Genomic DNA, 141,904 nt, shown 5'->3' on the forward strand with positions numbered 1-141,904 from the left:
AGCAACCTGAGGTGGACCATGAGCCGGGAGTGCAATGGAGTGGGATGCAGCTTAGGAGTCTCCAAACGAGGGAAGAAGAAGGCTTGTGTGTGCTGTGGAATACTCCTCCTGAACACTGTGTAAATTATGCTCTGATTGATTTAATAAAGAAGCTGACTGACCAATAGCCAGGCAGGATAAGGTTAGGAGGAAAAATCAAACTGAGGACTCCAAAGAAGGCCAGCCACCCAACAAGCAAGGTGCTGGAGGACCAGTAAAGCCATGGCCGTGTGGCAATACATCGATTAATAGAAATTAATTAATTTAAATGTAAGAGTTAGTTAGTAATAAGCCTGAGCTATTTGGCCGAGCATTTGTAATTAATATATTTGTTTATTTGAGACTGGTCAAGATAGAAAACTCCACCTCCATTTATGTGTGTGTGTGTGTGTGTGTGTGTGTGTGTGTGTGTGTGTGTGTGTGTGTGTGTGTGTGTGTTGAGACAGACGGGTACTGGAAGAGTATCTTGATGAGGCAGCCTTGAATTTGTAACTCCTCCTCAGCCTCCCAAGTGCTGGCATTACAGATGTGTGCCACCATGCCAGGCTATGCTCTGGTTCCTCTTCTCCCTTCTCTTTTCCTTCCTGAGCTAGGGACAGACCGGAAATCCCTCTGTAGCCTCCTGACTGCTGGGATTACACATATGTGTTTGTCTTTTGTTTCTTTTGAGACAAGTTGTCACTCTGTAGCTCAGGCTGTCCTGGAAGTCACTATATAGCCCAGGATGGCCTTGAGGTCAGGGTGCCTCAGCCTTTGGAATGCTGGGATTATAGCATGCACCACTGTCCCTGGCATTTAGGTAAACTTTGGTTCTTTTTTTTTTTTTTTTGAGGCAGGGTTTCTCTGTGTAGCTTTGGAGTCTGTCCTGGAACTCACTCTGTAGACCAGGCTGGCCTCGAACTCACAGAGATCCTCTTGCCTCTGCTTCCCAAGGACTGGGACTAAAGGCATGCGTCATCACATCCAGCTGAAACTTTGATTCTTAAAGGGACCCTTGTCTACTTTATGTGAGACTCTTCTTCCATGCGGCCCTATAGACCCAGGTCCCATGAAGACTCTGGAGCAGAGACCCCTCAAGTGTGGGGCCCGTAGTTCCCCTACCTCAGATCTTCCAGGGCTGTGGAGAGGGAAGCCTGGAAACCTGTAAGAAGGTTACGGGGCCTGTGATGCTGCAGGGGCAAGGTGTGGCTGGTGTGAGCTTTTCCTCTGAGGCAGAGGTACCCAGCAGTCCGGGCTTCTGCTCTCCCTGGAGCCTTCTCACTTTATCAAAGGGGACTAGTCAGGATCCTGCTCTGACAACTCTAATCCTGATGTCACTTGTATCCCTGTTCTCCAATTTGTCCAGTGACTCCTACCGCAGGGAGCTGCTTCCATGCTTTAGACTCCTCCTCCCCCAAAACTTGGGCCTTCTTTTGTAGGTGAGCCATGTTATTGTTGTTGTTTTAATAATTGTTATTTAGTTTTAATTTTCATGTGTGTTAGTATTTGGCCTGCGTGCACGTCTGTGTGAGGGAATCGGATCCACTGTAACCTGAATTACAGACAGTTGTGAGCTGTCATGTGGGTGCTGGGAATTGAACCCAGGTTCTTTGGAGGAGCAGCCAGTGCTCTTAAGTACTGAGTCATCTCTCCAGCCCCAGGAGTCATGCTCTTGAAGGCTCTAGTTGGCCGGTCAGATAAACCCTAATTGTCTTAGTCAGCGTTCTATTGCTGTGAAGAGACACCACAACCATGGCAACTCTTATAAAGGAAAGCATTTAACTGAGGCTGGCTTCCAGATTCAGAGGTTTAGTCCATTGTCATCGTGGCAGGAGCACGTCAGCATGCAGGCAGACACAGTACTGGAGAAGGACCTGAGAGTTCTGCATCTAGATCTGCAGGCAGCAGAGAGAGAAACAGGGGCTGGCTTGGGCTTGATTGGTACTTGATTTGTAGCCCAGGCTGACCTGAGCTCCCAGCAATCCTCCTGGCGCAGCCTCTTGAATGTTGAGATTGTAGGTGTGTGCCACCACACCTAATCGGAACATTCTTATTGGTGGTTGTTTGTCTTGAGACAGGGTCTCATGTAGCCCAGGTTGGCCTCAGATTTGCTATGTAGCCCAAACTGGCCTTGAATGCCTAATCCTCCCCCCTCTGGCTGCTGAGTACTAGGATTATAGGCATGTGTCCCCATGCCTCACTTAAAACCCTAGTTTGAAACATTCTTGATGTCTTATTTGTTTTGTTTGTTGTGTTGTGAGGTTTTTTTTATTTTTCGGTTTTCAAGATAGGGTTTCTCTATGTAGCCCTGGTTGCCGTGGGTTTTTTTGTTTTGTTTGTTTTTATTTTTTATTTTTTTTATTACTTTTTTCTTTTTTTTTTTTTTTTTTTTTTGGTTTTTCGAGACAGGGTTTCTCTGTGTAGCTTTGCGCCTTTCCTGGAACTCACTTGGTAGCCCAGGCTGGCCTCGAACTCACAGAGATCCGCCTGGCTCTGCCTCCCGAGTGCTGGGATTAAAGGCGTGCGCCACCACCGCCCGGCTTATTATTTTTTTCAAGACAGGGTTTCTCTGTGTAGCCCTGGCTGTCCTGGAACTCACTCTGGAGACGAGGCTGGCCTTGAACTCAGAGATCCACCAGCCTTTGTCTCTCGAGTGCTGGGATTAAAGGCGTGCACCACCACCACCTCCCAGCTGGTTTTGTTTTTTAAAGATTGATTTTTATTTTTATTATGTCTTTGTGTGCCATGTGTGGGAGTCCTTAGAGGCCAGAAAAGGGCATTGGATCCTCTGGAGCTGGAGTTGTAAGCCTCCCAACTTGGGTGCTGAGAATCCACCTCTAGCCCTCTGGAAGAGCAGATGTGCTTTTAACTGCTGAGCAGTCTCTCCAGTCCCTGTTGTTGTTTTAAGACAGGGCCTCAAGTAATACACGTTGGCTGGCCTTGAATTTGTTTTGTAGCTCAGGCTGGCCTTGAATTCTTGAACTCTGCCTCCTAAATGCTAAAATTATAGGCATGTGACATCACACCTGGTTTGAAGCATTATTGTTTTTAAGATAGGGCTCATTCTGTAGCCCTAGCTCAGAACAGAACTTGCTATGTAGCCCAGGCTGGCCCCAAACTTGCAGGAATCCTTGTCTCAGCCTCCTCAGTGCTGGGATTACAGGTATGGGTCACCAGGTTTGGCAAGATGTTCATGTTTTAAATGTGCTACTTCTGGACATTTGGAAGTCAGTAGGGGGAATGAAAGAAATAAGGGACTCCACCGGGAAGGGTGAGCTTTCTTCACGTATCCCTCCCTCCACCCAGAGCAGAGACTGGGAATCATGACTGAGGCCTCCATTAGGCAAGAGGGAGGAAGGGAAAAGGGTGATGTCCTCATTCCTTGTCTACTGGCAAGGTTGCAGTGGGCCCTTAAAGATGGGCTTGGAATGAAGGCTGTTCCCTGAGAAGGCTGTCTCCCACACCCTGCACTTGACCTGGCTTACAGCAGACACTCTGGCCTGCATGCATCTGTTCTGGATGTACTGGGTAGATGGGACTGCCTTGTACTCTGCTTCCTTCCCCAAGGCCTCTGAAGAGGGTTTGAATCTGTCTCCTCTCTCCTGAGGAGCTGGGTCCTCTGTGGAACCAGAGACTGTTACCCACAACCCCCTACTGCCTTCACCTTGCTAAACTGTCACTGTCCAGTCCTGGAGCCTCAGCTCACATCTGCCCCTTCTCGAAATTCCTCCCACATAAGTACAGCAGCCTCTGGCCTGCAATTTGCTATGTAGCATGGACCGGCCTTTCATTTGCACCCTCTGCCTCCTGGGTGGTGGCACTACAGGTGAGCACCACGACTTCTGGTGAGGGTCCAGATGTGGATGCTGGATGTCTGGTTCTAACATCAGTCCTGCCTTTTTGCCTTTACTCACTGGTTTCTTCTTCTTTCTGCTATGCAGGACATTGAGTCCAGAACCTTGCTCATGCTGAGCAAATGCTCTGTAACTGAGCTACATCTTCAGTCCTTTCTCATCACATATAACATATATAGTACATATATATATATATAGGTAATAGTTTTATTTGTATTGGTGTTTTGCCTGCATATATGTCTGAGTGTCACATGCATGCAGTATCCTTGGAGGCCAGAAGAGGGCAACAAGCTTGCCACGTGGATCCTGGGAATGGAACATGGGTCCTCTGGAAGAGTAGCCAGTGCTTTTTTTTAAGATTTATTTATTATGTACACAGTGTTCTGCCTGCATGCCAGAAGAGAGTGTCAGATCCCATTACATGTGGCTGCTGGGAATTGAACTCAGGACCTTTGCGAGAACAGTCAGTGCTCTTAACCTCTGAGCCATCTCTCCAGCAGCCAGTGCTTTTTTTTTTGTTTTTTGTTTGTGTGTGTTTTGTTTTGTTTTGTTTTTCAAGACAGGGTTTCTCTGTGTAGCTTTGCGCCTTTCCTGGAACTCGCCTCGAGCTCACAGAGATCCGCCTGGCTCTGCCTCCCGAGTGCTGGGATTAAAGGCGTGTGCACCACCACCACCACCACCACCACCACCACCACCACCACCACCACCCCCTGGCCCAGCAGCCAGTGCTCTTAATCCCTGAGCCATCCTGTAGCCCAGCAGTTCTCCACACATGGGTCAAGACCGTGTGCGTGTGCGTGTGTGTGCGCGCGCGCACGTGTGACCTAAGACCATCAGAAAACACATATTTATGCTACAATTCACAAGAGTTGTAAAATTACAGTTAAGAAGCAAGCAGTGAAAACAATTTTGTGGTTGGGGGTCACCACAACATGAGGAACTGCATGTCATTAGGGAGGTTGAGAACCACTGCTCTAGCCCCAAGATTTGTTTTTGTTTTTTTTTTAATGTGTGGAAGTACTTGGAGGCCATAAAAATCCCCATTATGCTGGAGTTACGGGTGTCTGTGAACCTCCCCACCCTCGCAGTGGGTGCTAGGAATTGAACTTGGGTCCTCCGGAAGAGCAGCAAGTGCTCTTGACTACTGAGCCTTCCCGGTCCTCTTGTTTCATCATCTCAAGCACAGAACCTCTCACAGAGCACACAATAGGAGCTTTTGGAGTTGGTTTGTCCAGACTGGCACTAATTATGTAGAGGCACATTTCTGACACTAGGTGGCAGCATTGGACAAAAGTTCTCTCAGATCTCCTAGGCTAGCGCCATTAGGTGAGTGAAAACTTTAAAACACTTTTATTTCTGGTACAAATGATAAATATTTTGTATTAAAAATCTGGAATTCAAGTTTTCCTTGTACTTCATGCTCCATTCCTGCCCCAGAACCTGTCCAAAGTACTTCAGTCCAAAGGAAGGAAGGCTTGGAGGCTGGAAGCTGGGTCCCAGGAAAGGCACACGTGGCAGTCTCAGGGGCAGCAGTTTCCCGGATCCCCGTTGCCTCCGGGGCAGAGAGAAGGCACTTCAGACATGGGAGCTGGGGCATGAGTGTCCCTCTCTGGTCAATGGGTCCCTTTGCTGATGGGAAGGTACGATGCAGGAACACACGGCCCTGGAACAAGTCCCACAAAAGAAGTCAAGGCTGGTGCATCTTTGATTGCATGTATGTGGGACATTTCAGGGGACAGGAATGGGGGAGGGTACCAGTCTGGAGAACGGCTTATCCCTCTCAGTCCCCCAGATGGGCACAGGTAGGCATCAGGGCTGCCCAAGGTTGTCCCTGCTGGGCGACACCCGACACCCGTTCACAGTCATGCAGATGAGCCCATGGCTTCAGCCTCAGAGGCACAGGAAGGGCCCTAAGGCCCCAGATAGGGTTACTAACACCCTCTGGTGGCCGGTGAAGAACTTGTGGGGCCAAGCAGCTCTCCTTGATTCTCTGCTCCCCACAGTTAGGGGTCCTCATCCCAGAGGCACAGCTGCCTCTGGGGTACATAGAAGTCAAAGCTGTAGTTTTTCCTGCAGCTTCGGATGCCACACTTGTAGGGTGCTGGCCGGTCACGGCTGTGGCAGTACTTGAGCATGCAAGGGTACCAGGCCAGGCTCAGACTGTAGCGGCAGGCACAGGGCTTTCCTCGGTCCCTCACTTGCCCACAGCGAGGCAATTCCACCTGCTCCTTGGGCAGAACCTCGAACACAGAACTGTCCACACCTGGGGGAAGAGACAAGCATGAAGAAAGTAGGAACATCTATAGTCCGGAACAACCTTCACTCCTGTCACCCCTCCCAAGGCCACCCTGGGGACGGACACAGAGGTGAGACCCAGGCCTGAGGCAAAGCTAATGGGTTACACTAAATCACAGTCATCTTCATCCACTGAGTCTCAACTGTGTGCCAGGGATTCAAAACTGGTCCAGAGAAGTTTACTGACAAGGTCATACAATGAAAGACGGGTCAGGACCCAAACCAGGCCTGTCTGATTTCACAGCCTACCCCGGGCCATGTGGTCACCAATGCTTTAAATAGGATGTCACCTGAGTGGGCAGGGTGGGGATGGGACAGCAGAAGCAGAGTGGGGATGGACATGAGAACAACATGCATGATGAGTGCTGAGCAGGTGACAGAAGCCTGGCCAGGGCTCTGCTGAGCGGCCATGGGAAGGAACAGCTTCTGGGGGTGCTGGCGTCAGGCCTTTATTTGGGGTGTGGTCTGGTGGAGAAAGGTGTGTAATGGGCATGGTCACAAAGTCCAGCCTTGCTTTGGGAGGGGCAGGCTTCTCTATATGCATCTGGCTGAGCAGAAGGCCCAGGAGCAGGCAGCTTGAATCTCCTTGTCCCTTCTCCACACAGGACCTGGAGAAGGGCCAGCAGAGCGGCATAGGGGTCCTGCAGAGCTGGGAGGAGGCCCGGAGGGTTCTGGGAGAGATGCTGGCAACCAGGAATGGTGAGATGCTGACTTCTGAGAGGTGCCAGCAGACAGGCTAGCAGGAACATCTCTGTCCTCACTATGGGTAGTGACAAGAAGGTAGAGACAGCTCCTTTCACAGGACCTGGCAGGCTGTCTTTTGTCAGTTTTCTCATTCTAGCTACACAGGCACCACCTCCTCCAGAAGCCTTCCTGACATATCACGGCCTACCTTGGGGGGGGGGGTGTCACCTTCCCCTGAGAATGCCTGTCCCTCGTGACTACACGCTTACACTTAACTGGTGCTGTTCAGATCTACCCACTACCAGCTGCGGCAACTGAGTGTCCATACTGGGCATGCTTGTGTGGTCCATCCCTGAAGGGACTCAGCAACTCTCTCCTGAACACAGCGAAGAGTCACTCAGTCAAAGCGCTCCTCCCTCTCCCCACCCAGGGCAGCCCCCAGCTGACCTCGCTCCGTCCAGAACCGGACATCTTCCTGGCGGGTGTAGATGGCATCAGTGGCCTCAGCACAAACATTGTGGATATGAGGACTCAGCAGGCCCCCCTGGCTGAAGTTCACGGCGATGTCCATGTGTAACTGCTCCAGACCCCGCACTTCTTCAGCCTGCCGCACGGCGCGGGGGTTTTTCTGTAGGGGCAAGATGGGAATATCGCCTATCATGCCCTCCTTGATCCCAGGTCCATGGAGCCCAAGGCAGTGGAGGGGCACCTAGCCCCAACCCCTGAGAAACTGATGCCCCAGGGGCAGTTAAGGCTTTTCTGGCTTCTACTCACGAGTGGCTGTCCTTAGAACTAACTTCAAGAGCTTGCTGATAAGTGCAAGATGCAGCTGGGAGACAGGCTAGGCAAGCTGTTCTGGGGTACATGACAGTGTGGGTCATGTGCTTTCTGAATCCAAGGAACTAAGTCTTTCCAAGAAGAGCAGGCAAAGGGTAAGGGCCCTGGAGGAGAAGATACCACCAGGCAGGCCTGCTGCCCCGGTCAGCCTAGATGGGCTACGGAAAGCTGGAACTCCAGGGAGGGATCCAGGCAGGTCAGTAAGGTGAGAGGCTGTAAACAGTCTTCGCTGACACACTTTCACAGGTGTGTTCTGAGTCTTTCCTGCATCCTCGATGAGGAGGAGACTGAGGCTTTAAAGGCAAGGTCATTGGTCCAGTGTCACTAGCTACTGAGGGACATGGGGAGAGGTGATATTCAATCCCTGTTCAGAGTCCATGCCTCTCTCTCCACCCACAAGGAGGTGGGACCTGGGCCAGCAGCTTGGTGTGACCTAAGAGTTGGGGCTCAGTGCAGACTAAAGATCTGGGGCTCTGTAGTCAGTTTGGCCTGGAGCAAAATCAGGGGATCAGGACTCTCAGTGAGTAGGGTGTCGAGAGAATGTGGGGAGGAAGAGCAGGATGGGAGGGAAGCTAAGTTTGAATGAGGACAGGGTGACCGCAGAGGTGGGGGTTCTGGGTCAGGGCCTGGCCAGGCAAGCCTGGGGTGGGTGCTCACCTGCCGGAGCTTGGCCATGGCCTCACTGGGGATGATCTCATTGTGGTGCAGCCGGGTGACAAAGCAGAGTGCCTGGAACTGACTCTGCCCCTTCTCCAGCTCCCCCAGGATTAGGGCTCGGAAGATCTTCACGTCCTGAGGGGGAAGGGCGGATGATGGAGACCAGCTGGAGTGAGGGCCCCAGACCAGTCCTGGAGAGGACGGGCCTGCATACTGTCCCAGTGCCTTCCCCAAAGACACCTCCTTCCCCTGCCCTAGGAAACTACTTATCTTTTCCATTTATACCCGTGACTTCGAAGATCACACCCTGAATGTTTCCACAACTTTCTGGAAAACTGACAAAGTGAACCCTCTCACCAGACCTTCATCTCAAAAAAGACAGCACCTGTTTCTGGCACTGATATCTCCCCTCAGTGGGCACCTCAGTGTCCTTAATCAGAGTGGGTCAGGCAGGGTCCTGAGACCACTGGGCAGAGCACCAAGTGGGAGGGACTATACTTTTTATAAGCACCCATTCCAGAGCTTTCTCTATGGCACTCTGTAGCTTTTGGGAAGAGCCTCAGAACATCCCTGGGTATTCTGCAGTCAGCCTGGCCCCTGGCCCCCCCACCTCCATCAGAGACTGTGGGGCGGAAGCAGTCCGCTGCAGCTGTTGCTGCCTTCCAAGGCTGGAATGGCTTACCTCTTCCCTCCCCTCCCCACTTCCCCTTTCCGCATGGGGGGTACTCATGGCACGACCAATGGGCCCAGAGCGCCTTCCTGTTCTGACTCACTGCATGCATGAGGGAGGCTGGAGCAGGAAGAGGCAGCAGAGCCTCAGGACAGTGTGTCTGCAGGCTGGTTGCAGCTGGAACCCTCTGCTACATCCTCCTGCACCCCGCCCCCCATCCCACCCCTATCCCAAGCACCTTGCCCTTCTCACCTATTACATTCCTAACTCTGCTCCTGAGGGGAGAAGGAAGTTAGTAGGTCCCGGTCAGAAGAGGTCTCAATCTTTGAAGCCTCCTGCCAGGGGGGCACCCTGGCCTCAGCCACTATGGCTGGGAACCTTCCTGGTCCCTATGCCTAAGGCTCTTCCCTGGCACTGGGAGATGCATCCCTGGGCTTTTCATTGCTCAGCACTTGAACCCTGGGCTGCCTCCCCAGGAGCCCCCTCCATTGAGGGCTTACTGTATAACTGCTTGGGTCCAAGTGTTCGGGGAACAAGGTCAGGGTGTTCCCTGGGATTCTAGACACAGGCAGGGTGGCGGAGGGTCCCACCACGAGGCTGTATACGGTAGCTGCCCCAGGCTTTTCCAGGCCTCACTGTGACAGCTCTTGTCCCTGGCACGTTAGTACTTAGCACCCACAAGCAGAGGTTACCGCCATCGTTGTAGCGACCAGCAAATGTCACCGATGACCCGGGACAAGTGCCCATCATCTTTGTTTTGTTTGAAACAGGATTTCCCTACCTAGCCCTGGCTGTCCTGGAGCTCACTATGTAGACCAGGCTGGCCTTGAACTCGGAGATCTGTCTGCCTCTGCCTCCCGAGTGCTGGGATTAAAGGCGTGCGCCACCATCCTGGCTAATCCTCTTCTATACCGTTGTGGATTTTGCTCATACTGTAACTCGACAAGTGATCTCTCTTGCACTTTTACTAGAAATTACTTTATATAATGACTTTACTATAAATGCAACAAGTGGGGATGGGAATGTGGAGAGCGATTTCCTAGAAGGGAGAAACTGAGGCTCAGCTGGTGGAAAAGGTTCCACGAGGCTCCTCCTCACCCAGAGCCTTGGAAGGAAGGTGAGTCAGCCCGGCTTAACTCCCACTTCCTCCAGACAGGAAATCCCTTCTCGGGTCACCGTGCTGGCATCTCCTTGTCCTGCCAGCCTGGGCCATCTGATCTGCCATCCACTCAGGTCGGCCGAGGGGACACTGGAGGCTGATCTGCTGGTGCCAGATCCCATTCCAGGCACAGTCCTGTCAGGTGGGAATCCACACCAGATCTCCGCCTCCGAGAGTCTGAGTCAGGCAATACCTGGGAGGCGCCTCATGCAGGGTCCAAAGTCCACCTCACTGGTATTTTCAGCTCTGACCCTTGTGGGAATGCTATCTGGATACTGCCGTCTTCTCTATGACACATGTACTAACTACCGGGTGGTCTCGGGGCTGCTGAGGGCCTCAGTGAGCGGCTGTGCCACCTGCCCACCATAAGCAGTGGAAGGCAATGAACATTTAGAACCAGACCAGAGACTGAAGAGCTCTCTGCTTGAGGAGTTGATAAGACAGCTCAGTGGATGACATGCTTGTCATACAAGCATGAGGACTTCGGTTCAATTATCAGCACCCATGGAAAAAGAGGGTGTGGTGGTGTGTGCTTGTAATACCAGCCCTGGGGAGGTAGACACCGGAGGGAGGATCCCTGGGGCTTTCTGGTTAACCACGCTAGCCTAATCCATGAAAAAAGGATAAACAAGGACACCCAAGGTTGACCACTGGCCTCCTCCACACATGCAGGTACATACCTGTTCACATGCAGGTGCACAGATGTGTACCTGGGCATACATGAATACATGTCTGCTTGTGTGCACACACTCAAACACGCGCGCACATGCACACACGCGCGCACATGCACACACGCGCGCGCGCACACACACACACACACACACACACACACACACACACACACACACACACGAAATGTGCTTGAGTTCCTTCCCTGTTTCTGAATTAGATACCAACAACAACGACAACCACCAGATGCTACCAAGCTGGGAAGCTGCCTGGGGGCTGAAGGAAGAAGGACTTCTCACCGAGGCAGAGGAAGTCCTCTGTAATTGTAGGACAAAGTTTCACTGATTTGATAACCGGGAAAGAGAAACTGCTGTTACAGTGTGTCAAACAGATTGCAACATCTTATCTGAAGTCTCAATAGGAGGAGAGCTCAACTATGACAGAGCTTGGATTGGGTAACCCGCTCAAGGTCATGGACTTAGGGGAAACACAGCTGGGATTTTAACCCAGGTAGTCTAGGTTGTAGAAAAGCTGAGCTCTTTTCCCAGAAAGCATAGTTGCTTCCTGGATCAACTAGTCTAATTTCCCTGATGCTAAACTAAAGAAATGGGCTGAGTAGGTGTGGTATATCCCTAATACTTGGGAGGTGGAGGCAGGAGGATTGCCAGGTTGAAGGCAACCTGGGCTACATAGATTTTGTTTCAAAAGAAAAGTGAAGGAAAAAATGGAATTAGGGAAGAAAGGAGGGAGGGGGGAAGGATGAATGAACTGAAGCTCAGGCTCATAGAGCCAGTGAATGGCAGACAGGACCAGAACCTGGGTCATTTCCCATCATACTCATTCGGCCCCTATCCCTGGATCCTTGGTTGACTGCCTAAGGACATGGCAGCTCCTGCTCTTACAATGTGTCCCTAACAAACAGCCTGATGCAAAGAAAAGACGAGGCGGGAACACCTCCTACCCCACCTGCCTGCACTGTGAAAAATCCTTTATACCAGGTTCTCCGGTCTTCGTGATTCTATTGTCCCCCAAAGCCACATGTCCTTTGCTGGTCCCAGGGAGGGGGTAGGCATCACATCCTGAACCATGCCTGGCCTTCCCACCTGACCCAATAGCAAGGTTCCAGAAGAGACAGAAGGATGGTGTGCCGGAGCTCCTCTGCTTTGGGAACATCCTGATAGATGTTAAGTCCAAGCCAGATGGGAACCTGGCTTCCAGTCTCTCTCCTTGCCTAAAGTCCCCTGGGATGATTCATCTAGATGTTGTCAAACGCTCAAGGCAGATAGCACAACAGGGTAAGAGCCTTTGGCAGTGGAGAGGTTTAGCGTCTGGGCCTCCCAAACTAGGAGGGCTCCATAAGGAACCTTTCTCCCAGGAACCTTCAGCCCATAAGGAAGTCCTGTGGCATACAGCAAAAAGAGGCCAGGCAGGGGCAGGGAGGGTTGAAATCCTCTCCGTAGCTGAGGCTAAGGTAGGCTTGAATACACCACAGTAGCTAAGATGGAATGTTAACAGCCAGGGTTCCCTGCTTTGGCCCCTGGCCTTGCTGCTTCTGGCCACACAACCTTGGGGGGAAATCTATGTAAGGTCTCCAGGTCTTCGTTTTCACACTTGCAAAACAGGCCCAGTAAGAATCCTACCTCCCGGGACTGCTGTGAGCAGTGAGAGTATGAAAGGGCTCAGAACACGGGGTGGGACTCTGAGTTCCTCCCCTGATGCTGCAATCCCTTGTTCCTGAAGCCATCTACTCCAGGCCGGAGAAGTGGTAAAGATTGTTCTATTGATGGACTGAAGACCAAGGCAGGTCAGGTGACCCCTGTGAGGCTTGCAAGCAGGAAATAAGTAGGACAGCACTGACTACTAGCATTCATTCCCCGAGGCAGGACTTTCACAAGCTTCTGGAAAGGCAAAGGAATGGCCAAGTGCAAGGGCCCTGTCATTACAGGACTCCGGAGGCAATTAACTTCAGAGCCAGGAATAAGGCCTAGAGTTGAAGTTTGTGCTGACTGCTACGGAGACGGAGGATGGATAAGGGCGTAACTGTTCTTGTAAGGACAGGGCTGGGGTGGAGGGAGGGGAGGAAGGTTCCCCTCAGTGAGGGTGGAGGGTCACTGGTTCTTGAGCCAAGAGTGAGGTAGGACATCCAATCGCCCCTCCATATTGCTGTCATCTGAGCATTTAATGTCACCAGCTTCACTCTAAAGTGCACCCTAAAGCCTGGCATCCCAGGCTCTTCCTACAGTAACTCCCATGTTGCTTATATATTGAAATGCAGTTCCTTCATTGGGCAGTGTTGAGTCACTTCCTGGACCTTTCTGTGAGTCCATTACTCTGTGGGGACGCCCCACACCTAAGGAAGGTGGACAGAAGGGATCCTTCCTTAGACCTCAGCTCCCAGGTACCACCCGCTCAGGCACGGTTCAAGGTCAGGACCTCCAGTCCATAGAGGCACCTTCCCAGTGCCCTGCCTGCCTCATTTAAATTCCCTCCCAGACTCATTCCTCCAGGCCCGGAGCACATGGCATTCTCAGGGTACTCCTGCCACAAGAACACAGCGGATGCTCAAGAAATGCCTGACCACGCCCAGACAAAAGAGCAAGAGTATGAAGGGGTGCCCAAGCCAGTGGTGGGGGTGTACCAGGACCAGGTGAGATGGAGAGGGAGGGCAGTGGGGAAGGTGGGAGGTGGCTGAGCAGCAGGATTTGGGGTCTAGGAACCCACTCGAGTCTGGGCTTAACTTTGCCGGTCCCTGGAAGTCTCTGGTGGGTTCTGAGCCTGGGGCTGGTATGGAGTCTGGTTCACATTTGGTTTTCACTCAGTTTGAGGCTGTGCACAGGAGAGTATACGCTGACTCTAAAGCCACTCACTGTCCTAGCATTATATCTGCCTGGGCAATGATTCATCCAGGCCCTCTGTGGTCTGGCTCTGGGGTCAGAGACAAGTGGCTGGAGCCGGTGTATGTGGTAGCTAGGGGCTGGCACAGGGCAGAAGCTCCATGGCCACTAGCTGTGTGAATGGATTCAGCCTCCACAATCTCCAAGCCCTATCTTCTTGGTCTTACCTACAAGGGGAGTGGGGGGTGGGGGGAGCACACTCCTGCAGGCTGATAGCCAAGGACTATTTTGCATTCTAAGAGGTCAGACTTTAGGGGATCATGTGGTTGATGTCTCAGCGAAGTTCCAGAGGAGAAGGGACTTCACTAGTCACACAGCAGGACCAGCACCAGAAACCCAGACTTTCCAACTCTTAGTCCAGTGTTCTGCTTCATGCACCATCCCTCTGTACCCTCCCCTACCCTTCCATCTTTGTGAGACCCACTGTGTTTCCCAGAGAGAGGGGCTACTCTGATGGGGTTCCATGGGAACAGGGAAGTGACTGCAGACAGCCGTCTGGGGAAAACACCCGTGACAGGAGACACCCTGTGTGGGCCCTCCAGGCTGCTTCCTCAGAGAGGCTCAGGGAGTACTTCCTGCTGGGGGAGGGAGGCCTGGACCATGATGGGCCAAGACAGGAGCAGCATGCCCCTCCATGGCTGCCTTTTAGATTCAGTTAGGTAAGAGGGCAACACACTGCTTTTGCTTGGGCCACTTTTATTGACACACCCAAATTTATCCCAGCTTTCCCTACCCTCGGGACACACACACACACACACCCCTCACTGAATCCTCTGCTCCACTTTCATGCCCAGCAGGCTCTGGCTCACACATTATCTCACCCACAGCCCAACCATTCGGCTCACACAGGCGTTCTCAGTCACACACCATCACCTCAGCTCCCCTCAGTCTTCCAGGCTCCCGGGTTCCAGCTCCTAGCTCCCAGTGCTCTCAGGACACCCCTCCTCATCACTTTCCACTACAGTACAGTTGAGAACAACTAAGCCCCACCCCACCCCACCCCATGGGAGCAGAACGGTTGTGTGTGTGTGTGTGTGTGTGTGTGTGTGTGTATGTGTGTGTGTGTGTATGTGTGTGTGTGTGTGTGTGTGTGTGTGTGTGTATGTGTGTGTGTGTGTGTGTGTGTGTGACTGGCCACGGCTCCAGGGCCTGCACAGAGCAGTACTCAGCCCCACCTCTGCTAGCCCCAGTCCCCTAGCTACTGGACGGTCGGGGCTCCCTGCCTTCTGGGACTGTGTTCTGCCATCCCTGTCTCCTCATCACCAGAGCGCGTGACTCTGGGGCCCAGGCTGAGCCAATCTAAATATTTATTCCTCAGCTCCTGGCTGGGATTGCTTCATGACTAGACAGGGGCCAGATTTACTAGGCTGGGGCAGGGGAGGGCAGATTCAGGAACCCCTCTGCAGCTCTGTCTAGCTCTTTCCCAGGAGTAGGTGTGGGTGTACTCAACCCAGAGGTGGGATGGATGCTACAGGAGACTTAGGCATCCCCCACTGTCTGTACACACAGACATGGTGGACAGAGGCTTCTTGTCATAGGGTTAGTACAACTACCACCCAGAACCTGTGCCCCTCACTGCCAGTTCCCAGCCTTCCCAAGAGCCCCTCATGCTCTGTCAGCCAAATCCCAAAGGTCACCACCATCCTGACTGGCCCGGGGGAACAATGTGAGGCTTTATGTGGATCAGCTGCTCCCCACTGTCTAGCTGACTCAGGGCTCCTGACACGGGGCGCCACACTTTCCTCTCACTTAGAGTCCAGCCTCCTTCATTCCCTGCCCTTCATCCGAATCCCCAGTGACAGCTAAGTAAACATTTGCCAATTTAAAGGACAGAAGCTCCCAGTGATGAATTGGTCCCTGGTGCAGAAAGAAAAAAGTTGGAATTACATGCGCGTCTCATAGGTCCCTTGTTCTGCAGAACCCCTCAGTCACTCTGACCTGGAGAGCCACAGGCATCGAGCCCAGGCTCACAGAGGCTAATGCAGAGTGATTGGCAGTATTTGGGACCTATCTAGCCTGGCCTTTCACCCTCTAGAGCCACCCAGGGCACTGCTGAGGAATCAATCGTGGATTGCCCGGGAATTATGAGTTTGGGGGAACGGGGCCCCACACCAACTGCATATAAATAGGTGTTTGTGAATTCCTGTGCACTAGGGTTCTCCCACACTCCTTCTGCCCCTCCATAGTGTTTCATCCTTCTCGAAGAAACCCACTCAGAGTACCAGAGCAGCCCAGTCAGTCGGAGTGTGGTACAAGGATCTCTGGGAGCTAATCCTGAGTCACTACCAGCTGTCTGGTCTTGTCACCAATGTCACTTCCAAGCTTAGTCTGTGCATCTGCAGGATGGAGGCAAGTGTGCCTCAGGATGCAGTAGTGCAGACAAATTAAGACCACGTGTGTGAGCAGAGTGACTGTTGAACGCAGGATGCCACATACCCACAGAGTCTGCATCTCCAGACTGGGCCATTTGCCTGCCTGTCTGTGGAGTAGGTAGGTGTCTGTGCGAGCTTACCCACTACTCTACAGACTGAGGAGTCCAAGAACAAATTCCACCCACCCCTGTTGTGGAATAGAATATTTGTTTAACTATGTAAAGATGTGTTGCATTTTTTATGCTGCATTTGTTTAACTATGTAAAGGTGTGTTGCTTTTGTTTATGCTGCCTTTGTTTAGCTATGTAAAGATGTGTTACTGTTTCACCTTGCCTGTCGAAGGCACATGAGCGGTCTAATAAAAAGCTGACCAGTCAATAGCTAGGCAGAGGAGGGATAGATAGGTGGGGTTGGCAGGCAGACACTGCCCTGGTAGGCAACCAGGGACCAGCCAGCCAGATACTGAGGAAGCAAGAAAGCAGGATAGACAATATGTAGATGAGGTAAACAAGCCTAGAGCAGTACAAAGATTAATAGAAATGGGCTAATTTAAGTTAAAAAGAAAAAAAAGGAGCTAGCTAGAAACAAGCCTAAGCTAAGGCCGAGCACTCATAATTAATAATAAGTCTCTGTGTTTTTATTTGGGAGCTGGTTGGCAGCCCAAAGAGAAAGCCTGCTATAATCCCCCTTTTCCCTCTGCAGCAGGCTACACTATCGGCTCCAGGTGGTGGTTTTCACCAGGAGTCAGGATAAAGACTCCATCTGGACACAGCATCTCCATCAGGGATGGGAGATGTTAGCCATAGGCCAGGGTGCACACTAGAACCACAGCCAAGACTTTGTATCCAGGGGGCTGGAGAGATGGCTCAGAAGTTAAGAGCACTGACTGCTCTTCCAGGGCTCATGAGTTCAACTCCCAGCAACCACATGGTGCCTCACAGCCATCTATAATGAGATCTGATCTCCTCTTCTGGAGTACGGGCAAACTTGCAGAAAGAACAGTTTATATAATAAATAAAATAAATCTTAAAAAAAAAAAAGACTTTGTACCCTGACCCAAGGAGGAGTTCATCAGATATGGAAGGAGGACGAGAATTGGACCCAAGAGCCCCACATACACAGCCTGGTCTCTTTACGTCCTGCAAACTCCTGAGAAAATGCTCTGGGCTCTAAAAGTTCTCAGAAAGCACTTTTGGGGAACAGAGTGATGGTTCGGTTGGTAAACTGCCCGCTATGCAGACGTCGGGGCCTGAGTTCAGATTCCCAATACCTGTGGAAAGAGCACGACTGCACACACTACCTGTGTTAGTGCTGGGCAGGAAGAGAATCCCCGGAGCTCACTGGCCAGCTACTCTCGCTGAATCCAGGAGCTCCAGGTTCAGTGAGAGAACCCTGATTCAAAACCATAGGGTGGAAAGTGAAGAAGACACTTGATGTCAGCCTTTGGCTTCCAACATGCATCTGTACACACATGAACATGCATACACCCACCCCTTGTGCACACACATACACACCCAAACCACAAAAGTACTTTTTTTTTAAACTGTCCTCTGCTACCCAAGATTTCTAATCTATGGCATGTCTTCTGTGCCAAACCATAGAGGACCCAGCACAGACAGGGTAGGATTTAGGACCTTAAAACCTTCTCTTCTTGTTCTACACGTGTGTGATGTGACATTCTCTTGGGACAGTGTCCATGTAAACACTGCAGATCCTCACTGACTACATCCCACAGGAACCCCACCCTTGATCCTGGGACAGGGAATCTGATGCTTTCTGGATGGTTCTCTCCTCTGGCTTCCACTTACCCATTGGTACCCAGGACAGAAAGCAAGTTTCTAATCTCCCTGGGGTTCTTGACCCCTTAGAGTAACCCTGAGTCAAGCCACAGCACTGTGTGGCTCTTGATATTGACATTCCCTCCCAGGTTCCAGCCTAATGGACCCTTTTCTTCTTCACTTTTGGAGTGGGAGTCCTTCTTCTCTTCCTACATCCCCACCACCCTGGTGCAGTCACACATGACGTTTTTCATATCTTGCAACCCCATCTTCCCCTTGTGGCCAGCCCCAAAGCAGGCTGCTTGGGACGTGACTCATTCCTTCCCCTGCTTTTGGACATTCAGACAGGGGGACAGAGAGCTTGGACAGAGATAGCATGGGGGAGGGAGCCAAGAGGGCTGACAGATAAGCAGCCAGAGAGAGACTGGGGGTGGTGGCATGCCTGCATTACTGTGTTCGGTGACAATATACACACAGGTCAGATGATATATGTAAGTCTCGGAGTGACAAGGAATGTTACTCACTGTGTGTATCAGGAGTTAGAGTTCCTATGTGGAGGGCATAAAAATGTAGGCCCAAAGTATAAACGCTGCTTACAGCACATTGGGGTGGGGAGGGGGTGTAAGGGTGTGAGGCTCAGGCAGCAGCATGCAGAAGGCCCTGGGTTCAGTCCCCAGCACCAAAACGAACTAGAGTCAGCAAAGGGAGAACAACAGATTCACACTGCTTGTTTTTGAAATGGGTCTCATGTAGCCCAGGCTTGTCCTGAACTCACCATGTAGCTGAGGATGACCTTGAACTACTAATCATCCCGCCTCCACTTCCCAAGTGCCAGAATTACAGATGTGCACAACCAGGCTCAATTTATGTGGTGTTGAGAATCAAACCCAGGGTTTCCTGCATGGAAGGCAAAATACTATCAACTGAGTCCCATCCACAAGCCGCCATCCCACCCCACCCCTTTTTAAAACAGGATCTCCCATAGCCCAGGCTGGCACTCAACTTAAAGAACCCCGTGCCTGACTCTCGTGTTCAGATGTCCTGATTTGGTGAGACGGGGTTCCGTTCAGGTATGGGAAGCCTGCAAACTTTCCAGATGACTCTTCAAAGCCACTGAACCATATATCCTACTGGCATTCTTTCAGAGTTACAGCTCAGTCAGCCTGGTGAGTGTCAGCCTGAGGAAGGGCTCCTGGTGACACAGGACAGCCATGTACCAGTCCATGCTGCTCATGGGATCTGCTCAAGTCTGGGCTCCAGTGTCCCATAGCACACTGATGACTGACTGCTTTACCAGCTTTGGGGCCAAGGTGCAAGCATGGAGAAGAATAGTCAATGTTGGGTGCCCACCTGGGAAGGAAGGCAGGGCTGAGAAGGAGGGGTGTAAGAGCTGGGACCCCTCCTGCACAGGAGGTCACAAAGCCTTGAGTTCGCTTGGGCCAGGGTGGACTGCTGCCCTGGTGAGGAAGCGGGCACTGGCTGGCCACTGACCCAGCAGCTTCCAGGAGAAGGTGGTAGTTACTGGAGGCTCACACCTCTAATCCTATCACTCGAGACTGTGAGTTGGAACAAGAGGATCAAGAGTTGAAGGCTAGTCTTGTGTAACAGTTTCCTGCAGGGACTGTGAAACGGTCCATCCTGCAGGGAAGCTCCTGGAAGGAAGTTAAGCAACTCAAAACAGCTGTAGGAAGTCCCTGAAACTGACCAGATTCACTAGACTCCTCCTTGCCAGGGTAAACAATAAAAGCTGTGCTTCAAAGAAGACTAAGACCAGCCCAGCTGCCTAGGAGAAGCAAAAGCCAGAGGAACTGCCTGAAAGAAGTTTAGAACAACCGAGGCACCCGGAAAGGTCACTCTCCCACCTGTTGAGTGGCCTGCAGGCTGTGCAGTGTACTCCAGCTTCCCAGCTTTATGAGTGGTCAGTCATGCTGGGGTGCACCTTGGTGATACATCTGTCTTTGAGTCATTTCTGCTCTTGTAAATAACCCCTCACCCGTATTCCTAAGGAATCCCAATAAAATTCACTGGTTCACCAAGTTGGGCTTTTGGTGCTATTTATACTTTGGTCTGTCATGGATTCTCTCTGGGGTAAGTAGACCTGTGTATAGCATCTCCCCAAGTAGACTTTTGTCATACTACATAGTGAGACTCTGTCTCAAAAAAAAAAAAAAAAAGATAAAACAAAAGCTTCAGAGTAATCTGGATCACACAGGGGTTCAAGGCCAAGGTCAGGCTAGACTGTATTTGGAGACCTTGTCTCCAAGACAGAAAGAAAACAGGTGACAGGGAGGGACTCTCGTCATTTCCAGGCTCATTTCTTTGTGATCTCTTGCCTACGCTTCAACCGCTTTCATCCAAGCTGAACGGGGAGGAAGCTGCCTGAAAGGTGGGGTGAGACAGCTTCGGAGCGGAGGGTTTCTCATGTCCTGAGCACTCGACACGGCATACTACATGCACTTTGCTCCCTGTTCAGTTCTGTCCATGACCGCAGGCCAGGCACCAATATTAACACATCCTTCAGGTGAAGAGATGCAGGCCCAGAGAGACCAAATAGCTGGACCAGAGGTTGACCAGCTCACAGGTGGTAAACCAGACTTGTCTCATTCAGTCTATACCGTCTCCCCCGATGGTGATCAGACGGCAAACATGAGTAGTCCCAAAAGGATTTAGGATTTTTGTTTTTTCCTAAAGCAGCCCCTAATGGGCATGGTACACAAAAACACAACTTCTGGGCCATTTTCTACAGGAAACATCATTACTTCTAGGCAGAGCTTTCCAGTGGAAATCTAACAAAAAAGGCCTGGAGAACTGAGCAACAAACACCCTGTGGGAGAAGGACCAGGCACAGAGTGGCTCTGGCCAGTAGAAGCAACACGCTGGAATAGACTAAACACTGTCCTCCCTGGTCCCCATGTACCCGACTCCACCATGTCCTGAGCCTAAGAAGAGCCTAGAAATCCTCTGATAGCTGGCTTTCCACTCTCTGGGACTTACACTCCCACACCCCCCACACCCCCCACACCCCCCACACATGAAACTGGAGATGCCAGGAGCAGGTGTGAAATGCCAGTTCTGTGTCAGCGGCTAACCTGAAAAGTAGACTTTGGAAAATTAGGTGAAAGTTTGAGCCATTGTGGCGATTAAAGTGAGCTCTTGCCATCAACTCTGAATGTTCCCTCCAACTGTGCAGCCAGAGGTCCCCAACCCCACGCTCAGTCCAACCCCCATGGCAGGCCACCACCACCCGTCACAGCCTCTGTGTTTTCTGCCCTGGTCTCCTTTCACGGCAGAGCAATAACAACCTTTTGGAGCCAGAGGCTAGAAAAGCTCCATTCCAGTCCTGCCTTTCACGCCCCGCCCAGCTTGGCTATCAGAAGTCTTGCCTAGAGATGGATAAATCTTTAAGGCTCCGGGGTGATCACCCCACAGGGCCACTGGGCAGGAGGGTGGGACACTAACAGTACATTCTGTGGCTGGCTTTTAGGTCAGAGGGCTTAGAGGAGAGATTAGATCCCCACTCGTGATTGATTCCGCCTCCATTTGCGTCTTCCAAGCCCAGAATACCACAGATAAAATGTTCCTAAAGTTCAGGTGGACAAGCAGGGTCATCTGCCTTACTAGCTAGCATCTAAGATCGCAGCTTGAGCCTGTGTGGCAAGCATGGGCTACCATTCCGCTAAGTCCTCTGTCAAGATGACTCCCTGGGCCTGGGCCAGATCACCAGTCCAGCCTCACCCCCGGTCCAGGCTCACCCCTACTCCACCCAATGCTGGATCTCCTCTGCACCTCTGCAAGCTACGTCAATCTCATGGGGTCTCTAGCTGGCTGCCCATCCTCTGCCCCCTCCTCCCAAGCTCTCCAAATAACTCCTAGTTTCACAGAAGCAAGTGAGTGGGGGCTACTGGGTACTGGGGCCTCTCTGCTGCCTAGCTATTTAATATGCCTTATGTCTGTCTCCCCCCAAAGATAGAGGGGCACAGCGCCTCCTTTTAGAGGGGGAAGAGCTGAGAGTAGATGATTAGAAGAGTCCTCCCCTGGACCCCACAAGATAGGGTTTCGTCTCACTCTATAGTCCTGGCTAGACTTGAACTTGTGTTCCTCCTATCTTGGGCTCCTGAGCACCGAGATGACAGGAGTGAGGGAATTGCCCTTCACCAAAAACTTATACATCTTTTCTTCAAGATGTTTCTGTGGTTGGGTCACTGTTTGTCGCCCAGCACCGCCCCCCCCCCAGTTCCATTTCCTGATAATCCTAGCACTTCTCTCTCTCTTCTGACTCCCTCCACAACACTGCACCCCACCCTCATGAGACAGAGAGAGAGAGAGAGAGACAGACAGACAGACAGACAGAATACAGAGAGGCAAAACTGTGGATCTCACTAGCCCTTGCCAGGCTTGGGCTGAGACACTGACCACCTTTTCCAAGTGAAGAGGCCTCCCCTCCCCTCCCCTCCCCTCCCCTTCCCTCTCCCAACCCCTCCTAGGTCTTCCTCTAGCCCCAAGCGTTCCAGCCCTCCAGGTCACAGAGGAGAGAGCTTCTCCTAGCCTTGGGCGGGACCAGGGACAGACAGCTCTGCAGGGAAAATGATCCCGGAATGGTGCTCCAGGGCTGGAGGTCTTAAAACCACTTCCTTGCCAAGTACAGAAAAGGAAAGGGACCTAACTTCATACCACACTCACAGCTACAGGGCGGGCCAAGGTCCCCGATGCCACCTGTGGATTTCCCCCTGCAGTCACAGAAAAACTGTTGCAAGAAGGGAAGCATTGCTAACGGGCACTTCTGTCGGAGTATCAGCTGGGAGTGCCGAGAAGGAAGCAGACCCAGGAGCTGATCAGTGAGTGCATGAGAGGGGCCTTGATTACTCAGAGCCAAGTAACAGAAGGCTGGAGGGGTTGTTAGCACAGGAGTTCATTGAAGAGAATAAAGGACCCCGGATCTGGGTGCTGGAGCGTTACAGAGAGGAGCCTGGCGTGACCTTGGGCAAGTCACGTCCCCCTTCCCGCGCTGCCTTTCTCTTCTGCAGGCTTGGGGGTGTCTGAGACCTCCGACAGTTAAGCTCGAAAGCCTCCCTCCCCGGGGGTGGGGTGGGGCGGGGATGGAACAGGACCAGGGAGGGTGCCTCACCTTCTTGAAATCGGCGGTGAAGGAGATGAGAGTGCCGTCGGGTTTGCGCAGCTCGAGGCTGATGCTGTCGGCGTCGCTGTCCGCCTGCAGGCTCTCCTCGGTCACCTGGCCGTCGGGCAGCCTCACACGGACCCGCAGCTCGGCCGGCGCGCTGCTCCCCGCGTCCACGCCGCGCGGCGCCCCAAGCAGCAGCGGCGACAGCAGCAGCAGCAGCAGCGGCGGCCGCAGGAGCGGCAGCGCGGGGCGCGCCGAGGGGACGTCGCGGCGGCCGGGGGGCCGCATCCCCGGGGGCCCCGGCGCGCCGCGTGGGGGAGGGGAGACGCGTCTGCAAAGTTCGCTCGAAGTTAAGGGGTCCGGTTCAGGGATTCCCGGCAAGTCGCCTCCTCAGGAGGGGCGTCTCAACCCCGAGGTCCCCACGACGTGCGGCGAACGCACGTGGGCCGCGTTCAGCCACGCACCCCGAGTCCCGGACAGCGCCCCCCGTGCGTGTCCCCCCGATCGCCGCGGCCCCAGCCGCCCGGACTCCTGAGCTCCCGACTCCGTTCAGCACTTTTCATTCAATCCCACCCCCCGTCACTTCCTTCAGAAAACAGAAACCACCAGGACCTGCCTTAAAGAGACCGCGCACCTCTTGGCCCTTAAAGGGACCGCCGTGGCCCAGAGAGGGGCGGGGATTGGGGACCGCGGCTCAGCCGCTTTGTGGCCGGCCGACGCTGGCTTTCTCTGGGTCCCTCCCTCCCGCCGCGCCCCGCCACCGGCCAGGCCTTGTCGGGAGTTTGCGCTTGGGGCAAATCCCTTCCTCCCGTTAAGGGCGGGGCGGGTGACTCTTCCCCCGCCCCCCCCCACACCCCTCTGGCTTGTTCTGGTGCCACGTGGATGAAATAATCAGGCTTGGATTTTCAGGGGTTTTGCTTAGTCTTTTGGTTTCTCTGACACAGCGAATTTCTCAAATGCGGCTGGAAAAAAAAAAAAAATCAGGCCTCACCTCGCACTCTGTCTTTTCCTAGGTCGGGGAGTGGAGTTGGGGGTTGAGGGCCGTCTGTGCATCCATCAGGTGTGCGCTGTTTTGATAAGTGAGCCCGCCAATCTGGATGCGAACTTCAGGGAGCACTTTGTGGGCCGTTAGGCAGTTTCCCTCTCCTCCCCGAGTTTAGTCAGCCTTTCTCCAGCCTAGCCCACCTCCCAAGGCCCGGCTCTTTCCTCTAATACACTGAACAGAGCCAGGGAAATGATAGATTCCAGGCCACTGGGGACACCCGATAGCCACACTCCTGCTTCATGGTCAAGGGCCACAAAAAGACAGCTCTGCTGTGCCAGACACTCCAACAAAATGAAGACTGGGGGAGTAGGATTCCTGCCTGCTTGGTGACATGCGAGCATACTTTAAAAATTCTTTGAGTCTGTGTCCCCTGGTGAACAGAGAGGAGGTTGGGGAGGCCATGCAGATAAGGTCCTCTGGGGTGCTCAGAACCATTTGTTCCTCCTGTCCATTGCCACCGTGTTTATTCCAGGTGCCTTGTTGTCTCTGGGGTCCCGAGGGCAGATGGGTGAAACTGTCCCCTGCACATAATCCACCGTTGCCGGCGTGAGCCCTTCCTTTGGCATACATATAGGACTGAAGGGGACTTGAGAGTTCATCTCCCTCAGGGTTTTTCAAATTTGCCTTACCTCAGATATCACTTTGATGTTTGCTAAAACACAGCTCCCAGGAACTTAAACCTATGGGTTCAGACTTCTAGGGAAAGGACAGGGAGCTGGTACTGGTAACAAGGTCCAGTGTGGCGCTACAGAGATTGGTAGATGCTCGGTACTTGACAGAGGGTTGAATGTGGAGCATCAAGAACGAACAGCATCTTTCTTGGGGAGCCACCTCTGTCTTGAGGACTTTTTCACCCTGGGCAGCTGGGGCAGACTGCCAGACAATAACTGGACTGTTTCCTTGGGGTCTTACAGTCCGAGCTGACAGCACTGAAGACATAGTCGCCTGGGGTCTCAAGGCTGGCCTCTTGCCTGACAGGATGCTAGATCTCAAGGAAGCCTTCAAGCCAGGGCTGCCCCCATGAGTCAGTCCCACAGTCATTAGGGGCCTCACCCACATTTCCTAACTTCCCCTGGTTCGGGTCCTGTCCCATCCATCACTACTTCTGTCCTTGGCAATCTTCCCAGACCCTGGAACCTCCCCCAAGTCCCCAACAAGAACCAAGAAGCGGGCAAAGGCTCTCTGTATCTCTGTTCAGACTCTATGGTTTGGAAACACAGATGGAAGACTTTTCTTCCCTATGAAGAGTCCTTCTCTATTTCAGCTATAGATCAAAACTGACATGTCTTTTAAAACGGCAGGGAACTTATAACCTGTTCCACGAGCCATAACTCTGTCTTTCTGGTGACTGCACCAGGTCTTCAAGATTGGGAAAAAAAAAAAAACAAACAAACAAACAAAAAAAAAAAAACCCAGCTTTCCCAGCAAGACTTTCTGAGTCACCAGCTTACCTGAATATGCCCTGTTCTCCTGAGCCTCTGGACTGCAACAGTAATTATTATACAGCTACCAGTCATTGGAGGAATCTTTGTTTTGTTTTGGTTTTGAGACAAGGTCTCATTATGTAGCCCAGGCTAACTCTAAACTCATGAGTCTTCCCACTTCAGCCTCCCGGGAGTGTCAGGATGAGAGGCATATGTTATCAACCCGCTTCATTGTAGTATCAGGTCCAGGTCCTGTGCCACAGATTTTATATCCATACCGTCTTATTCAACTTCAGGATAACCCTCCCAAGTACATTCTATTCTTAGACTCTGTGTATTGCCTAACAAGCCCGGATTTAGAGAGGTAATATACCTAAGGTCACACAGGTAGTTGAGCCAGCACCGGCTTGAGCAAGGCTGCCAGACCACAAAGCCCTTGTTTTTAACCACAGTAGCATCTGCCGGTCTACAACATTCACTTTCTTTCAGCCCTGAAGGAGCTCACGCCCCGTGCTATCTTTTCCTCTTATCTAACGGTTTATATGGGCAAGAGGCTGTCCGTTTAAACAGGCCAGCTCCACGCTGGGAACTAACCGCCTTCCACAAACCACCCAGGTGTCCATTCATCTTGGACTCTCAAGGCCCTGGGAGGAGAAGCCCTCACAGCTCTAATTACCCTGACTACAAACCTAACAGCCCTCATCGTCAGGAAGTCCTTTATGTCTCGTCTTTGTGTGTCATGCCATCCACAGATTTCTGTCCCCTTCTCATCTCCAGCCTGAGGGAAGCCGTTTCTGAGTTTCCAATAAATAGTGCCTCAGAAAGGACGTTAGGATCTCAGTGCCAGAGCTTGGCCACTCACAAGCTAGGTGATTCCCTGAGCCTCTTTCTTCATCTGTAAAATGGGTACATATATGCTTAGCTCACTTAAAGGTTTATTTTTATTATTTTTAATTATGAGTATGTGGGTGGGTCTGTGTGCAGATCTGTGCATGCAATGTGAGTGCAAGTGCCTACAAAGGCCAGAGGCGTTGGGTCGATCCCTTCGGAGCGAAGTTACAGGGGGTTGTGAACTATCTGACATAAGGGCTCTTAACCTCTGAGCCATCTCCCCAGCCCCCTCACAGGGTTGTTTTAAGAATTAAGTGAAAAGTTGTCTGTAGGAAAATGGCTCACAATGTGTTAGTGGTCCAGGCTCACTGAAAGAAAGCTATTATTTATTATTTATGACCATCGTACCAAATGCTAAATCTGTTTGACGACACATGACTTCCCGCCTTGTACTCGCCCTCAGCAGTAGTTTTTGTCTGCAGATGGATCAGGTCTCAGGTCTTTCTTGGTACATACTACCTGGGAGCCCTAAAAGCAGACCAAAACTCCAGAAGGCAATCTTCTTTGTCTGTGGTCTGAGTGGGTCTCCACCTGGTCTGAGTGGGTCTCCACCTGGTCTGAGTGGGTCTCCACCTGGTCTGAGTGGGTCTCCACCTGGTCTGAGTGGGTCTCCACCTGGTCTGAGTGGGTCTCCACCTGGTCTGAGTGGGTCTCCACCTGGTCTGAGTGGGTCTCTACCTGGTCTGACAAGAAGGACACATCACCCTGCTGTCTCGTCTTCACCAGTAAACAAGTGCCCACAGGACAGGAAAGGGGAAGCTCAAGGCAGTGACCCGTGAGGGGAGAGGGGCAAGCTTGCAAGGCAGCTTGTCTGTGGGACAGGAGACGGGAAGGGGACAGCTCTCCCTGCTGTTTCTCCCCAGCGGCTCTTGAGTTCGAACTGTAGTACAGCCTGGCCTGGGTGCTTGCAGATAGGGCAAGTCACTTGTGCCTTGAGTCTGAGGGAGACTCCAGGATGGGCTTGGTCAGTCCTTTCTCTGTGTCTCAAGACCACCTACAAAGCTCCAGTGACTTCGCTGCCTGAGGAGAAGCACAAATCAGGTTTACGGCATCACCTGATTATACTTCCGTCCACTGAGGGTGCGGTGGGAAACAGGCTGGAGCAACAGTGGGCAGTGTAGAGTGGAAAACAAAAATGACCGATGTCAGGGACAGCTGTTCATCCTCAGATGGGAAACCAGATGTGGGGGGTGAGGTGGGCAGGGGGGGTCGGCCCGCAGGTTGATCTGATGGCTTTCAGACCTGAATCATCCAGAGCTACAAAGGAAGGCAGATCTCTCAGCTCATTGATTGGAAGCCTGAGGACTCCTGAAGGTCCTGCCTCCCCTCCAAGCTAGTTTCTCCGTTCTATTTCTACCACAGTCAGGCTACAGGTACACAGGTGGGCAAGTCCCTTTGTCACAAGCAGAGGATGCAGTCAGTAGTGGGTCACAACAGGTACAGAGGCTCCACAGCTCAAGATGGAACCAGCGCCTTCTAAAAAAAGTTACAGTGAGGTTAAGTGGGATGGCTGAGGGGGCTAAAGACACTTGCTCCTGAGCCTGCCAACCTGAGTTCTATCCCAGAACCTGCACGGAGGAAGGAGAGAATCAATTCCTGGAAGTTGTTCTCTGACCTCTACATGAACACTGTGGAGTACACACATACACACACACACACACACACACACACACACACACACACACACACACACACACACACAGTAAACTGTTAAAAAAAATTACAACAAAACAAACCTTTTAATGTTGTAACTGGTAACATAAAGAACCAGAGGAGACTGGCCTGGACCAGGAAGTCGTTTTGGAAGGCTCTGTTGAATCTTGCGTAAACTTAAAAAACCCATGAATCAGGATTGATGGGCATAGGGGATGTTCCAGTCACCAAGTGAGCAATTCAACTTGTGTAGTGGTGCCGAGTCTGGTAGCTTTCCAGACACTTCACGAAGTAGCTGAGGCATGACGACAGAGGGCAGCTGCCCAAAATCATTCAGTAGAATTTTGCAGGGGCCAAGAAATGCTGGGCCTCGTAGGAAATGGAGTTTCCAGGTCTAGGTTTTCCTCCTAAGAGCAGTGGGCGGGTCACTGAAAGGTGTTGTTCAGGGGGGTGACATGACCAGACTTGCGATTCTAGACACCTGGGAGATGGACTGTAGCCATCCAATGGGAGGTGATGGTGGGCTGGGCTGTGGTGGTGGCAGTGGGGGTGCAGAGAGGTCAGGCTTCAGCCTTGGGGGTAGGGTTTGACGTTTCTTTGGGTGGGGAGGGGCAGGGAATAAGGAGGAGGGGTCAAGGTCAATGCCTGGCTCTACTTTGGGCAGTTGGGGGACACCATACTGGGAGACGCTCTGAGATGCCTCTGTTAGGAGTTCTTCAGGTCCTTGTCACCCTCTGTGTCCTGTTGTCAGGATCGCTCCCAACATTTGAGATCTGACACCAGAGGGTACAGAACAGCTTCTGGTGGCTCTGCTTAGATACCCCGTGTTAGTATTCAGGCATCTGTACTGGGCTGCCTTTAGGGTCCTGACAGGATACATCCTCAGCTGCGGCCACTGAGAGCACCCGCTGTGTGCATTCGTGCTTTCCTTATAAAATGCAGGCCCTGCCTGGCTCTCCTCTCTTTTTCTCTTCCTTCACTCTAGTCCCCAGGGACCAGTCTCTGCCCCTTCTCTGCCCCCTCCCCTCAATAAACCTCCCATGTGGGCCTGTTTATGGTGAGACTCCTTCCCTGCGGTTCTGAGAATACAACACTCAGCATCCTGAAGCTCAGCAGTCTCCGGGCAGGGTTCCTACTCCCTCCTCTTCCCTCCAAGTCTCTGTGTCCCGGATGTGGCTCCTCTGTCTGTCCCCTTCATGTCCAGCATGGTGTCCTGTACAAAAGGTTCTCAATAGTGAGTGAGTGCTTCCATAGCCCTGTGTGTCTGACATTGCCCGATGGGGAGAGAAGCTTCGGCCCAATATCTGCCCTCAGGATCGTGTTGGTCATGAGGTCCTCAGAGAATAGGCCCCTCCGAGGGCAGGCTAGGACACCTCATCATAACAGAATACCTCAGGCTGTCCTATGATAGCAGTTTCTCCTGTGCCTAAGAAACAGAGAAATTTCTATGGACCACCAAGGACGCGGGTGTCACTCGAGACCATCCTGTCCTCTGTGCCCCAACCATCCCATTACCAGGGCACTTATCAGAGTTCTTATAGGAAAGGCCTGTCCTCTCTCTACACATGCTCAGAGCACCAGCAGAGACCTTCAACAGTCTTCCTGTTGCAGGAGAATCGATCTGGCAAAGTGTGTGTACGCGCCTTGTGCTGTTACATTTCCAATGTGTGAGTATGCTTTATGATGAAGCCCAGAGGAAATTTATTACTAAACAACAACAACAACAACAACAACAAAAACCTCATGGAGTTTAAGCCCAGTTTTTGGTGATCTTGCAAAATTAATGTTCATGTTACACCTTGGGACAGAGACTCTGTCTTTTCATCTAAGGGCCCAGCATGAGCCGGTCAGGCCTGGAGAGGAACTAGTCCACCCAGAGCCCTCAGCTTGTCTTTTTCCTGTTTTGGCTTCCTGTGGGTCCTTTTCCCGTCCTGGAATCTCCAGCTCCCATCTGATTGATAGTATCACTGAGGCTTAGGCCAGAGAGTTTAGGGTTGTAGCCTTATGCAGGAAGGGAGGACCAGGGTCCACTTCCTCCTCTGATAGAGAGGAAACACCTTCTCCCAAGCCCAGCATCTCAGAACTACTCTAGCTATCTTTATCTCTCTTTCTTCCCCTTCCTCCTTTTTTTTTTTTTTTTTGAGAGAGAGAGATTGACAGAGAGAGGGTTTCAAACATTCCAGGCTGGCCTTCAGTTTGTAACAGTGTCCTCCTGCCTCAGCTTCCCAGGTGCTCTGATTACAAGTATGTGCAACCTTGCCTGGTTCCCTTCCTCCCCCCACTCCTTTATTCCTGACAAGGTTCCTCATTCTCCTAATGCCACCAAAACCCAGAACATTTTTAAAAATTGACTTTAGCACGCTGGGCAGTAGTGGCACACGCCTTTAATCCCAGCACTTGGGAGGCAGAGGCAGGTGGATCTCTGTGAGTTCGAGGCCAGCCTGGTCTACAGAGTGAGTTGCAGGACAGCCAGGGCTACACAGAGAAACCCTGTCTCAAAAAAAACCAAAAACAAAACAAAACAAAAAATTGACTTTAGTTTTTCGAGCAGTTTTCAACTTACGCAGGAGCTGCATGGATACAGTTTTCGAAATCCCTTCTGCATCCACATAGGTAGAGTCCCCCAGCATGAGTGAAGCCCCACCTGGGTGCTATAGCTAGTGAATGAACCTGTGTTGACATGCCCTTATCATGCAAAGCCATGGTTTCCATTACAACCGACTCTCAGCATACATTTTGTGGGTTTTGAGGAATGCACCATTACACTGTCATATGGTTTCTCTCTCTAAACCCCTGTGTGTTCTGCCTATTCAGCCTACTCCAAAAACTGGGCTTCAAGATGGCCAGCAGGTGAAGGCACTTGCTGCACAAGCCAGACAGCCTGAGTGATGTAAGGCGAGAACTGACTCCTGAAAGTTGTCCTCTGACCCCCCACACGCAAAAACCCTATCCCAATACTAGTAATAAATAGAAACTTAAAAATGCATATGATGGTTTTAGGTCCTTTGTGAGAAATTAAACCTGACTAATATTTATTTCAAATTATCTTTTGAATTTTGTGGCTTTTATGAAATTAACACTGCCAGGTCTGTGTTTTCTGTTCTATTCTTCTCAATATTCTTTCCCTTTCTTCTTCTTTCTTTTTTTGGCAGGGTCTCATGCTAAGCCAAGCTGATGGGAAACTCACTCTGTAGCCCCCAGACTTACAATAATCTTCCTACCTCAGCCTTCCTTCCAAGGCTTGGATTACAGGTATGAGCCACCATGATTGACTTTAATATTAATTCAAATACGTGTTTCCAGGTACTGGTGTAGTGTGTATATTTTCCTTTTGATACAAGGTCTGACTACATAGTCTAGACTGGCCTTGACGTTGAAACTTCTTGGAAGTTGGGATTGTAGACCTGCACTACCAGACATGGTTCCTCATTTCTTGTATCAGGCTTGTTTTGAACTCACTACATAGCTGATAATGACTCTGAACTTATGACGCCCCTATCTGTATGTCCCAAGTACTAGGATTACAGTTGTGTGCCACCATACCCAGCTCCAGCTCTGTGCGTGTGTGTAAGGATTTCATTTTGATCTTGTTTTTAGACAGGGTCTTGCTTTGTAGCCCATGCTGATCTCCAACACTTTGTCCTTTTGCCTCATGGAGTGCTAGGATTACGGGTGTGTGTCACTATGCCTGCTCAAATTTAGCTTTAAAAAAGTGTCTATCATATTATAAGGCAGGACTAGTGGAGTGGACCTGTAGTCCCAGCTACTTGAAAGGATGTAAAGTGCAAGGCTTGCCTGGGCCACTTGGTGAGTGATCACCTCAAAGTAAAAGTAAAAAGAGATCTGGGGGAAGGCACTGGGCAGATAGCTCAGCTAGTAAAGAGCGCACGCGCGCGCGCACACACACACACAGAGTGTTAATGATGTAACTCAGTAGCAGAGTGATTGGCTAGCATGCACAAGACCCTGGGGTCAGTCTACTGTCCTGAAAACAAAAAGCAAAAAGTGTGTGTGTGTGTGTGTGTGTGTGTGTGTGTGTGTGTGTGTGTGTGTGTCCTGTTTGTAATTTCAAATCACCCCCTCTAAATATTTCACATTTTAAAATAAAATGGTGACAAAGCATGTTAAGATTTAGCCTTATTCATTTTATTTTCTGCTTTTTAAAAATTTGCTTATTACTGCCGGGCGGTGGTGGCGCACACCTTTAATCCCAGCACTCGGGAGGCAGAGGCAGGCGGATCTATGTGAGTTCGAGGACAGCCTGGACTACAAAGAGAGATCCAGGACAGGCACCAAAACTACACAGAGAAACCCTGTCTCGAAAAACCAAAAAAAAAAAAAAATTGCTTATTATGTTTATTTTGTTTGTAAAATGTGTGTGTTTGTGTGTATGTGTGTGTGTGTGTGTGTGTGTGTACATGCACACGCATGCCACAGTAGGCACACAGAGATCAGAGTGTCGACAAGCACTGAGTGTCCGTTCTCTCCTTCTACTCTATGTGCCCCGGGGACCAAACTCAGACTGCCAGGCTGGGTGACAAGTGCCTTTATCCACTGAGCCCTCTTGCCAGCTCTCACTTTTTTCTTAATTCTTCTAAAGCCTCAGGTGCAGATAGCGTCACTCATTTGCTAGGAAAGGACATAGACGCTCAAAGGAGGGAATGTACTTGCCTAAGGCTGTACTACAGATTATGTGAGTATGCGCAGGCAGGAGACCTTGAGCCCAAATCTGACTCCACGGTTTTTGGCCTCAGGTTCTGACTGCCATTCCAAAATGCTGCCGAGTATCTATCTCATCCATACAATGACTAGCTCTCCAATTTTTTTTATTCACTTTTTAGTTTTTCTTCTTTGAAGTCAGAGCTGTTAAAGTGCATTTCCATCCTTGAAGCTGACCTGAGAACAATTTATAGACCAGAGCAGCCTTCAAACTCAAGACCTTGGGTGGAGCCGGCCTTCGCTCCCGCTCCTGGGGCAGAGCCCAGAGAGCCTTCCCTAGTGAACAGACCCTCCCCGGTGCCTCCCTTACCTTTGCCCAGTTCATGCTAGTGACAATGACTCACAGAGCAAAGAACGCTCTGGCAGGGGTCATCCTTAGCATGAAGCTTGAGGGTCCAGAACTCTGGAAATCAGTCACGAGCCTTTGAGTGGACTAGCATTTTCCTGCAAATAGAAATTTTGGAGGCTTTCCTGGCCTCCAATAGATGTGAGGTCAGAAGCCACTTTGTGGGGTTTCCTCTGTGTGGACTAGAACTTCTAGAATTTAGACAGCAATTTGCAATATCAATAGTGAATGGTTAGTGCCTGTTGCTAACTGGAATGCACCAGAGATGAAGGGTACATCTTGACCTCGAAAGCAACTTTTTGAAGGAAAGCAAGTCTCCCCACTTCCTGTACTAGGGTTTGAACCTGGGGCTTCCCAAATGCTAGACAAGGGTTCTACCACTGAACCAGTCCAAGTTTTTTTGTTTGTTTGTTTTTTCAAGACAGGGTTTCTCTGTGTAGCCCTGGCTGTCCTGGCACTTGCTCTGTAGACCAGGCTGGCCTCCAATTCACAGAAATCCACCTGCCTCTGCCTCCTGAGTGCTGGGATTAAAGGCGTGTGCCATCACCTCCCAGCTTCCATTCTAATATTTTAATTTTTGTTTTGAGATAACTTCTTTACTAAATTGCCCAGGCTGATCTTTAATTTATGATCCTCCTGCTTCAGCCTCCAGAGTAGCCAGGCTTGCTGATATGCACCACCAGGTGTAGCAAGAAGGCAGGTCTTGTGTTCAAATGAAGAACCATTCATAGACTCTGTTTTATTTGGTTGAGACAGTCTTATACTGTATCTCAGGCTGCCTGGAAACTCATTGTGTAGCCTCTCACTCACAGTGATCCTCCTGCCTCAGCCTTTACAATGCTGGAATTATAGGCTTGAGTCACCACACTAGGCTAAGCCTCACCCATTTTGGGTTTTTCTTTCTTGTCTACTTGCTTTTAATAACAAAAACCAGAACAAGGTCTTTCCTAACTCAAGCTGGCCTGAGTGATAGTAACTGAGGCTAGCCCTGAACTCCTTGGCCTTCTTGCTTCCCCCTCCAAGAGACGAGATGACAGGTGGGTGTGAGCTGTCACACCTGGCTCCCATGCCTCTTCCCTCTTCTCCCTCCTTCCACCCGTCAACATTCTTTGAATACTTACACAGCTATGCACCGATAGTGGACAAACACCATTCCCATGTAACTGATTTATTTTTATTGTATTTGAGTATGTGTGTGCCAGCGGGCACACCCATGTGGAGTCCAGACTCCAACACTGGATGTCTTCTATTCCTCTCTACTTTATTTATTTACTTGTCATTTGTGTAGGAGTGCACACATGCATGACATCTATGTGGAGGTCAGAATCTCTTCTTTCACGTTGTGGGTTCCAAGGGTTAAACTCAGGTCATCAGGCTTAGTGGCAAGCACCTTTACCTACTGAATCATCTTTCTGATATCTCGCTCGACCTTAGTTTTTGAGGCAGGGTCTCTCAGTGAACCTAGAGCTTGCTGCTGTTTTAGCTAGACAGGGTGGCCAGAGAGCCTTGGGAGTCCTGCCTGCCTCTCCCTCAAGGGTGCTGGAGTTATAGATGGATGCCACTATGGCTGGTTTTAGTTTTCTTTCTTTCTTTTTTTTTTTTTTGGTTTTTCGAGACAGGGTTTCTCTGTGCAGCTTTGCGCCTTTCCTGGGACTCACTTGGTAGCCCAGGCTGGCCTCGAACTCACAGAGATCCGCCTGGCTCTGCCTCCCGAGTGCTGGGATTAAAGGCGTGCGCCACCACCGCCCGGCTCTTTCTTTCTTTTTAGAAATGGTCTCATCATGCAACTCTGGTTAGCCAGAATCCCGATATGTAGACCAGGCTGGCCTTGAACTCTGCCTTCTGTGGAGTGCTGGGATCAGAGGTGTGAACCACCATACCCAGCTCCGGCTTAGTTATCCTGTGGGTGATGTTAGATGTAAACTCAGGTCTCATGCTTCTACAGCCAGCACTGTACCCCCGCAGTTGCTCCCCCAGCCCAATCCTGTGTGATTTAAAGCACAGTTCTGTAAACTCTGGTCACTCAGGAAGCCAGGGGGATCTGAAGTTCAAGGCCAGTTTGATCTACTTACAGAGAGTCTGTTTCAAAACCAAAGCAGGACAAGGTGGCTCAAACCTGTAATCCCAACACTGTAGAGGCTGTGGCGGGGGTAACTCCATGAGTTCAAGGCCAGCCTGGGCTTCGGGGTAAGACCCAGTCTCAAAAACCAAACCAAACAAACTAAACCAAATGCAAACAAAATAACAACAAAAAGAACCCAAACCCTATAAAAACACATTCCTGGTGGTCCAAAGTGTAGATGGGCAGGAGGACATGTACTTAGTATGTGTGAAGCTCTGGGTTCAATCCCCAGCACCAATTAAAAAATAAAAAAGATCCTAGACCTCAGCCATGGAGGTCATTGCCCATGACTGGGCATTTTAATCAGGTTCTCTGGGCTCATTAAAAATTAGTCTAAGAGTCACAGTGAAGCTGGCATCTCCTCCCGAGCACTGTCCTTGGCATTGGCATTCAGCCGAGTGTCCATAGCATGGCTGTGCTTGAGAACATAAACACGACCCTGACCCTTTCGTACACAATGGTACCCCATGCTTCCTTCTCATTCCCCTCTGCCCTGCTCACATGCTGGCCCCGTGACAAGTGGGAAAAGGAAGGGGATCCCTCTCTGTCTGCTCCATCTCAGCTACTCTGGGTGCATAGTCCTGGGCAGATTGTGAACCCCCAGGGCAGAGAGTCTGTCCCAGCATGCAATGCTCCATCCTGACTGGGTGAAGATCTGATGGTACCAATTAACGTTAACGAGGCTCCTTCTCCGTCTGGACCTGTCTGGAGGTTTTGTTAATTAATACCTCTATGGTCTCTTGGGTCCCTAGAATGAGAGGTCTGGGAGACCTGGGAGAATGGTATGGTTTCGTCCGAAAGGATCCATAAGGGGACTAAGCTCTGCCATGGGTGATGGCAGAAGAGGAATGTCAGCCATTGCTGACATTTCTTGAGTAATCCCTCCCTGGCTGGTGCCATCCTGAACATTAGAGCAAGCACTTCATTTCCACCTGATCCAGGAAATAAGGCTACTATTTCCCACCCTTTACAAAGGAAGAAAGTGGGCACAGGCTTTGGGCAAAAACCATAGGTGAGTATGGCAGAATTAGGGCCACACCCAGGTCATCTTACTCCCCAGGACAGCTTCCCATTCTGGAGATCCTGCTGGGCACACACCACCCTTGGTTCTCAGAGTTGCTGGCAGTCTTGAGGTCTGCACGTGTCTCTCTCACTGTGCCCTTTGACCTGATTGTGGACTTCCTGTTTCTGGGAAGGTAATGCAGTGGGGAGATGGGGAGGTGGGGCAGGGCAAGGACGGGCCCTTCCCTCTCCTCTGTGGGCGTCCACAGCTTCTGGGAGAGCCTTCAGCCTGTGTTCTCCTGGGTGTAGCTCCTCTCCTTCTTCATCATGAACTCCTCCCATCTCCAAGGGCCTGGAGTGGAAGTCAACTCAGAAGTGAACTCAGCTGAGGGTCTCACTCCTAGGCGCTAGTCTCCAGCCTATGGGACGGACCACTGGGAGCTCGGTGTGATGGCACTCCTGTGATCCCAGCACTTTGGAGGCTGAAGCATGGAGCATTATAAATTGAAGGCCAGCTTTGGCTACATAGACATGTTGGAAAACCAAACAAAACCAGGTATGGCACCTCACACCTGTAATCCTAGTGCTGGAGAGGCTGAGGCAAGGGGATTGCCATGAGTTAAGAGGCCAGCCTGGGGTATGAGACCCTGTCTCAGAACTAATAAACACCCCCCCCCCCAAATATCAACAACAAAATAGATGTCCAGGAATGAAATTCAGATTTCTGGCATTGGTACCTGGTATCAATTGGCCTTTCAAAGACAAACATGTCCTAGAGCTTCAAAATTGGTATATAACGGGCTGAAGAATCACACAGGACGAAACTGAGCAGTGACTACCACCGTCTAGCTGGGTGGCTTTGGAATAGTGACTTAACCAACCTCTAATTCCTATTGTCAATACAATGTTTCATTCGTGATTTAAAAAAAAAACTCAATTGAATTCATTATTAGTAAGCACATGCAAGAAAGCATGACCTATGAATGATACAGGGTGGGCGCGAAGGTCAGAGGTCAACTTCCAGGAGTCGGTGCTTTCTTTCGGCCTTGCTGAGGTAGGGTCTCTCTTGTTTCTGTTGTGCTGTGTCCTCCAGGCCGGCTGGCCTGTGAGCATCTGGGTGATTCTCCAGTCTGCATCCCACCTTGCTGGAAGGGTGCTGGGATCACAGCTACGCTCCATCACCTCGAACACTTTCATGTGGGTGTCCCAGGACTGAACTCCGGTCACCAGGCTTGCACCACAAGCACGTCTACCTGCTGAGCCGTCTTTTGGGGAAAAGGTCTTGTGTAGCCCAGGCTGGCCTCAGAGGTTGCATCGGAGGATAACCTTAAGCTCCTGGTCCTCCTGCCTCTGCATCTCCCAGTGTTGGGATTATAGGCATGTACCCACACCCTATATATTGTATATATTATATATATATATATATATAGAAATTGATATTGTTAGAAAATGCTATATGTATATTTCTAATTGTGCTTATACCGTTCAGTAAACAATGTAATGCAATTTTCTGATCCTTGAATGTTATTATTACCAACTATTAGGATATAAAGAAATGAAAGTTAGTAGTTAAACATTATAATAGAACTTGTAGTCATATTAGGTATGTTTTCAAAATTGAGCAGATATATTTTAGATAGACAGGTCATCTTCAAACCCTTCAGAGATCTACAGAATATGGCATTTAAAATGTTTTCATAACTTAGAAAATTTTTCTTTTTTGTTATGACTATAAGACATGTCGGCTCCTGGCAGTACCAATCTACTTCAGAGAAAATATGGGCACTGAAGAAACTGCGTATGGAGTTAACTTTCATTGTGGCAAAAGTTAGCCACTGGACAACAAAGTATCCTTGAATCAACTGCTGACAAACAAGACAGACAGGACATGAAACAAAGGACTACCGATTCTTGCCAAAACAAGTGTGGTTATGGCTTTATCAAAAGGCATCTTCTGAGACCAGGACAATATGGCACCATCCCTGAAGAGGCCTTCGCAATTCGGAAAAGGTACAGTGCCCTTTTCTTCAAAGGCAGCTGAACAGGCAGTGGGCCGATGGCTTCTGATGTGCAATGGAACAGCAGCTGAAACAGTTATTCTTGAAGAGTAACTAAGCTCATGCCTCTCAATAGTAGACTGGCATTTAATAGAGGGATGTAGAGAAGAACGGGATGCTGAGATGAAGCCACACACACATATACACAGCCAAGAAGAATGGACAGCTGAATTCAAAAACCATCAACAATTTCCAGAATTTAAAATCCTGAATTATGACATGACACTAGTGGAATTCAGGTGTTTCTGGTACAAGGACTGCCCTCACCCAATGTGAGTTCGAACTATTGACCTTGTGTACATCCTACTTCACAAATGAGTCTGTCAGATACGCTAAGCCTATAGGCTGAAGATGATGCCCCAACACTGTGGAGAAACCTCAGGTGACTGTCCAGGCAGCTGGCTGTTTCTGTCAACTCACAATTTTTTTGGAAGCTGCTTGCATGCACTTCCTGTTTTTGTTTTTTATTAGGTAATATTATTTTCCTTCTTGGATCTCTGAGGGAGTTGAAGATTAGTTAGTTATAGTTGAAGATTAATTAGGATAGAAAGTGAATTAGATACATTTTGGACTTACCAAAATAGGATAGATAATGGAATTATTTTCTCTGAATTTGTCAAATACAAATGGACTAGACATTATTTAGGTATTTATTACTTATATGTATTGTATATAGTTATTGTACTTTTGCATATAGTTTTTCTTATGTTAGTCATAACCTAAAATGGGCTGTGAGGAGAATTAAATAAAGTACTGTACTTAATACCCCAGGTCCCTCAGCTAGCAGCTCTGCCTCTTGGCCAGAGCCTTGGGTGAGCTTCCACAGTTCAGCCTGTAGTGGAGAGGACGGTCCACGAAGTCTCAGGCCTTGGCCACACAGAGACATACCTGGTAAGTGACCTAGAAATGGCTCTGCTCTTCCATACAGCTTGGTCTACTGGCCATAGTGCCTGATATTTTATGAGCAAGAGACAATGGAGACTGATTTGGGGTACAGCTTTTGTTTTCAAATACAGCTCCAGAGAGAAGGGATCCAGAGCCGCTCAGGCTCCTGCAGGGAACTGTTCCCCAGCTCCCCTCCTCCTCTCTCCACCTCTCTCCAGCACCCCCCCTCACACCCTCCCGACTCCTCCAGCCACCACATCTGGATCCAACTAGGGAACAAGAGGCTTTCTGTGAACGCCCCCACCTCCTCTGCCCTCGGTCCACCACGTCAGAGCTTTGATTCCCACAGGGTGGGGGTGGGCCAGGGAGTCAAGAAAGCTCTGGGCTCTCTTTCCCCAAACCTGTAAGGTTAAGTACACATACACACACACACACACACACACACACACACACACACACACACACACACACACTCCTTTCTTCCCTCCTTCCCTCTCTCCCTCTTGCTCTGCATCAACCGAGAAGCCAGCCAGCTCCAGATCAGAGTTGGTCAGCAGCCTTTCTTCCCTGCCAGGGAGAAGCCCTTTTGGGCTCCAAGAGCCCAGGCCATAAACTGGAATGCAGAGTCACAGTGGAAGGCAGCTGTAACTCTCATTAAAGTGACATCAACCCCACGGAGAGAGGTTGCTGTAAATCCAGGGAAAGGAGGCATTCATCCAGGGAGAACCACAGCAGACGCAAAGAAAAAGGCCCTGAACTCGAGGAGCCCTGGTGTCTGGAACTAATAGTGGGCCCTCCCTACCCAAGGTCCTGCGGAAGAGGTGGGAGGGGACTAGAGGCTCCCGAGATGACTTCTAAGCCAGGCTCAGTGCACTCAAAGGACACAGCTGAGGTCCACCCGACCATTCTTTCTGCTCCTTTTCTTGGCTGAGGCTAGCAAGGAGCAGAGTCGGCTTGTGTCTTGGGGGCTGGTTGGGGATATATCTGTTCGTTGGCTTTCCCGGGGACAAGAGGAGCTGTTGACTTTGGCCATTAGGATTTTGTCAGCTTTGCTGGGAGAAATCACCTGTGGACTGAACTCTGGGTTGACAGATGGCCTCCTGGGCTCTGGGTTTTTTTTGTTTTTTTTTTTTGGTTTTTCGAGACAGGGTTTCTCTGTGTAGCTTTGTGCCTTTCCTGGGACTCACTTGGTAGCCCAGGCTGGCCTTGAACTCACAGAGATCCGCCTGGCTCTGCCTCCCGAGTGCTGGGATTAAAGGCATGTGCCAGGGCTCTGGGTTTTGTTTGTTTGAATCTATATATGATATAAGATCTAACTATATGATATGTGCGTGTGTATGGAGTGTGGTTTATGCATGTATGGTATGTGCATTTGAATGTGTGGGCACACACATGCAGCGGCCAGAGCAGGACATAAGGCAACTTCCTTCATCTCTCTCCACTTTATTACCTTGAGACAGGGTATCTCACTGAACTAGAAGATTGCCACTTTACCTAGGATGGCTGGCCAGTCAGTGACCGCTCAGAATCTGCCTGTCTTCATGCAGAATTCTGTCTGTCTTCCCTGGGGTTACAGGCATGGTGCCCACTCTCCAATTTAGGTTACAGGCATGTGCAGATTCCCCTAGATTTTTGTGAGTGTTGGAGATTTGAACTCAGGTCCTCATGGTTTCAGAAAAAGTATTCTTACTCATGGAGCCATCACCCCAAGCCCCTGGTTTTGTTGTTGTTGACATAGAGTCTTAAATAGACTAGATTTGCCCCAAATTCTATATGCAGCAGAGGATGACCTTGAACTCCTGATATCCCCAATTCCACCTCCTGAGTGATAGTGTTACAGGTGAACCTGCGTTTCTGAGTTCCCAGGTGCTGATGATGCTGTTGGCTCTAGGCAGCACTCTGAGGAATTGTGCCATGGGATGGCATCACCAGGACTCAGGCCAGCTTTCCTCTTCTGCCCCAGACCTGCAGCTGCAGCCAAGTGCTGGCTCAGGCAGACTGCAGGACTTGCATGCAAAGGCAAGTCAACAGGGACCCTCAGGAGCTGTCATTCCCAGCTGTGCTGACCTGAGGGAGGGGTGTGGTGAAATAAGACCCTCCCCCATGGTCATTTGCATATTTACCCAGCCCCACTCCCCCAGGTCGGTGTCCTCTTTGGGAACCTGTGCTGTAGAGGGCTCTGGTAATAAAACCCAACTTCTGAGCTGGGGATGTAGTTCATTGGTCGAACGCTTGCCTAGTGTATCAGTTACTTTTCTGCTGTTATGGCAGAACACCATGACCAATAGCAACTTGGGGAAGAAGGGTTTATTTCATCTTACAACTCAACAGTCCATCATGAGGGAAAGGCAGGGCAGGACTTCAGGCAGGACCCTGGAGGCAGGAACTGAAGCAGAGGTCACAGAGGAACACTCTTATTGGATTGCTCTCACAGCTTGCTTTCTTATACAACGCAAGACTACCTGCCCAGGGGTGACACAGCCTACAGTGGGTTGGGCCCTCCTCCCACATCGATCTTTAGTCATGAAAATGCCCCACAGGCTTGCCTACAGGCCCAGTCTATGGGCGCATTCTCTCATCAAGGTTCCCTCTTCTCAGAAGACTCCATCTTGTGTTAAGTTGACAAAAACACTCACCAGCGCACCCAGCATGCACAAAGCCCTGGCTTAGCCTATGTCTAGTGCTCAGGAGATGGAGCCAAGAGGAAGAGAATCAACGCAAGGCTCTCTTCAGCTACACAGTAAGTTTGAGGCCAGCCTGGGCTATGTGAGACCTTGTCTCAAGAAACAAGAAGAAGGGGTTGGGGATTTAGCTCGGTGGTAGAGCGCTTGCCTAGCAAGCACAAGGCCCTGGGTTCGGTCCTCAGCTCCGGAAAATTAAAAAAAAAAAAAAGAAGAAGAAGAAACTCATTCCCCCCCCCCCACGGCCCACCTTCCTCCTCACACCCAAGAGGCTTACAGCGAGTGAGTGAGGGGGACAAAGACAGGTGTCAGCCTGGGTCACGTGGTCCAGCTGCAAGGTCTAGCACAAGCAGCTGAAAGGCAGAGCAGTCAGAGCAGGTGCTGGAGTGATGTCCAGAAAGGTGGGTTTGGGGAGGAAGGCATGATTTGACTTTGTGGGTGGGCAAACAGATGTTCCTGATGCTGGAGGTGGCCCTGATAACTTAAGGGATACTTCAGGGGCTCTCATGGATGAATGGGGCAGTTGAGACTTCCTGGGGGCAGGAGCTTCGATGGCGAGCGGCAAGGAGGCCAGAAGACCACCTGCCTCCCCATCAGACCAGGTGGGCCAACAGATAAGACTCAAAGGGACCTCTCCAGGGTGTGACATCTGTCACCTGGCCTGCCACCCAATGGCCTCCAGCTCTGGTAAAGGCAGGTCTGAGTTCAACTTTCCTAAGGGTAGCATTATTCTGGGGTTCAGGCTCCTGTTACCTGCACACCTGCCAGTGCAGGAACCCACGTGTGGTTTCTCTATTTTAATCACCCCACAGGTTTCCATCAAAATTCAGGTCATTTTATCTTCTCATCTGCCTCATAAGAATAGATCCTAAATAAAAAAAAAAAACAGGCAAGCTGAGCTGAGAGAGGTGGCGCATTGCCTGCCATCCCACCACTGGGAAGGTGGAAGCAGGAGGGTTGCCGTGAGTTCAAAGTCAGCCTGGGCTTCAAAGAAAGACTCCATTTCAAAGACCAAAGCAAAACAAACAAACAATAGCAAAAATGGAAGTCTGGGAGCAGGGGAAAACCTGTTCAAATCCATCCTAGGTAAGAGTTTGAGCCCTCAGAGAAATGTCACCGTTGACTCCCAGTTGGCCTCTCTGCTAACGCAAACTTGGCTCACTTTTTGAAAACTGTTATTAGGCTTGGAGTTGAAAGAGGGAGGTGCAGGGTTGCAGAGGGTGCCTGGGTGCTTGGTACAGCCTGTCCTTCCAGATGGAGACAGCCACTGTCCCAACCGCACAGTGATGTCAGAAGGCCGTGGAATTGCCGTGTTCCCCAGAGTGGCTCTGTGCTGATGGGGGCTGGCCAAGGTCATGCTCCCTGTCAAAGTGGGGCAGTTTATTTCCAGTGATTGATGTGGGGAGAGTCCTGGCCTCCTTGCTTTAAGATGAGCCATCTTTAGAGGACGACCCCAGCCCGGAACATTCTCCATGGAGCTATCAAGGCCTTGATTATACTACAGAGCAGTCCCCCTAGGCAGCTTGCCTCTTTCTTAGTAAACGCATGCAAAGCTCTGCTTCCCAGGAGCTCAACCTAAGACAGAAGGGGCCACAGAATGCACAGAGTCCATGTGTGTGCCTGTTGGTGGGGGAGGGCTGGTTCTTGAGACCGAGTCTCACTCAGTCACCCAGGCTGGCCTCATAATCACTATGTGATCCAGAGTGACCCCCAAATTCACATAAACTTCAAAGCAATCCTCTTGTACAAGCCAGAACGCTGTCTGTCTGTTCAGTCATTTGTCTGTCTGTTTATTTATTTATTTATTTGTTTGTTTGTTTGTTTTGTGCATGTGTTGGGGGTGTGTGTGCATGTGCTGTGGCACACACATGGCAGTTAGAAGATAACTTTGCAATCAATTTCTCCTTTAACTTTACAGGAGTTTCAAGGATTGAACTCAGGTTGCCAGACTTGTGTAGTGTAGCAAACACCTTTACCCACTGAACCATCCTGCCAGCCCTTGTCTGTCTCCCTCCCCACAGACCACACCTGGTTGGGACTTCAGCTCTCAGTATCTCTGGGTACCAAAGAGGGGTCACCTAAACCCAACCTGGTTGACAAGACCCAGGCTTAGTCCTGTCCTAGGATGATGGCACCACAGATTTTTTTTTGGTTAGTCAATACTCTATTTGGTCTCCACACAACTAAGGAATGTTTCTTCTGGTCTGGTAATAGTCAAGGCAAGTTTAACAGCCTGCTGGCACAATCCCAAGCACTCTGGAGACGGCGGTGTGAAGAGGGCTCTTCTTGAGACTTTGTCCATGTAGAGCACAGTGCAGTTCCACCCTTGACGTCTTCCCTAGGAGAAGGAAGCCCGGTGCTCGAGTCCTTCTGCTGAAGAATGGGAGGGCACCTGGCAAGGGTTCGGGAACAAAGTGAGCTGATACCACCTTGGTGCTGGTGGACCTACTCAGCACTAACCTCCCCCATACACTCTCGTGTCCCTTTGAAGGACGGCACGCTCAGCTTTGCCCTGTTGCTTTGAGATTTCGGACATATATCTTCAGTTCACAGAAATAGCACTCTTGAACTTGTTATGACATGACATAAGGATGACATGAGCTTCTGATCCCCCTGCCCCAACCCCTCTAACTCTGGGATTACAGGTATGCTCCAACCATGCCTGGTTTATAGGATGCTGAGGACAGACCGAGGGATTCAGGGTGGTAGGCAAGCACTCTCCCAACTGAGGTACATCCCCAGCTAAAATTAACCCCTTTACCCACTCCTGTTAAGTTGGAGCTGCCAAATGGGGATGTGAGTTGGAGATACGCAGCCTTCCCTGAGGAGAGAAGACTCTGGGGGAGGAAGCGGGTGTCTAGAAGTGACACCCACTGAATGGACACTGCAGTCAGTTGGAAATCTCTTGTCTTGTAGCTAGAGCTATGAAGTGCGGTGGCTCCTGGTAGATGGTGGGGTGGCTTGGAGGCAGACTTGGTTTTGGTTGCCTCACCTGGTAGGGAATGTTCTTTCAGTCACAGAAGAAGTATGCTGTGACAGCTATTTTTTCTTTTTAATTTTTGTGGGAAGAATTTTCTTTGAGCTTTTTTTTTTTTCTGTATTTGCATGCTGAGCATCACACACTTGTATTTTCCTACTTAGCAAAACATTCATTATCCCACCCGGTAACCTTTCTGTCTGGAATTTTGTTCTCACCACCCCCTAAGCTGCGGGACACAAAGCAATTGCTGTGTTTTCTCCTCATCTCAGCGAGTCTCCTGTGGAGTCTAAGGGGAGAGCTGTCCCACGCTGCACGCTGCTGGGTGCAGGCTCTCTGTGTCCCGGGGTGGCACGCAGTGCTCCTGCTGACTTGGCACTTCTCACACTGTGGGAACATGTCGCTTTCTTCCCGGAGCCTGTGAACACACTCGCACCTGTTTTCCCAATACTGTGAACACACTCGCACCTGTATTCCCAATACTGTGAACACACTCGCACCTGTATTCCCAATACTGTGAACACACTCGCACCTGTACTCCCAATGCTGTGAACACACTCACACCTGTACTCCCAATACTGTGAACACACTCACACCTGTATTCCCAATACCTAGCACAGTGGCAAGCACAGAGGCATGGCTCGAGGAGTGTTCGAGACAAAGCAGGTAAATGAGTGGAAAGTAACTGAATGAAGCAGCTTCCTGTGGGCACCACAGTGGCGTCTCTTGCTCATTCACGTACGGAGCTGTTGTGAATACAACTTATAACTTGAGCCTTTCCTGCCCTTGGCATTTGGTGAGTCCCATCCTTCTGTCCCTGCCGACCAAGGGGAGGCTCCAGGGGGACAAATGCAGAGTTTGAAAGCGTCTAAGCAACAAGCTGAATGATGGTCACCTATATTTGTCATGGTAGACTTGGGACTTGGGCACTGGTAGCTGATAAGGAAGGACCTCCTAACTCTAAACACAGGTTTCTCTAGTCCCTTCTGCCGCCACACCGCATCACAGCAAGGAGGGGACGGCTTGGCTGTTCTCCATTTCACAGATAAGAAAGTGGAATTGAAATGCTCCCAAGGTGACAGAGCTGTCCGGGGACCAAGTTCAGGCTGGGGGCTGGGAGGTTTCTTTTTTTAACGAAATTTTAAAAAGTGTGTGTGTGCGCGTGTGTGTGTGTGCGTGCGTGCGTGCATGCGTGTGTGTGTGTGTGTGTGTGTGTGTGTGTGTGTGTGTGTGTGTGTGTGTGAGATGGAGAGCCATGTGCTTGCCACAGCATGTGTGTGGAGATCCAAGGATAACTTGGTAGGTTGGCTTTCTTTGCCTTTATGTGGATTCCGGAGAGCAAGCTCTGCTAATCAAGCTTCAACTGCAAGAACTTTTACCCATGGTGCCATCTCACCCCTCCTTCTAAAAACTTAAACTTTTATTATTGTATATATACAGTTATCGTGATGGATGTGTGTTAACTTCGGTCTAACTGTGTATGTGTGTGCTTGTGCCACCATGCATGCGTAGAGGTCAGAGAACTATTTTCAAGGGTTGGTTCTCTCCTTCCACCATGGATTCCAGGGATTGAACCCAAGTCATTAGCAAATGCTTTACCCACAGAACCATCTCACTAGCTCCTTCTCTCCTTCTGAGTGCTGGCGTTACACACATGCACTACCCATCATGCCCAGCTCTGAGACCAGAGCTCATCTCACACCCACCTGGTGCTCTCTGCTGCCCTGTTCCTGCTCAGAAGCCTTAGGCAGCTGACTCAAACCTTGTCTCTTTGTTCCAGAGGATGTCTTCCTGCCCAGGCCAGGCCTCTACAGACAGTACAGCCTCTCTGTGATGGCCTCAAGCTTTGGGCTCTAGGCCTAGGAGCTGGAAGACTGAGAGTCTCAGCTCAGCACACACAGGTCAGTTAAAAACCCAAACACACACTCCAGAGCTCCTAACAGGGACTCGGCCTTCTCAGATGTGTTTGCTGAGATAAAAGCGCTCGTCCAGTTGGAGAAGGTTTCTAGTGAAAATTCCCAATAGTGCAAACATGTGCTCACTCAGTTCTCCCTGTCTCCACCGAAGTCACCCAGCTCTGTGACCCCAGAGCCAAGTGAGCTACTCTATGGAGAGTGAGACACAGGAGCTGACTTGATCCATACTCCAGGGGTAAAGAAGACAAGGAAGGAATGGGTGAGTACAGTGACTCCTGCATGCATTGAAACTGTCTCCTTTCCAGCGTACTTCAGATGAAGACACAGTGTAGCTGTCTGCCTCTCCCTTTCGCAAAGACCAGGCTTCTGTGTTTCATTGTATTTCCATTGGCTGCTCTGAAGCTGTGATGCTAAGGAGGGAAGCCATCCTGGGGATGGGTAGATGAAACTAACCTAGAATGGGAGCATGCCAAATTCTTTTAAACCTTTAAATATGTGCTCAGATGAGGCGCCCGAGAATAATATCATGTCTAGTCCTTGGCTTAGAAAGGTCTGGAACTGTATTGTGGTGAGGGGAGTTAATTCTGGAATATGTACTCAGAGGCACTGTGGAGGGAGAGCATGGAATCTAGGGGTTTGTGGGATAGTTCATGGTTTAGAGCATTCTAGCATTTGGGCAACAGGATAGCCATGGGTGCAGCCCAGCCCCCGAACTGTAAACTTACTTAAAACATTATAAAATATTTTTTTGCAACTAAAAATAAGTATTACATTGTGTGTATGAGAGAGAGAGAGAAAGAGAGAGGAAGAGGAGCAGGAGGAGGAGGAGAGAGATTGAGAGAGAGAGAGAGAGAGAGAGAGAGAAACTTTTAGGAGTCTCTCCAGGCTCTCCTCTTACCATGTGGGTTCCCAGGGATTGAACTCAGGTCGTAAGGCTTGGTGGCAAGTGTCTTGACCCACAGAGCCATCCTTCTAGCTGCAACTTGTGTGGTTTATGAGCATGAACAACCTATGTGGCAATAATAAGAAGCTGGAGATGTCTGGGAGCATGCATGTGGCGGCTAAGACTGTTCTGAACTGGGATGAAAGATGAGAAAGAATGAGTGTGTGGCAGGTGAGCTTGGTGGTGTGTGCAGTGTGTGTGTGTGTGGGGGTGATGGTTCAGGGGTGCACCCCAGAGCCTGATGCCTCCCAACCCATGCTGTGGAGAACAGGGAAAGACAGCAGAGCAACATGTCCATCCTGGGTTTGTTCAGGGTGGGGGTGGGGATGGGGGTAATCCCTCTCAGCTGGGTCTTTTCTCCAGGCTGGTTGGGGCCCCAGTGAGGTAGTGGAGCTGGAAGCCATCAGAGCCTCCTCTGTCCTGGTTCTTGGGAGACGCCATTGCATCCTTGTTTCCTCAGCTCTCTCAGGTTGGAGGCATCGTTCTCAAGCCCCATCCCCACTCTTTCCTACCACCCAGATCAGACACCAAAATATTTCCACATTTCCTTTGGAAAAATCCTGGGAGGTCTGTTTATGGCTATAGCAGAGAGGCACACATCTGTGCACAGTTTAGCGGGGACAGCTGGAAACCCAGGAACTGGAGTGTGTGGGAATTTGGAGCAGCACATGGAACCTACCTCTCCCCCCCAAATGTGTTTTCCTGTCTCTGTGGGATTGTCCTATCAGCCGGGTCCCGTTTCTATAGATAGCTCCTCACTGTCCCTGTTTGCACCCATTCACACTCGCAGACAGAGTCTTGCACACACTTGGTTTCAGAAGGATGAATACAAGGACATCCCTGTATTCCAATAGCACATTTATTCATGTTGCCCCAGCTCGAGGGACCCCTTGTGGTATTCAGGGGCATCACCTTCGAGCCAGTCATCCACAAGGAACAGGTCCAGCCTGGGACACGTGGGACAACACATCCTGACTCAGCACACCCACGCACAAACATGCAGCACACAAGAAGGTCTGATTCACTTCCAGCCACCCACAGAAACCCACCCCAAACTAGTCAGGGCCTGGCCGCTCAGTCTCAGGAAAGGCCTGCCCTCCCCTGGGAGACTTGGGTACTTCTAGCCTGGGAGTATTCCCGTTCTTGCCTAGCATGTTCTTTCCCTAACAGAGTCAACCCCTTAATGCTACCATGTGCCCCTCTGTAGGGCAGGGATGGACAGGGCACTTGAGGAATGCCACTCATGATCTGCACCCAACATCTTTCCAAAAGGCCATTCATCTGGTCATTCTTATCCTTCCCACCGCCAAGGATGCGTTGACTCCCTCGGTCACCACTGTGAAGCCTCCTTCTACCCCCCTCAGTCTTTGGGCCCCTTCTTCCTCAGCCCTGGGCCTCCCAGATTCCAACTAACCTTCTTGGTCAGGCTAGGAATTTGTTCTTTAGGGAAGATGGGGGAGGGGGTGGTAGAGGCAGCAAAAAGGGGGAGAGAAGAGGGAGGGATAAGTGTCATTGAATTGCTGAGAGGCCAAGGGAGGCCGGTGTTGGAGCCACACTCCAAGGGAAGCCAGGGACCGAGCTACACTCACTTTGCTCTGCTGGGCATCCGTTTGAAGACCCAGCTTGGCCCATACGGGGCTGAGTTCCTTGGCTACTCCAGCAGTACATACCAGACTTTTCTCTCCCCAGTCCGCACCAGGATTCTCTAGGGCCCCAGGGCGGTTTTGAGCCCCCTCTTCAACGCCCCTCCTCCTCCATGGACAGGCCGGTCTCAGTGGAGGCTTGAAGGTCAAAGAAGCTCTGCTCTCTCAAGCCTTTCCAGCCCTCCTGGGGTGTTCCCTCTGGCAAAGAGCCGAGGGCCCTGCAGTCCCTGTATCCCACAGCCTTTCCAGGCGGGACCCCTGAAGCTTCTCTGTTTATAGTCGATGGATAATTTTGGAATCTTCTAACCCAACCATGGGCTAGGAACACCTTTAAATTCCACTGGAAACCTCAAAGCTTTTTATTTTAGTTTTTTGTTTCATGTATATGGGGGCTTTGCCTGCATGCCTGTCTGAACATCATGTGTGTGCCTGGTGTCTGTGGAGGCCTGTGAAGGCCAGAAAATGTTACTGGATTCCCTGGGACTGGAGTTACAGTGGGTTGGGAGCCTTATGTGGGCCCAGCCAGTGCTCTTAACCACTGGACAATTTCTCCCAGCTCCTCAAAACCTTTATTTTTAGCTGGCTTAAATTTTTAAAAAGTTATATTGTGTGTGTGTGTGTGTGTGTGTGTGTGTGTGTGTGTGTGTGTGTGTGTGTGTAAAAGCCACAGCCCACATATGGAGATCAGAAGACAGCTTACAAAAACCATATGGGTTCCAGGGACTGAACTTAGGTCATCAGGCTTGGTGGCAAGCACCTTTACTCACTGAACCAGCTCACTGGCTTTTGTTGAGCTTTTTGTTTTGTTTTGAGACAGGGTTTCACGTAGATCAGGCTAGCCTCGGACTCTCTATGTAGTAAGAGGATGACCTTGAACTTCTGATTCTCTTGCCTCCAGTTCCCAAGTGCTGATTGCAGTTACGGGCCACCACACCCAATTTTATGGTGTGCTGGGTATTGAACCCAGAGCTTTGTGCATGTCAGGCAAGCACTCTACTGAGCTATCATCCCGAACCCTGAACTTCAGCGCTTATCTCTGAGTTCCTGCATGTGAGACCAGAAACATATTTCTTCAAAGCCTGGCACCTTGGTCTCCTAAATGCAAAATGGAGACTCCTCAGTGGGACAGCTTAGAAGCCAGTGTCTGTGGAACACCCAGCCATCAAGTCCCCTGGCAGATGTTAATTCCCTTTTCTTCCCTTGCTTTCCCCCTTTGCTCCCCTGAAAGCAAATGTGGGCTGAGGAAAAGCTAGCTGACCTCACTGCCCCAGGACAAAGGAATGATGGCCTCAGTTCAAGAGCAAAGTACAGGAGTTTTTGATTAACTCGGAAACACCACAGAGTTCCAGGGGCCCAGCTGCTGCAGGGTGGGGCATGGAGCTGGGGTTCTTGAAAACTCAGGAAAGAGATTGGTTGATGGAGCACATGAAGCCGTGAGGGCAGGTAAATGCTGAGGCCAAGGCCTAGCCCCAGTATCTTTTTCTCCCTGGGCCTGTCCATAGCTGGAGAGGCAGAGCCCGGGTTGTGTTCTTCAACCTTTGTGGAAAGGCTGGACTGTGTGTGCCTGGAACTGCAAGGCCATGGGATCTCCCCTTTGTCCCTGTTCCATGCCCCCAACCCCCCAGCCCTGAGTGCATCAGAGGGATGTTTTCTTCTGGACCCAGCTGGAACAAGGTCATCTGAGGGGGAGCTTCATGTGTACTAGGTCAGTGCTCCTGGACCAGGAACTCAGCCAGAGGGCACAGGGCAAAAGTGAGTGGGGGTGGGTAGTGTGTATGTATATTTATGAGAAACCCTGCCTGTTCCCATCGTAAATTGCCTCCTGCTCCCTCAAAAATCTTTGGTGCTCTCATCCAGGGAGTCTCTCAGAGAACCAGCTCTGTCCAAGAGATATCCCAAGCCATTTTAGGAAGGAGGCCAAATTGCTATGTTCCTTTATTTTACTTAGACAGGATCTCATTTGTCTCAGACGGGCCTTGAACTTGCTATATAGTCAACACTGATCTTGAACTTCTGATCCTCCCGAGTGCTAGGATTACAGGCTTTTGCCACCATGATCATTTATTTGGTACTGGGGATTGAACTCGGGGCCTCAAGGATGCTAAGGAAACATTACCAACTGAACTATATCCCCAGCACTTTTTATGTTTTTGAGACCCATCCTTGTGCTTGGTGGCTGCCCCTCTGATCTCTACAGCTTTTCTGATTTTGAGTCTGAATCTTTCCCACATACCTGATAGAGTTCTTTAGGTGCTAAGGAATTAGCACAAGCAGTTTGTTTTTCCTCTTGTGGACAAGCCAAAATTTGGGGAAGATCCCTAAGTTGCTTGTTTCTACCCTCCCATCCAGCTCACCCACCCCAGCTCACCCTCCCACCCAGCCACACGGGAAAATGTCCCGTTAGCCCTTCCAGTCATGCGAATGAGGCCACGATTCAAAGGCAGTGGGCAAGGAGGAGCTGCATGGAGCAGTCGGAAAGAACTAGCCCTTTGTGCTGGAGCAGGGTCCTTGGGGGATGAGTGCATTTTTGGCGTATTTAGAAAGATTTCTTTTTCATAACGAGCAGCCGAGTAGCTGAGGAGGGAGAGGGAGGGAGAGACAGAGGAAGAGGTCAAAGGCAGGTACAGGGACAAGGGCTGGGAAAAGTAGTTATGGGACTGAGGGGAACATGGGACAGGAGCCAGAGAGAGAAGGAAAATCCAGCCTGAGCAAGCTGAACCTGTCCCAATATAAAAATAAATAAATAAAAAATAGAAGAAAGCCAAGGATGTAGCTCAGTGGTGGAGGACAGGCCTGACATGCCTGAGGCCCTGGGTTCAATCCTGGGTACTGAAACTAAATGAACAAGTGAGTAAAATGGGGGTGCCCAGAAGGAGTTTTGCATCCGTTTATTTTCTTCTACATGCTAGACAAGTCTCACCAAGTTCTTTACACTGGACTTGAACTCGTTCTGTTTCCCAGGAGGTATTGAACTTGTGATGCCCCTGCCTTAGCTTCCAGAGAAGCTGGGATTATAGGCCTGTACCACCACGTCTGGCCAGATGTGTGTGTGTGTGTGTGTGTGTGTGTGTGTGTGTGTGTGTGTGTATGGGTTCATGTGTACACATGTATATGTGTGTGTGTGTGAGAGAGTACGCACTTGTATATGTGTATGTGCATGTGTGTGTGTACGCACTTGTATATGTGTGTGTACATGAGTGTACGCACTTGCACATACAGATAAAAAGCCGACGTTGAATATTTCCCTCAGTCACTCCTACCTTATTTTTCTGAGACAGGGTCTTTCCTTGAATCTGGAGTTCGCTGATGAAGCTAGATGCTCCCAACATCCCCGTCTCCACTTCCCCAGCCCCAGGATCACAGGTACACACTGTTTGCACCCACCCTTTTACCCAGGATCTGGGGATCAAATCAGGACTTCCTGCTCGTATGGAAATCACTTTACTGGTTGAGCCAGACATCTTCCTAGATCCTTCGCTCCCATTTTATGTGTGGGAAAACCAAGACCGGATAGGGAATGTGGGTAGTAATAACTACTGCAGAGTAACTCTTGTTCTCTGGGATGTGCTAAGTCTTTGCAGGCCTGAGCTTATCTAATCCTCACAACCAGATGAGGCAGACAGGCTCTCTCATTACACTCCCCCGCCCCACACATAGACCAGAATGCAAAGCTTTGCTGATCCCTAATTGGAGGGCATTCACCAAAAGCTGAGAAAAGTCTGTATGTGAGCCCCAGTCTCAGAGGACTAGGTCTTAAAACAGAGAGATCCTTGCATCAAATTCTGGTAGATTCCCGTTTTCTAGCCCTCTTTGTCTGCTTTTAGTTGGGGAAATAAGCACGTTCATTCATTCATTCGCCTCTAAAATACTGCAGTATTGCCCACACCACACACTCGGCACACTGCGCTAGTGTCTGGGGAATTCCATGGTGATGTTGCTACCTTCTTGAAGCTCCCAGGGGAGAGAGAGAGGCTATACCAGGCAAGCAGTCACCTCACAGAGGCCTGTCTCCGGCAACCTGAGGGGAAAAAGCCAGCTCTGGCATATTTTATGGAGGCAGATGGCTTGCCTGAGGTGATAGGACAAGTGTAGAGAGGTTCGAGACACTTCCTCCTTCCCAGGATCCCGGCCCTGTTCCCTCTTACTTAGCGCTTCTTGCAGAAGGAAAGGGTGCAGCCTGAGTGGTGGGCAAGAGACAGAAATAAAAGGCCTTCAAGTAGGAAAGGAAGAAGGGAATGGCCACTGTTGATGGCATTGCCTCACATATAGGGAGCCCCAGATTTACAGGAGAGTTTTGTTTTGTTTCTTGTTTTTCAAGACAGGGTTGTCCTGGAACTTACTCTGTAGACCAGGCTGACCTTGAACTGACAGAGATCCACAGGCAGGCCTCTGCTTTCCAAGTTCTGGGATTAAAGGCACCAGGCCCGGCTCAGAAGAACTGTTTTAAGTAATAAGAGAAGACAGTAAAGTTCAGAATACAAAATCTACACACAAAAAGCAGTAGCAGCCAGATGTGGTAGCATGTGCCCATAACCACAGCCCTTGAGAGACTGAGGTAGGATAATGACACGTCCAGGCCAGTCTGAGCGCCACCCTGAGACTCTGTCTCCATAGTAGAACACCAGCTCGATGGTAGGACACTTACTCGGCACGTGCATAGTTCTGGGTTTGATCACTAGCAGACACCCTGCCATATCTCCCCCCTGCCCCCAAACCCCAGGAGTGCTCTCCCAGAGGTCCTGAGTTCAATTTCCAACAATCACATGGTGGCTAGCAATCTATGATGAGATCTGGTGCCCTCTTCTGGTGCTCAGACAAAGATGCAGGCAGAACATTGTAGACATAATAAATAAATATTAAAAAAATTTAAAATAAGAGTCCCAATGTCTTTTTTTTTTTTTTTTGTAGAAATAGAAACAGTGCTTTTTTCCTAATAGACAGAGTATCTCATTCTCTCTTGCTCTTCTCACTTCTCCCAACAGATGGGGCCATTGGAAGGGCTGGGAAGGTAAAAGCCCAGTTAGTCTTGGCTGAAGAACACCTAGCATTCAGCAGGCAGGGTCAGGTGGAGCATTCATTCAGCAGGCAGGGTCAGGTGGAGCACTCAGCAGGCAGGGTCAGGTGGAGCACTCAGCAGGCAGGGTCAGGTGGAGCATTCAGCAGGCAGGGTCAGGTGGAGCACTCAGCAGGCAGGGTCAGGTGGAGCATTCATTCAGCAGGCAGGGTCAGGTGGAGCACTCAGCAGGCAGGGTCAGGTGGAGCACTCTTCTTGCCTTCTCTTTCTCCCTCCCCATCTTCCCTTGCTCCTGAGGCTTCTCACATTCCAACCTCTGTTTTTCAAAGTCCTCTACCCCATGGCTTTTCTGACTGTTCCCCTCCCCTGCCATTTCACCCTCCTCGTTTTCTCCCCCTACCTTTTACTCACTACATCCCCCTCTTTTTCTTCCCCTCCGTTTTCTCCCCCTACCTTTTTTTTACACCCCCCCCCCCCATCCTCCTTTTCTTCTCCGGACTAATTGCTTAAGAGGTGAAGACCAGGTCGACTTGTGAAAACCCTGATCCATCACCATGGTGATGCTAATTCAAGCTGAGTTCAAAGGAAATTGCTCCAGTTAAACCTAACAAGCTGGAGCCGGGCGCCCCAGCAAGGACCAGTGCCAGGAGGAGGGAGCCCCCTCCCCCCATGCCAGTGCCAAGAAAAATAGGAAAAACAACCCCATGGGGCGGCACTCACACCTCTACTTTGGTGCGCTCTTTGTACCCTTCAGTTCTGCCCAAACGTAAAGCCAACCCCAGAGGTCATCACAGTGAGCCCCCTGCCTCCAGGCCAGACTCTACCTAAGCCACCTCAAACAGTTGGGCAGCTAGCCTCATCCCCATGGTAAAGATGTTACATCATCTCTTGCCTACGGTTCTGAGGTTTTGACCACCCCTGCTGGGGGCAGGCTCTTTATGGCTCACACCAGCTCCTCCACTGCTTTCTAATAAGCATGGATTTGGGAGTACCGCGACGAAGGAATCCTCCGATGCTCCAAAGACTGTGAATTTGTGTTCACTCCACCTACTGGTGGTCCCCAAGTTGTGGGTTTGTAGGGATAAAGGAGCTTTTAGTGGGAAGAGGCTGGCTAAGGCTGCTAGCTACTTTAGGGAATGACATGGTAAGCCTTGAACTTAACAGCTTAAGGGACAGCTGCCTTGACATCAGAAAGGGGAGACCCAGAGAGATGACTTTGTCGGGGGGCGGGTGCTTACCACCAAGCCTAAGGACCTGAGTTTGATCCCGGGACCCACGGTGGAAAGAAAGAACAAATTCTCACAAGTTGTCCTGTGACCTTCACATGTTTGTCATGGTATGCACACACACACACACACACACACACACACACACACACGCACGCACGCACGCACGCACGCACGCACGCACGCGCGCACACACGAATACAATAATAATCTAAAAAACACCGAGAGGGTCTCAATTCCAAAGTACAAGTGAGCAGTCTTTGAACAGCCAGTCCCCGCCACAGCTCCTATTCTCTCCCCCACGGGCTCCTCCAGCCCCACAGGCTTGCTGCCTGTCCTGACTGTCCACACTGTGGTCAGCCACAAAATGAACAATGGTTCCTCTCTACTGAGGGCAGGGACCGAGGCTTTTTTGTCCACAGCCTCAATTTTGTCCCAAAGCAGGCACTGTCTCATGTCTGAATGTTGAATGGGAACCCTCGTGAGGTGGGAGATCTGGGGCCACCTCAGATCAAGATAACCCAAGGAGCATGGTTTGGGTGTACTGATTCTAGTCTGTGGGTAGAGGCCAGCCTGCTCTGTCTTGTCCTTGGTAGCTGCCCCCTGTCCACCTTCTGGAAGACCTCATTTCCATCTTCAACCTCCCAAAATGCCTAGTGATCCTCAGAGGCAGTGAACAGCCTGGAGAGATGGCTCAGGACTCAGGTTCAATTCCCAGCACCTGAATGGCAGCTCACAACTGTCTGCGACTCCGGTTCCAGGACATCTGATCTCTTCACACCAATGCATATAAAATAAATTTAATTTAAAAAAAAAGAAATAGCTTGAAGGTCATGACCACCACGCCTCTGCTGCTACCACCGCACAAAGTATCACATTTAAATGGTCAAGTCATCTGGCTGCCCAGGCAGGGAGTTGGAAGGCTTAAGTTTGCTCCTCAGATGTTCTCTGTGACCTTGAGAGGTCTCCTCACCTCTGTATTGCTCTCCTCTGCTTCTTAAAAAGTAACAAAGGAGCTGGGTGGCTGTGGCACACGCCTTTAATCCCAGCTCTCAGGAGGTAGAGGCAGGTGGATCTCTGTGAGTTCGAGGCCAGCCTGGTCTACAGAGCGAGTTCCAGGACAGCCAGAACTACACAGAGCAACCCTGTCTTGAAAAACAAAAAAGAAACAGAAAACATAGCAAAGGATCCTGACTTCTGAGCTGTCACTGTCCAGAGGAGCACATCATGAAGCTGGGGATGCAATACTGTCCCTGCCTGCATCAAGGCCAGTTGTGCCTCCCACCCTCCGGTGTTGGGAACTCAGGACATTGATGTTGGCCGGTGCACTACAGAATTTCAAGGATGACCCCATCACAGCCTTGAAGGGAGAGTTGGTGTGTGTGGACTGCAGAGGTGAAACGCAGCTAAGAGAGAGGAAGTGACTCAGCAGGGGGGCTAGGGAAGGCCAGCCTCCCTCCCAGGACAACTTGCTCTGTGCTTTATACTAGCCTGGTTCCTTTTATCCCAGTTTCTCAAAGCCCCTTTCAAGCTAGAAGCGGCCCTGGCCCTGGGAGTTAGGTCATTATCTCAATTAACTGGAGAAAGCTGGGGTGGAGGCTGGCGGGTGGGGGTAACTTTCCTCGGAATTCTGCCTGGAGGCTGGCGCCCAGGGCGCCAGGGTTTCCCTGTCCCAGACCTCTGCTTTAAACCCTCAAATGCTGAAGGACTGTGGGACAGGAGGGAGTGTGGGAGTCACTTTGTCCTGTCTGCTTAAAGTCCTCATGGGCACTGGCAGGGAGCAGTCCCATGGTTATAGTTAGGAACCATGGCCAGGCTTGGAGAGAGAGAGGTTCAAAAGCTGAGCGAGTCTGGGAGTCAGCCCTGCCGGGTTTGTGGAGTCCTTCCATCCTGGATTGGAACATGACAAGGCCCAGCCTTAGGTTCCCTGAGCTGGATAAGCCAGTGAGCTGCATTAAATTTCTCTTGCCTCTACTGCCAGAATATCCACAGCCCATCAAACCATCAACCAATAACTCTGGTCTCTACCTGGGGCCATCAGTACAGTGTGGGTTTGGAAACTGCCTAGCTGTGCAGTCTCGAGTTATTCTTTTCTTTCTTTCTTTCTTTCTTTCTTTCTTTCTTTCTTTCTTTCTTCTTTCTTTCTTTCTTTCTTTCTTTCTTTTTCTTTCTTTTCTTTTCTTTTCTTTTTTTTTGATTTTTGAGACAGGGTTTCTCTGTGTAGTTTTGGTCCCTGTCCTGGATCTCACCCTGTAGACCAGACTGGTCTCGAACTTGTAGAGATCCTCCTAGCTCTGCCTCCCGAGTGCTGGGATTAAAGGCGTGCGCCACTGCCGCCCGGCTTGAGTTATTCTTTTAACTTGTCTGGACTTCAGTTGCTTCGAAAGTCTGACCAGGGTCTAGAAGACACAAGAGGCAGCTTCCACAGCACTGCTTGGGAGGAGGGGCAGAGCATCCAGGATGATGGAGCTGCCTTCACCTCTCACGGGGAGCAGGACACAGAGATGGCAGGCAGTGCTCATGGGTCACACAGGCAGGCATAGAAGCTAGGCTATCACAGGAGAACTTCAAAGGGAGTGTGTCCCTGCCTTCCTAGGCTTGGTGAGGAGACCTCCCTTCTGCTGAGTCAGGACACAGAAGGTACCAGCGCTCTTGATCTCAGCTTGCTGGATAAGACGGACAGTGTGCAGGTGGGGTGCCCTGGGGAAGTAGGGCCAAAGAAAGTTCCAGATGTTGCACAAGGATAAGCTGGGGGCGGAGAAGGTCCATTTTAATGATGATGATGAGGAGGTGACTGAAGAGTCCAGAGCTGGCTTTCTGGACCCAAGGTAGCCACCCGCCCCCATGCTGCTCCACGCCGCAGGATCAAAGTCACCCTGTTCTCCGTGCCCTAGGAGCAGGTAACAGTGCTGGGCCCACTAACACCCCAGCTTCTCACGGGGGCCTGCTTGATGTAGCTGCCTTGGTTTCCTCAAGCCCAGCTCACCGCCCCCACTTGTTTCTGAAGAGGCTGGACCCAGCCCATTTGCTCCCTACGCCTCCAGCTTGGGTTGCTGACTCAGTCTCCTGCATTGATGTCCAGGGTGCCTCTGGTTGCAGTCTGGTCTGTCCACCTCAATAGTGCCAGGCTTCTCGCTGGCCCTTGGAGGCTCTTCTGTCTCAGCCCCTCTGTCCTGGTCTCTTTGGCTCTCACTAAGCTGGGCTGACCTATTCAATGACCTCAGTATCTGACTTTTGATTTTGCCCTTGGCCTTCATATGAGTTAGGGAAATGTGTGTCAGAGGCCTGGGTCCTGTCTATATCCCAGCTCTTTCAATTTATTTTGTTTATTTACTTATCTATTTGTTTACCTATTTCTTTAGTGTGCATGCATGTGTGCATGTGTGTGTGCGTGTGTGTGTGTGTGTGTATGTGTGTGTGTGTGTGTGTGTGTACCTATGTGTGCAGGTGTGTGTAGAGGGCACAGATTGACATCTGCTATATTCCTCAGTTGATTTCTACCTTACTTTTTATTTTTGGTGTGTGTGTGTGTGTGTGTGTGTGTGTGTGTGTGTGTGTGTGTGTGTGTATAAAGGCCAAAGACAACTGACAGTTCTTTCCTCTACTCTATGGCTCTCAGGGATCGAACTTGGGTCATCAGGCTTGGCAGCGAGCATCTTTACCCACTGAGCCGTCTTGCCAGCTCCATCTTAATTTTTGAGTTTGGAGCTCACTGATTTGGCTAGACTGACCGAACAGCAGGTCTCTGGCATCCTCCTGTCTCTGCCTCCCCAGCACTGGGAAGTATTACTGGGAAGGTGTGTGATATTGTGGCTGGCTGTCACGTGGGCACTGGGGATTGAACCCAATCCAGGGTTTCATTTGTGCGGTGAGCATTATACATAACGGAGTCACCTCTCCAGCCCTATTTATTTATTTTTTGAGATGGTCTTATGTATCCCAGGCAGGGCTTGCACTCATGACAATCCCCTTGCCTCTACCTCCCACATCCTGGGAGGTATTATATGCATGTACCACCCTGCCCTGCTTATGTGGCACTAGGGATGGAACCCAGCGTTCCATGCACGCCAGGTAAACACTCTGCCAACTGAGCTCCACCCACAATTCCCACCCTGGGCCCTTTAAAATCTAGTTCCAGCTCGAATCCCCCTGACCATCCTTAGGTGTCGCCAGTCCTCTTTCCAGAGGCTGTTTTGTACTATGACCCCTCAAGGCCCAGTCTGCGGGGCCACAGTGCCACAGGCCTCAGTCTGTCTTAGATCTGTGCATCTGTGGGTAGCTGCTCACTCCCGGGCCTGGAGTCCAGATGTGGAAATGAGGAAGCGGGGTGAAACGGAGGCCGCTGGGAGCATATTCTCACCCAGTCTGGAAGACACACTAGGGTGGAGATGCATGGGAAGGGACTCTTAAGGGGGAGGGAAGCTGGGTTGGATATCCAAATCGTAAGGGGAAAAGAATGTGAGCTTCGGGGGTTTGAGAATTCTAGAGAATGCCTTATTCAGTCTGAATTCTTAGATCATCGGCCGAGGCGCCCAACCCCGCGTCCCTCACTGTCTGCATGTTCATATCGTCTCCTCCAGGCTCTGGCTCAATGATCTGCCTGAGGTCTTTGGCTGAGCCCTGGTTCCCTCGCTTTGCCCATGACAGAGTGGAGACTTACAAAGGAGTGGTAACTGACTTCTATACCCACATAGCCAGAAGGTTCCATCTAGGAAAGCAACCAGGTCTTCCTGCTGGCGAAGCTCATGGCCTTACCCTCTCACACTTGTGAGGCGTGCACATGCGTGTGCCTGTTTTGTGAATCTGTGTGGCATTTCTCCAGAACCCCTTCAGGGCTTTTTTTACCAGCCTTGCTGTCCATCCACACTTCCCTTCCCCCCACTTACCCCCTTCTCTCCCTGTCCCTAAAGACTGCTCCGGACTGCCTTGGCCCATGCCTTGTTTTCTTGCCAGAGGGTCAGAGGCACTAGGGCTAGCCCACACAGCTTCAGGACCCCAGGTTTCTGAAAGGCCCCTGGCTTTTTGCAGTGAGTCCTGCCTGGGGAGAAAGAAGATGGATTTGCAGTCCTCACCTGGCACAATTGCAGTCATGGTACTGACGAGCCTACAAAAATGTTCTCGAAAGGCAATGGGAGGAAAGCGGGGTGTGTGTGTGTGTGTGTGTGTGTGTGTGTGTGTGTGAACCTGTGTTCCAGCCTCCACTTGTTCTTTTTCCTTGGGCACATCTACGACCTTGGGCACATCTGTCTAGATCCCAGTTTTCTGTGGGACAACAATGCAATGAGCCTCCTGGGAGCTGGATCAGAACACATCATGGTCAGGGACACACTTGGAAGCTCCCATGGGGCCTCTTCAGCCAACCACTTGATTAGGTGTGACCTACTCCTGGTACTGGAAGCATCTTTGGTGATGAGAGCTGTCCAGTTGGGGTTCCATCTCCCCCTACTAGCTTTTGATGAGATAACCTGAGAACACATACATGTCTCCCCTTACATAGAGGGTCTAATCACACAGATGGGGTTGAAAGATACTTCTCATGGTAGCCTCCTTCTCTTTGATCAGAGGTATGGCTGGAACCGGATTAGTCACTGGAGATGCTGAGAATACCGGGTGACGAATGCGGTGACGCTTCTGTTGTAAGTGAAGCGCAGGAATGGATGGTACTCCTTGGTGAGCTCAGCTGGGGCTCACTGTTTTATAAGAAGCTGACTCAAAAGAGAGCGATCGCTTTTCTTCTTGTCAGAACCAGGCTGTTGGTGTACACACACACACACACACAAACCCACGAATACTGCCATGGATGGACACATGCTTGTTTTTAGGCTAGTGAGGGGACGTTCCCCACTGGCCATTGCTCTCCTGAGCCAGCATGTGGATGGTATCCATTGGCCAAATTCTAGGCTATGAAGAAGCAGCTCAGTTTGGAAGGGGTGGGTAGGTGCTCGGTTGCAGGGAGTTTGGGGAAAAAAGACTTTGGGAAAAGGATGGGAATGAAAGAGTGAGACAAAGAAGTCTAGAATGGGCTAGAATGTCCTCAAGGCCACTCTCTGGCGGGCTTTCTTTGTCGATACCGGGAAGGCACAAGTGGAATTTCTCTGGATGCTGTGTCACTGTTGAACTCTCCCCGATGGTGAGTGAGAAGAGGTCTCACTGTCTCCAGCTTCCTTCTCCGTAGCCAGCCTGGGCCAGGCTCCCCGGGAATAGCATACCCAGACATACCCGGACATACCCAGACAGGACAGCGCTCCTTCCTCATGTTCTTACAGGAGCTTTTGTCAAATGGGCACTGGGGTCCTGATAAATGACAATGTGGGATGACCACGATTACTGGCGGATGAAAAGGGATCTGGCAGTGGTCAGCAGTGGTGGAGACGACTACCTATACACAAGGGGGAGACGGAACGTCCTAATGACGGCTCATGATGAGCACACTCGTTCTGATTGTCGATGCTTAGGCTGGAAACAGAGCCAAAAGGTCACTGCGAGCAGCTTTCTGCTTCAGGCGGGACTAACTTTTGATGGTTCACTGTCTTGTTATCCCCCATGTTTCCGGAGCCATGGCACTATCTACATATTCCTCTAATTCTCTATCCATCCATCATTTATTGAAAGAGGACTAAGGAGTGGGCCCTTTCTCTTAAGAACTTAGAGTTCAAGGCTGGGTATGATGGTGCATGCCTGTAATCCCCGAGGAAGCCGAGACAGGAAGGAAGAAGGAGGGTGAGTTTGAGGCCAGCCTGGACTACGTAGTGAGACTCTGTCTTGAAAACAAAACAACAACAAAACTCAAAGGACTGGAGGTGTTACTCAGAGGTAGAGGAATGTTTGTGTACCAAATGGAGGTTCTGGGTTCCAGCCGAGAAATAGGAGGTGAGAGAAAGCCCATGTAGCTTGGTATTCTGGAGTATCCCAATGCCCCGTGATAGAAACAATTTCTAGTGTCCAGTCTGCAGGCCTAAAGGCACCCAGTGTTAATAACCATGTCCTCACTTTGTAAATAACTATGGGGTTAAAGTAAGGTCAGACATGTAATCATCTATGCAGACATGAAGCATACACTCTTCACAAATACTTTTGAGAGTGTTATCTATTCCAGTTGAAGTGAAGGATGCCCTTCTGCTCTCGACATTCAGCTTATTTTTCAAATTCACTCAGTATATTCTAACACTGGGATATGGACCAACATTTAAAATGGGGTAAAAGGGGTTGGGGTGATGGCTTGGCAGTTGGGAGCACTGGCTGCTTTTCTAGAGGATGTGGATTCAATTCCCAGCACCCATATAGCAGCTCCATGTACTGTAACTCGTTGCAGGGGATCTGATACCTTCACACAGACATACATGCAGGCAAAACACGAATATACATGAAAAAAATTTTTTTAAAGGGGGTGAAAAAAACCCAAACAAACCAAAAACCACAGCTGGCAGACTGAGTCTTTGTTACTGCCCAGATCACTGTCCCTTGTAGTGTGGTAAATAAACCTGTTTTCTTTCTATCCTGATCTAAAGGGTAAATTCATTTATCACCTCCTAATCCCTTCCTCACTACCATGGTGGTCAGTCTACTACAGTCATCACCATCAACATCAGGACGCCCCCGCCCCCAACACCACCATCACTACCATCAACATCAGGACCACTATCCCCAACACTACCACCACCACCATCACTACCATCAATATCAAGACCACTATCCCTAACACCACCATCACCACCATCACTATCATCAACATCAGGACCACTATCCCCAACACCACCATCACCACCATCACCACCATTATCACTTTCATTTCCACCATATCCATTGAACAAAACCCAAAGAACCTCACAACAACAAAACTAAACCTCTCATTTAAGTTTTGCATGGGGGCTCAGGCAGGAAGTTTACACACTCAAGGCTAGCCTGGACTATATAGTGAGAGCCTATCTAAAAAAAAAAAAACAAAAACAAAAAAAAAAAAACTAAGACAACAAAATTAACTTTTTTTTTGAGACATGAATGTAGCTCAGGCTGGCCCAAATCACTATGTAGCCTACGCTCACAGTGATCCTCCTGCCTCAGCCTCCCATGTGCTGGGATTACAGGTATGCAATACAACTCCTGGCCAAACTTCCTCATTTGTAATGATGGATTTGTACAACATGGAGCTGCTCCTGCTTCTATGCAAGGATATGAGAGCAATTAAGAACACAATTATTGCCCATAAGAGCAACAGTGTCAGCCCCTGTGTCACAGGGCAGGCCCTAGACTTGCTTATTCATTGCGAGGAAATCTTGCACAGAGGAGCGCAGGCAGCAGGGCTGACCCCTTTGCCCCTGTCTGAACCTGTTCCCAGCCCTGCCCTGGCTTCCCGCTGCCTCCCCGGGGTCCTCTCAGCTTCACAAGCTAGGAAGGAGGAGGTGGGCTGAGGAGGGGGAAAGGATTGTCCCTTGAACTTTCCCACCTCTCTTGACTCATCAAAGGGGGGGGGGTGGATGGGTAGCTGGCTGCTGGAATGAGTGGGGGCGGAAAAGAGAGGGAGAGAGCCGCTCTGAGGCTGGGAAAAGATGCAGAACTCTCATTAACGTCTGACACCTCCAATAAAAGCGGCATATTCCCCAAAAGCGATTTTTGAAAATCCTCTCCTCTTTGAAGCTTGGTGTTAAATAGCCACTCCTTCCACGATCCTAATGAGAAACCCAGCCCCTGGGCGTGCTCACAAGGGCTCTCTCTGGGGCACCGCCTCTCGCCTAGCCTCTGAGGTTCTCCTGTGGGGACCCTTGATGCTTCTTGTGGCTGGGCATGAAAGGGAGCCCTTGGTCCTCACAGAACGAAGACGAGAAGGGGCCAAGGCTGGAGCGAAGTCTGAGACAGGGTAGAGTGGAGTCAGAGCTGGGAGAAGGTTTGGAAGCTAGGAAGTGGATAGGGTTGAGATATCTGGTTGAGGCCAAACAATTATTTTTCTAGACTGTTCTCTTCTCCTTCCTCCTCTTCCCTTCCTTTACTTGGCTGAAAAAAGTAGCATGTATAAGAATTTAATGAAAAAATCAGCCCCATTTACTTCAGGCCACCCGCCTCCCAAGCATAGCAACGACTATTGTATATCTGAATCATTTATGTATTTTTTTTTCTGAGCCAGGCTTGGTGGTGCACACCTGTAATCTCAGGACCCAGAAAGCTGGAGCAGGGTAAGTTTGAGGCCAGCCTGAGCTATTTAGCAAGGAGTCCTTGCCTCAAGCAAGTAAGCAAGCAAACAAACAAAGCTAGGCACGCAAAGGCGGTGTGTATCTGTAACCTTGCCACTTGGGAGGTGGAGGCAGCAAGGCCAGAAGTTCAAGATCATCCTCGGCTTACGCACTACCAGCTCTTAACAAGACACATTACAGATTTTTGTATAAACCTACTTTATTTATGCACACATATATAACTTTTTTTTTTTTTTTTTACGTGAGCATCTGATTGACGTCACTTTTTGCCTGGTACCATAGAGTATGACCACCAGGATTTACTGACCTCTCCTAATGAAGGACGTTCCAGTAGATTTTACAGACGAAGCTGCGGTGCCAGTCTTATCCATAGTCATCTGTGAAATTTCTAGAAACAGAATTGCTGCCTCAGGGCTATGCATCTCAAGATTGATAGGCATTGCTTAGGTTGTCTTCTGACCAGCATGGACCCAAAGTGGTGACAGAATTGTGTGCCAGCCTTGCAGCTCTACCCCCTCTATCCTGCCTACCCCCGAGGCAGGCAGGAATACAGTGCAGTGATGTGGGTAATTCCCCTGGGGAGTGCTTGAGAATCACTTCTATGAGGTTCGGGATGCATGAAGAGAGAGGTCTTACAGGACAATCCATCCTCCTAACGATGCTGAGATGATGCTGGCTTCAGCTGAGCGCTGCTTACATCCCCTGGCCCGCCCCCAGGGAACTCCACGGACTTCTTCCTTGCATGCAGTCATGTTTTGATCATTCACATCATGGTTTTAATTTTTCAAAGCCTTTTGCAACCCACTTTCCATTTCCTTTCAGCTGAGAGAAAGGTGAAGTAGATATTCTTGGTTAGATGAAGAAACCAAGATCCCAAAAGCCTGTGTGATGATGGACTGTGGTCATAGGACGGTTCTGGTTCAAGGGTAAGGAGTCTAGAGTTCAAATCCAGTATTGAGTTCAGTTAGCTACATGGCCTTGGGTTTATGGGGACATGCTTGGTTAGGAGGATCACCAAGCCCTTACCATAAAGGACATGATTTAATGTCTGTTCCAAATGCTACAGTTAGTTTGGGGACCAAATGGGACATGCCATGTTCAACTGGCTGGCTGCTTGTGGTTTGATGACTAGGTGTGGGTTGGAATGCTCCAAGCTTGCTCCATTATCCTGACAAGGCTCCTGTAGAGAAAGAGCATAGGGGCACTCTCTCTTCGAGGTGGCTTTGGTGGGGTGGAGGGGACCCTGTATCATAGGCAGGGACGAAGAGCAGTGGCTGGGGTGTGGGGCGTTTACCCACCACCCCCACAGTTCCCCAGAGTTTTCTTGAGTGCGAGCAGCAGGAAATATTAGATAGAAGGGTTTATTGCGGAGAATATCACGGAGATAAACAGATAGAAAATAAAGGATAGCCTCGAGAGGCCCTGGAACCTTTTCCAACGGGCCCCGACTGTCTCTGCCCCAGGGTTTTTCTAGAGACGCCAAGGGGTGGAGCAAAAGACCTCCTCCCCTAGCACAGCCAAATGCAGACCATCTCAGACACCTGCACTCAAGCCCGTGGTCCTAATCATCCTCTATGCAGACCTGCTGGGTAAAGCCACGAGGAACCTGAGAACGGGCTCCCACACTGGGGCTGATGCAGTTAGTCAGGTTGCTAAGGAAGGGGACCCCATATTGTGGGCCTTTTGGGAGGCACTGAAGGAAATATCCTTCTCCATCCTTCTCCATCGTCTCCCATCCTTCTCCATCATCTCCATCATCTCCCATCCTTCTCCTGTCCTTCTCCATCGTCTCCCATCCTTCTCCATCATCTCCATCATCTCCCATCCTTCTCCTGTCCTTCTCCATCGTCTCCCATCCTTCTCCATCCTCTCCCATCCTTCTCCATCCTTCTCCATCCTCTCCCATCCTTCTCCATCCTTCTCCATCATCTCCCATCCTTCTCCATCATCTCCCATCCTTCTCCATCCTTCTCCATCCTCTCCCATCCTTCTCCATCCTTCTCCATCCTCTCCCATCCTTCTCCATCCTTCTCCATCCTCTCCCATCCTTCTCCATGCTCTCCCATCCTTCTCCATCCTTCTCCATCATCTCCCATCCTTCTCCATCGTCTCCCATCCTTCTCCATCGTCTCCCATCCTTCTCCATCCTTCTCCATCATCTCCCATCCTTCTCCATCGTCTCCCATCCTTCTCTATCCTTCTCCATCTTCTCCCATCCTTCTCTGACCTTCTCCATCCTTCTCCATCCTTCTCCTTCTCTAAATTCATGGCAGCTGTCCCCCCACAAAACCAACCGATCTCTAGAGTGAGATTCTCCACATGGCCTTGGGAGCTGAATCAAAGCCAGACTCTTCCCTGGCCTCTGGCTCTGATTCTGATCTGCTAGCAGCCTTCAATCTTCCTGGCTCCCAATCTCCTTAACCAATGAATCCCTGGCTCTTTTCCTTCTCTTTTAGCACCCTGGACTAGGATACACTTGGGCCATCCCCAAATCAAGTGTGAACAAGTTCTGGGAGAACATTGTGCTCATGAAGCCTGGGCTCATCTGGTCACTACTGACTTCTGTGTGGCTTTGGAAAAGCTATTCAACATAGCAGGGCTTTGGTGTCCCTGTCCTTGGCAATCAACATTTATATTGTAATAAAGAGCTTCCAGAATGAGTCCCACTTCTTAGGTCTCACAGAATCTCTCAAAAGGAGTTAATTACAAAGCCAGGCAGTGGTGGCACACACCTTTAACCCAGCACTGGGGAGGCAGAGGCAGGAGGATCTCTGTGAGTTTGAGACTAGCCTGGTCTACTTAGCGAGTTCCAGGACCACCAGAGCTGTTACACAGAGAAACCCTGCCTTGAACTCCCACTCCCCTAAAAGGAGCTAATTACACCTCTTCTGACGACCATCACAGAGGGAGTTCAGGAACACGTGGGCTGTAGGCAACAAGAAACCAGACTTACTGTGCCAGACTGAGAGGGGTCGCTGGGCAAGGCCGCGCTTGTCTCTAAGCTGACAAAGGCTCACAGAGGACCCAGGATCTCTTCAAGCTCTTTCTTCTCTCCTTCCTTCCCCCTCCCCTCCTTATTTGGACACAGGATCTCATGTAGTCGAGGCTGGCCTCAATCTTTTGCTGTTCTTGCCTCTACCTCCCACACTCTGGAATTACAGGCAGGCATCCCAGTTTTAAGCTCCATCTTTTGCTGTTATTTGCTTTTCTTTTCTTATTTTTAGGAGACAGGATCTTCCTATGTAGTTATGGCTGGCTTTGAACTCACAGCAATCCACCTGCCTTCGCCTCCCATGTACTGGGGTTACAGGTATAAACTATCATACCTAGTTGCTTCTCTTCTCTCTCCTCTCCTCTTTCCATGCCCCCCCACTTCACTTCTTTATCGCCACCCCCCCATGTTTTTCTTTTGGCACAGGGTCTTACTCTGCAGCCCAGGCAGATCTGGAACTCACTATGTAGCTTAGGTTGGCCTCAAACTCGTGGCACTCTATTTGCCTCCACCTTCTTAGTGCTGGGGTTTCAGCAGTGGACCACTTCACCTTGCTCTTCAGGATCTTTCACCCTGATTCTTGGGGGACTTTGGCGCCTCCTGAGGCTCTTGATAAAACATAAAGATGGTGGGATTCAGGAAGGTCAGAGAGGAAGCTACCCAGGGTCTCTAGGTGGGGGCCCATGTGGGAAGCAACACCTCTGTTCCAGGACACTCAGCTGTCCTCAGGCTCCACTGGAGTCAGAGCCTGACAAAGGACACAGGCTAGAGTAGCAGGAATCAGACCCGAGGTAGGGAGGAGTCAGCGGAGCCGGCCCTGGGAGGCTGGTTGAGCAGTGGTGTGGAGACACCCTGTGGTGAAAACGGAAACTACACCTTGGTTCACTGAAGGGACTGAGAGCAAAGCCCTGAAGGTGCCCAGTAGCCCCTACAGTGTGGAACAGTGGCCCAGTTACTACCCACCTTCTAGTTCCACTTACCGGAAGCCTTACCTACTCATAAAACCTTGGTTTCTTCACCTGTGGAATGGGGTGTACCAGCAGGTTGCACCAGTTGAGGGGGCGGGTACTTAGCTCAGGGTCTGGCATGGAACACCAGCCAAAGAAAGGCTAGCCATTGCTAGAAAGGGACCTCTTTCCTAATGTCCCATAGTTAGAAGGGAACCTACCGTGACTCACAGGAAGCAGAGTTGGGACCCCAAGTCAACAATGGTTCTTAAGATGGAGAGAGTATATGCCATCTCGGGTGGGTCAAGACAAAGCTGATTGGCCACATGTTTTTCGTTAGTTAGTTAGTTAGTTAGTTTGCTTGTTTGTTTGTTTTGGCAAGCCTGCTCTGGCAAATAAGAGAACAGGATCTGTGGCAGCTGGGCTGAGTTGAGATAGACTGCCACGCTTCCACTTTTAAAGAGGAGACCATGGGCTGCAGTGATCCCAGTAGCCCAGTAGATCCAGCAAAGGCAGAGTTGAGTTGGGGCCATGGAACCAGATGTTACCCAAAACATCTATTTCCAGACTTAGCCAGGGGTGGGGGACAGTGTCTTTCACTTTTTCAGGGTCCTTCTGTCGCCTGCCCAGCTCCTATAGGAGACCTCCAAGGGGTCTTGGCCTGGACACGTTATGGTCCTTCCTCTATTCCCACCAGGGAATCTTGAGAAAAGGAAGTCGGGTGTGGCCTTGCACATCAGTGGCTCCAATCACGTGTCCTAACTGTGTTCAGGAGAGCTGGCCCTGCACCAGCCCTTGTTTTCTCCCTTCATCTTTAAGAGGAACAGCAGGAGCCAAGAATGAGCTGGGTAAATCAAGCAACCACTGGCTGGGTGATTCAAGCCCCTGGGGGTAGGGTGGCCTCCTGGGCTGGGATCCTGTCCAGAATCAGGGTGGGACCTCTCTGTGCAACATGCTAGAGCTGGCCCAAGGAGACAGGACTCCTGGGCCAGTGTCTTGGCGCTCAGGCTCCGCTGCTCCCTGCCCCATCTGCTCCCAGACCTGGGACCTTTTACAAGCATTGGCAGGGCTTGCCCATGGTCTGTCTGTACATATCTGTGATGGGTAAGGAGACTGAGATGTGGCCACAGAATGCCAGGCAGCCCACCCTGATGGATCATACTTGGGGCTGGCCAGCTTGCACTGCAGGGCGTTAACCTGGATTCCAGGCTCCTGATATCTGTTCCCCCAAGGATTGTAGAGGTGGGATTTGAACCCAGCCCAACTGAGTCCATACTTATTGCCATGGTACCTGGTAGTCCTTGTGTTTGGTTTTGAACAGAAAGTGGGGCTGTGGGCAGGGTTGGTGGGGAGCTGGGGCAGGAAAAGGAGTTGCAAGTCTTGATGGGCAGTGGGGACTTTGGAAAATGGGGCAGGCTGGGAAGAGCGGAGCCAGTGTGGTTGGTGATTTCCATGGGAGACAAGAATTCTTGGCCAGAGGTTAGAGGCTATAAGTGCCACCTCCAGAGAGCCAAGTCCCATGGGCACCCAGTACACAGATTACCACGACAGGGTTAGGAGCAGATGGTCAAGACAGAGACCATCCTAGGCTCAGGCCTGTAACTGGTCCTGACCCTCTTTGCTGGCTGAGCAGTCCCGCCACCTTGTTCAGTGTGCCATGGATGTTGAATTTTCTCACCATGACAAGGGTCAGGAAGATCTTCCTTAGGGCACCCTGGGAGTAGAGGGTGAGAGGTGGGGTGCCATTCAGTATCTGAACCCTGCCAGGCACCACAGAGGCTACTTCAGCAGCTGTCCCTACAGCCACTGGCCTCAGGCTCCAGGCGGAGGCCCGCTGTTGCTACCTATTGCTCTGGCGCTCTGTGGGTGGGTTAGGCCTGTCCCTCACGGTGGGCTCTGCCCTGGAGCTGACTATTTAAAGTCCCTCTGGCTAGGGAATTGCCAGTCTCTGGCACCCCTCCACCTGTCCCTCACCTGATCTTCGGTAGTTGGTTTCTTGGGCCCCTGATTCTTCACCAGATTGATGATAACAGATGCCCACCTCAGAAGGTACTTGGGAGCAGAAAATGAGGCACTATGTCCGTGTAGCAAGCTCTTGCTGATTGCATGCTCGGTGCTCACTGCAGGTGTACAGAAATGTACGAATTCAGCCTGATGCCTACCCCAGGGAGGGGCCACTCCTCTAGAGACAAGGACACTGAACCTGATAGAAACGGTGGTGGGCTTCACTGAGTAAGGCTCACAGCAGATCCAGGGAGAAGCCCCACTCCCAACACACGCACCAGAGGAGCCCCTGTTTAATATAGGAACCCGGCTGGAATATGAGTTTCAGAGCAGCTCTCTGCCTGGTACAGGGAATCCGAGGGCGATCATAAAACGCATCCCGGCGCTGGCCAAGAAACAGGCCTTTGTGGGGGAGGGGGGAAGCGGTCATCAAAGCCTAGCGAGCCGGGCCTGGCCAGCCAGAGCTGGGAGCCTTGGAGGTATCTGCTTCCCACCGCTCCCATGGCTAGGCAGCCACGCTGCTGCAGTGCCTCTCTTCACCGCACGGGGGCGCGCGCCCTCCCACTCCTCTGGCCCTCTTTAAACCCCCTTTTCTGGCCTTGTGTCTTCTTTCTTTCTGCATTTCGTTCAGGCAAAAAAGATGCCTACAGCGTGAACAGTGCCTTCTTCCCTTCGACTGAGTCATTTGACTTGCTTTCCCATCTAGGAGCCATGATGGTGACGCTCAGAGCCAAGACACTGGTGGAAGATGGTCGTCCGTCCACTAAAACGCCTACTCGGTGCGGAGCTCCCCATGTGATGGCCAGCGAGACTTTGCCCAGCTGTGGGTCATCTTACGGACTTGGGGGTCTGCCTCCTGAGAGCCATGGGAGGCTACTGCAGGGACTTAGGTCAGGCAGGGTGTGACGGAGGGAGGTGGTGGACAAGGCTGCTGTGTGGAAAATGGAGCTGAGTGAGCCAGGGTGCTGTGGAGACAGCGGCTACCGCATTAGAGAGGTCCCAGTGGTGATGGTGCCAGGGCGCGTGCTTATAGAAGCCAATGCATATATCTGAGTGTGGTAGCACACTCTTGTAATCCCAGTATTCTGGAGGCAGAAGCAGGTGGGTTACTGCAAACTCAAGCCCAGCCTGGGCTACATAGCAAGACACAAACAAAACAAAAACAAACAAAAAAAACCCAAAACACCAGCTGGGCAAACTGGTTCATGCCTATAAATCCCAGCACGTGGGAGGCTGAGGCAGGAGGATTGCAACAAGTTCAAGATCAGCTTGGGCATTAGAGTGAGACTCTGTCTCAAAAACAAAAACAAAAACAAATGAACAAACAAAACCATTTCCTCTCCCAGGCAGCAACACATGAAACAGTTCCGCATCGCAGCTCATTCATGTAATTTTATCACTTGGGAGACTGAACCAGGAGGATTGCTGCAGGTTCAAGGCTGGCCCTGGCTCCAGTGTGACACTCCATGTCAGAAAACTTAAATAGGCAAAGAAGACCAACTGACCCACTAACCAAGAACCCAATGGCACGTATTTATTGGTGGGAGACAGGCCATGTAGCCTCTCCTCATTCTCCACAGCCACCTGAAGTCGTCCCTTGCTGGATCCTAGACCCTCTTCCCTTCCAGAGGACCTGTCCCCAGGATGAGCTTGTCTTGAAGCTTCATTCAAATGGGCCACACCACCACTAGGCTGTGAACACAGCCACATTCACCATGCCTGCAGCCGAGTTCTTGGCAGACCCCCATGCCAGCCCCAAAAGGCTTTTACACCTAGTGTATGTATGCGGGGGATGATAGGGTCCCAATTTACAGTCCCTCTTGCTTTCTGATCCAAGGCACAATCAGAGGCAATCCATCTCCAGGGAACTGACTCATGATAAACTTCTAGAAGCCCAAATAAGAAAGCATAATGGTAAAGTAGTCTATAAAGGTCTCATAGAGTTGCAGGACACAGTCCCAATTATGGTAATTTTATGGCACGCACACACAGAGATCAGAACAGTGCTGGTGTCGAGCACACTGGCTATGGCCACACTGAATGTAGAGGACGTGCAGGATTTAGGTTGGCCGTGCATGTGTGTCTGGTGTGTGGATTATCTTCTCAGAATTAGAGATGGCTCATCCATCCTCGTGCAATATTTCCAGGAAGTCCCTGGGGGAGGCCTCATGAAGTCTTCTGCCTCCCACTATAAAGTGCCTCTCTGGCACCTGGGAAGTCTCTGCTCTCCAGAGCGTTGGGGTGTTCGTAGCTGTCCCCAGGATCCGCTGGGTGACAGCAAACATCTTGTCTCCGTTCTCTTCTTCCTGACACTGATTGCCTTTGAACTCTCACAGTCTTTCTCCAAACAGAGTTATGCCTTCTCAGACTGCTCTCTCCTTCCTGTTTTTGAGACAGTGTCTCAGGCTGAACTCGTTATGCAGCCCAGGCTGGTGTCAAACTTGTGGCAATCCTCCTGCCTCAGCCTCCGGTGCTAGGATTACAGATATGAGCCACCACACCTGTCCAATTTCTCACTCTGTGCATCATCCATTCTGCTGCTCAGCGGCTGCTCATCGTGCATCTTAGTTCCTGTGCCTGAACATATGGGCTTCCAAATCCTTTCAGCTTCCTGTTCGTGGACAGTCCCTTGGGTCACTTCTCTACTCTGCTTGTGTGGTCACTACCCAGTCTGGTTCTCAGAAGGTCACCCTGGGAGGCTCCTCTGGCCACAAATGCTGGCAAACCCATTCTGTGTGGCTAGGTTTACTGCTAGCCACCTTCCCTGGGCCTGATGATGATGAAGAGGAGGGGGAGGGGAGGGCTCACATTTGTGGACCTCACAGCTTGCAAACTACATACTTCTATTTGATCTTTAGAGCAATATAATAACTCTGTGAGCTACAGCGATCCTGGCACACCAGAAACAGAAGTTTGGAAGTTCCGAGTAGTGGCTGGCATGATAGCAGCACATATCTGTGATATAGCAGGTTCAGAACTACATGAAACACTCGGGGCCCAGCCCCCTATTTACAGTACCCCTCTGCTTTCTTGTACAATGTGTGGTCAAAATGAACTGTTATGTCCAGGGGCTGCTGATGGCAGTGATCCCATCAGCACACCACACTGGTGTGGCCAAAGCCACCATGACACCACATTGGTTGTCTTAAAATAAGACAAACTCAGTTCATGAATGGCTGGTCCGTGGTGTGTTCATATCCAACAACAGAGACAGAGTAAAAGTGTTTGTAGGGTGAGAAGAGGGAGAGAAATGGGAGCCTTCCAAACTAGAACAGAACCCTCCCTCCCATCACCCCTGGAGGCGGGACTTGGATGCTGAAGTTGGTAATTAGTCCTATGACTTGGGCCAGTCACATCATTTCTATGGCAGCCCTCCATTTCCTCTGGGCCAAAAGGAATAATAAAGTTTTGGCTTCTGTAATGGAAAAATAGCTTGGATCAATTCCCCAACCTCAATCAGCCATGGAAGGCAGCAGTTTTAAAATCTGGACGCGCACACAAAGTGGGTGGGTGCAGATGTGTCTGCATGGGTGTGTAGATCAGAGGATCGTCTTCAGTATTGTTCCTCAGGTGCCATCCACACTGTTCACCTGGTTTTTGCCCACCTCCAACCATGGGGAATTGAAACTAGGACCTCACATGTGCTGGTCAAGCACTCTACCACCAAGTTACACCCCTCAGAAATCCACCCTGCTTTTTGAAACAGGGCCTCTCACTGGCCCTAAATGTGCTGATTTGGTGAGGCCGGCAGGTCAGCATCAGTCTGCCTCCAGCTTTGCAGTGCTGGGACCACAGGGTATGACACTGAACTCACCTGTTTTAGATGAGCTGTGAGGACTGGACTCAGCTCCTAGTCCTGGCAAGACAAGCACTTTACTGACTGCATTCTCCAGCCCTAGACAAATACATTGGAAAAAAAACGAGAGAGATAGATTTATTTATTTATTTATTTATTTATTTTTATGTATAATTTTTTTGCTTGCATTTATCTTTGTGTACCATATGGATGTCTTGTGCTTGAGGAGGCCAGAAGAGGGTGTTGGATCCTCTGGAACTGGAGCTACAGATGGTTGTGAGCCATCATGTGAGTGCTGGGAATCGAACCTGGGTCCTCTAGAAGAGCACTTAGTGCTTTTAACCACTGAGCCATCTTTTCAGTTCCATACACAAATATTTTTTTTGCAAGTATTTGCAAATGTCAAAGAATAATCAAAAGCAAGCAGAAACTGAAATTCGATTTGCAGGGAGTGATTTTGTGAGTGAAGTTTGCAGTTCTACAAGTCTGAGGTGTTAAGGTAGGGCCATGAGAGCATTGGCGTAGGGCTTTCAAAGAAAAGGTGCTGAAGAGGGGCTGAACCTCTAAAGTAATGCAAAGTACGTTTGTATAAAAATTAGCTCAAATCCTTGTTGCTTACTAAGATAGTAAACTAGATCATCAAACCTGTGAGGGAAATCTCATACACAAAAAAGTGACATGTAGAATTTAAGTAGAAAGAAACAAGCAAAGATGGCATGCCTTGCTTAAAACAGTGGAGATGGTTTGGAGTTTGAGTCCAGCCAGATTAACTGACATCTGGAGTGAAAGTGATCCTTCAGAAGACTATAATAAAATCCAGAGTCTCTGTGACATATCATGGTGCTCAATATCTAATTGGAAGTCACTGGGCACGCAAAGAAATATCATGTCACCTGCACTTATTTTAAACACTGGTTGATCCCAACCCTGGGATGACCTATTTTTTTGTGATTAGTGGATAAAGATTTGAAAGCAGCTGTTAAAATATGTTCAACATCTGGACCTGGCGGCGCACCCCTGCCTGCAATCTCATTTACAGACTGGGGCAGACTGCTTGAGAGCTTGAGGCCAGCCTGTGCTGCAGAGTGAAACAGCGTGTTTGATAATTTAAAGGAAAAGATACAGATTATGAACGAGCAGGTAGGAGAGCCTGGGAAAGAAACAGATGCTGTACTAAAGAACCAAGTGAAAATTCTATAGCTGAAAAACCACTAAAAAATAAAGTTAAAATGTCATCAGATAGGCTTAGCAGTAGAGTGGAGATGTTAGGAAACAGAGTTAGTGGACCTGTAGGTAGATCACTGGCAAGGATTGTGTACAACGTGAGTGACCTGCCTAACTAACATCAGTCAGCTAGTTAGGACAGAGCCGAGTCTGGGGTTGTGGCACACACCTGTAATCTCAGCACTTGAGAGGTAGAGGTGAAAGTCAGGAACTACACAGCGAGTTCAAGGCTAGTCTGAGCCACAGGGCAGCCCATATAAAGAACAAAAACAAAACAACAACGAAGAAATAGCAGGCCTGAATGAAAATTTATCAGTAACTACATCAAATTACAGTTGATGATACTAAATAGATGAATTAAACACTTTAATTAAAAGGCGTGGGTTATCCAACTGGAGATAGAAGCAAGGCTAAGTGTGCACTGACTGCAAGAGATACACTTGAAACACAATTTGGAAGCTAAAGGAGGGAGAAGGTATGCCATTGCGTTGGTTTATGGATACACTTGGCTTGGCTGTGGTACCCAGCTACTCAGTCATACAGTAACACAGGCATCCCTGGGACCCTATAAGATGCGGTGCTGGTCAGTGCTGTCTGTCAACCTGGTTGCATTGAGAAGTGCCTAGGAGGTTGCCAAAGCACACTTCCGGGTGTGTCTGTGTGTGCATGACCACAGTAACTTAACCAAGGAGGAAGACCCACGCTGAGTGTGTGTGACATCATTCCCCTAAGCTGGGGGACCGGGATGTGAGAAAGCCCACCAACACAGGCATTCTCCTGACCCCCTTTCTGTCCACTGCAGGTGACCAGCCTCTGTGTGTGTTCTCACTGCCTTGATGTTCAGCTTCACCATGGGTCCGGATGAGCCACAAGAACCACAGATGGAAATCTCTGGAACCGTGAGCTAAATGAACACTTCCTCCTCCCTTGGGTGGTTTGCTCAGGTGTTTGTCATGGTGCTGCACGAGCTGCTGAATACAGATATGGTTAATGCCAACACCGACTTACAGTGAAGGAGGCCCAACAGTCAAGGGCCTGAATAGCAAGTTGAACTTTCCTAGGAATACGAATTCTGCCTAAGGACGGCAGCCTCAGCTTCTGCCGAGAACTGAGCACTGATAGCCTGGCCCCCCTCACACATTTCTAACATGCCATGTCCTTAAAATTTTTCCTCTTCTTTCTTCTTCTCCCTCTCCTCTCTCCCCTTCACTCCCCCCTCCTCTCTTGATACACCACTCAAACAGAATTCTTCAAAAAGCTGCAGTTTCTATATTTGTATCAGATGAAACAGATTTCGAGACAGAGTGAAAGTGATATTTCATAATGATAAAAGGGTCAATACATTAAAGAATCACAATAATTACCAACACGTTCTAAAGCCTAGTAATAATAATAATTATAATCTGTACCAAATCTAATAACAGAGCTTCAAAATACATGAAGCAAAAACTGACAGAACAAAGAGAGAAATAGAGAAATTCACAATTACAGCTGCAGATTTTATTCTTCTTGCAGTAATTGATGGTGTAATTGGACACATATTCAGTCAGAATACAGAAAACCTGAATACTACTACCTACTTCCTTGACTGAATTGATGTTTCTAGAAATGTTACACATAACAACTCATTTCCTCCAAGAGTACATGGAACACTCGCCCTGATGCATCCAGGGCTGGGGATGCAGCTCAGTTGATAGAGTTTTTTTGTCTAGCATGTACAAGGTCCTAGGTTTGATCCTCAGCACCACATAAAACTAGGTATGATGGTCCAGGACTGTAATCCAAAACTCAGGAGGCAGAGGCCAGACCATCAATTAGTGAGTCCTGGTATATATACAAGAGATTTCTCAAAAATAAAAATATAACAGAAAGGAACAAACAAAATATCATAAGTCACATGTTGGATAAAAGAAAAAGTCTCAGATTTCTCAAGCTGAACAGCATGTTGGCTCACAGCCATAATCTTAGTACTAGGGAACTGGGAAGTCCAGAGGATGGCCTTGAGTTCAAGGCCAAGTTTGCATTACATGCAGAATTTAAGGCCATCCTGGGTGCCAGAGTGATAGCTCCACCTCAAACCCCCAAAAGGCAAAATGAAACCATAGAAGCAATGGAAATGCTATTCAGCGTTTTTTTTTTTTTTTTTTTTTTTTCTTTTCTTTTCTTTTTTCGAGACAGGGTTTCTCTGTGTAGCTTTGGAGCCTGTCCTGGATTTCACTTTGTAGACCAGGCTGGATTCACACAGATTCGCCTGGCTCTGCTTTCCGAGTGCTGGGATTAAAGGCATGCGCCACCACCGCCTGACTTCAGTGTGTTTTTGACCAAAGTAGAATTGAATTCAAATCTATAAGATCTTTACTAGATATTGATGCTTTATCATTATTATTTAGTTTAAGGTATTTTAAAATTTCTGTTTTAGTTTTTTCCTTTACCATGAATTATTTAAGGCATATATATGTAATTTATTATTATTATATATTTTATTTGTCTTTGTTTTGCTGTTTTTAGAGACAGGGTCTTTTTACATAGCCCTAGATATCCTGGAACTCACTATGTAGACCAGGCTGGTCTTGCACTCACAGAGATCTGCCTGCTTTTCCTCCTAAGTAATAGAATTAGAGGAGTGCACCACCACACTCAGCCAAGTTATATTATTTAATTTCAAACTAAATCCAGCAATACACCAACAATGGGGCTCTTAACACTTTTTATTTGTGTGTGTGTGTGTGTGTGTGTGTGTGTGTGTGTGTGTGTGTGTGTGTTTCTGTGTATGTTGTATTCACTTGTCAGTGTGGGTGCATGTGTATGTGTTTATGTCGGTGGAGTCGATTGCTCACATTTCATTTTCTGCTCTGATGCAGGGTCTCTCACTGAACTTGAAGTTCACCAATTCTGCTACACTAAGTGGCCCATGAACTTCAGGGGTCCACTTTACCAACTGAGCCATCTTCCCAGTCTCCACAGTGGAGTTTCATCCAATAGCTCAACCACAAATTGGAAATTATAATCCAAGAATGCATTTGAAACTGGGTGGTGATGGTGCACACCTTTAATCCTAGCACTCAGGAGGCAGAAGGAGGCAGATCTCTGAGTTTGAAGCCAGCCTGGTCTATCTACAGAGTGAGTTCCAGGACAGCCAAGGCTACACAGAGAAACCCTGTCTCGCAACCCCATACTCCTCCCCCCCAAAAAGCATTTGAATTGGGGCTATATGTCAGGGTAGAGCATTTACCTAACATGACTGAAGTCCTAAGTTCAAGCTCCAATAAAGCAAAAAATCTCAAATCAAAACCAACCAACCAAATAAACCCAGAACAAAAAGCAAAACAAAACAAAATATATTCGATATACTTAACCTACCGACCATAGTGGCTTAATAACACAGAGGCTGCACATCAGAATGCTGGCTACTTCTTCTTGTGATCCTAGTGGCTGACTGGGGAGCGCAGCTCTCCAAGGCTGCTCATTGTCATGGAAGACTGTGGTACTGGATGTCAATAGCCCAGGAGAAGATCAGAACTCAGAATTTGGACTGATATATATATTTCCCACCAACATAAAGTAAGACAAGAAAATCAGAAGTAGGACTTTCCTTCATAAGTAGGACATTGTCCATGCAAACAGTCCATATCGAATTAAATGTGTAGAGCAGTTACTGTAACCCACCTTCCTTACAGAATCAAAGTGAAAATTCTTACTATTTGTTTTAGAAAAATTCTGTGTATAAGAACTAGCTGTGAAAGGCAAATGGCTTGGAGAGCCTGAAGAAGGGGGGGGGGGTCACACAAAGCATAACTTATAAGAGACTTGTGAACACTTATAAGTGTGTCTTTTTGTTAATTAATTAATTAATTTTTATTTTATGTTCATTGTTTTTCTTTTCACCTGCATGTATGTCTGTCTGTGTGAGGGTGTCAGATCCCCTAGAAATGGAGTTACAGACAGACATGAGCTGCCATGTGGGTGCTGGGAATTGACCCCGGCCCTCTGGAAGGGCAGCCTGTGCTCTTAGCCGCTGAGCCATCTCTCCAGCCCCTTATAAGTGTGTCTTGCACAGTAGCAAATGAAGATTCTTGTAACTTGAAGCAGAAGAAAGAGGTTTATATACCAAGTTGGACAAAGCAGGGTCACAGCCAATGGAAATGTACCTGGGCTTTCTCAAAACCTATTAACATGGCACATATTGGGTAAGCAACAAACTAGGCCTGGCATGGACTACTTGGGCTGACTCTTAATGACTTTGTTTATCTTCCAGCATGTGGAATGTATGCCAAAGTTGCTTGGCAGACAGAATGGTAGTTAAAGTCACAGTGGCTGTAGTCAGGTTAAGCTGGATCCTGACTGGATCCAGTAAGTGTTCAAAAATCATTTGAAAAAAATTCCATCCATTCAAAACTTTGGGAAGCTATAAAAATGCAATTGGTCTGATAAAGGGCATTTATTTAAAAATATAGCTAAAGTGACCATTACTGGTAAAATCCCTAACCCAGGAGTCACAGCTCAGGAAAAACTAACAGGATGTTTACGTTTGTTACGCTGTTGCAAAGTACACTAGAGCTCACAGCCTCCAGAACAAGGCAGGAAAAAGAAATAGATGGCCTGGGCAGAAATTAAACTGTATGTTAACACATGACTTGATGATTTTTGAGGCTAAAAATCTTACTAGGGTCAATAAGTTAATTTAGCAAGGTTGCAGGATACTAGGTCATTATATACAAATAAACTGTATTTATACATACTAGTGGTCAGAAAAGCCATTGATTAGACAGGGAATATTTCAGTGACAATAGTATTATACACACCGAAATAGTCAGGAAAGTCTCTAACAAAGATATGTAGGAACTGTGCTCAGAAGAAAATCATCAAACATGACTGAAAGAAACCAAGAAGAGTCAAACAAACAGAGAGATATGCTGTTTACTATTGGGAAGACATCGAGAAGATAATTTTTGACAAATTAATCTATAGATTTAATGTAATGACTGGAAGTTCATGGACAATTGGTGGGGGGAGGGGGGTGCAGGGGAGGGCAGGGGAGAGATTTTTATCTTGTACCAAAATCAAGAAACCTAAGGTTAGCCAAGATTTTTTTTTTTAACATAGAAAGCACAACTTGACAACTCCTATAAGAAAAAAAAATGAGTATTTTAGATTTTATCAAAATGAAAATCCAATTTTTAGAAGACATGGTTCTGAAAGTGGAAAGGGAAGCCATAATGGGGGCTGAAAATATTTGCAAAATCTGCGTCTCGCAAAGGGACTTGGGTCTAGAATATATACCGGCACACCTCAAACAGCTTGTGTAAGAACTGGGCCAAAGGTAGAGGGATGCTGAGCCAATAATGGCGAGCAGACAGCAGAAGTTCAGTGTCATTAATCACTGGGTTCACGTGCACCACCATCACACGGGGGTGCCGTTCGCACCTAGAACAGCCACAGTGGGAAAAGACTGAGTAAACCCTGTGTGGGCAAGATGTGAAACAAAAACTCTTGTTGGAGGGATGCAAGATGGCATGTCCACCCTGAAAAACAGTCTGAAGGTCACTTACAGGGTTCTGTGAGCAAAGGATCCACCCATAAGAAATGAAAAAGCATACATGTCTGGGGACCAGAGAGGTGACTCCGTGGTTAAAGCATTAGCTGCAGACGTGTGAAGACAGGTGTTTGGTTGCTCAGAATCCATGTTTATGCTGAGTGGATGTGATAGCCAGCCTGCAGTTCCATGCTCAGAAGGTGGAGGCGGGGGATCCCCGAACAAGCTGACTAGAGAGACTAGCAGTGTCTGAGAGCTCTGGGTTTGATTGAGAGGCCCTGGCTCAATGAAGAAAGCGGAGGAGTGGATCAAGGATGATGAGTCCTGATATCATCCTCAGGCCTCCATAGGCATGTGCACACACTATGTGACTTCACACCCACACATGTGCACCCACAACATGCAAACATACATACACACATGCATGTGCCACACTCGTGAAAACGGAATAAAGGAAAAAAGACATTTCTTTTTATAATTCTTCATAGTATGGTTTTTCTTTTCCATTTTTTCTTTCTTTCTTCCCCTTCGGCTTTTTTTTCTCCCTCCCTCCCTCCCTCCCTCCCCCTCCTTCTTTCTTCTGTCCTTCCTTCTCTCCTTTCCTTCCTTCCTTTCTTCCTTCTCCTTTTCTTGTTTTCCTTTTCTTTCTGTTTTTGAGACAGGGTCATACTTTGTTGCCCAGACTGGCTTGGAAACTCACTCCGTAACCTACTGCAGCTTGGGGCAAACCTCCTGCCTCAGCTTCCCACGTGCTGGGATTATAGGCGTGAGCCACCATGCCCAGCTTGTTCATAGCAGTTAATATAACAACTTCAAACTGGAACAAAGACCAAGTGTCCATCGGGAGTTGAATAGATAGATCGGTCATGGTTCATCCAGGGATGGACATGGAAAAGGAACTAATAACGAAAGCATGGACGGCTCTCAAGACATTATGTCAGAGAAAGAGTCTGGGCAGAGAAGATGACAGTCTCCAAGTCCCCACTGACATGAAAGTCTAGAAAAGTTAAAGTCAGAAAGCAGGTCAGTGATGTTCAGGGCCTGGTAGCGGCCCAAAGGAGTTTTCTGGAATGATGAAAACTTCTGTACCCTGCTTCTCATGAGTGAATACATTGGTCAAAAGCTCTTTGATTGGCATCCTTTAAATTGGTTTGTGTACATTTATATAACTTATGTGAAGTATGTTTTAATAAGTCTAAAAAAGCATACTATTAAGAAACTCAATAGGCAAGCCACAGATTTAAAGAAAAGATCCATAAAGCATGTCTGAAAAGGACTTCTTGCTACCAAAATATACAACTAAGTCCCCTCATTCAGTAACAGGGGCTGGGGCATAGCTCTGTGGTGAAATTCAGCACATGTGAAACACGGGGGCCGATCCTAAGCACTAATAACATTCATCACAAGAAGAATGCAAGAAGTCAAGCAAGGGACTATGGTGACAGCTCAGCGGATAAAGGGCCCACCACCCAAGTGTGAGGACCTCTTCCGGACTCCCAACACCCATGTGAGGACTGTGCATGACTGTACTTGGTTGTAACCCCAGCTCCAGGATGCAGAGATAAGGGAATCCCAAGGACTCACTGACCAGCCAGTATAGCCAATCAGTGAGCTCCAGGCTCAGTGAGAGACCGACCTTACCTCAGAAAAGAAGGTGGAGAGTGATCCAGGAAGACTCCTGACAAAGACCCTTCACATGTGCACACTCACATGAACATATATATGCAAATATACATAATACATATATATACATACATATATATACACATACACAAATACATATATGCACCCCCTAAAAAGTCAAGTAACCCTGTTAAAAATGGGTAAAAGAGTTCAAGAGAGTCTTCACATACAAAGGAAAACCTATGCACATAGGCACTTGACATCATTAGTCATTAGGCAACTATGAGAGATCACCACAGACCTCCTGGTGGCTGCATTAAAAAAGCCTACAGGGCTGGAGAGATGGCTCAGTGGGTAAGAAAGAACATTGGCTGTCCTTGTAGGGGACCCTGGTTCATCCTCAGCACTCACATGATGACACAGATATCTGTAATTCCAGTTCTAGAGGATCTGATGCCTCTTCTGGTCTCCTCCGGCACCGGGCACATATATGGTACACAGACATACACTCAAGCAAACAGTCACACACATAAAATAAAAATAAATTTTAGTTGTTGTTTTAAGAAAAGAAAAAAAAGGAAAAGTCTATAAATAAGTTGGCGAAACTACAAAAGCTGAATGTGTACATGCACTGGCGGGAATGTCACATGGGAGAGCCACTTCTGAAAAAGATTTGACTCTTCCTTCCTTATTTATTTGTGTGTTGCGTATGTGTGAATGAGCAAGAACAGTGCAAGGGCACCCGCAAGCACCACGGTGTTCATTTGGAGGTGAGAAGACAAGTTGCAGGAGTCAGTTTCCTTTTATAACGTAAGTCTCGGGGACCAAGCTCAGGTTCTCAGGTTTGGCGGCAAGTGCCTCTTCCTGCCAAACCATCTGGCCAGTTTCTGACTGTTTCTTTTTAAGTTAAAAACACACACTGTTTGACGCAGTGACTCTACTCCTGGGTATTTACCCAAGAGAAAAGAAAGCATGCCCACAAAGACAAAGGTTCACAGGAGCCTTATACACAATAGTCATTCCCTGGAAACAACCCAAATGTTTACCAGCAGCAGAACTTTGAGATGAATTCCAATGTCCTCATCTAGAGGAATAAAAAGCTATGGACATAAGGTGGGTGAGTCACCAGGATGTGATGCTCGGGAACAAAGCAAGCCTGTGAGGAGGCTTGCTGTGTAATTCTACCTACTCCAAGATCTAGGGGAGGCAAAGCAAACCCACAGTTGGAAATGGTGTTAGTTTGGAATGGAGGTAGGCCGTGGGATGCTTGGGAAAGAAATAGAATTTCCCAGTAAGGTGGTAACGTACCGTGTTATGACGGAGATGTGGGCACTTGGATATAAACACTTATCAGCACCACACTGCCAATATTTGTACATTTTATGTATGTAAATTTTCCTAGAAAAGCTATGTCAAAAAAAAAAGAATAAGAATTGAGTGGGTGAAATTATAGCAACGCGGGAATGGCACATTGTGATGGTTGTTGAAGCCGGGTGATGGGCACACAGGGATTTCAATTAGACTATTATGTTTACTTTGTGTGTTTTTCAAGTTTTCTGTAATAAAAAGTGAAATAAAATAAAGGGGAAGAAAAGGATAATTGCACCTTGAGGGGCTGTTTTGCGTCCCCGCGAAGGTTGGGAAAGGTTTGGAAGGCTGTGGAGTACGTTGTGACGTCTGTGTGCTCTGACTTGCCTTCCTCCCCTCCTTCCCCAGGCTCCTGCTCTCTCTGCTGCGCTCTTCTTCACCCTTCTGGCTGAGTCCTTTCACTTTGTCCCCCCTCCTTTTTCTTCCCTCCCATTCCTTTTCATTTGTTTTGAGACAGGGTCTCACTATCTAGGCCAGGCTGTCCTCTACTCCAGGTGTCCCCCTGCCTCAGCCACTGAGTGCCGAGATTACAGGTGTGACCACAGTACCTGACACTCTTTTCAGTATTTTCTAGCTGCCTAGCTCCTGCCTTGAACCTTCGTTGCCTTTTCCCTATGGTTGGTCCTTTGTCCACCAGGGTGGCACGTGACAAAGGTGCCTATTTTTAGGGGAGATGGGGCGCGCTTGGGACCCCTTTGAGGCTCTGTCCTCCCCCTTCCTTTGCACTCCACTCATCTGATCCCGGCGTGTGTCCTCCGGAAGAGGCTGGTGACGTCCGGGCCTCATTGTCTGAAAGTCAAGTGTACCTGTAACAGGATGGACAGGCTGTGTGGCTCACACTCGTCCGCTCTATCTGGCTTCCCCGAAAACTCTCAGATTAGGGGACATTTGATTCTGGTTCCCAGCCCGAAGACCTGGCTCGTCTCCTGGCAGAAGCCACCCTACCCCGCCCAACCTTCTACACCGACCTGGCTCCTGTTCAGACAGACTTGGGTGACAGCCTCCCTTCTCTGTCTGCATCCCAGCCCCTGTACCCTGGTTTTTCTTGCCATGCAGTGGCCAGGGACAGTCTCATGAGACGTTGACCCTCTGCTCTCGCCCTCTCTGCTAACCACCCATGAGCCCAATGATGCTTAACGGGCACCTGTTGCTTGCTAGGCACTGTTAGGCCCTGTGGCCACAGAGCTGGTAAGGGAAGTGGCATAACACAGAGGGCTATGGTACGGTGTTGCCAGGCAGCTCCTGGGGTGCTTGGGGAAGCTGTGGGGCACACCAAGAGGTCTCGTATACAGCATGGATTGGGGTGGGCAGTCCCGTCATTCTAGACCAACCACCAATGAAGCTAAGACCCAAAGTGGGTAAACAGGCCTGGACTCAGCCTGTGAGGCAGGGGGGCAGCTCTCCTGGGCCAGGCTCCCTGGGAACACACTCTTCCTGTAAAGGGAGGCTCAGGCTGAGATGAGGCCTGGGATGCCCACAGCCTCCCTGCCAGCACTGGCCACGCCCATCCTTTCTCAGCTCAGCGGTCAGTGTTTGTGCTCACTCAGATCTGGCCTTTCCTGGAGTGGGTAAAGTAGGGTTGGTGCCTAGCCCTCATCCATCTCCCATCTGGGTGCTCCTACCCTCCTATCCCCACCCCCGACTCCCCATCTTCACATCCCCTCAACCCTTCCCACCCCACCCTACCCCACCAAACCTTGGGCTGGGCAATGACTCAGGAGGAGCTGGCCCTGACGTGTGACTCCCGCCTCTGCCTCTGTGGCTCACCTGCTCCTCTGTTTTCTTTGTCTTCTGGGGAATTCTGGGACTCTGTCTCTGTATCTGGGTCATGTTTTTGGTTGTGGCCCTGGTTCTGATGCTGGCCCTGGGTACAGCAGTGTCCCCAGATAAGCACATAGCCAGGGAGCCAGGCCTTGTTGGAGGTAGAGTCTGACCTCACAGATACCAGAGGAGGAGGACCCCACATTCCTGAGCTGAGATAGAAGGGCATCGGGCAGCCCTGGGGTGGGTGGGGTGCAGAGGCCTCCCACACTGGGCTGCTGGAGGAATGTGGAGGCACAGAAAGACTTGCTGGCCACTTCACAGAGTGCTCCTGGCCTGCCCAGTCAGGAGGACAAATCACTAGCAGAGTTTAGGGGATTAAAGAGAAAGTTCCGGGGCTGGATTACGTGCAGTTCAAACCCAGTTCTGCTAGCTATTAACCTAGTGACCTTGGGCCTGTTCTTAACCTGTCTATTTCCTCATATTTAAAATGAGGAGAATGAAAAAAAAAACCGTCCACTTCTTACTAGGAGAGGATGGATTGAGATGAGTACAGCTGAGGTTTAGTGTGGTGTTTGGTATCTGGTAAACACTGCACCTATAATGGTAATGCCATTTGTGGTGAGATTTCTAGCTATTCTTGTCACCTACTGGGGGCCCTGCAGGGATTTTCCCTTCCACCTGGGGGAGAAATGTGCAAGCTCGGAGCTGGGCACTCACTCAGTGAGTGATCGTGACAGTTCAACTTCTTACTCTTTTTTTTTTAAGATTTTATTTGTTTATTGTGTATACAGTATTCTGCCCACATGTATGCCTGCATACCAGAAAAGGGCACCAGATCTCATTATAGATGGTTATGAGCCTCCATGTGGTTGCTGGGAATTGAACACAGGACCTCTGGAAGACCAGCCAGTGCTTTTAAAACTCTGAGCCATCTCTTCAGCCCAATTTCTCACTCTTAATTTCTATTTTTTTTTTCTTGGTAAGATGGAGATACTGTCCTCTCATGGTTAAGAGAAAAGTTCAGATGGCCTGGGTGAATGACTCTGACTGAGTCCTGGCTGCTGTGTGACTTTGGGAGGGCTGTTTTATAATCTCTGGGCCGCTGCTTCCTTACCTGTATTTTGTAGCAGGCAGTTTTGCAATCAGGGCTAGGTCGATACAAAGTTCTTGGCAGAGAGTATGCACCAAACCCAAAGCAGTGTCTGGTCCTGTTTCTTCAAGAGCACCAGCAACGATGGACAAGTCGAGTCGGGGTAGGCTGGGACCAGCTGAACTGCAGGATCAGGACAGAACGTCCCCTTCCCGGCCTTCCTCGGAAGTGTACCTTCTTACACCTGGGCAGTTGTCCCAGGAAGGGCTAGAAGGTGCCTTGGGGGCTCTGAGGAGCCAGCAGGGACTCCATGCGTCTGTTTGTGGCCCCTTGTGACCTCTAGGCCTCTGGGCCACATCCCATGGTTCCCTGGCTGCTGTTCCAATCTCTCCCTGCCCCCTCTTATCTGTTCAGCTTGTACTTTCAAACACTTTTATTCTTGCCTCTACTTCCGGTGTGTGGAGGAAATGTCTCAGCCACTTCCTGCCCCTGCCACCGTACTTCCCTTCTCTGTCATCATCATGCCTTTCTCACTGCCAGGAACTTGCTCTCCTTAAAGTTACTGTCTTTCCTCCTTTCTCTCACAATCCTACAAAATAAAGATCTGGAGTCCGAACGTCAAGGAGGAAATGTTGTCTAATCCATTTTCCACCCTGAGCATCCACCCCCACCGGCAGGCACTCCAATGGTGCGATGCTCTGCAGCAAGGCCTCCTTCACCTAGCTGTCTGACTTCAGTCCCTCTAGCTGCAGTTAGTCTAGAGGGGGAGAGGGAAGCACGGCCCAGCCTCTGTTCAGAAGGGTGTTATTATGCCACTCCTCTCCAGGCTAAACAATCCCAGTGCCTTTAACCCTTTCCTCTCAGGTCCTGTTTTCCAAGTCTCTAATTATTTTTGTTGCCCTTGTCTAAATTTCAGGACACAGTCCTATAATCATAGAACTTCAGGGCTCCAAGCTACCTGGATGTACTCTGGAGGAGGGCCAGCAGCAGAGGTGGCAAGCCTTGCCCTCCCCAGCCACTCACAGGGGAGGGGACGGGTCGCTCGCCCTTCTCAGACCTTCCCCATGGCTTCTCCAGCGGAGGAGAACCTTGCCTGGATCCCTCTGTAAGGAAATAGCAACCTGCTGTGGGCTCTTGTGCATCTGCAGCCAGAGCTAGCCTCCTTAAGCCTCAGCAGTCCTTCTGGGCATCTAGGCTCAGCCTCACTTTGTAGATAAGAAAACTGCCTCAGAAAGATAATTTGCCCAAGTCTACCCACTGAAACAGTCCCTTGTTGGGCTTGGTAGACTATGGCTGCAACCCAGAACTGGGGAGACTGAAGCAAGAGGATTGTCACAAGTACAAGGTCAGCATGGGCTGTGTAATAAAATCAAGGCCAGCCTGGGATAAATAAAGTAAAATACAACAAAATTAAATGAGGTGAAATGCAGGTTCTAGGTTCCTTCACCCAAGCTCTGCCTCCACCCACCCCTATCCCCCACCCTGCCCCCAACTCCTTGCTCTCACACAGGTCCTGAGCACAGCCCTGGTCTTTGCAAAAAACAGCTCAGGCCCAGAGAAAGGAATCAGGAGCCCAAACCAACTCAGAACTAACAGCATAGATGTGAATTCATGGAGGGCCCCATCCCACCAGTTGCCCAGTGGCTGTGGGGACTGACCATGGACACCTGCAAGAGCTCTGTCGCAGCCTTGGACTGGACTGCATCTTCTTTGGGAAGCTCATGTCTTTAGCACTTCCGACCTTTTGACTCATGAGAGGAGACACATTGCATCATCTAGGGTAGTCTTTATTTACAGTCAGCTGATTTCTGAGCCCGGCGATGCACACCTGTGGTTTCAGCCCTCAGGAGGTTAAGGTGGGAGGGACCCTGAGTTCTTGGACAGCCTGGGCTACAGAGTGAGACCACCTTGTCTCAAAACCAAAAAAAAGACTAAGACATAGATGAAAAGGAGACAGAACAAAAGGAAACAGCGACCCCTACGTCAAAACCACAGCTGTATTAAGACTGGTCCGGGCCCTTCTCTCACAGCCTTGATGGCTACTTAGCTCACCTTCAGTAGAATCAAAACTTGGGGTCCCCCACTCCACCTGCACAAGTGTACTGAAGCTAGATTCAAAGAAGAACTGCCTGAAGTAAAGATGGTCCCAGAGCTTGGAATGAGTGGCTGGGAAGCAGTGTTTTCCTCCCACATTTTTCAGGGTCTGTCATCCTTTAAGAGACACATACATAAAAGGCTTTCTAGGTAGTCTTGTCCAGAGGCAAGAGGATGGGCCCTGTGGCCACTCCCCTCCCATCCTGGGTTCCCAGGAAGGTGGAGGAGACTCTTTCTTTTAAAGGGGTTTCCTTAGTTCATGACAGAAGGATTCATGGCAGAGTCAACTGCAGTCAGGCCACCAAAAGTGGGCTGAGGAGATTGCTCCACCCACTGAATCAAGACTTGCAGGAGGGAGGCCCGCTTCAAGCTTCCTCTTTGAAAGGACTTTGGGAGGAGTCCAGGGTCAGCTGCAGGTGGGTGTGGGAGTAGGCAGCCCTGTGGGGGCTGGCAGACAGGGCAGATTGGCATTTGTCCTGAGACAGCCAAGGGGAAGACGTAGAAATCACCCCTGCTCCATAAGGATACTTCTCTGGAAGCCAGGAGGGAGGGTCCAGCATTGACTTCTACTCTGCTATAGGCTTAAAGTTAGACCAGAGGGAGGACAGGATAAGATGGGCAATGAGGTTTGGGGATTTAGCTCAGTGGTAGAGCACTTGCCCAGCAAGTGCAAGGCCCTGGGTTCAGTCCTCAGCTCCGGAAAATAAAATTAAAAAAAAAAAAATGGGCTATGAACAGCAGAGGAAGCCCACCCCTGGTCCCTTTCCTTTCTAATTTTAAGACTTTTTAAAATACAAAGGTCCTTTTGCTTTGGTCCTTTGGTGGCCTTTTGCAGTTTGTTTGTGACACATAGTTTCTGAGGGCTATCAAGAAGTGACCTTTTCTAGGCTGCAGAAGGGCTTGGGTGTCGTCAAGCCCTCGGGTGGGCACAAATGTAGAATCAGTGGGAAGCCTGGGAGAGTGAAGGAGTAGTCACCTTTCTCTGGACCCCTGAGCCCTTCTGTCACCTCAGTGCGGGAGCTTCACATGGTCCAGGCTAGCCTTGAACTCCCCAAGTAGCTGAGAAAGACCTTGAACTTCTGATCCTTTCTCTGCCACCTCCTGAGTTCTGGAATTACAGGTATACACCACCATGCCCAGTTTATGCTAAGGATGGAACCTAGGGCTTCATGCATGCCAGGCAAGCACCCTCCCTACTGAGTTCCAGTTCCAGCCTTAGCCTCACCTCCTTGCTTCAGCTCTGCAGACACCTGCTAGGGAAACTGAAGATGCCTGGTGGGCAGGGAGGGTGATTTGAGCAGGACCCGGAACCTGCTCAACCTGGTGGGTAAGAGGTCACTTTCAGGACGGTCTGGGCTCTCCTTCCTCTGGGCATCCCTAGCCCCCTTGTACTTGTTCTCTTATGAGCCATTCACCCCAAATTTGAATGGATTCCTTCATTCTTTTCCTATGACACTACAGGCTGCCCAGTACAGATCAAGAACTCATCATTCCTGTCTGGGTGATGGGTCCCTGTTCAAGGCCAGGTGCACAGTAGTGCTCAGGAGTAGGTGGGGAAATGAACCAACACTAACCAACTTAGGCAGGTCTGAGCTAGATGTCTCTGAAGGATAAGCAGGTGCTTGAACTGAGGCCTCAGAACAGAGGGAACGTCTCTTGGGAGAGAGAATGGCATCTCTTCCTCCCATGTACACTGAAGCTTTTGAATCTGCTTCCCCTCCCTTAGGACAACCGAGAACGGCTTACTCCAGGATCTGCCATCTACCCACCTTCCTCTGGTCCATCTGTGTACCTCCATCATCCATCCACCAGCCCAGGGCCTGGGATGTGTTAGAGCAGGCTCATGCTGGCTCATGAGAGCACCAGGTGCTACTGTCAGCACCTTGAGGGATGAGCTGTAGACTGACACCTCACGATGGAGGCAGCTGAGTGGGAGGAGGCAGCAAGCTCCACAGGCCGGGGCTTTCTCCTTTTGCCCCCCTGGCAAACGTCTGTAAGGCACTCACTCACCTGCAAACTGTCTATATCCACTCCTTCCTCCCTCCTCCCGCTGCCCTCCCTTCCTCTCCCTCACCCTCCTCTTACCTCTTTTCCTAATTATTTTATCGATTATTCATTTGTTCAGCAATCCATCCATCCATCCATCCATCCATCCATCCATCCATATTCATCTTTTGATTTCTTTCGTCCATCCACCTACCCACAGATGTTTTGTTTTGTTTGGATGGTGGGTTTGAGGTTTTTTGTTTTGTTTCTGTTTTGGTTTTGGTCTGGGTCTGTGTATCTACTTATTCCTAAGGCTCAGAGTACTTTCCAGATCTCCAAGGACCAGAAGCAATCCTTGGATCATAGGGAACCCAGGAGCTTTACTTCTGTCTTGCTCTTCTTCCTTTTTTCCCTCCTCCTCATCTGGCCCTCAGGATGAGGGAGACTCTCAGGGGGTGAGGAGGGGGCATGTCTCCACCAGAAAGACAAGGATGGCCTCTTCCTTTCCCCTGCTTCTCCTAGACCTCAGACAAGAGTGCAGTGCAGTGACACTGGCCTGGCCTTCCCTCCCCTCCCCTCCCCTTCTCTCTTTTCCTCCCTTCCCCCCCTTCCCTTCCTTTCCACCCCTCTCTTTGCCTTTCCATTTGTATTCTTTTTCATTTTCATTTTGTTTTGTTTGGATTGGGGGCGGGCAGGCTGGAACTTAATATGTAGACCAAGCTAGAGTCAAAGTTGTGGCAATCTTTCTGCCTCTACCTCCAAATGGTTAAGACGACCCTGAGCTATTACATAGATTCCGGCCCGGCTTTTTGACAATAGGTTCCCCAAGCCAGAAATCCTTAGAATTTCTTAGGTAAGCCATCAGTGAGTGCAGATAAGAGGGATTTCCATGAGGCTCCAGGACAAGAACAAGCCAGCACTTCCCCCTCCAACACACACACACACACACACACACACACACACACACCTCTTCTTAACTCTAGCTGCTTTGTAAGCCAAGTGTGTCTGCCCTGTTCCCAGACCTATGATAACAAAGGATTTGGTGTCAGCCTCTTGAGTCAAGGGGTGTGGTTCCCAAGGTTTAACCTGCATTTGAGGGAAAGGAAAGGGGACCCTTCCCCTGCACACACCTCAGAACCTTATACTCCAGTCACACCCACAGTCTACCCCAATCCACCCATCACTAAGGGGAACGGGGCATTCCTGTACTCTGTGGGGGCAGCTGTTTCCAGGTGTCCTGTAAGAACAGAAGGTTCTGATGCTTGGCTGGGGGCCAAGGGAGGAAGAGAACTTGGCATTTCTCATGTCTCTAGAGTTATCCGAGTCTCACACTGCACTGCCTCATTTTGGAGGTTATTCCATATGACCCGGCTCTGAGAAGGTGTGCAGGTTTTTCTGAGTCACACCACAAACGTACTGTGGAGAAAGGAGAGAGTGAAGTGTTTGGGTTCCTAGGACCCTCCACCTGGCTGCCATTGCTCAGATTCCTTTTATTGCCATGTCTCTGGCCCAGGGGCCCCAAGCAGCTTACGACCTGCTTTGAGGAGGTACCTAAGGCCAGCGTGTGTACTTTCTCAGGGCCATGGGCACAGGGAAACCTCCAGCAACTGTGTTCTAGTGAGATATTTAGGTTTCTCCAAGAAGCGGGGGTAGAAGAAGAGACTGGCCAATCTCAAAAGCTCCCAGCCCTGTGATGGGCTGAAGCCAGGGTCCTCTTAGCACCTACATTTCCTCTCTGTTAGAAGTCACAGCTGGGGCCTGTGAGATGGCTCAGTGGGCCAAGTGTTTGCCTGCTAGCAGGAGGCTCTGGGTTCAATCCCTAGCACCAGGTAACAGCCAGATGTGATGTCTTTGTCTGTAGTCCCATTGCCAGGAAGGAGATGGGCAGATCCAATGGCCAGCTCCAGGTTCAGCGAGACCCTGTCTCAAAAAATAAGGTAATGAGCAATTGGGGAAGATGTTAGAAACACACACACACACACACACACACACACACACACACACACACACACACCACATGGCATGATTGTGGATTGTAGGGAGGCTTAAATAAACTCAGACATGCAGAGTCCCTAAGACACCAGCTGCAAATTGGTAAGAATCTGTCATGTCCTAACGTCCAAATCGCACCCAGCCCACGGCTTCCCTCAGGATGTGCTGTCCCAGGGTGGAGACTTTCCTTTGATTTCCAGCCCGCAAATTACAAGGCGATTTGGCTTGTGTGACCCAATTAAGAGCCTTCTGACCCATGGATCTCTGTGGACACCTCACCTTCTGCCCCCAGGGGCACTGGCCTCCTCAAAGCTTGCCCACCTGTGAGGACAGAGGCTCCGCCTCCCCGCTAGAAGTACATCAGATGGAAGCAGCCGAACTGGTTGTCAATGGTGGGAAGTAATAAAAGTGGGAGAAAAGAACAAAACAAAACACTTCTTTAAAAATCCCAGGCTGGGCGTGAATGTGCGGGCGTGGACCAGGTCATTAGCCACTCTGCCCCGCCTGTCTCTCAGGGCCCGTTGTGTCAGGTTGCTCCTCCTATGGCTCCTCCTTCTGCCCCACCTTCTCCTCCCCACAGGTGTGTCCCTGGGCTCTGGCTGCCAGCCCCACTCCCTGCCTGAGACACCCGCTGAAGTCACCGACCACGAGACCCCCAAGCCCCAGAAACAGGCCAGCAAGTGACCTGCCATGGAAGGTGCCGATACCTCCAGGAGCAATGGGGCCAGCCCGGAAGCCAGGGACGCCCGCAGCCCATCGGGTCAAAACGGCAGCCTGGAGAACGGCACTAAAGCAGACAGCAAGGATACCAAGACAACCAACGGGCACAGTGGAGAGGTGACGGAGGGCAAGACCCTGGGCAGTGCCCTGAAGCCAGGGGAGGGGAAAAGTGCCCTGTTTTCCAGCAATGAGTGGCGCAGGCCTATCATTCAGTTTGTGGAGTCCGTGGACGACAAGGGCTCCAACTACTTCAGCATGGACTCTGCGGAAGGCAGGAGGTCTCCTTATGCGGGGCTCCAGCTGGGAGCTTCCAAGAAGCCGCCTGTGACCTTTGCTGAGAAGGGGGAGCTGCGAAAGTCCATCTTCTCTGAGCCCCGCAAACCCACGGTGACCATCGTGGAGCCAGGGGAGGTCCGCAGAAATAGCTATCCCAGGCCTGACTCCGGCCTCCTGCTGCGGTCTAAGTCTGGCTCCGAGGAGGTGCTGTGCGACTCCTGCATCGGTAACAAGCAGAAGGCCGTCAAGTCCTGCCTGGTGTGCCAGGCTTCCTTCTGTGAGCTGCATCTGAAGCCCCACCTGGAGGGCGCCGCCTTCCGTGACCACCAGCTGCTCGAGCCCATCCGGGACTTCGAGGCCCGAAAGTGCCCCTTGCACGGCAAGACCATGGAGCTCTTCTGCCAGACCGACCAGAGCTGCATCTGCTACCTCTGCATGTTCCAGGAACACAAGAACCACAGCACTGTGACCGTGGAGGAGGCCAAGGCTGAGAAGGAGGTGACTTGCCAGCCCCCTCGCTGCTCCCCGCTTACCCCTCTCACCCTGACCCTCACTGGGGACTTAAGTCTCCACTGTGCTCCGCTCTTTTAGAAAACAACCCTCATCACCCCCAACCTCCAGCCTGGGGGCGGGGGTGGTGGTGGTGGTGGTGGTGTCAGAGGTCACTCTAACCGCCAAAGATCTTGGGAGAGGGACATCCCTTAAGTGAGCGAATAGAAACTCCAGAAAGATTAGAAGAAGCTGGACCAAGTTCATGAACTAAATCTAAGTCAGGCCAGAGTGTAAAACGGAACTGTGTTGAACTCTTCTCCTGGCCTCTGCGCCCCCCCCCCCCCTCTCTCTCTCTCTCTCTCTCTCTCTCTCTCTCTCTCTCTGCTGGCTCCAGGTTTGCATCTGCAGTCCAGCAGCCCGCTTGCTGTGCCCTAACCTGGAAGCCCCCCTTCACCCCCACCCCCCTTTGGGACTCTTACTCTGCTTGCTCTACTTGGTCCCAAAGCCACTCCTTTCACCCCCCACCCCCCACTTTGGCATCCCTTACTCTGCTCTCAGTGGGGCCCCGTGTACTTTGTGTGGCTTCAGCCGACAGGTCTGTGCCTGTGGGTGGACAGCACTGGAGGCAGAGCATGTGTGGGTGGGTGGGTGGATGTAAATGTGTGTTTTATACGCACGCGGGTATCTGCGAACGTGGGTGTCTGCCCATATTTGTGTGCGGGCTACGTAAGTGTGTTTGTGTGAATTCCCCGTGTGTGATTAGGCGGTACTTGCATGAGGAGGGGCAGAGGCAAGTGGAGACTTGTGGATATGATGCACCTGGGGAAGGTATTCTCGGTTAAGGCCCAGCTGGGGCCGCTGGCCTTGTCCCTGCTGAGCTCACTCCCCCAGCTGCATGTGGCCTCCCCAGGGACAAATCCTCCTGGTGGCCAGTGCAGGGGCTTTACTTTCTCATTAGCTTTTGTACCCCAAGTAGCAGAAAGTCTCTCCTCACCCAGCTTCCTGATCATGTGCTTGCTGGTCACTCTCATTCTGTGTCTCTTTCCCCCAACCCTTGGGCAGCAGGTGCTGAGTTACAGGTGGGAACAGACTCAGACACCCTTTCTTAGAAGCTTCATTTGGTTCCCAAAGATGTCTTCAGCTTCCCCTGGCCCCAGCATCCCCTGGCCCCAGCATCCCTTGGCCCCAGCATCCCCTGGCCCCAATATCCCTTGACCCCAGCATCCCCTGACCCCAACATCCCTTGGCCCCAGCATCCCCTGACCCCAGCATCCCTTGGCCCCAGCATCCTCTGACCCCAGCATCCCTTGACCCCAGCATCCCCTGGCCCCAGCATCCCTTGACCCCAGCATCCCCTGACCCCAGCATCCCTTGGCCCCAGCATCCCCTGACCCCAGTATCCCCTGACCCCAGCATCACCTAGCCTCAGCATCCCCTGACCCCAGCTCAGCTCTTAGCTTCATGATGGGAGACAGAGGGCAGGAGCATGAAGCTCATTCCTGGGGACTGTACTTGGAATTCAGAACAGAATGCCGGGCACTGGGAATGAGGCAGTGGAGTCTCGGATTGGCTGCTAGGAGGTTGTCGGTTACTAGTTGTAAGACGGTGGCTCATTTCCCTCCATATGAAACTGAGGGACAGACATCTCTGTGATGCCCCAGGATTCTTAGAAACATCTCTGAGGACTCTGGGGGCGAGAAGGGGACAAAGTGGGCACAGGAAGCAAATGTTTCAGGTCCTGCTTCCACTGGGAGCCAGGTGAACACACGGGCCTCTTTTCTGTGCAAGCTTTGGCTTCACGGTGAGTGCCTGCAGAAGAGCTGGTTCTGGGGGAGCAGGAAGGTGTGGGCAGCCTGACCTGGAGACACCAAGAGCTCTAAGTTTGCTATTCTCAGTCAGGGGCTGCTGTAGGGCTCAGAGAGTCCTTGACCTCGAGGGCTTGCGATGTGGGTAAGGAAGTGGAGGCTCAGACAGACAAGATGAGACACCCTCCCAAGTGTACAGAAACATAAACACGGAACTGCAGAGGAGAATACCAGGCCTAATGGAGCATTCACAGCCTCACAGTGTACTCTTTACTTCACAGGTTGGGGGGCACACCCAAGGAAAGGAAGGAACCTGGCTAATATTACGACTGGGGAAAGATGTGCCTAGGTCTTCTTGTAATATTTGAGATCACCTTGGAAGGGGATGGATCCTGGAGTGACTGCTACCGTGGGAACTTGGGATAACGTGTGTGTGTGTGTGTGTGTGTGTACGACTGGCCTGTGTATGTTCTTGCAACACAAGGATCGATAAGAGGAGTAGGACTGAGCCGCCAGAAGACAGCACTGAAGCAGTCTGTCTGGGGCCAGCTATTATGGGATGTTGGACTTGGGGGACTTTGACCCAGAACGATGGACTGGTGTGAAGCAGAGTGTCAATGCTGGCATCCTCTGAAGGCATCTGAAATGCTCCCACACCGGCTCCCACATGGCTTCGTGCGAGGAAGCAGGCAGAACCAGCTCTGCGGGCTGGTGGTGAGGCCAGGTGAGGTCACCAAGCAGTGGCTGGGGTGGTTGCTCAAAACTGAAGGCGACACCCACGGCCACAGGCACTCATCTCCTGGACCTCAGTCTATGTACAGACTTGGAGCACAGACTGTGCTGGGAAAAGATCGTCATATGTGTGCCATATGATGATCCCTTTCTCTAGTGGACCTCAGTGTTTCCCTCTCCACTCTGAATGTCCCAAGTGGTCCCAGAACTGCTCACTGGTCTAGCTTATCCCTCTGGGTTTTCTCGAGCTCTGTTAGGAGATGAGATGAAGAGGGTCATGTACATTCTATTTACCCACTGACTTCCCTATCCATCCCAAGTCTCTCCTGCTCTAGCTGCCTGCTTTAGATGGCCCTGTTTTAAGGCATATTTGACATGGTCTCTGAGTTGACAACGTCCTAATGACATTCAAACTGGAGTGCCACCCTAAAGGGGATCATATTCAGTGACTTGTCCACATTTTAGACATTATCTGGCTCAGTTCTCTTACTGTGCCCCGTGGCTTGATTTCTCATCTTCTTGCCCAATTCTCTGAGCAAGGCTGAGCCACTCGGTGGCTAATGCAGCCACTGGTCCTTGGGTGTCTTGCCCTGCTGGTTTGGGGAAGAAAGCTCTTTGGGGAAGAAAGTCCTCCAGATACTGGGGACTGGGATTCAGGAAGAGGAGCCAGACTAAAAGCCAGGGTGCCTAGAATCTCTCTGGGCATTTTCAGGGAGAACGTCTGGTCTAGGTAGGAGACAGGGGCATGCTCAGTTGCATTCTGAGGGGATCAATCAAATGAGAGATTTAGAGACAGGAAACGGGGGAAGTGAGAACCAGGCAGGTGGGTGGTGACCCAGTCTCCCTGGAGCTCATGTGTGGGCCAGGGCTGGGCTTGGCATTTGCATGGTTACAAATGAAGCCTGGTGTGGTGGGGTACCACACCAGGCTCAGAGATGCAGAGACTCACACAAAGGCCAAGGAGCAGAGCAGAGGGGCTGGGATTTCTCTCCATCGCTTCAAACCTCTTTTCCTGGCAGGATAGGAAGAGTTTTCTTGTGACCATCAAATCCAAGGGCCTCCGAACAACAGGCTGCAGGCTGGGGTTACTTCATGACTTGTTCGCACACAGAGTCCCAGGCCTTGTTCCAGGGGGTTCTGGGTCACACGGATTCTAATGTATAGCTGGGCAAGGGAAGGTAGCCCAATTCAACTACTAGGAAGCTGAGGCTAAGAGATGGGTGGTGACGTCTGCAGAGTTTGTTGCTGGTCTGCAGATGCCAGGATGAAGCCTCTCACCCCAGGCAGCACCTTCCTCCGACTCGAGGCTGTGAGGAAGCAGAGGGAGTGAGAAGGAGACCTCAGTGAAGTCCATGGACAGATACAGGGCTGTTTGACATGGGAGCATAGAAATACGAAATCTATTCAGCATTTCAGATTCTTATCCAGGTAATTACCATGTGTCTGGGAGTACAAATTTGGCAATTAACTGGCTCATTTGGCAAATGTCACAGCCCAGGGCCCGTGCAGTTAGTTCAGGCTGACGGAAGATCTTGGCCGGTCAGATTCCTCTCCCGGGGGCCCTACCGGTCCACCTGTCTAGTGCTTGATTATGTCTACACTTGATGGCCAATCTAGGCTGAAGCACCACAGACTGCGCCACCCCTCTACTCTCAGGGGACCTCTACTCACTCAAGGCCATAAGAATTTCCATGCTGGGTGACCCACACATGCATGCAAGGGCCATCCCTGCCACCAGAGAGGAGAGGCCCCAGACAGTGTGGGAGAAGGGAACAAAGGAAGCATTTAGGGACAGGCCTGGGCAGGGTAAAGCGAAAGAAGCGAAGAGTGGGAGGAAGCCAGAAGGGAGGAATGGGGAGGGGTGGAGCACTGGGGAGCTGAGGCCTGTCAGACATCTGGGGCTGCCTCTACATTCTGTGGGAGGAGGGAGAGTGGAAGAGAGGAAGTTGGAGCCCTTGTGGGTGGGGGGAAGCAGAAAGAGGGGAGAACTGCTGAACTTCACCAGCTTCAAGGAGGTGGGAAAACGGGAGAAGAACAAGATCTCTGTCTAGACTGCCCGAGAGGTGCCTCTGAGGGCCACAGAATAAGAAGTGTGCCCTGTGATTGCTTCTTGGTTTTTACATCTGTCTTTCTCACTGTGCACACTCAGGCCAGCTACATAGTCCCTCTAGGTCTTGGTGGCCACACCTTCAAAGCATGGCTAACACTACTGACTTTCCCAGGGTCTTTGACCTGTAGGAGATACTCAACGGCCCCAATGACTTCCCTCCTGTGGTCATGGCGTCTTTGAACACCCTGTTGTTAATTCCTGTATGGAAAAAACTGACAAGCGCTAAGATTTGAGGCATATCCCCCTAGAGATCTGACCCTAACTCCTCTCCTCAGTGGGGCAGGACTTCTCCTAGGGGAGAGAAGGGACCATTATTGTGGCACTACTCCCAGCCCCAGGACCCTTCTGTGTCCTGCAGGTCTGGTCTTGCCGACTGCGGTGTGGGTACCGGGTGCCTCCCAGCCGGTGTCCGACTTCTTTTGAGCCTGTCTCTCTGCCCTGACCCATTCCACCGCCCACTGCTTCAGACAGCTTGTCTCCACTTCTGATCCTGCCCCTGCACGTGTCCAGGCTGGTCCCCTCCTCCTCCCAACATAGGTGGCTGACCAACACCTCCACTCTTCTCTCCAGACCTCAGATGGCCCCTGACCTCCTCCTCCCTCCCTTTCACAGAGTAGACTCCCAGGGCTGATCTCTCTTGATCCTTGGCTTAGACGCTTCTTGGCTTAAGCCACATTGAACTCTACCCCTTGGACTCAGTACCTCCTTTCCTCCTCTTGGCTGGCCAATCCATTCTTCTAGGAAGGACCCTTTACTCAGCTGTGGGCTGGCCATACAGCCCCTGAGAGGCGTCTCTTGGAACCACTGCTCACCCGTAGCTCTAGAGTCTGGTTTTCACCTTCTCCCAGTTGCAGAACTTTTTCTGTCCTTAGCCTTTTCTACCTCTATCCTGCTTCCCTCAGGGTTCTCCACTTCCAAGTGTTCACGATATCTTACATCTCAAGTCTGATGTCTCAGCCACTGCCCACCCCTCAGCCTGCCCTCTGTATCCTGACTGTGTTCATACCACATCTGGACTCCATCAGACCCCATGGACCAGCCTCAGCATCCAACGCAGCGCAGAGTCACCTGAGCACACCTGTCACGCCTACTGCCTTGCCCCACCTGGGAGGTGCCATAGAGATGTGGCCATGGGGACATTGTTCACTCAGTGCTTTCTCTGTGCCAGGTGCTTTCTGGGAGTTTTGCTTACAGATTCCCATCTCTCCTACATCCTCTGTAGTGGGTACGGGTGCTTAGGTTACCTCCATAGCACGGATGATGCTACTGAGGCTTAGAGAAGTTAAGGAACTTAGTAAGACTTCACAGCCTGCCTGTGGGTGGTGGTTACGGGTCTCAGTCTTGGATTCTTATTTGTGAGCTCTGGGATAGCCAATTCAAAAGGTTCAGCTGCAGAAGATGGGGAGGTCTCCTCCAGCTGTACTTTGACCCTGGTCTCCCCAGGAATTCTTCAGGGATGGGAAAGTTGCTGGGACGGACCCATCCTCTCCCTTCTTCTGTCCCTCGGGATGCAGATCTACTGCCCAGGCCTGGGCCACCTTAGAGTCTTCAGATCGCTAGGTCGACCAGCCTTTGTTTCCTGGCCTCTCTGACTCTTCACCCTCAGAGAGCAGAGTTGGAGGTGGGGGCTTACTCTCTCCGTTCTCTTCCTTTCCTTCACTGTCTTCTCCGAAGCCTCGTTCCAGAGACCTGGCCAAGTCCCCACCCTCATTTCTTCCTGAAAGCCGCTCTTCCTCTCGGGTGATGACACTTTCCATGCTGTGGGGTTTTCAGACTTTGGAGGTGGGGTAGGTGCTTACTTAGAACATCTTAGACTCTTCTTGCCCGGAGAGCCTGGGAGTGTGGAGGTGATGGGCAGGACTTCAGTCTCTGTGGCTCCCGAATCCCTGCCTTCCCCACCTCTGGACACCATGTCTAAAAGGCCAGTGGGAGCCTGTCTACAATTAGATGCCCTGCTCTGGGGGTTTGCAGCAAGTGTCCAGGATATCCCTTCAGGCTCTGCTGCAGACACCCCGTAGGCATCCCTCTGTTGGGTGAGTTGTTCAAAGGCAGCTGATGTTGCTCCAGGCCCAGCTGCTCACACCTCCTTGCCGGGAAAGCTCATCATCCCCATGGTTTGTGATTTCTTCACCTTGGCTGTTCTTATAGGTTCCTTAGGGAGATGGCTAGGAAAGGGGAGAGAGTCTGTTTCAAACCGTAGTGATTGTGGGGAGCTCTGAGTCATGTAAGACTTCTCTGAATGATCACCCCCTTATCTTCCAAGCTTTAGACAGGGCTTTAGGAACTCCAGTGGGGCCCAATAGAAAAAAAAAAAAGAGATACCCTTGATTTTAGCTTTAGCATCATGCCTTCCAATCTGCCCCAGTTACAGCCGGGTTTTCAGAGAAGGACCTTCCCCCATGTGGAAGCCAAGCATGAATGTAATGCTGATGTCTCGGTGCCCTGATAGAGCCACTTCCCAGATGCCCCAGGATCCTACAGTCTGTGTGCCTCTAAACAGGGGTCCTCTCCTCCCCTGCCTACCCTCACGCTGTATTCTTTCCTTCAGAGAGCCTGGGGAAGAGTCCCCTGTCTTGCCTACACTGCAGATGCATTCCCGTTCTTATGAACAGGTTTACAGCTGTGCCTGCCTAGACCGAGTCTGTGCCGGTGGCAACGCCAGCTCTAGCTTGCAACACAAGGCCTGTGTCATGCCACAGAAACATTGCATTGGGTTACTGCTGCAAGCCACTCCCTGGGCAGGGCTCTGCTGGACTGGGTTGAGTCCAGATCCTCTCTTTCACCCATGGCCCCAGGCCCATGGAAAGGAGCAAGAGCCTCCCACCCTTCATTAGGTGGGAAGGATCTAGGAGGCTTAGTCCCTATAAGGACATGGCCGAGCCGCTCAGCTCTAGTGGTCCAAGAGTACACAAGTATGGTGTTCGATGCATTGCTGGATTCTTGGCCACTGGCACAGAGCCCAGCAGATCTGGGGCACTGATACCATTTGCTGAGTGAAGGGCTGTGAGGATGAGTGTTGAATCTTCCTGAGTTTGCTCTTCTGGTGAGTCACCCGTCTGGGTCTCTGGTTCTGTTCCCCTCTCTCCCTGCTCCTGACAACTTCAACCCCCACATTTCCCCGCAGACCGAGCTGTCGCTGCAGAAGGAGCAACTGCAGCTGAAAATCATTGAGATTGAAGATGAGGCTGAGAAGTGGCAGAAGGAGAAGGACCGGATCAAGGTGAGCAGCCTCAGGCCCCCCTGCTGCACCCTCACTTGCCTGTATTGTTGGGGAGAAGGCAGACCTCCAGGCTTTGGCCCACAGTGATACCCATACTTCCTTGCTTGGGATCTCCCCAGCCCCTTTGACATTCCCACCACTTCCTTTCTCAGCCTAGGTCAGGCATTTAGGTGGGATTTTGCCCATCATCTGAACCAGCAAACAAAGATCCTAGACCCGTTCTTCAATGAGTCTTCTTAATGTCCTCTAATGCCTGCTTTGCCCACCAGACTACCCAGCTACTAAATACATGCCATTTCTTTTCTACTTGGGCCAGCATGGTAAGCAGTATGTCTGCTGTGGCTTGGATAATTGCAAACTAGTATGAAGTTACTGAGTGTGGAGCCTGGCCACAGGAACAGCCAACTGATTTACTTTGCAAATAATGTTTGCTCTGGTTGGGGTTTCAGCAAGCATACCCTGACTTGAAGGAGATTGTCTGGGCCTGTAGAGAGTCACTTGAGCATGGAATAGTGGCTCATGTTGACCCACCCAGGGGAAAGAGTCACAGTAGATAAGGAAGAGTAGACAATAAGAAACACCTGCAGACAGACATGGTGACACACACCTGTAATCCCAGCACTTAATGGGTAGAGGCAGAAGGACCGGTAATTCAAAGCCTTGACTACGGAATAAGTTTGATGCTAGCCTGGTATACTTGAGATCCTGTCTCAAAAGACAGCATTAACAAAGCAATCCACCCAAATCAACCACCCAAACACTTGCATTGTGATCAGTAAGTGGCATCCCTCAGTGGTGCCTTTGAATGAGATTTATGGACAAGTTAGGGCTCTGGGGGTTCTTTGAGTCTGTTGGAAACCTAGGTTTTTTTTCTCTTTAATGCAACTCTCCTTCCTCCCCCAATTCTGGACCTAGAGCTTTACCACCAATGAGAAGGCTATCCTGGAGCAGAACTTCAGGGACCTGGTGAGAGACCTGGAGAAGCAAAAGGAGGAAGTGAGAGCCGCGCTGGAGCAGCGGGAGCAGGATGCTGTGGACCAAGTGAAAGTGATCGTGGATGCTTTGGACGAGAGGGCCAAGGTGCTGCATGATGACAAGCAGACCCGAGAGCAGCTGCACAGCATCAGTGACTCAGTGCTGTTTCTGCAGGTAGCAGACTCCACCGTCCAGATTCTCAGTCCTCTCACCCACCTCATCCAGTTTCTCAGGCTCTCATTCATTATTCATCCATGCATGTATTACCCATTTACCCACTACTCATTGACCCACTATCCATCCATTTATCCATCCATCCGCTCATTACTTACCCATTCACTACCTGCCTACTACCCATCCACCCACTATCAATCCATTTATCTACCCATTCACTACCCATCCATTCACTACTCATCCACTCACCATCCACCCACCATTCCACCCACCTGTTACCTATCTGCTCACCATTCATTCATTCATCCATCCACTTACTCATTACCTGTACGCTCACTATTCATCTACCTAGCATCGATCCACCCACCGTCCATCGATCTATCCATCCATCTCTTACCCCTTCAGTCATTACTAATCCACCCACCTATCACCCATTCACTCATTGCCTACCTACCTACCCACCCACCCATCATCCATCCACTCATTACCAACACTCATCTACTCACTACCCATCCATCTACCATTTATCCATCCGTTCAGCACTAATCCTTCCATCTGTTTAATTTTCTATCCAGTCTACTCTCTACTACTCTAAGGATGGCACACAAATGTCACCTTGTACCAAGTTCAATTGCTATGTACCAGCAGTGCTCCAGGCTTGATAAGAAAGAGTTCTGTGATTAATTAGTAATGCCTGCTTTGGGTAAGGGAGGAATGGCATAAGAGTGTTGCAAATTTCTTTTATCTTTGATCTAGTCTGTTTGTGTATTCATGCATCCATCTTTCTGTCTGCTAGAATGTTTTGGTACTCCTGGGCATGCAGGACTCTATCAGGTGCCATGGTGAATAGAGAAGTATAAGACATGGTTTCTGCCCCCAAGCAGCTGCAATCCAGCTGGGAAGATAAGACATGTACAATTAGAGAACAATATGGAAACGTGTGTAATTAAATGATAAAGCATGTGGCTCAGGAGATAAGTGCCTATGGAAATTCAGAGAAGGGCCGGCGGGCTGGAGCAATCTAAGGACAACTTTGTGGAGGCGGTGGAGTTTGGATAGGGTCTTGCAGGCTGCTTAGGACTTAAGAAGGAGGAGGGATGTTCCAGCGAAGGGAGGTATGGAGGCAGGATTGAGTGGGACTGTAAAGACGGAAATACCCACACTTTCCTAGTATTTTCATGTTCCTCTTTAGTCTACAAAAGTCCCCCAAAGCCTACACAGCTTGTGCCACTTTCACAACTTCCTGTGTATGTATGCTATGTACACACCAGTGTGGGGAGCCGTGGAATCACTCCTCGGAATGCTAATTCAATCAAGGCTGACTTTAGCTGACTCGTCTGTCCAAGTGAGGAAAAGTAAGGCTAGCTATTGAGCTGATCCTAGAGCTCAGCCCTCTGGCTCTCAGCAGAGTCTCCAGCTAAACCGAGAGCTCCCTTGTAGACCAAGGTCCCCATAACTCACAAAGACTGGCAAAGTCAATGGCTGCTTTTCTTTCTTGGTAGGAATTTGGTGCACTGATGAGCAATTACTCCCTTCCCCCACCTCTGCCCACCTACCATGTCCTGCTGGAGGGAGAGGGTCTGGGACAGTCACTTGGCAACTTCAAGGATGACCTGCTCAATGTGTGCATGCGCCATGTTGAGAAGATGTGCAAGGCTGATTTGAGCCGCAACTTCATTGAGAGGAACCATATGGAGAATGGTAGGTACTCCCTTGTCCATGGGGTTGAGGCTGTGAGTGTTTCTCAGTCAATTCTGCTGCTTGATGTAGACAGGAACCTAGACAGCTGACCCCTCATGGTCCCCATTCACTCAGCCATGGGAGCATGCTCAGACTAGGGTTTAGGGATTCTAGTACACTCCCATTGAACTGGCAGGTATTACCAGAGGCCTCTAGAGCAGAGAGATTCTGGGGACTCCTCTGTGGGCCATTCATTAGCATCAAGGACTGATTTCATTCAGATCTCCATGTGACAGTCAGGTCTAACCCAGCAGTTGCATACTGCTGCTACTTGAATGGGCCAGACTTCGAACGGATGAGTTGCAGTCATCAGAAGTAACCTAGAATTACATCTGAGCTTAGAGGGAGGCCCGTCGCCATGACTGTGCTGAGTAGTGTTGAGCCCACAGGCTGAAACTGGCCTGGTGGTAGGTAGGTTGGAGATGATGGGGCATGGCGTGTCTCTCTGACTCACCTGCCCTGAAATCAGCTCCTTCTCTGAGTCATGTTTTCCCTGTAGAGGTCAACTGAATTATCTCACAGAAAGCCTCCTAACCTGAGGAACTGCACTAGTAAGCCCCATTCTACCCAATCCCAATCCCTTTAGGGCCTGAAGCCTAGGTACTTTCTCCAAGGCCACACCCCAATGGCTCAGGTCCAGTGTAAGGTCTTCAAAAACAGCCTGATTAAGGCCTCTTAGCCATCGACACACAATGGAAATGATTCTGTCTGGTCTCCAGGTGGAGCACATCACTCTTCCCAGAGGAGTGTGCAGGAAACCACCCGTGTATGATACCATGCAGTGTCCCTGGGTGGAGCACATCACTCTTCCCAAAGGAGAAGGGCCTAGCCTAGGAGTGTGCAGGAAACCACCCGTGTATGATACCATGCAGTGTCCCTGTGAAATATGGGGGATGCTCAATCACACCTAAGGACAGATAAGCCATTTTAGCAAGACAATCATTTGGCTTAAAAATGGCACTCAGATCCTGCCATCCTTTTCCTAATGACATCGCCGTGATCCTAATGGGGATGGTGACAGCTGAGGTGATTGAGGGCTCCCAGGACGTGGGCAGTATGCTGAGCTCCCTCCTATCTTACCCCTTCCCTGCTCCCTTTCGGGGTGCTGCCTCTTGCAGATGTCCAGGTAGATTCTCAGAAAAGCAGCCTTTCCAAGGGCCCCCAGCCAATGGGGAGGGGAGGGGCTACTGTTGGGCTTCACCCTGCTAGTCCGGCTGCTGTACCTTCTCATCTCAAGCGGGGCCACCGCCACTGCTATCAGCAGCATCAGTGGTTTGAGGAAGGACCGTCTTCGTCTCTGTGGTACAAACCTTGCAGGGGTGTACCTGGGTATGGTTTGGACAGATGCGAGAGGAAGGTCCTAACTGGGCTAGGGTGGCCTGTGAACCTTGTAGGAACCACCCAGCCTCCGGGTGGCTCGTTGTCCCATTTCTAGGTCATGATGGTTCCTGCCTTGGTCTCTCTGTGCAGGTGTGGTCCGGCGTCCCGTGTAAGGTGTGTAGTGAGATGGTAGCCAGGAGCCAGGTTGGGTGTGCTGACTCAGCTGCCCTGCACCTATGCCACGGGCCCAGGGGAAGCCTCCTTTGCCTCTGTCATGTTTTTGTCATGGTTGCCTAGTGGCTAGATGGTATCTGTTGTAGGAGAGAGAGGATGGGTGGCATATGAGTCAGGCCTGGGATTGACCATCTGCTGCTCCCTGATGATGGCTGGACTGCCAGACCAGAGGTACATTCCCACCCCCACAGGCCCAGGTGCTCAGAGGCACCAGGCCACCCCTAGAGATCTTTGGTTTATAGGTACCAGGGCTAGACAAACACTTTTAGTCTACTGTGTGCTGGGATCTTGCTAGATGCTGGTGGTGGAGATGAAGATGAAGGATAGGTGTGAGCCACGCACTCCTTACCCAAGAGACAGTGAGGTGGATGGAGGAAATAGAAGTCAGGAAGCAGTAAGGGATGAGAGGGGGTGGCGGGCAGCAGGGTAAGAGGCGGAGCTGGGCACTGAGAGACAGGTTAGTTGGGGTTTGAGGGTCTGCAGCTGTGTGCAGCTCACAGCTGGCCAGATCGCTGGACCACAGAGGCTAAGACAGGACCTCAGTCAACCACCCGATGCTGCCCGCAGTGGCTGGGCTGAGGTATGAAGGGGGCCAGGTATCAAATCCCAACTCTGCCTTGATTGTCGTATTACCAGGGGCAACTCACTGCCCTCACCTCCTGAGCCTTGGTTTCCCTTTCTGTCACATGGAGATGCTCATACCTGCCCAAGAGCTGATGTACGGATCAAATAAGAAATGGGTACCAGAAGTGGGTATCTCCTTGCCATTGCACACAATTGCCCTTGCAAGGAGGAGACTGTGTGTCTGGGAGGTGGTTCACTGGAGGAGCAGGGCCGGTGTGGACACACTGTTGCCACATTCTCTGAGGCTGTGAGAGTCTGGCTCTCCCTGTGAGCCAGGTCCTCTTCCCCATCTGTCCCTCTGCTGACCCACCTCTCTTCCAGGTAGTGACCATCGCTACATGAACAGCTACACAAGCAGCTACGGGAGTGAGTGGAGCACGCCTGACACCATGAAGAGATACTCCATGTACCTCACACCCAAGGGTGAGGGAGAGTATGCTACCAATGGCCGAGGTCCCAAGTCGCCCTCAGACAGGTTCCTCCTGGGTCGAGTGACCATAACTCAGTGTGTCTGGCACCTACTTCCTGTCCCTGTGTGCTGTCTCCAGTCTGCCCCTCTGTATTTTTCCTCTGGGTCACCTGCCTCCTTAGCCTACCCTCTAGGGGACAGCCTGGGGGCCTCTAGGCCAGGCCTGCCTGTCCCTGGCTCAGGGTCGTCTGAACATTCTTAGACGCCAGCAACAGACCACAGCAGTGCTTGTTACATAAGGGTGGGTGGATCGGGTCACAGGCCCAGGGTAGAGGGGGTATGCAGGTGCGTGTGGGAGCCAGGGGGGCCTGGAGAGGAGTGCGGGGGTTCTGGAGAGTAGAGGCTGGAGTGGGCAGGGAAAGATCTGGGAAGGCGCTTAGCTGGAGAGAGGAGCCAGAGGCCCTGAGCAGTCACTGACAGATGGATAAATCCACAGTGGGCAGGGCTAGGGACTGGGAGAAGTGAGCTCATCAGACAGGAAGTTCTGTACCCCGCCTTTCAAAACAATACGCAGACTTTTTGGGAGGTTCTAGGCAGCAGAGGGGTACTGGGATTTTGCCTCTGACATTCCTGGGGTGAACCAGGCTCTGACATCAGTCCTGTCCCCTCTCTGCCCAGAGCTCTGCTCTTAGCCAGTTCCATGAAAGGACAAACTGCAGGCCAGATCTCCAGCAGCCCTCTCCTTAAAAGCCCATGTCTGCCTTGTTCTAGTCTGGTCTCTCTGGCTCTCCCCCCAGTCAAGAATTAGCCTGTTGGGGCAGTCCAAATCCCACTGGCTCCTGCTTGCTTCTCCCTGCATAAGGGAGAGCCAGGGACAGAGTGGCCCCGCTGCTGACCACCAGGTGTGGGGAGTGCCACCTGCCACAATGGCTCCCTGAGAGTACCAGGGCTGAGCCACCCTGAGGCTGGTCCCTGTCCCCTCCGGCTTGGCCCCGTGAGTCAGTTGTGACATCTGTAGGTGGAAGAAACAGGTTCCTCTGGTGTCCCTGCCCTGCAGGGACAGGATGGGCAGGACACCTGCAGCTCCCAGGCTCAGGGTGGAGGAGAGGCATGGGAGGGGCTGCTGAGATGTCAAGAGGACCAGGGAAACAGGGCCACTAAAGGCTACTGGCCAAGCCTGGAAGTTTGGAGTCAGTGGGATTAGGCAGGGACGATGGCCCCCCTCCCTTGAAGAAGTTAGTCCTCAGGCTCAGGAAGGAGGGGCTCTCTGGCCAGTGCAGAGGTGGGGTCCAGGGTGGGGGCAGGGCTGTGACGGAAAGAGAACAGCAAGCAGGTGCTGGGCTGGGTGAGCCAGCAGTGGTATATGGCGTCTAGGCAAGAGGGGTAGAGACTACTACAGGGCCCTGACACAGGACTGTGTGGGAACCCAATGCAGGAGGGCGGTGAGAAGCCACAGGCTGTGTTGATACCTGGGACAAGTTCCCAGCTGACTCATTAGTCTTCTGTAGGAGGTTAGGTCTGTCGGGTGAGGACCCAAAGCCTCTGCCATGCCCCTCCTCATTCACTGTCATGGCCTCTCTTTCCTCCTACTGCCCAGGATCCCAGCCTCTGCAGTCCGGTTCATATAGGAACTGGCTCAGGAATGACATGTTGGCTTGTCAGCCTCCTGCTCTCAAAGCTCCCAAGTAGAATGACTGAGCATCTTAGCATACTCAGAACCATCCAGAATTCTAGTGTTCTGGGGACAATGGTCAATAGTGTCCCCTCTGCTTCCCAAAGGGTCCCCATTTGGGTAATGAGTTTTGTGACTGCCTCAGGCTAGACCCAGGAACTGTTCCTAATGGGATCCAGTGGGATCTCAGGGAGATGTTTGGGGTCCTAAGATTCCCCTCAACAAGCCAGAGGCCACAGGCAATGATGTTTCTGCCCCACAGGTGGGGGCCGGACATCTTACCAGCCATCATCGCCCAGCCGCCTCTCCAAGGAGACCAACCAGAAGAATTTCAACAATCTGTATGGTACAAAAGGTAGGAGGCGGCTCAGCTTAGGGTAGGTAGGGGCCCATGTAGGTGTGCAGGAGGGAATATAGGATGCAGGTACCAGGGCTGAGCCATGGATTGAATTTGAATGTCTTGACTACCCAGTGTGAGATGAATGTAGGGAGCCAGGGCAGTGTGTGTGTGTGTGTGTGTGTGTGTGTGTGTGTGTGTGTGTGTGTGTGCATGCATGTACATGTGTGCTGGCTAATGCAGAAATGCATGATGTCATTGGCTAGGCAGAGAGAGAAGCTGCTGAAACCCAATCCATTTGCTCTTCTTATCCCTGAGGGATGAGTAGGGGGAAATGGGGTGAGTGACTACCGTGAGGTTGGCCGTGGGGGCCTCTCCCAGCAAGTATCAGGACTGAAGGCTGACAGACCTGAGCTGACTTTTGTACTGTCCATGCAGTAGCTAAAATGATTTATCTAAGCTGCAAATGGAAAGGAAGGCATGACCTGACATGGGTGTGCCTGGGAATCCCAGAGGCACCACCACCACATCTCCTTATGACAGCAGTGTGGTGGGGTGGGGATGTGCCTTTCCCAGGCCCAAGCTAGCTTCTTGGGCCCTATAGATATGAATTTTAATGAACAGTAGAGAGGCCCAGCCATCGCCCTCTCCACCAGATGGCAGTGGCCTTCCAGTGTCCAGGGACCTATTCTTCATTGAAGACTCTTCCAAGGGCTGGATCTGGATGGGTGTGCCTGGCAAAAGCTGAGCATGGCTCCATGTACCTGGAATCTCAGTGCTAGGAGATGGGGGGGTCCTAGGTTACGACTAGTCAGTCTAGCCAAATCAGCAAGCTCCAGGTTCAAAAGGGACTCTGTCCCCAGAACGGTGTGGATAAGTGACCACAGACACCTGATGTTGACCTCTGGCCTCCACAGGCACATGTACATACGTGCATGCACACCTGCCCACCTATCACCTATCCTTCATTCCACATACAGAAGATGTACAGCTGTGACCAACCCAGAAAGCACCTATAGCCAGCACACATGTACATGCATGCACACACACACACTCCTGCTCTGTGTGCTAAGGGGACCACTGTGCTCCAGGTCAGGGCTGTGTGCTCCTGAAGCCTCTGTTTGGGGGGCCCTGATTCTGTCCTGGAGCTCGTGGGTATTGGGCTAGTTCCGCCAGGCACACCCATCCAGATCCAGCCCTTGGAAGAGTCTTCAATGAAGAATAGGTCCCTGGACACTGGAAGGCCACTGCCATCTGGTGGAGAGGGCGATGGCTGGGCCTCTCTACTGTTCATTAAAATTCATATCTATAGGGCCCAAGAAGCTAGCTTAGTTGGTAAAGCACTTGCCAAGAAAACACAAGGACTTGAGTTTGACTCCCACCACTCATGCGCAAAAGCTGAGCATGGCTCCATGTGCCTGGAATCTCAGTGCTAGGAGATGGGGGGGTCCTAGGTTATGACTAGTCAGTCTAGCCAAATCAGCAAGCTCCAGGTTCAAAAGGGACTCTGTCCCCAGAACGGTGTGGATAAGTGACCACAGACACCTGATGTTGACCTCTGGCCTCCACAGGCACATGTACATACGTGCATGCACACCTGCCCACCTATCACCTATCCTTCATTCCACATACAGAAGATGTACAGCTGTGACCAACCCAGAAAGCACCTATAGGAGAGAACAGCAGCAACACTGTTAGTAGCAACAGCGGCAACCACTTCATGGCTAGTATATGACTCAGCAGAGGTGTAGCCTTGTGTCCTGACTCTTGCTGGGGGAGGCCCCCAAATCCAATTTCAGGGTGGCCACTTGCCTCATTTTGCCCAATTCATCCGTTAGGGACAAGAGGACCACATGGGCTAGTGGGCACTGTTCCAGAGGGAGCTTGAGTTAGGAGGTACCCAAGGCTCTCTGCTGCTGAGGAAGCCCTGGGTGCCTCATCAATGGGGACTCCAAAGTCATCTTGATGCCTTCCCTGTTTCTCCCTCCTTCCCCTTTCTCCACACCACAGAAACCTCCTTGCCCATAGCTGACTGTTAGCATGTTCACCCCCACGGACAGGCCACCAGGCATTCTGTCAACTGTCTCTGTCCCCAAGTGACAGAATGTGTTTGTATTTATTTGCTCATTAGTTAGCACATGCATCCATCAAACATGCAGCGAGTTCCTTCAGGAATAAGGCTCTGCCAGGCATCGGTTTGATGTTGGGCCAAACAAGCATGTCCCCAGCACCACAGGAGATGGACAATTAAACAGCCAACTGCAACCCAGGGCACAGGATGTGCAGGGTGATGAGAGGCAGCGGGAAGAGGCACACATGGGTCCTGGAGGAGGCGACATGGAGACATGCTCTATGAATTTGCTGAGGGTGGGGAGCAAGGGCACATCCCAAGCAAAGGACCATCCTGGATCCAAAGCCAGAGGCAAGAAAGAAGCTGTTGCTGGAGGAAGTGAGGTCACAACCTGGCTGGAATTCCAGGAAGTGAGCGGGAATGGGTGGGAACAAGCAGTTCATGCGAGACCTGTGGGCTGTGTTAAGGGCTTCCTCCATCCCCCATTCTGAGGACAGGATCCGACAAGATGGCTCAGTGGGTAAAGGTACTTGATGTGTGAGCCTGGTGACCTGAGTTTGATCCTTGGAACCCCATGTAAAGGTGGATAGAGGTATCCTCTTGACCTTTCTTCCTGTGGGCCACTTCACATCTCATCATACACACTAGAAAGTTCAAATCCGTGTCTTATTCTGAGGACAGTGGCCTGCAGAAACACACCTATCCTTTATACACCTTCCACAGCAGGGACAACTGGGCAAGTGTGAGGCAGGCGCTGTGGCATCCTGACCTCACAGGTGGCAGAGGGACCAAGAGTCAAAGAATTGCACTTGTCCTGGTCCCGCCCTTCCTTCTGCAGGCCAGCCTACCCGGGTCTGACATGCCTTCTTTTCCTGCCAGGTAACTACACCTCCAGAGTCTGGGAGTACTCGTCCACTGTTCAGAACTCTGAGGACCTGCCCACTGTGCAAGGCAACTCCTCCTTCTCCCTGAAAGGTGAGCTCTTGGCTTTGCCTGGAGGCTGCCCCTGCTCGAGTCTCTGTTCCCTCTCTGGCTAGCTCTTCCCTCGCTTTCTGGAGGTGAGGCCTCTGACCTAGATGGAGGCTGAGCCTGGACCTTTGGTGCATCCCAAAGGGGGGAAAGGGGCCGGGCCATGGCAGTGTCTCTTGGGTGTGACATACATGCTGGCTCCTAAAGAAGGGCTGGGACAACAGGTCTCAGTGACTGGAGAGGCATCCCTACCGCCTGGCCCAAAGGCTTCTTTTGTATTACTTTCCCAGCCTCTCCGCCACAGAGTTGATTTAATGCTGTTTACCCACTGACTCACAGCAGTTGACTAGACCCCGCCCCCCAGTCTTCCCAAGCGTCATCTTGCAGCAGCCCCTCTGGGGAAGTGGGATCAGGCCTCTCGGGTGTGACTTTCTTTTCCTATACTTGACCCCTACCTACTCACTGTATTCCCATAGGTCTTGAACTGGTTGAATGGTCTATCCCTCCTGCACCCTGAGGATATAGGCTTGAAGCAGTGTGTAGTGTAGAAGTGTGTACTACTACCTGTGTGTAGCAGGCCCAGGGTCTGTCTCTCCCTCTAGGCCATAGAGGCAATTCTGATGGGTAGGGATTTCACCTCTCCCTATACCCAAAACTCCTGTCCTGGGAGGATCAGAGGCTGGGTCCCTTGGGATGGAGAAAGAAAGGAGCTGTCTGGGGCACATCCGCCCTCCCCAAAACCCCACAGCAAACAGCGGCCTCTGAAGTGGCTTTAGCACTTAGTGGTCCAGCCCAGGATAGGGCACAGCCTGTATTGAGGACAGGATTCGTGAGCTGCTAGCAAGATGAAGCAGGGTATGAGTAAGGGATTCCAGCCTGTAGGACCCAGGAGAAGAGCAGCCCCTGGGCCAGGCCTGGGACACTCTGGGACTCACCTTGGCACACTGGCTTCCAGCTTACCTGTTCCTTGCTCAAGCCTAGCCTGAAGGCCACTTGACACAGAGGGTAACAGCTCTGAGGCCTCACACATTCCCCATCAGATTGGGGGCCCCCTCCGGCTAAGGCCCGCCCTGGAAGGATCTCTTCTCAGATTCAGTGAGCCCACCTCACCCTCAAGCATAGTAACTCACCAGGCTGACTAGGAACGGCCTAGACAGGTTGCCCTGTATGTCAGGAGAAGGATACCTAAGTCCTGAGATCCCCTTCTCCATCCCCTCTACCAGGCCACAGGCAGACGGGGAACACCGGTGCAGGGGGGGTGGGTGCGCCAAGCCAGCTCCAGCTCCCAGGTCTGAGCAAGGCTGTGGGGCACAGGAGAGTACAGTGCCCCACCCCAACCTCACCCCCACCCCGCGAGGTGTTAGAGTCTCAGCCTCCTGGATAGTAGGCGCATGCTACTAACACCTCTCTCTCTCCCAGCAGGCACTGGGAAAACCCCCTATCAGTTCACAACCTTGGGACAGGCCACTGCAGAGTTTTCCAAGCCACTGGACCGCAGTGGGCTGTTTAAAAACAATCCCGGTACCCACCTTCTTCCCATCCCTTCCCTTCCGCTGCCATAGTAGGGCAGGTGGGCCGTCCTGTGGGAGATCTCTGCCACTTCGAGGGTGCCCTGGTCCCTGTTCTTCAGAGCTCCCCAGAGAGACATGCATGTCCCCGGCCCCTGCCATCCTAGCTCCCTCTTTCTGGACTTCTGCCTGCTGCCAAGATGGTTCTCCTGGGCCACCCCTGTCCCTACCCTTAGCTCTTATGGCTGGTACGGGCTTTTCTTTCCGGAAACCAAGAGGCGAGGTCTCAGTTCCCAGTCTTCATCATCACTCAGGACCCATAGAATCTTCTCTTTCTCAGGTAGCTCCCACGCTAGACGCTAGATGCAGGGGCATGCCCAGGGATTCTTGTTCAGGGCTGTGGGAAGTGGCAGGTGGTATGGCTTACCCCATGCAGTTGCAGCCTCACTAGACAGTGGCTGCCAAGGACAGACGCTGTTAATCTCCCCAGCTTCTCATTCTCCAAGTCACAGACCAGCTTCTTCCCGAACCACTGCTGTTTGCCCTGTGGGCTGAGTGGGGTTTCCACTGTGCTGTGCGCTTAAGTTCTTTATAGAGGTCCCTGGGCTGAGAAGGAGGGCCAGGGAGGCAGCAGGCAGCTTCATCCTGGGTTAGCATCTGCTCCCCAAGGACGGAGAGCCACCTGCTGGGATCTTGGGCTTGCTGTCCTAACCTTGAGTGACAGTCATACCGGCTGTCTGTGGGTTCCTGGTCTGCTGCTAGTGAGCTGTGACCCAGCCAGAACCAGGCAGAGGGAATGGGATCATGGATTTTGGAATCTGGCAAGCTGTGGTTTCCAGTCCTGATAGCTGCTGGCTGGCACGTGGCTCAGGCAAACTGCTGAGTTAGAGAAGACCGGGGGGAGGGGAGGGACCAAGCGAGGGGCAGACACTCACATGGTACTTGGCGCAAGTGGAGTTCCATAAATGAGACACATCGCCCTGACCCCCAGCACAGCCCAGCAGAGCCAGGAGTCCTTCCTTCTGGGCAGTGTTGGCGGGGGCTGCTGATTGAAGGATTGTCCTGGACTCTGGGAAAGGGACAAGTCTTTGGTGGTAAGCCCTCAGGGTGAGTGGGTGGTGGTCCTAGCAGTGTAGTAGAGACCTGGACTGGGAGACAATATTCTCCTGCTGTCTGTCCCTGTCTACCTGGCTGGCTCCTCCTTCTGTCCGCCTTGCCGCCTCCTTCCTTTGGCTAGCCTCCCAGGATTTCCAGTTGGCAACTGCACCATCCCAGCTGCTGCACACCTCTGCAGGTGGCTGAACTTGCTCTTGGGCTAGATGATGCTTGGGGGTGACTCTGGGCAGGCAGCTATGCTGCTCCCTCTGTGGGGGTCCCTGAGCACCAGCCCGGGCTCCTCTTGACTGGAGCATCTTGTCTTCCCAGGCTATCCCTCCCTCCTCCGGAGCCAGGCTTCCAAGGCCCAGCCTCAGACTTGGAAATCTGGCAAGCAGACTTTGCTGGTGAGTAAGGTGCACTTTGCGGGCAGAGGTGGGGGAGCTGTGGAGCACAGGCATGTCTAGGACAGCAACTGTGTAGGGTTTCAGGGTCTGTGGGAAGAGAAGAACTTCTCTGGGCCACGCTGGGAAAACGGGAGGCAGCAATGGCCTAAGCAACCACATGTAGCAAAGGGAGAGAGAGACACACACAGGCTTATATGTAGGGAACCTGGGTAAACACACACCGCCTTTGACCTCAGTTTAGAATCTGTAGCATGGACAGCCCGTGTTTGTGTTTGCAAGTGATAACTGGGCATCTGTGGTGGCTTGGTCTCCAAGAGGTGTATGATTGTAAATTACTTAGTTCACTGGACAGGCATCCCGGAGATGGGTCCCTCTCTTGGGGCTACTTTCCAGTTCTCATAACATAGAGGCCATTAGGGGTGGTAGTGTGTTTGGGGGAGCTGGAACACTAGGAAGTTATATTCAGGATTTACTCTCTAATAACCTTAAGCTGGGATTATTAGAAAGCAGCACTGGTGGTGTGTGTGGCCAAGGACCCAGACCACCTGCTGGCACCTCAGAACCACATACCCCCTTTCAAGGCTCTTCATTCTTATAATACGATGGTGAGATGAAGTGGCCCCCCATTCCCTGCAGACCGGATGCATCTTACCCTTGCCTCTCTCCTAATGCTTTCCTCCCAGGGTCTGTGCTAGTTCCTGAGAGGGCTAAGCAGCGTACCATGCAGGTAGCATCAGGGCTTTGTTGAGATGGGGCCAGAGCTCTTGGCTTCTACTGCTTTTGCATTTTGAGGTCAGAGCACAGGATTTGCTCTGTTCTCTACAGAGCAGCTGGGGCTGGTTTAATTGGAAAAACTCTTTAATTTGTGGGCGAGAGGAGCTAAGTGATTGCGTGTGTAATGTGGAGCTGGGCCCAAGGGCATCGAAGCAGCAGGACTGTGGAAAGCAGATAATGGGAAAAAATCGTTCCTCTCCCTATCATATACATTCCTGTCCCCCAGACCTGAGTCCCCATAGAGAAGGCTCTCCAGCCTCTGAGGGCTCCAGCAGGACAAGGTTGTGGTGTCCAACTGGCACCTAGTGCTGGGACGATGGAAGCCAGTGTAGCATGCACAGAGGCCAGCCTAAGACTCAGGCTGCCTGGCAATTGGGACCCAGCCATCACCACCTTGCTGTGCAGTCGTGTATGAGTTGATCTTCCATGCCTCAGCTTTCCCATTTCTAACTTGAATTCCTCAGCCTGGGTGATTGCACAGTCCTTCTAACTCTCACATACTGCGATCCTAATTAGGGAGGGATGGAAATGAGCACCTTGCTCACCCATTGCCCCAGCCTTTCAGACTGCAGCCATGTTCACTGGCCTGCAATCCATATGTGCTATTGACTCAGCCTTTCTGAAAGGAAAATCCATTCACCTCACCCTGTGGACTGCTTTGGGGGTCCTGGAATGGACCTGAGGGCTGGAGAACCTGGCTTCAGGCCCTGCTTTCTTAGAGCGGCCTCATGATGCTATCCATGCTCAGTTTTCCTTCTTGGGCCTCAGTTTCTTCCTCTGTGAATTGATGGTTGTGGGGCGTTTACCCACCAACCCCACAGCTCCCCAGAGTTTTCTTGAGTGCGAGCAGCAGGAAATATTAGATAGAAGGATTTATTTTGGAGACGCTTGCGGAGATAAACAGATAGAAAATAAAGGATAGCCTCGAGAGGGCCTGGAACCTTTTCTAACGGGCCCGACTCTCTGTCCCAGGGTTTTTATAGAGACGCCAGAGGGTGGAGCAAAAGACCTCCTCCCCCAGCACAGCCAAGTGCAGACCATCTCAGACACCTGCACTCAGGCCCGTGGTCCTAATCATCCTCTATGCGGACCTGCTGGGTAAAGCCACGAGGAACCAGAGAACGGGCTCCCACAGATGGTTTAGCTCAGGTCTGGGCTGCAAACCTTCCTGCTCTGGCATTGCCTAGGCCTGCCTCCTGCTGTGCAGGAGTCACAGACTAGGAGTGTCTGGGAGGCACAGAGCAGCTCCATGTCTGACCCACTTAGGGACAGGGCTGATTCCCTCCTGAGACCCTCCTGAGGCTCCTGGTGCTCTAGTAGCCAGGGACAGCTCCACTTTGCTCTTCCATTCCAGCCCAGGGGACTTGACTTCTCAGTGCCCCAGGCAGGGATTAGGAGGACAAAAGGAGAAGGGCCGATTTCCCCGAAATTGTCACGTGACATGCATGACCCAGAGCGGAGGTTGGCAAAGCTGTTCATGCCTCTGGCCAGAGAGGCTCATACTCCACAATTATGGACGGTGGTTGGGGAACACTGTAGGTTGGGGCAGCGATTCACTCATTCTGTCCCCATCTGCTAGGGAGAATCATGTAGAGAGCCTAAGCTGACATGTGAAGTGCCTGAGACACAAGAATGATACCAAGAAATGGGGTGGGGCAGGGCATGATGGGATCTTGGAGACCAACCTCTGGGTCTCTTATCCTGCTCCCCTTGTTCACTAGCTGGGTGACTTGGGCAAGCTGCCTAGCCTGTCTCTGCCTTGGTTTGCTTACTCATAAAGTGGCCATGATCACAGTAGCCTATTTAATTGGATGATTGTAAAACCTAATTGAGTCTGTCGATGGAGAGCCCTTGGCACAGTACTGTGTAGTTTTGTAGAACACAAAGTGCTATGCACATGGTGGCCGCGGTGGCCCTCGGAGGACATTGTAGGTGGCGGATGAAATCCAAGCTCATATACTCAGTGACAGGAATGGGTTCTAGTTAGAATTTGGACGGACCCAGAAGTTCTGATGATATCAGGGGCCACCTCCTGGTAGCAAGATAGGTGGGTAGCTCTTGCAAGTCAGGCCACAGGGCAAAGGCGGGTTGTAGGTCTGGTCCAGCATTGCTTGGGGAGGTCTAGGGTGGGTGGGTTGGTTAGGGAGTTCTGCTATCACCTGGCTAATCACTCCCGTTTCCATTTCCCTCGCAGTCTCACTACCGGCCATTCTACGTCAACAAAGGCAGCGGGATGGGATCCAACGAGGCCCCCTGAGTTCAGCGTGGAGCCCCGCAACCCCGTTCTCCTGTCGCTCCTGCTTTCCAAGCTGCTGCGCTCTTGCGGGGCAGGAGCCCCGCCCCACTCTGCCCTCCCACAGCCTCTGGCAGCCCCCTACCCCACTCCAGGGCACGCTGGTTTCCTCTGCTCCCCTATGGGTTCCTTTTCTGCTTGATGACATACAGTCACTGTGATTTCTATGTGCGAGAGCAAGTTACCTACCACAGGGTGAGAGACAGTTGGGCTCCTTTCTTGTAAACCTCTCCCAAAGCTGGTCACCAGGTCCACTTGGTGCCAGTCTGTTTCCCCAGCCCGGGGTCTACCATGTCCAGGCTTGGTGACCATTTCCCTCCACTGTGGACGGTAGGTGCCCAGTTAAGGCAACTTCTCTGTGCCCATCCCTTGGACTCACGTTTTTATCAGTAGCCCAAGTCTGTCAGGAAGGAACCGGTCCTGTGTGTCCTCTTGGATCCCACTTACCCAAGCCTGTGTGGCCTGGCCACACCTTAGAGGATGCTCTCAGCATCTTGGGTTTTTCCTGGTCCAGCTGTGAGGCTCTGCCATGTCTACTTTGAGGCCGCAAAGCCGGAGAATGGGATCTCCTGCCCGGCAAGAGGATCGTAGTCTAGCTATTTCTCCGTCATTGCTGGGGGGGCGGGTCCTCTGATGTGCCACGGCGCACTCATGAACATTTGCCCGTAGACCTTCACTTATATGGAATTGGGTACTCTTCACAGCGAGGGACAGCAGGTGGGCTGGGAAGAGTGGTGTCGCTTGGGAGGTACCACACATATCAGGGGAGTCAGCCCCCATCCATATCACATGTCACTAGGCTTTGAGAGGGCCAAATCAGCAGCAGCACTGGGTGTTTGGGGGCTTGTCTCCCGCTCTGGGCCGATGGGGCCGCTCGGGTCAGCTTGCAGGGGCGGGGAGGGGTACTTTCGGCTTGGGCTTCCCCCTCCCTGAATAAACCATTTGTCTCTTTACTTCTCCGGATATGAATGAGTGGGTGGCTCCTCAGGGTCGTGGGGAGCTGGTGTCCAGTCATCCTCCCTCTTACTCCTTTGGTTTTGAGACAGGGTTTCCCTGTGTAGCCCTGGCTGTCCTGAAACTCACTCTGTAGACCAGGCTGGCCTCGAACACACTTGCCTCTGCCTCCTGAGTGCTGGGATTAAAGGAGTGCTCTGCCGCCACCACCACCACCCAGCTCCCTCTTATATCTTGAAAACATGATGCCTTTGGGTCTAGTCTGGGTCTCTGAGGAACAGAAACCTGGAACTTTCTGAGGCACACTTTTATTAACACTGAACAGGAAAGGTGGAGGCCCGGGGAGTCCTTAAGTAGCCCGAGAGCCACTGCGAGTGGTCAGATCCTCTGCCACCATGCCCTAGGGTCTTCCATGGGTGCTTTGAGTTAGTGACTTGAGCTCTGTGGTAGAGATGGACCAGAGGCATGGCCCAAGGATATTCTCCATGGAGGGACCCTGGGTGGTGGAGGCCACAACTGAGGCTCTTTCCCTAGGACAGCACTGTCCCGGGCTTGGGGTTCAGAGGAAGGAAATGACACCACCCAAATCCCTAGACTAAGGGACAGTCATGGAGGGCTTCCTGGAAGAGGTGATCAAACCAGACAGAAGCATGATGTAGCAGAGAGAGTACAAACTTGACAAACTTTCCCCTGGTGGGGCCTGGATATCACATGACTTAGCTCTAATGGTCCTTACTCTTCCTCCTACCCCAGGCTGTCAAAATGGCGATGGGGGGGGGGGGCAGCCACTACACCACACACCACACACTGTGAAGAGCACCTAAATCAGCTTCAGCTGGTCTGCCTGGCGCAGCACCATGCCACCTCCTCCTCTGTCCCTCTTCCTATGGGGTTTGAGGGGCTTTCAGATCTCAATAGCCAGGCCTCCCATGAGGGGCCCCTGGGAACCAGGAGAAAGGAGAGCTAGAAGGGAGAAGTGGGGGGCGGGAGGCTCAAAGGGCTCAGGAGAGGCAGGGGTCCCGGGCCACTGCTAAGGGGCCATGCCATGCCATGAGAGCCGAGAGGACAGCATTCCCCACACTTTGGCTGCTGCTCCCTAAGCCTCAATCATGCTGCTGTTTTTCCTAAGTAACAGTCCCCAAGGAGTGCCCAGCAGGTCACCTCCCGTGTCCTTAATGCTATGAAGTCCACGGACCTTTCCTAGGACCTGGGATGCAGTGAAGGCTCCAGAGATGCCCAGACTCTGAGAACAGTGCTCGCCCAGGTGGCTCCCAGGCCCTGTCCCCACTGCCTGCTGCAGAGGAGGGGGTGGGATAGGAGCAGAGTTCTCCAGGGGAGAAGTCAGGGAGGGCCTGAGCCACTGCCTGTCCTTAGTAGGGCTGTCACCTACAGCACAGAGGCAAGGCAAGGAGGATGAGAGCAGCGTCTGGTGGCCCTGGGCCCTCTGCTGGGACCCAGGTGGCAGCGTCATTGAACACACCCCCACTCACCAGGCCATCACTGTCACCGTCTCTGGAGCTGTGACTATAAAGCAACCAGGAACCCTCTCTTCTCAGTCCCCAGGCCACCTCCCTCTGAGAAGATGACAGACCAGTGGCAGGTCCCCGACAGAGGGGAAGTGTCTCTCCCAGAAGCAGGACATGTACCACTTCAGGTTCCTCTCAGACTCGGCAAAGCTCTGGGTTGTAGGCAGTTCTGGGTAGGGCACGGAATGCCTATTAGCAGGCAGGGAAGACAGAGCTGCACTGGGGATGACAGGAAGCTCTGGCTGGGCGACTGGGAGACCTGACTTCTCATCCTGGCCCTGCCATCTTTTCCTTGTACCTGGACGAGCTATTTACCCTCTCTGGGTCCAGCCTTTCCCGGCGTTTCCACTGGATCCATCATTGCTGGCATCCATCCTCAGCTGTCACCGCAAAGAGAGTTGGAAGGGACTGGGAGATGTGCTTGGTCAAGGTAGGGACTGGGGTGGAGACTGGGCTGGAATCCAGGTAGCCAATGCCCATCCCCAGGGCTCTCTTTCCCCAGCCCAATTACCTCTTCTTTCCTTTAGATCTGACCATCCCAGACTCAGACCTCCAGACCTTGAGTCCTCGACCCAGGAGAAGCCTTTTCATTCAGAAGAGAAGGCTGGGGCCCTACAATCTTTAGGCTCTGCTCTGGGCCTCCAGGACTCAGAGCAGAATCCCGGAGGGACAATGCCATAATGTCCTGGAACAGTAATTCTCACACATGGGTAGGCTTGGGAGCTCAGAAACAGTCTCCTGAGCAAGGCAGTGGAAGAGGAGAGTATCGGGGACCCAGGGAGGTGTACAGTGATGTGTCGGGGCTTCTCTGCATGGGAGGAGCCAGGTGGGAGTGCAGAGTCAGAGCCATTGGGCCTGGGCTGGGATCCTGGCTGTTCCACACAGCCATTGCTTGACCTTGGACAAGTTGTCCCGCCATTATACGGAAGAAAAACTTCTAAGAGATAGCTGAGTTCCAAAACCCTGTTTGCAAACCCTGGGAAGTGATTAATAATCGAGAGATTGTCACTTTATCATAATCACTGAAGCAACAAAGTGAACAATGACAACATCCCAACCTGGGTGCTGTTATATATTCTTTCATAATTTCATACACTCTTACCTTTCAGAACACTTTTTATTTTTTTGGAGACTCTCTTGAAGCCCAACCTGGCTTCAAACTCACTATATATCCAAGAACGACCTTGAACTCACCATCTTCCTGCCACATGTTGGGATTACGGCACCTGGTTCTTTTTTTTTTTTTTTCTTTCTTTCTTTCTTTTAGCTTTTGCATTTGCTGATGAGGAACCAATTTCTTAGCTCTGGAACTCCCGGACGCAGGCTCCTGGAGTTCTAGAACTGACCAGCAGGTGGCAGCATTTCATCATGGTTAATAGGCACAAAGCCGGGCTTCTCTGCCCTAGGCTGCGGGGCCGGGGTTGCTCAGCCAGTTCTTCCACAAAGGGAGCCAGCCTGCTTCCCCCACTCCCTCATCATTAGCTAATCAACCCTTCTTGTTTGATGAGGTGCGTACTGTTGGACGGCAAACCCCCAGCCTGAGCAGGAGTGAAGGGCTTGCCCCTTGTCCCACTAGGGCATGCTGTAGCTGGCCCAGAGGAAGCAGGTTGGGCAGAGGATGCCCCATTTTTGGGGGGCTCTGCAGTGGGGCATCTGCAGGACTGGCCTGAGCAGGGGCTGCGGACATACCAGGTTCCTTTCTGCAGCCCTCTGCCCCTCTTTGTTTTCCCATCCCATCTTCAAGCCGTCTCCCAAGAGTGACCAAGGCAGTTCTGTCTTTCTGAGGATTGACTATTAAGTTTGAAAATGAGCTGTTGTTCAGCCACATAAACAAGGGAGATAAACAATAATTACTCGGTGGATGTGCCAACTTCTGGTTCAGAATCCATCACCTTGCCAAGGCTGAGGCCCAGAAGAGGCTAAGGGAGAGAAGAGGGGCCTGTGAGCCGGCCCCAAAGGATTCTACAGGGGTACATGAGCTCAACTCTTCCCGGGTGATGAAAGTATGTCCAGGGCCTCTGAGATTCACCTGGATGGATAGGGCTCTAGGGGAGAGAGGGAGACAGGGAGGGAGGGGGAGAAGGTCTTTTGCTGTGCTCATTCATGGTTATCAATACATTAATATCAAGCGGACACACGTTTTGTTTCGTTTTGGTTTTTTGTTGTTGTTGTTTGTTTCCTTGATGGCCAGTCGGTCCTTAGTAGAGTCTTTTCATTCCCTTAAGGTTGGTTCACTGTTACATGAAGACCTTTGGTGGCGCTGAATTGGTGGGCCGCAAGCCTTACCTTGCAGGAAGCTGATCCATTAGTGTGTGGGGGGGGTGCTGCCTAGGGATACCTGTGTTCAGAAGGCCTCTGATGATTTTGAGGGTGAGGGCTATGTCACCAATGGCTAAGCGATATGGGAGTGACCTGATGGGTTTATCTCCTAGGCCCAGGTCAGACAGATGTACAGGGGTCTCACTGAGGGGACAGGATTGTGGAGAGACATGAGACCAGAGAATAAAACTCCATTCATTCATAGTCGTAGCCCACCCTCCATGCTGTCTGTAGCTGAGGTTCCGGATCGGCAGATTCAGCCAAAGACAGATTAAAAATGTTATGGAAAAAAATTGCACCTGTACGGAACATGGAGACTTTTTTCCCTTGTCATTATTCTCCAAACAATACACTTATTTACATAGCATTTACATTGTATCAGATATAGGTAATTGGGAAGATTTGAAATGTGCAGGAGGATGTGCGTGGGCTATATGCAAATTCCACAGCATTTTACACAAGTAGCTGTGTGTCTGTGGATCGCGGGGGTTGGGCACTGTAATCAATCCTTGTCAGACACCAAGGGGTGACATTATTGGAGCCGTGGCAAGAGGTAGGCACGGGAGTGGTGGGGGGACTGCAGGGTGGAGGGGACCTGAATCAAGCTTTCACTGGGGGGAGGTGAGCTGCTGGAGTGTGGTAAGCAGGAAGTTCAATCCAGACTGTGGAAGGTGAGCTCTCTGAAGAGGAGACAGCCCTGTGGAGAGTCATGGCAGGAAGCTTTGGAGGGACCAGCCAGGCCTGGCATGCAGTGGAGTTCCCTGTGTGAGGAGGGCAGGGCTCAGCCCATCAGGAATCAAGGCTCCACTACAACCACATGCGGAACTGGGCTCTGGGCAAGTGCTGGGCTGTGGGCAAGTGCAGTGGCTGTCTCCATGGGAGGGGCTCCAAGAGAAGGACTCGGCACAGGCTGTGAGCAGAGCACCTCATGAACCTAGACAGCCGGAGAGACATCATCCAGGAGCCCCATTGTGGAGGTGGGTGGGCAGGCAGACAGGCCAGCTGACCCATGCTGGGCAGGAAGCAGCTGCAGGCAGAGGACTGATAAGCAGGACCAGCAAGTGGGGGAGCACAGGTCCCAGCTGCAAAGGGTGCTAGCACCAGTGAGGGGTGCTTTGTCTGGACTGCCAGGGGCTAAGGAGAGTAAGATCCCAGAGATCACCCCCTTGCTTGTGCCTGCATGGGAAGGAGCATGTTGGGTCAATAGAACAAGATGTTTTTTTTTTTTTTTTTTCCTTTCTGATCCTCAGTCTTCTTGTCTGCAGAATGGGACTCATACTGTGCCTCAATGTGAGGGTTAAATAAAAGGCAGCGCTGGTGCACCAAGTGCCTTGCTCTTTGTTGTCAGGGGTGCACAGGACAAGGGTGGCCCTGTCTCTCCCTCCCCTCCCCTTCGGCTTCTGCTCATGGCTTTTGCGGCGATGCCTTGGCAATGGAACTTTCCCACGTAGGCAAAGGCCTGGCTTGTCTCCTTCGTGTTGCTCGGTCATGCCTGCTGTGGCCAGGCTGAGCCTGAGCCCTTCCTTTCCCCATGGACATGTAGCCACAGGTCCCCCTGAGCTGTGTCTTGCAGGGGAGTCAACCAGCAGGAGGGACAGAGGCCAGGCTTCTTCCAGAGTGCAGGGCCAGCCGCTACATGCACGGTGGCGGGGGTAATTAATTTACACATTTTATCCTGCTCAGACTAATAAGCTGCTCCATCCACCTTCCCTGAGCCTGAACCTTCACGCTGAGCCTGTGTGACGTCATCTCCGCTCTAGGGAAGGCCCGTGCCCCCTGCTGGTGTCCTTGTCTCAGCCCAGGGTCCACATTCTTGAGGCTGCTCATTTTTTGCTGCCCAAAGCCTGCTGGCCCAGGAATACCACAGAGGCTATCAAAAGATGCCAATCAACCTTGGTGCAGCCGGCTCACTGGATCTGCAGAATCTGTACCCGTGCATCTGAGCAACTGGGAAAGAAAATTACTTGAAAAAACGACATCTACATTAAACATGTGTAGGCATTTTTATCTTGTCATTAGTCCCCTAAACAATACCATCTGACACCTATTTCCATAGCGTTTGTATCGTCTAAGGCATTGAAGTCATCTAGATGCTGTGTATGAAGGACATGCTGTTTTATACACAGGACTAGCTCATCCATGGAACTTGGTATCCACTGCATCCCAGAAACAGACCTTCTTGGATTCTGAGGAACCACTGTGCACCAGCTGAAGGAAAAGTAAGACCCCAGGGGTTCATCCTTGGCTACTGCTCCCCTTCTCTCTGAGCAGAGCCTGGCTTAGAAAGAAGCGGAAACACGAGACTGCCCTCTGCATAGTGACAAGGCACTACCTCTGCAGAAAGTTTCGAAGCGAAGACAAGGTTGAACAGTGTGTGTCAGATCCTGCTGTTCTGCCAAGGAAGCGGGGAGAGCACAGACACATTGGATTGGCTGAGGAGAATGACCCCTGGACAGGCACCCAGGGCCATAGCTGTCCCCAGGGTAGATTTGGAAGCCACAAAGCAGGGCAGCAGGGGGACTTTCTCCTGAGGTCCTTTTGAAGGTCTTGAGTCCTCAAGGCTGTGAATATATTATGTATTCAAAAGCACCCTGGCTGTTGAAAGGGAAATACAAATCAGAAGGAGATGCCATTTGTGTAGTGTGTGTAGTGTGTGTAGTGTGTGTGTGTGTGTGTGTGTGTGTGTGTGTGTGTGTGTGTGTGTGTGTATCGGGTACCGCTTTGGGCCCAGGGAAGGGGTGTGGGAGAGTAACCTTTCCTGAGAGTGAGAGGTGAGGGACAGGTAAGGTCTAGGAGAACCAATGGGGAATGCAATGCCAGGGGGAGCCTGGGATCCTCCAGCTCGCACAGGAATCCAAGTAGATGCTCGAGGTGTTTTGAAGGTAGCGTAGGAGTTGCCTTGGAGGGAGGAAATGGGGAAAGATGCAGATACCTCAGTTCCATCCGTTTTCCACTCAAGCCTGCTCGGGAGCAAGTAAGGAAAGCCATTCCGTGACGACTGTATCCTCCAGACCTGTCTGTGAGTGGACACTTTGGGATTTAGTTCTCTGCCAGCTGCTCTGCCACAGCAAGGCTCCTCATTAGCTGAGGACAGCAGGCCAGCTCCTTCCGGCTGCTTTCCTCTACTTATGGATTCCATTTGTACGCTCCGAACCCAAATCCTGCAGGATTTAATATCCACTCTGTAATCTACTGGCACCAATAGGCATTATCTAACTAAACCTTAAATTGGAAATGCTAGGCTTCCATTTTCCCCACGCCGTCGGGAGGAGCCGGGGCTCTGTTCGTCCGATGTAATTTACTCTTGCACTAATTAAAGTGCATCACTCTGCCGTCCTCGCAGGCACACACACAGCCTGCTCCCAGTGCTGGATGCAGGAGGGCAAGGAGAGGACCTGGGCTGGCTCACCCAGGCAGGAGAGTGCTGCTGGCTTAGTCCCAAACTCCTTTTACTTGAGACCCACTTCATTTCCTGAGCGATCAACAGGTCACTGACTCTGTCATTCATTCATTCATTCATTCATTCATTCATTCATTCCCCCTACATTTATTAAGCACTCACGGCAGGCACAAAAATAAAAGATATTAAACTTATGGTTAGGCTCTTCCTACCTGGCCTCTCTCCTTATTTGCCATGATGGTTTTATTTGACACAAATTCCCAGGACACATATCTTGTCAAGGAGCCCTTGGGGAATAGGTAATGTTGTCATAGATTGTTATTCTCTGCTTGACATTGTTTCAGTAACTCCCATTTTAAAAAACAAACAAGCATTAAACATTTTGTTTTGAGACAACCCACAGGTCACCATGGGAAACAGTGGAGACCCAGGATGCCCTTCATTTCTTTCCCTCAATATTAACATTTTGCAAAACAGCACAAGATCATGTTCAGGATGTTGATGTTGATATGGCCGAGACACAGGGCAACTTTCTCACCAAAGGATCCTGCTGGAAAAGGATCACTTTTTTCACAGGCTCCCTGTGTTAGTCGGTTTTTCATGGCGGTAACAAAACACCTGAGAGAAACCAGCTTAAAAAGGAGAGCTTCATTTTGGCCCATGGTTTCAGAAGTTTCAGTCCCTGGATGCTTTTTTGGGGGCGTGGGGGTGTGGGGGTGGCAGCAGTTGTGGCAGAATCTGGAATCTCATGTGTGGGGGAATCTCACGAGGGCTAGTGGGGAGAGGGTCAGGGTCAAATGACCTTCTTCCTCCAACAGGGCTCCACCTCCTAAAGATCCCACCCGCTTCCCACAGCCTGTTAAACTGTGATGAGAAAGTTAAACCTGGATGAGATGGATTAACACTGATGAGGTCAACCCTCAAGATCAGTCACCTCCCCAAAGTCCTACTCCGAACGCTGCTGCTTGGGAGCCAGGCTGTCAGTGCCTAAGTTTTAGGGGATGGTCACGATCCAAACCAGGGTTTGCAGAGATGACTCAGTGTGTTTTCTACTCCTGCAGACAACCCAAGTGTGGTTCTCAGCATCCATGTCAGACAGCTTACAATGAACGGCCTGTAGCTCCAGTTCTAGGGGAGCTGGCGCCCTCTTCTGTCCCCCTAGAACACCTGCACCCATGTGCGTGTACCCCTCCCTGCCAAGCCACATATACACGCAATTAAAAACTGGAACAAAAATGAATATCTAAAAAAAATCCAAGCCACAATGCCCCCTTCCCTCCCTCTTCCCTCGTCTGCAGCAACCGCTCATCATCTGTTTTTTTGTGTCTATAATTTTGGGTTTTTCACAGATAGCCTCAATAGCGTGTAAACTTTGGAGATCAGCTTGAAAAACTATAGATCCTCACACCTTGGTGAGTGAGGCGTGGGTCACTAACCCATTTCACAGCAATGCAGGTGGCAAAGCTCCTCGAAGAGGCTGGATCCCAGGGAGGGCCACCGTGATGGTCCTCCAGCCTCAGGCTTTCAGATGTGACATGGACTTGCAGGGACAGCTTGGACCGGTGGTACTTGATTTTCCCCAAGGCAAAGGGAACTCCTGCTGCTATCAGAATGCATCTTGGGCCTGACCTGGCCTGCGGCCCATTCAGTCCTGGGAGTGACTACACGCTCTTCGAGCCTGAATTCTCAAGGACTGGAGAGGAACCCCCATGTGGGCCCTTGGAGTGGACCCCAGGAGTGATCGTGCAGAGATGAAAGCGAGGCTGTAGGTGTCGGAGCTTTGGTCTGGGGCTTGGGGGGTCTCTCTTGCCTTGGGTGTGTGTTTCTAGGACACTTAGGCATTCACTCACTGTTCCTTACTGTTTCCTCTAGGATCAACCTGGCCTCATAGACTGAGATGAGGGTCATATGTGCCTCAAAGTCACACCGGGGTTGGCTCCAAAGTGGTGCAACTCAAGAAGCTAAGCAAGCAAACAAAGGACTGCTGTGTGGCCAGCATGAGCAAGTCCTGTGAGTACCAGCCCCCCACCTCCCCAGCCTCGCCCCCCCCCCCCCCCCCCCCCCCCCCCCCCCCCCCGCTTCAGCCACGAGCTCTGCTACTCAAGGCTTGGGCCCTGTTCCTGGTAAGTGGGCTGGCAGCTGCCAGGTTTCCAGAGCTACCTCATCACTGACCAGAGTCCCATCTCCTGTTGCAGGCTGGATTCATGTCCCTCGCTCTCTCTGCACACATTGGGTATTCTCCATAGGCCTGTGGGAAGCAGTGCTCCCTAGACTCAGCCTGGTTGAGGGAAGCTACTGCCTGCGTGGTTGAGTGTGAGTAGGGAAGAATCTGCCCTGCTCACCTGTCAGTCACCCGGTGTCCTCTGGAAGGCTGAATCCGGCCCGATGGGAGGAGGTTATGATAGGGACAGATAGTCTTTGCTCAACAATGAAGAATTTCGTGGCTACTGGAGGGGGCCTACGGCAGAGCAGACTACTATGTAAGGCAGTGGGGGCTCCGTCGGGGAAGGTATTCACTGACTCACTTGGTTGTCACACACTGATTGTCTGCTTTGGGAAAGCAACACGGATCCATCCCTGTGGTTTCACAGACAGGAGTTCAGGCCCCAGTTCTGCCACTTACCATACCACCATCCCTAGCAAGCCCTCAGTGGCTCGGTTTTCTTACCTGCCAAGTAGGGATAATGTGGTTCCTTATCTGCTTCCGTGGAAGAGGAGAAGTTGTCAGGACTGGTAGATAAATGAACTCACAGAGACTGTGACAGCACACAGGCCCTTCACGGGTTCAAACCAGACAAAGCCACAGCACTGAGAGGGGAGGTGAATACAGTCCCAGCCATTAAAAAACAGGCCATTTGCAATTGACGCCTACTAGGAAAGGGAAAACCAGTTTTCTTCAATGGACTGACACTGGGGTATCAACTGCCCTCCAGGGTAGGTCCTACGCCCAGGAGTACTTGGCTAACTCAAAATGGACTCCGTGTGTGTGTGTATGTGTGTGTGTGTGTGTGTGTGTGTGTGTGTGTGTGTGTGTGTGTGTGTGTGTTTTGTTTTATTTTGGTATTTCTTTGTCTTATTGGTTTTCTTTGTCTTGTTTTGATTTTCATTTTGTTTTTGTTTTGTTTTGAGAGAGAATAGAAAGAATATGAAATTGGGTGGATATGGAGGATCTGGGAGGAGTTGGGGGAGTTGAAAGTATGATAAGATATATTGTATGAAAAATAAAAATAACAAAGAAATGGTCCAGCACCAAGCGGACTCGGGAGCCTTGTGTAAACTACTTGTTATGTGTGACTCCTTCTGCTCCATAGATGAGTCTATCATAAACACCCCAGTGTTCAGCATCTGAAGGAAAAATTGAGCCCAAGTCATTCTAAGCCAGAGCTGTGACTGTCCTCCTGCACCATGGGACTGGGCTCAGCTAGAATCTGAACCAAGGGGCTTGCAATCCAAAAAATGTAAGGAACACAGCTAGCTAGTAAAAGGCAAGTGTCCAATTATAATATGGACAAAAGCTCTGGATGTCCATCCTGCTAGGGAAGATACAAACAGCCAAAACACAACCAAAGGGCGAATCTTAGGAACCTGCTACCTCATCGCTGGCATCACGGGCATGAGCCACCATTCTTGACATTTGAAATGTGGCTTCTGGAAGTGTGAGCTCCTGATGGAGCCGCCTCCCAGCCTGGAACTATACATTTTAAATGAACGAACTATATGGTATTTAAATTCTATAGCAAGAAAGCTATTAAGGGGCCTGGAGAGGTGGCTCAGCGGTTAAGAGCACTGGCTGCTCTTCCAGAGGACCTGGGTTCAATTCTCAGCACCCACATGGCAGCTCACACCTGTCTGGAACGCCAGTGCCAGGGGATCTGACACTCTCACACCAATGCACACAACATAAATTTAAATAAATTATTAAAAAAGAAAGCTATTAAAAGGAGAGATAAAGCCGTATCAGAACTTGAGCTGAGTGTAAGATGTAGAAGCTGGGGAGTGGTGGAGACTGGGGAGTGGTGGAGACTGGCGAGTGGTGGTATTACTCACGGGCATTTCGGGTGGAGTATAAGTGGAACTTGGGACTTTCTTCTGGGAGGAGGTGCCTTTGAGTATACCCAGGAAGAGTGGAGTTAAGTGTTGAATCCAGACCTGTTGGTGACACTCATGGTCTCTGTCAGGAAGGTATCCCTCAGTGGTGAGGTGTTTGTTGCTGATAGGGTCCCCTCCACTGAACACTTTCTCTGATCAGTTTTTGTGGAGGGCAGTATTCTGTTCCACCCACTGCCTCCATGTAGAGGCTATCACACCATTATGACCCTGCACAGACAGTCATAAATGACCTTGAGGTCTCCTCAAGATTGACCACATGTGACAGGCTTGGAGGCAATGAGGCTAAGTCTAGCCTTGGATGGTTGCTGGCCCTCTGACCTCAGTCTTCCTACCAGGTGTCTGAGGGTGTCAGTCCCCTCCCCCCACCGTGGGTATAATGCACATGGTAAGAGTACAAAGGAAAGTCGGGCATGGTGGTTTACACCTATCATCCCAGCACTCTGTAGGCAGAGGCAGGGAGTTTGCTATAATTTGAGGCTAGCCTGGTCTACATAGCAAAATCCTGTCTCCCACAAAAGGCTGGAGGTGGAGTGCTTGCTCGTTGTGCACAAAGTCGTGTGTTTGATCCCGGCACTCCATAAACCAAAGCGTGGTGATGCATATGAGAGGCAGAGACAGGTCAAGGTCAACCTTGGCTATGCACTGACTTTGAAATCAGCTTGGAGTACTTGAGACCCTACATTTAAACAAAGTGCAAATGACAGACAGGAACCCGTTTGTTTTTTTAAGATTTTTTTTTAAATTTATTTATTACACATATAGTGTTCTGTCTACATGCCAGAAGAGGGCACCAGATCTCATTATAGATGGTTGTGAGCCACCATGTGGTTGCTGGGGATTGAACTAGGGACCTCTGGAAGAACAGCCAGTGCTCTTAACCTCTGAGCCACCTCTCCAGCCCAGGAACCCGTTTTGTAGGCCTTGGCCTTTGAATGGATGAGGGGCAGATTATCCCAATTAACAGATGAAGAAATGAACGGTCATATGTAGTACTGGTACCTTTCCAAAGGACATGCTATCAAGAGGGACCAGACCACCTCCAAATGTGTGAACAGGCTATCCTCACTGGTAACACTGCAGGGCAGGATGCTTCTAAGAACACCATCAATGGCCAGTTTCACCTGCAGGACATACCTCTATAAGTGGACAGATGTTACCAGCTCCTCCAAGGAAGGGGTGGCAGGGTCCCCCTCAGCACCTCTCAGGCCCAGGAGTCTCTTGGATGTGGTAAACGTGTGGTTCTGGGCAGGGGCTGATGAGGGCGGCAGAGAAGGGTAGTGGATGCTCAGGTATGTGGGTGGGCAGATGTTACACCTCCTTCTGCAGGGCAGAGTGGGGGGCCTAGTCATCCCTTCATGGCCCTCCACTTCTCCCCCAGGCTGGGGAGAGTTGAAGAGACTGTCACTCAGCCGTGTTCCACGGTGCTCAGGAAGGAGGCTGCATATCAAGCTGAATTGCACAAGCACTCTTGATAAACAGCGGTGGCCCGGCTCCTGCCAGCTAACAGGATTAGTCTAAATGCACACAGGCGCAGCTGGGTGAAATCAAAACACAGGACCCAGGCGATATGACACTCCTTAGCAGCGGAACCCTCCTAGTCTTGAGCCTTAGAATGTCAGCCTGCCCTGCGTGTGCCAGCATGTGCTGAGGTCAGTTTCTGAGGGCTTCATGATGTCTGTATGCATCAAGGGTTCAGGTGACCCTGGGGAAGGGTCAAGGGACAGGACAATGGCACATGAAGGAGGCTGGGCATGTGGGCAGCCATCAAACGGAACATTGTAATGTCTGAAGTCTGGGAGCCATAGGCGGGGAGGGACACTTGCTCTGGAGGATAGAAGAGGCCTCCAAATGCTCCTGTTAGCACCCCACCACCTGATCACCTTGCCACCCCGCCACCCCACCACCCTGCCATTCTGCCACCCCACCACCCTGCAACCCGATCACCTTGCCACCCTGCCACCCCGCCACCCCATGACCCCACCACCCCGCAACCTTGACAGTCCTGCCTCATGGGAAGAGCTCACCCTGGTAACTGTCGCAAGAAGGAGAAACACATGGCACCTGGAACTTGTTCTGGCTTCCTTTGAAAAGGAAGGAAGGCATACTTACCCACATGGCCACATTCTATTCCACCTAGTTTTAGCCACCTGTAAGCCCACTGTGCTGCTGAAGAAACCGAGGCAGGGTTGGTTCTCTGTCAGATCATGTTCTCCACAGCCCACATTTCCTCCCAAATCATCGCTCTGAGGGAAAAGTATATCCAGGTCAACTCCAAGGCCAAAGCAGGGGGCAGGCTCTCTGCTCTCCAGCATCAGACCAGGTCAGTCCCCACCTGCACACATCCTGACTCTGAGTCCAGCACCCCACCCTCAAGGAAACTCCAGGTGTTGCGGGGGACAGAGGGGATCTGGGACAGGGAGGAGCAATCACTTCTGATCTGAGAACCAGGGTGGAGCGGTGGGGTGGGGTGGGGTCCCTGTATCCACCTCCTGCCTCTAGAATGACAGGCAAGACATGAGGGCCACACTCTTCCTGGAACCTCTGGAATAACAAACTGACAGTCTCTATGCTGGATGCTTAGCCAGCCTTTTGTCCCCCTCCTCTAATGTCCCCTAGCAGCTCTAGAAGTGGCTGTTGGCTGTCATATGAGCCCACTGTCCGGGGTAGCCGAGGCCGCACTGGGGGAACCTCACTACAAACCCCAGTTCCAAGGACCCACCCAAATCCCAGCTCCTTTGGGTGGGTAGTGAGAAGAGAAAAGGTGGGGTCTGGAAATACAAAACCGTTCCAAGTTCTTCTTCCCTTGATACCTGGTTCTGTGGCCCCGGGGAGACTTTTCACCTCCCTCGACCTGCAATTCTTGACTTGTAAAACAAACCAGAGGCAAAGGCTGCTTTACCTATACTGCTTTGTTGTGGGGATCAAATGAGAAAAATATATGTGTGCGTGGTCTCCATGCTGTGAGGCGTCACAGAACATTAGCTAGTCTACCACACCCCGGGGGCAGGCACGTTCCCCAGCTCCACAAAAGCTTTTCTATTAATACTGTTCAGAACAACAATGACTCAGTAATGATCCCATTGAGACACCATGAGGCTCTCTCTGTACAGGACCAAGGGAAGGGACACTGCTCTCCACTTTTTCAAAAAGTGTGTGTGTGTGTGTGTGTGTGTGTGTGTGTGTGTGTGTGTGTGTGTGTGTAATGTCCATTGGTGTTCTGCCTGCATGCATGTCTGTATGAGGGTGTTGGATCCCTTGGAACTGAAGTTACAGACAGTTGTGAGCTGCCCTGGGGGTGCTGGGAATCAAACCTTGGTCCTCTGGAAGAGCAGCCAGTGCTCTTAACCACTGAGTCGCCCCTTCAGCCCCCACTTGAGCTGCTGGGGTCCTGGCCCTCCAGAGAACACTCTGGGCTTGGAATCTGGGTTCCCGAGGCTCCTGCGGCCACGACAGTGACTCATGGCCGACCTTGCAAAGTGGTCCTCTCTTCCACTTCGGTTGTCCGACTTCATCTGCCGTCCTTGTCCTGTTTCTCTCAGGGCTGCCCCTGGCTCTGCAGCATCTTCCACTATGTGCCCGAGGCTGTTGGGTTGAATTCAAGTCTTCCTTCTTGGGAAAGAGACATCCCACTGCCCTGCTAGGAGCCTGGGGAAACTGGGCCACTTCCTTATTCGGTGGCAGAATCAGCATTTGCGGTCAGGTCTATGACTCCTAAGCCTACAGGTGTCCTATGGACAGATCTGCTATTTACTTGATTGGTATGCAATCAGCATGCCATTGGTGGCCCATTTGTTGATCAACCACAGACATAAGACTTAGGAAAGCACTTTCCTCTGTAGATCCATCCCCATGAAGATCTGCTAGGATCCGGAAGGAGGGACTGTGGTGGCAGGGCGGGTGTGGAGTGCAGCACCCCACATGCAGGAGTTGCTGTCAGATCCTCACTATTCCCAGGACTGTCTCCCTTCCCCTCACAGTTACATCCTGAGCCCATCCGGGCACTTCAGGATGCAGCTAACTGACAGCTCACCTTGCCCCTGGACCTCTAGTTTTCCCATTCTTGCCAGTACTAACTTCCTGACCTAAGTTAGGAGGACGGGTGGTTCTCTGTATACCACGTAGTCAGGCGTAACACTGAGCTGGTTTCTGCACGGTCATGAGAGTCAAGTGTAAGACTTCCAGTGATTTTGAAAGCTAGTTTTCAACACAGCTACCACTAAAAACTAAATTATATAAACTACAATTAAACAAGTTGTATTAAACACAAAGGCAATAAATACTCAGAACTCATTACTTCCTAATTATTTCACTACATTTTACTATTTTTCTATGCTCTTGGGGTTATTTATATGTGCTGCTTCTGCCTAGTGGAACTTCTATATAAGGGCACAGTGATGCATTGATTCCCAAGCCCATGTTCAGCAGCGTCTGCTCCGTGGCTCACATTTGGCCAGGGTGGGAACATTCACAACACAAAAGTGGTGAATGCAGTAACCAGGGCTTGAGTGTTTCATTATTTGTCAAGATTTGAACAAGTCGTGGAGAAAAACATTAACGACACACCTTCAACGTTTACCATATCTATAGCTATTGCATTGTGTGTAGCATGCACACATGTGCACACACAAATGAGGAAACAATCTTGCAGGAAGTGAGGACCATTACCTGAAACCGTGAAGAGGATGCTCAAATCCCTGACACACGAGAGGAGGGCCAATAAATATTTTTGTTATTTCACTTTCTTTTCCACCCAGCAATACAAATGAAAACATCAGTCACTGTTCAGTTGCTGGTGACAACGCCATTTGTTCTGGAGAAACCATCTAGAATGTTCTGTGAGAACCTGTTGTTTGCATGAACCTCCACAGTAAAGGGTGTTGCGTATTTGATTACTGCTTGTGAAATAGATGGTGTGTATCTTTTATATTAGTGAAATGACAATACATAGCTGAGGGTACCCACAGGGGAGGCTAATATGGTCTTCTTTCTGCCCTGGGCTCCACCTCCACACTTGTGTGGAGCCTTTAGTCTTTCGTAGCCCTGCCAGCCTAGTGTGGTGATGTGAACATTTGTAATCTTAGCACTCTGGAGGCTGAGGCAGGAGTATGAGGGAGTTTAAGGCTAGCTTAGACCACATAGCAAGAACCCTGTCTTAAAAAACCAGGCAGTGTGGCGCACGCCTTTAATCCCAGCATTTGGGAGGCAGAGGCAGGTGGATCTCTGTGAGTTTGAGGCCAGCCTGGGTTACAGAGTGAGTTCCAGGAAAGGCACAAAGCTACACAGAGAAATCCTGTCTCAAAAAAACAAAAGCAAAACAAAAAAACCCCCAAAAAACAAAAAACCAAACCAAACAAAACAAAAAACAACCAAACCAAGGAGCTGGAAAGACAGCTCAGTGTTTAAGAGCACTTATTGCTCTTGCAGAGGACCCAGGCTCAGTTCCCAGCAGCCATATAATGGCTCACAACCACTTGTAAGACTGGTTCTGGAGGTTCAACACCTCTGACCTCTGAGGACACCTGCATACACATGGTACATAACCTTACACAAGCACACACACACACACACACACACACACACACACACACACACACACACACTACATTTTAATAAACAAGATGCAGATACTTTTTTAGCTGCTGGGAATAAGACAGATCTGGGCTTCTTTCTCTTCGGTCTCCCTGGCTCCCACTAGAGAAGGTGATTCTATTCCTCATAGTGGCAGGAACTCTCCCCGCCCCCGAGTCCTGGGGCAGCGGGGTAGAGGGTAGAAGGCTTGCTTTTTCTGCTCATCCCTGTCCCTACCCTTTGCCTGACTCTATCTCAAAGCCCACCACAGTACCACTGGGGTTTTCATAGGCGTCTCCTAGTCAGCTCTTCAGTCTGTGTCCTGTCCAGGTAGCCAGAGGGTCCATTTCCAGACTCTCAATAGAGCACATGGCACCTCTGCTGGAGCCCACGAGGCACTGCGTGATTCAGCCTTGGGCCACCTCATGCTGGACACCGGCCGACTGGCATCCTTGTGGCTCCTTGAGAACACAGGCCAACAGTGCTGGCTCTTCCCTCTGCCTGAGATGATTTTCCCCCAAATCTCTGTTTGGGCTGGTGCCTCGCCTCCTCCAAATCTTCTCAAATCTCCTCACCATATTGAGGTTACCTTGAGTTTCTTTCTGACATGATGCCTTGTGCCCACCCAGCACACATGTCCACCTTAGCCTGGTCAACTTCTCCTTTTTAAATGTTGTTCTAGTTCGTTTTTTTGTCGCCATGATAGACACCAGGCTTCTGCTTCTAGTCCACGATAGAGGGAAGTCAGGGCCAGAACTCAAGCAGGACGTAAAGCAGAAACCATGGAGGAATTCTGCTCCCTGGCTCGCTCCCTGGCTCATGCTTCACTGGTTTTCTTAGACAGCTTGTGCCCACCCCAGGTCCACCAGCGTAGGATCGTGGCCACCCACGGTGGGCTGGGCCCCTCCCACGTCAGTCATCAATCAAGAAGATTTCTCACAGACATGGCCACATGTCAGTGTGACTGGGGCAGTTCTTCAACTGAGGTGCCCCTTCAGGGGACTCTAGGTTGTGTCAAGTTGACAGTAACACCCAACCAGGACAAACAGTATCTCTCATAATACAATATACTAATTCCCTTGTATTTGCAGAGTAATCTAAGTTCCATGAGGTCAGGGACTGTTTTCTCACTGTTCACCTGTATACCCATGCCCCCCAAAGTCATGCTGGCCCCTGCAAGGCATCAGTAAATATATTTGAAGAAACACTTTGTGGGAGGCCTGGCAGCTTCTGAGTGGAGTCTTTGTGAACAGAAACTACTCCCTTTCTGTGTGAGTGTCAGGATGGGAAGCCTCCTGCTTCAGCTCAGCTTAGCCTGGATTCCTAGTTGCCTGCCAGTCAGAGCCCATCTGAGACCTTTGATTAAGCAAGGCTTCCAGAGGAAGAGCCAGCAGGGCCTGTAAGCACATGTATACAGGAGGAGAGTCATTTCCTCCACAGGCTGATAATCAGCAGTCAGCAATCTGGGGGATGAGCGGAGCTGAGGGTGCCGCTCCGGTCTGGAGACCCAGGGCAAACGCTTTTGCCCGTTAGGAAAACAGCAGTGTCCCAGCTCAAGGGCTGCCAGGCAAGGGCAGCTCCCTCTCACTTCAGGAAGGTCAGCCATTTCTTTCTGTTCAGTCCTTCAACTGACTAGATGAGGCCCACCTTTGCGAGGAGGGGCTCTGCTTTACTCGGCCTCCAGTGAGCTCACAAGTCCTTGTGCACGCCCAGGACAATGAATGACCAGGCCTCTGAACACCTTGTGGCCTAGTCAAGCTGACACACAAAAATGAGCCCTGGCAAAGTCTCCACCTGCTTCAGACCTCTAGAACAGAAAGAAAGGAGGGCAAGCGCGACTCGTGACCCTCCATTAACAGGGCAACACCGCTGCCAGTGTGGTCTGTTCACATCACTATGTTCTCCTCTCACTTTCCAGGGACCCAAATGTGGGTAACAAGGATGGGCAAGCCGGCCCTCCGTCCAGCTTTCACTTGCTTATCTGTGGAATAGGCTTAAGAGCATTCTTATGTCGTGGGTGTGAGATGCAGACAGGAGGTGTTACCAAGCCTGGGTGTCCACTAACACCTTGCTCCTGCTCATGGCTAGTGAGTTCCCAGCCATGTCAAGGAGAAGGATAGAACCTGCCTCCTTCCTGATTCAGCCTCTCACATCTAGGACCAAGAAGAAGCCAAGCACAGGCTTCATTCTTAGAAGAGGGGAGGAGAAAGAGGAGGAGGCCGGGCAGAGACTGGGGGTCTTGGGAATGGTTACCAAGCTGTTGGATGATGTCTCCATCCTCCATCTGTGGCCCTGCCCATCTGAAGGGATCACTGTGGTGAATACGGCAGGTCAGTGGCTATCCCAGAGCAGGTGCGTCAGGGGAGCTGTGTGCAGGTTCACGTGGAAGCCAGGGATGAACGCAAAACCTGAGTCCACCATCATTGCCTGCCAGTGTTTGAGCAACCTGATTCCCTGGCCTGTGAGGTCAAGGGTCAGAGGTGAGAAGGCACTCTCCCCAACCCACATCTCTTCTCTACACCTAGTCCCCAGCATAGCCAAAGCTCAGGAAGAAACTTATCCCACTCCCCAAGACACCAGCCATCTGCTGCCCAGCTCCATCAGCTGTTTGGCAAGGTGAAGTGTAGATGCCTACACCATGATGCTGGAGGCCAGAGGCACAAGACGCTTCCAACCCAGGGCCCCACAAGGGAGAGAGATGGCTGGTGGGAGGTCCACTGATGGGATGTGTCAGCAGCAGGTGTAGGCACACCTCAGCTTGTCCTCTGGGAGCGCCACACCCTCATACCCATCACAGCTACTCTCTGCTCTGGGGCCACAACACAGGCAAACTTCAGCTGGTTGCTTTCAGGACGTAGGCTTAAGGCAGGGCTGATCTATTCATTCAATAGCTATTTATTGGCACCTACGCTATACTTCTGGAATCCAGGAATGAACAAAAGAGACGAGGCCCCTTCTCCCACAGAGTGAAGGTTCTAATTGGGGAGATAATGGTCTCCACATGAGCACGTGTAAAGTGAAGGAAAATGACACTGATTGTCTGTGCCTAGGACATGTCACTTCCTACTGTGTGACCTCAGACAAATCACTGGCCCTCTCGGAATCTTGGTTTCCCTGTGTGTATAGTCAGGAAGTTAAGATTATACCACTTCCAAAGGATTATTTGAAAGTATGTAAAATTTGCACAGAATATCTGGCTCCTGGCACATAGGCCCATCTGCACATGTACCCATGTTCTAGTGGTATCATATGTTCAGAAGTGGAAATGCAGACATCATAATGCTGTTTTCTTCCAGCAATTAATGCCGGAGAGGTCAAAGGTTGTATCTATACAGCTTCACAAATTTTAGTTGGTAAAACATCAATTTGGCCAAATCCTTGAAGGTTTGGTCAACAAAGACTCCAGCAACTGACATTTTTCCCTCGCTGGTGGGATCAGGTGGAGCTTGAATTGGATGAACCAACTGATTGTTGGAATTGAATGAATCAATTCTTTGTTCTGGTATCACGGTGACCTAGTCTAAGATAGGCTGCGAGTTTTTTCCAAGGCCCTGGATGTGTTCTCTTTCACAACAAGCCTTTTGGCCTGGTTCCATCTCCATCTCACAACCATTAAAAACAAGTGATTGAGCGGGAGGACACACACATGTGCCTACACACTCAGGCACACGTGCACATACTCGTAGGGGGCATGCCAACTCGTGCCTGTCCCCACTAAGTTGGGACCACGAGAATCCAAACTCCAGATTTTTGACAACCTCTGCTTCAACCAGTTTTCTTTCTCTTTTTTTTTGTCCAGTGCAGAAGCTAAAGAGCCAAATGGCATTGTCTGAGTGTGGTCACTTCCCTGCCAGCCCTTGGGTAGGCTCAGGCTGTTGGCATCCTATTCTGCCCGTGGCAAGAAGCATGAGCTCCACCTGGCATGGAAAATGGTGGGTTGGCATGGCCAGCCTGTGGTGTTTGTGGGGAGGAGGGAAAGGATGTTGGTTACTGGCAGGCAGACCTGTTGCCACTCCAACTTGGCATGTTTGGGCGGCCTCAGTGGTCCAGACAGAGGGAGCAGGGAGGAGAATTCTCACCACAGCCTGGGTCTGGTTCCCTGCCCTCCCTGACAGAGGGTCTAGCTTTTTCTTAGCTGAAAGCTTGGTGCACTGGGCCACATTTGCATGTAGAGGGTAAAGTCCACCCATGGTCCTAGGGAACTGTTTCAACCACCTAGGCGTAGTCCCCCCACTGTGTGGGAACTTACATTAAAAAAAAATTTTTTTCCTTTAGGGTAGTACATGCCAGTTCTGTGCTCTTAGAAGTTGGGGAGCTGACTACATCTTAAGAAGGGCTCCTGCCTCCTTTGGGAGCTATCCACTCTCACAGTCTCTCCAAACTCTTGCCTTGAGCTGCACTTTCCTCGGCAATAAGCCAGGCTGCTTAACCCAGCCCATCTCCATGAGCTGACATCAACAGCTGTGCACACAGAGCCAGGATTCCAGGGCCATGGAGCAAATCGTGTCTCTGCCCTGAGCCTCAGTTTCCCGCAGTCCTATCTACTGTGGCACAGATGAAATAAAACAGTGCTGGTGGACGCGGCTGCGACCTGACAAGCCTCCAAGGTTGGCTGCCTTCAGTATCTCCAGTTAGAAAGCTGCAGGGTTGATTAGACAAAACCCCCCAGGAGGAACGGGATGCACGTTCCAGGGGACCCCCACTTCCTCCTGGCCTGCCTGCTTGGTCACTTCATTTCTCTCCTTCCTCGTGTTCTCAGACTTCTGCAGAGCGAGTCCCTGGGCAAGCACAGACTTGAGGGGAGCGGGCAAGAGCGTCAAGAACCACAGACAAAGAAGATTAGGGATTCTCTTTCTGCTGCCTTCTCGCTTTCCTGTTCTGAGATGGGTGAGCAGTTCAATTTACTTTTTGACGAATGTATC

At 50.8% G+C, this 141,904-nt stretch overlaps 2 protein-coding genes and 1 long non-coding RNA gene across 6 annotated transcripts; 2 read left to right on the forward strand and 1 right to left on the reverse strand.

Annotated features, from left to right (window-relative positions):
• Positions 1–5,199: 5,199 nt before the first annotated feature.
• Oaf (out at first homolog) lies at positions 5,200–23,697 on the reverse strand. The gene is made up of 4 exons (XM_052757627.1): positions 23,013–23,697; positions 8,346–8,480; positions 7,299–7,479; positions 5,200–6,135 (listed from the first exon to the last, which is right to left on the reverse strand). The coding sequence occupies exons 1-4, from the start codon at positions 23,292–23,294 to the stop codon at positions 5,876–5,878; spliced, it is 858 nt and encodes a 285-aa protein (XP_052613587.1). The 5' UTR covers positions 23,295–23,697; the 3' UTR covers positions 5,200–5,875.
• On the forward strand, positions 22,373–77,800 carry LOC128122248 (uncharacterized). 4 transcript variants are annotated; one of them, XR_008222368.1, is made up of 7 exons: positions 22,373–22,722; positions 31,172–31,271; positions 36,267–36,764; positions 39,037–39,156; positions 52,589–52,673; positions 71,385–71,457; positions 76,501–77,800. It is a non-coding gene; the product is annotated as an uncharacterized LOC128122248 (long non-coding RNA). The 4 variants fall into 4 exon arrangements; XR_008222366.1 differs by lacking the exon at positions 76,501–77,800 and having other exon boundaries at positions 71,385–74,452; XR_008222369.1 differs by lacking the exons at positions 52,589–52,673; positions 76,501–77,800 and having other exon boundaries at positions 71,385–74,452.
• Positions 77,801–92,396: 14,596 nt separating this feature from the next.
• Positions 92,397–120,058, forward strand: Trim29 (tripartite motif containing 29). Its single transcript, XM_052728711.1, has 9 exons — positions 92,397–94,642; positions 102,408–102,503; positions 103,419–103,652; positions 105,155–105,353; positions 107,892–107,993; positions 109,914–110,006; positions 112,939–113,034; positions 115,962–116,038; positions 119,007–120,058. The coding sequence occupies exons 1-9, from the start codon at positions 93,839–93,841 to the stop codon at positions 119,067–119,069; spliced, it is 1,764 nt and encodes a 587-aa protein (XP_052584671.1). The 5' UTR covers positions 92,397–93,838; the 3' UTR covers positions 119,070–120,058.
• Positions 120,059–141,904: the final 21,846 nt, after the last annotated feature.

This window comes from Peromyscus californicus, unplaced genomic scaffold, assembly GCF_007827085.1.
Source record: "Peromyscus californicus insignis strain IS unplaced genomic scaffold, ASM782708v3 Scaffold_11__1_contigs__length_118956290, whole genome shotgun sequence".
Classification (NCBI taxonomy): domain Eukaryota; kingdom Metazoa; phylum Chordata; class Mammalia; order Rodentia; family Cricetidae; genus Peromyscus; species Peromyscus californicus.

Excerpts from the sequence above, each read along its gene's own strand:
- Trim29 (XM_052728711.1), top strand. The coding sequence starts at position 93,839 with ATGGAAGGTGCCGATACCTCCAGGAGCAATGGGGCCAGCCCGGAAGCC. Across the intron at positions 107,994-109,913 it reads CATGTACCTCACACCCAAGG|GTGGGGGCCGGACATCTTAC; the intron begins GTGAGGGAGAGT and ends TCTGCCCCACAG. Across the intron at positions 116,039-119,006 it reads CTGGCAAGCAGACTTTGCTG|TCTCACTACCGGCCATTCTA; the intron begins GTGAGTAAGGTG and ends TTTCCCTCGCAG.
- Oaf (XM_052757627.1), bottom strand. The coding sequence starts at position 23,294 with ATGCGGCCCCCCGGCCGCCGCGACGTCCCCTCGGCGCGCCCCGCGCTG. Across the intron at positions 7,480-8,345 it reads CCATGGCCAAGCTCCGGCAG|AAAAACCCCCGCGCCGTGCG; the intron begins GTGAGCACCCAC and ends TTGCCCCTACAG. Across the intron at positions 6,136-7,298 it reads CCGGTTCTGGACGGAGCGAG|GTGTGGACAGTTCTGTGTTC; the intron begins GTCAGCTGGGGG and ends CTCTTCCCCCAG.